Source organism: Anarhichas minor, unplaced genomic scaffold, assembly GCF_050575085.1.
Source record: "Anarhichas minor isolate MPS153535 unplaced genomic scaffold, ASM5057508v1 ptg000043l, whole genome shotgun sequence".
Taxonomy (NCBI): Eukaryota; Metazoa; Chordata; class Actinopteri; order Perciformes; family Anarhichadidae; genus Anarhichas; species Anarhichas minor.
Window position 1 is genome coordinate 7601393 of NW_027466489.1, and position 125020 is coordinate 7726412.

General features: G+C 39.9%; 2 protein-coding genes across 3 annotated transcripts; both read right to left on the reverse strand.

The window, feature by feature from the left end:
* Positions 1-3035: 3035 nt before the first annotated feature.
* On the reverse strand, positions 3036-17617 carry inka2 (inka box actin regulator 2). Its single transcript, XM_076110822.1, has 2 exons — positions 16927-17617; positions 3036-6362 (listed from the first exon to the last, which is right to left on the reverse strand). Exons 1-2 carry the CDS (start codon positions 16996-16998, stop codon positions 5118-5120), a joined length of 1317 nt encoding a protein of 438 aa, XP_075966937.1. The 5' UTR covers positions 16999-17617; the 3' UTR covers positions 3036-5117.
* A 7982-nt stretch (positions 17618-25599) lies between these two features.
* Positions 25600-109950, reverse strand: LOC142970393 (A-type voltage-gated potassium channel KCND3-like). Of its 2 annotated transcripts, none has more exons than XM_076110594.1 (6): positions 108848-109950; positions 41538-41700; positions 34014-34115; positions 30149-30241; positions 29159-29403; positions 25600-28544 (listed from the first exon to the last, which is right to left on the reverse strand). In XM_076110594.1, the coding sequence occupies exons 1-6, from the start codon at positions 109948-109950 to the stop codon at positions 28307-28309; spliced, it is 1944 nt and encodes a 647-aa protein (XP_075966709.1). In that variant the 3' UTR covers positions 25600-28306. The 2 variants fall into 2 exon arrangements, with proteins under 2 accessions (XP_075966709.1, XP_075966708.1); XM_076110593.1 differs by having other exon boundaries at positions 29159-29498; positions 30145-30241.
* Positions 109951-125020: the final 15070 nt, after the last annotated feature.

A 125020-nucleotide genomic window follows, 5' to 3' on the forward strand; every position in this document is an offset into this window, starting at 1 on the left:
ACATTTTAAATGATTTTGACAAAACAGCAATATAATGTCAACTGACCTCCATGTCGCTCATCACAGTAACCTCCCGTCAGTGTTTACAGTGGCAGCAGATACCAAGAGCCAAGTGAACCCACCAATAGAAACACCTGGCTCATATCCACTACATCCATCATTTTCTGAGAGCAAAGGTTTTTGTTTTGATTTTGATTTGCAGTCAAAAATTCTAGTTTCATAAGCAAAACTAACAAATAATTTATTCTCAGTTCATATATTTTAACTTACAAACTTGATTTTTGATTGCAGTGTGAGAAATTTGCTCTTAAAACATTTTTTTTGTTTGCGTAATAAAGACACAAACATACCTTCATAGTCCAGCAGCTTATAGCATGTTCTGCCCATTTCTCTCTTCATGTTGCTGCTGTACATTGCAATAATTGTTTCCTGTCAATTTACAGTCAGGACTGTGGGTTTAATTGTCCAGGTGTAATATATGTAGGACATATAATGCTTATGCTTTTACATTTTTCCATCACGGTGTGAGGTTTTGTTTTGTTACATTTTGGAAGTTCAGCCTCCTATAATAAGTAGATTTTCTCATATTTGCCCTATGGGGCAAATTGTTCTTGTTTCCACTGCAGTGTTTGATGCAATTTATCAAAATCAACGTTGTTGCTAATCCTTATCATATCCCAGCATTCAGTCTACAGAAAATAAATACATTTCCTGTTTTCATAAAAGCAACAGTGGCATCGTGTAAACAAACTAGCATTCGAAGGGCTAACATTTTGAAAATGAATATTGAGTATTTGGTGGTGATGATCAGGACTGAAGTTTGTTAAAAACATTTAACTTTTAATGTAATTGTTGGAATGCTGTTAAGCATTCCAACTATTGTTATCCTGTTTCTTTATACTTCTTTATATTTTTATATTTCTTCCGTACGCTTTTTGAAACTCTTCTGCTCCTTCATATTTTAAGCTACAGAAACCGTTCAACTATCAAAATGTTCAGCTCTTTCAGCAGAGGGGTGCTATGACTCATATTTCTAACCTTTAAACTTTATGAATTATTAAGCTTTTTGCATTTTTTTTTTTGAATGGGTTTCTATGGAGAAAATGTTCAAATCCTCTTCAACTTTCAAATCCTTCTACTTCCTCATACTTTCAGCTACAGACACCATTTAAACTTTAAAATGTTGAGAAAATCCTGATCTATTGCCGCATTATTCAGCTTTTTGATATCTTTTATACTTTTTGAACTGTCCCATTTTAACTTTTATGATTTTTTCACTCCTTTTCTGACTTTATAATGGGTGTGTATTGCGCAGTTTAGAGTGCGTGATGTCACCGCTAGAGTGAAGAGCAGCTTGAGATTCTTGTGAAAAAAACATTTGTCTTTTGCCACTGTGTCCACAATCTTCACTCTTCATGCATCATTTCTGGATGTAGAAGTAGCTAATCTTGTCCTTGTCGTAGACAAATGACTGTGGAATCCCACAGATTTACACATTTGACACAGAAGCCTGTAATTGAGAGGAAAACCAACTTTCTGCTCCATAGAGACCAATGTTAAATTTTGCTTCAAAAACATGTTCCACAGAACACGGGACCCCATTTCTAAATCGCCAGTTCAGCCACATTTGTTACACTACAGACACCATTTTTACAGGATCTGTTCTTCAACTCATCCTTCCTCTCATTTATTAATATCGGAGCAATAGGAGCTACGGTTATGGGAGTTTTGAGGATTTGTTTGAGAGGTGTTTCCCTGTTTAATCTCCATGAAAAGGCTGCAAGGACACAGGTGTTTCTGATTAAGCTCATTAGTGATGTTGATAAACACACAGACTCACAGACACACACGCGCTCCTCTCTCTCTCTCTCTCTCTCTCTCTCTCTCTCTCTCTCTCTCTCTCTCTCTCTCTCTCTCTCTGTGTATCTCTCATACAGTCATTCAGGTCTTACAGCTTTTTACAGGACTCCCCTCCCCCCACTCCATTTTAAAATAAAAGCCCCACAGAATGAATTCTAACTGAAATGCTTATGATGAAGCCTGACATTTAATAACCTTCTTGTGTTTATCTAACATTATAAGTCCACCCCCCCCCCCCCCCCCCACACCCCATTTCAAAATAAAAGCCCCACAGAGTGAATTCTAACTGGAATGCTTGTGATGAAGCCTGTCATTTAATAACCTCTGTATGTGTGTTTCATACTTTCTGATTCTGTCTCCTCCTCTCTCCCCCACCCAGCCCCACCCTTTCAAAATAAAAGCCCTTTGGATTAACTGTATTTAAACGTTACGCTCAAAATTAGGCTTTTTTGTTGAAATAATGAATGCTCTTACTAATACTGCGACAATTACTACTACTGCTGCTACTAGTACTTATTCTAATGCCAGTAATACTTCTACTACTAATAATACTTCTGCTACAACTACAACGTCTAGTTCTACTACAAATATCACTACTGTTGACATTTTTTAAGCCACAGAAACCGTTCGAATATCAAAATATTCAGCTCTTTCAGGAGAGGGGTGATATGAATTTTCATATTTGTAATCATTAAATTCTTTGAAATATTAAGCTATTTGCAATTTTCTTTTGAATGGGATCTCTATGGAGAAAATCTTCAAATCCTGTTAAACTTCTTCAACTTTCAAAGCCTTCTTCTCATACTTTCAGCTACATATGACTTCATATTTGTAATCTTTCAACTTTTTGAATTATTAAGCTTTTTGCAATTTTTTTAAAATTGGATAGCTATTTTCAGCAATGTTTTTGAGATTCATTTCAGCTTTCAGCATTCCAACGCATTTTCAGCAGGAAATGCATTTTCTAGTTTTACTTATTTTTTTCTTTTTTCTTTTTTAAATCAATTTTACTATTTTCGATTTCACATTATGTCTAGAAATCTAAATAAAAAGATTCAACCTTGCTGTTTGTCTCATGCTTTGCAGGAAAGTATCAGCTCTGCACGAACACAACTAACTAACTAACAATAACAGAGTCACCATTTGATACACAAATCACAAGTCAAGACACAGAGTAACGTTTCTTTCTGAAAACAGATTTAATTTACAAAGAGTCACTGACGGTTTTACAGTGCACATGTCACAGAATCACTACTGAAGGTTCGCAGAACCCTGATGAAAAATATCAACAACAGTGCTGAAAATGACACGTAGACGACTGTAAATAGGAAGAAATAAATGTAACATTTACATACACATACTGTATGATGAGACATCTCAGACTGTGCCTCATCTTAGCACAACTTTCTCAGCAGAAACGTCTTTGTGTGTGTGTTGGACCGTCTGAATGTACAGTATGTATTGACCTGAATACTGAGACAACACCATATGGATCGACTCGCCAAGACACTCAAAAGACCTAAGGCCTAATCCCTGCTGGCTAAATTGATTGGTCTGGGATCCCATTTAAGAGTGAAATGAACTGTTTTTTTTTTTTACAATAGTAAGAAGTTAGAGTATCAGATTGTCCTTGCATAACAGTGGTCCTCTATAGAAACAATGGATTTTGAGTTTGAGCGGGCAGTGTCATCTATTATCCTGAGGGAATCCTGATATTTATGTCAATTTGTGAAGGAAGCTGTAGTTTGTTTTTCCTTGTTATGATGCTGCTTGAAGTAAAAAGAAACAAAACACTGAAACTGTTTATGATACAAGAGAATAAATATTGTAAGATTAACTCATCAGTTTGTTGTTAAAATACATGCGTGGTGTTGTTTTTTGTTGTAATGTTTGTGCGACTGTTTTATTTGTGCAGAATTATGAAAACCATGCGATTTGATTTAGCAGTAAATGTTCCTTATTGCTGATGTTTGGATGATGATAAATATGTACAATGTTCTGTACATTGATCCTGTCTGATAGAGATTACGGGTCTTTACCTCCACTTTCAACTGTCTCATCACTGTTACAGCTCTGTGATGTATTCATATATATATATGTATATATATATATATGTAACATCATCGTAATAATTCAGTTCATGCTCAAAGCTTTGGGATTAAACAAGCCAGTTTTGGATCTCCTTCGAAGGCTGTGGCGAACAAGCTTTACATAACGACCGGTACCAGATGGCAGTCAGTCAGCCATTACTCATGGTTGGCTCTGCCATCTTTACCCCGTTGTCTCTCTGCGGACTGACAGTTGACCCAACATGTGCCATGTCTGCATGGCAGAGAAGAAAAACAAGCATTTCTAACATAACTACCAGCCAAACATTGCTGATCACTACTATGTGCAATCTTTGAACTAGACATGCACTGTAATGCTGTTACGTCTTTCCAGGCAAGAAGAGATGAGGCAAGACTTCTCTACTGTGTTTGAAGCTCATTTAAATGCGGAAGTGTCTCATAGTTAACTCTTGTGTAACATTCATTCCCTGAGCAAGGTGAATGAGACGGGTTCAGTTAAACCTGAGTTTCCAAGGCGCCAAGGCCTGTTGGAAACAAAAGTGAGCGTGAGAGTGTTTAGTGGCAGTGCGTTCAGTAACAGCTGTTTGAGGCATCGCTTATAAAAACGGTAACCATGCAATCCACCAGTTGGTGTTTCTATTCATAGATGCAAATAAGTGAGATATAGAGTCCTGCAGCATAGCAGTGAAAAAGCCAGTGGATTATTTTATAAAGACCTGTAATGATGGAGACATTCTGAGAAAGATGTCCGTTTTAAAGTACCGTCTTGTAGGACATCCAGAGAACCCAGTCATACACACACACACACACACACACATACACACACACACACACACACACACACACACACACATATGATGAAAGTTGAATAATACAAAACTTGCAGCATAAGTCTTCAAAAAATGTCTCGATCTAACTCTGTTTCAGACACTCCAGCACACACTCAGCCACCCAGATGCACACAACAACCAAGGTTTGGGTTTTTAGGATTGTCAGACAAAATGTTGCCCTGATAATCTCGTTGTGGGTGTGAAGTTCATTGGTTCATTTTTGGAAGATAACTGTATCCAAGCCTCTCTTTCATTCATTCATCCATTCAATCCCCCTCCAGCAAAGCCCAAATCCCACCAGCACCTGTCACTTGCTCAGTTTGGCATCACTGGCAGTCTGTTGGCCCGAGACTCACTGTCAGACCCACACAGCTGTGTTGTAGTCAAACAAGGGCTGCATTTTCTCCAGACCAGTCTCTGGCTGTCTCCTGTCTAAATACATCCCAGCAAATGGCTGCTGGTGGACCTGGGGGAAGTGGTGCTGGTGGTTCCTCTCTGCTTCAGCTAGATGAGAACACGGCCTGCCTTTGCCCTGCTGTCCGTTTGCCCAGAAGGGCAGGTAGAAGCTGCCTTTTGAACTTTTGGGCGCCACTTTCTTTGGCCTTTTGAAGAGGTCTCCCTCTGGCAGCTCCGGAGCCATCCAGCCGGGCCTCTCCTTGAGCAGCTTGTCCCTGTCGGGTCGGACGCTGCGCAGGAACTTCTTGAAGATGTTTGTGGTTAACGAGAACTTCTTGCAGATTTCCTGCGAACGGCTGAGGCGGAGAGGGTGAGCTGGGGTGTCCGGTCTGTCCGCCCCTCCGTCCGCTATCCTCTCCTCTCTTCTCTTCCTCATCTCCTCTTCTTCCCCCTCCTCCCTCTCCACCTCGGGCAGATCCAGCCAGTTGCCCACGAGGTCGGCGAAGACGTTGTCGCCCAGCACTAAGGGCTGACGGTTGCGGCTGCGACTCATGAGCGAAGAAGTCCAGTCGCTGGCGTCATCTGTGCTGTCCTGGGAGTAGTCACTGTCCAATGAGGGGCCTTCTCTGGAGAGGCTGTACAGGATCCCAGACAGGTCCACTGCCTGAGCACGACGGGGAGCCTGTGGCTGAGCGTAGGTTTCCGGTGGAAGGTTTCCCACCATTGGTCCGTAGAAATCCACCTGCGGAGCGGAGTACCCTGACCACCTCTTGGGTATAGACTCAAGGTCATTCTCGCTTCTCACGCTTCGTGCGCTTCTTCCACTACCCTCGCTCTCACTCTCAAGGCTGGATGCTGAAGAAGACGAGGTTCCCAAGCTGCTTCTGTTTCGAGACAAGGTCCTGTCATCTCGGCTGAAGGCGTTTCTGCTCTCCAGAGATGGCCTTGGACTCTGCGTTGGGCTTGGGCTGGGCTCATCGGGCATGGTCTGGCTAAAGCAGGACCCGTGATCCTTGAATGAGGTGGAAGCCGCTGTAGCCGATGCTTCAAGAGGAGCTGGATGTGGGAGTCCTCGGTTAATGGGCCGACCTGAAATGTCGAGGTTTTCTAGCGCTGTCTGAACCTGAAGGAGCTTGAGTTCCTGGAGGGCTCCCATCATTGAATTCATCTGAGCGTGGAGACCATCTCCGGCTTCTTTCATACACAGCTGCAGGGAGACAAAGAGATATAGAGATGATGAGAGACAAAAAAATGTAAAATGTCCACTTCGGTTTAACAGCTAAAGACCTTGTAGAGGTCGTCTATTCATTCCTTTGACTCCTCAGCCTCCTTCAGGACACATATCATCCATCAAAGACAGATTTCGTCACTGTCCCCCCTCTTGTTCATCATTTATCTCCGCAGCTGCACAAATCGAATTACATACCATCAACTGGCAGTATCAAAAGCATTAAATTCATGTCTTCATGAATGAAAATCACAATTACAGCCCTGCTATTTGTCTCTGTGTCAGTTAGACTCTTCTCTTGTGTGTTTCAGGCTGTGCACCTTGTTTAATTATGGGTCATGTGACCTAGTTTTGGACGACAGGCCATGGTCCCATATGGCCTTAGCACGAGACAGTATCCAACCCATGACAGCTGTAAAACAGACTAGCTTTTCATTTTTCCCTCAATCGTATACTCTCCATTTCCCATCCACTTACTTTAATCCATATTTGCTCTTTGCTCTGGGCTCTTTGTCTTCACTCTTACTTTCTTCCGTGCAGCAGTAATACACTCTGCTTTTATCCTCCTCCTCTCTCTTTCTGCTCTCATCTGTTTAAGAGCCTGTGTCATGTGATCCTAGGCTAACCGTCTTCTCCTGAAGGCAGATAGAATGCCCAGAGGCAGCATCCTGACCTGTGTCTTTACTTGTAGTCTTGAATCATTTGACCCAGACCTTTGAATCATTCTCTTGATCTAACAACAGGTTTATCTTCTTCTAAGAACATGCTCGCATTGGCAAACGAAGCAACTGATGGAAGAGTAAATCTGCCGGGAGGCCTCCTTTCTTTAAATAAATAAAACGTCTGTGGGAAGATGAGAGGAAGCATGCAAGGAATTTAGAAAAACGTGCCAGAGTCTGTGGGAAAAGGTTGGTTCCAAACACCTACTGTAGACAACTGTGATCAACACTTCTTTTCCCTATAAACCAACTCGTTTGTCAGGATCTGTCGGTTAAACGGCAACAACATAGATAACCGTCAACTAAACATAAATGCAAATTATTACACATAAAACAGTCCTATATCATAAGAACGAAAAGCTATTTTATATTACTACTTAAAAATCAAAAAACACGAATTTGCAGGAGTCATTCTACAAGAAAAAATATAAATCTATGGAATTGAAACCCACACCTTACCTTCTATAAACTATCACAAAGCAGGAGGTATAGATATCCCTGTCTGTCTCTCTGTTGTTAGTCTGCACCTCTACAAGCCTGCCACTGTCTCTCACCTTTCAAACGGATCTGTCTGACGGCCCCTATATGTACCTCTCTCCAATCGGGGGACACCGCTGGGCATGGCAGCCAATCAGCATTGCCCGTCTAGACTGTAATCCCCAAACGGTGGGGGGGGGGAGGCACTCAGGCGGAAACAGACCGACAATGAGAGGAGTGAGAGGGGAAGGGGAGACTGTGAGGAGTGGTGAGAGTCAGCCGGATGAGTAGGGATGAGAAGGGGGGTTGTGTGTGTGATGGGGAGGGATCCCTCGCCATATGTTTAGATGTCGAAGAGAAAACTGTTGATGGATTTAATTATGAATGACACCATAAGAATACATGAGGGTTGGGTGTAACATCACCAGGCTGTGATACTTAATCTTGAGGGAGCAGTCGACCCCCAGGGTGGGAAAAGTCGCTGCGTAGGACAACTGGCAGTATGACATCATAAACAAAGCAACTTATAAGCACTGTGAGAGAAGGAACTGTTGCAGAATGATGCTTTTATGGGAAAACAGACATCTGTAATTGATAATTACAAATTCTTGGGTTTCATTGAGATTTAAAAAACTCAAATCTAGCCATGAGAAAATGTGCAATATTGTTGTAAGCCTCCTAATATGTTTGAAATATATTGAATTCTATGGTGAAATGTTGACTTTTCTTGGGGGATGGCATTGTCAGTTTGTCAGTTAGTTGGCCTGTCCCCCGCTCTGGTCCACCTGTGAAGTTGACTTTTCTGTTTTTTGGTGAAAGAACATTTGTCCCCTTGAGAATGAATGATTACCACTTTAGTAATCAATTCAGGTTGAAAGTTTATTTTGTCCAACAATGTTGATTTGTGAACAAACCTGCAAAACTAATGACATGCACATCAGCTTTACTTGTGTGAAGTACTAATTAGCAAATGTTAGCATGCTTACACGCTAAACTAAGATAGACGTACACTGAGTTCCAAATCGCATACTTTAAAAAAAAAACTTTTAGTACATACTGCCGCTGCCCTTACGTACTGATGCATGCAGTATGCATTCAATTGGTAGATGCTGCTTCATCATAACATTGCACCTTGAACGTTGTATGGGTATTGGAATGCAAAGATAGTTGGAGATAGTTAATATCATGCCAGAATGTAAACATTGTCATTGTGAGTATTTTACTAATGCTGATGTTAGCATTTAGCTCAAAGTGCTGCTGTGCCAAAGTACAACCTCACAGAGCAGCTAGCAAGGCTGTTGACTCTTAGCCCTCTAAAATTGATTTACAATATTTGACTTCGCAAAATGTTTTAGAACAGTGACACTTATATGTATTATATTAATACTATAAGTATTAATTATATGATTATTTTATAAATCATTAGACTATTGTACTGAGTATTTCATTGATTATTATCATTTAATTTATGAAAGAGAATGGTCTAAAACCAAAAGAATTATACAACGCAGAGAAAAGCTCGTACTAAAGAATGTTTGGCATTTGTCCTTGATAAATGACTTAATTGCTCATCAGAATTGTTGTCAATTGATGTTCTGTCAATCGATACTCGCATGGTCTGTACGTTGACACTTATCCAATACCCTGCACCATTAACATTAAACCTCTGGGTTGAAACGCTCTGCTCATCACTAACATATGGCTGAGTAGGTACACGGGGGCGTTAACAGCCTCTGAGATCAGATAATAAGCCTATCAATGCACATGCTGGGAACAAAAGCCTCTGAGCTTCCCGTTACATCGCTAAATTAGGCAGCGAAGGTACATGTAATTAGCACAATCGGGTTGTCTCTTGTCTTTGTGCCTTCCACATATGGCTGACTTCAGTAGCTGTAATTGGCTGCGTCCTGGGAGAGGCTGGTAGAAAGCACATAATTACGGTTTACTTTCCTCCACATCAAAGGTCAACAAGTCTGAAGACAAAATGACGTGGGGAATTATGTATAGTCGTTACATCTTCAGAGGCAGAGATGGGGCTTCAGTGAAGTTTATGCAGGGATCAGATGAGGGATTACCACACTCTGAGCTGCTGGTGAAATCTGGACCACTTAAATGCATTAAATCTGTTTTTTGAAATATTATCTGCAGTCTAAAAGGGCCTCACCTGTTTGCACACGCTAACCAAAAACACCTTCATTTTACACTCGCATGCAACGTTCCCATTATGCTCCAAAACGCAGGCGTATCCCCTTGGTTATTTAAAACACACTGAGTTGTTTACTGGCATTTCTATTTTAAGGCTTCATTAATAATTCATATTGTGCCCTGCGGAACCAACAGAAGAACAGTAGTAGACTAAACCTTATTATTCCACCTTTACCGTACCAACTAACTCCAGGCACTCCACCGCTGCCATTTCAAGGCTGAACTTTGTGGCCCAAATATGTCAGCCTTTTGAACCTTCATTCTGCCGTCTGCTCAGGAAATGAGAAAAGTGACTTGAAAGTAGGGTCCCGCAGCGGTTTCTAGTCTAAACACGGATGTTGAATTCTTGAGATGTGTCACTTTTGCAATGTGTGAATCAGCTCAGGACCTCATTAGGACAAAGACACAGAGGATGCAGACCTGACAGGACCTACACGAGCACCTTGAGGTCTTACCCAGAATACAAAGGAAATGAGAAAAAACGTCCGTCTAATCTAATTAAATAAGAGAACTGGGGTGAAATTGGGGCTGCAGGACATTTCTGTACTGCCCAGAAACACTGGCATCAATTACCCAGTCTTGTTGAGTTTAGTTAAATCTTCTTTTTGAACTTAAGCCTCCAAACTACTTCAGCCATTTAATCTATCAAGCGTGTATTTCTAAAGATCATTTTTTTTAAAGCAAAACGAGTGAAAGCCTGCTGAATGAATGAAAGAAAGACGGACTGCATGTCCAGATTCTCCCCCTACGTCCCACCACTACGTCTTCTTTGGCTGCAGCGATGCCAGCCAGCCAGACATAATTGGCAATTAAAGGCTGAATGCTTCAAAGTGTAAAAACAATGGCTGGCAGTCTTGAATCAATTTTGAATGGAGGCTTATTAAGAAGTTCTGGCCATTTTAATCTAAAAAAGGAAATTGATAGGTGATTCTTTATTTTATATTCTCACGTCAAGGGTCCATACCGCGGAGATGCTTTCATAAACCATTCAATATGCATGCGAGTGAATTAAATACCACAAAGTATAAATAAATCAATGCTCCTCCTGTGCTGTCTGCTGAGATCGAGCTCTCTGCCTTCAGTGCAGCCCTTGATATTACCTCCTTCAGTTATGAAGAGAAAAAATAAATTTGCTGTGCAAACACACTGAGCTCCCACATCCGAACATGTCCAAACATGCCTCGCTTGAATGAAGTCAGTGTCTTTTATAAGGCATGCATGTGTGTGCTTGTATGTTGTGTTCACTGGTATACGTTAACTGTATTGTTAGATGAGAAATAAACACGCAAACCAGAACTCAAAAATAAATCGGCGCTCTATTCTGGCTGTGAAATACGGGCTATTCACTGTTGTTGTTTATCTGTTATTGGCTGTTGGGGGAGGAAATAGTGAGGCCAAGGTTATCAGACCCAAAAGGTCTTCCTGTTTAGGAGGAGCTGGCCAGCAGCTAGTGTACTCCACCCTCCCTCCACCTCCACCCCTAATTAAAAATGAATGGTGGGCTGTGTGGGTCAAGGACAGGAATGGGGGGTCTCTGTCCGGGGGGCACAGAGAGGGTCTCTGTGACTGAGCTGCTGGACACGCTACGGGCCGCTGTGGACAGCCCCGAGGTTGCGATCAAGAGGGCAATAAAGCTGTGGAGCATTCACTGAAATACATAAATTACTGTGCACATGGCAATGAATGAATCTTTGACGAAATAGGTTACATGGTGACTCTGTTTGGTCCAAATGTCCTCCGGGTCATGTTCAGGAGAGGAAGAAGTGTGAAATAATGTTCGACAAAAGAATACGGGTCACAAATATATCTTGTAAGATGTCATGACAAATTGGTTGTTAAGTATAGACATCATATATTTCATCTGAATGTGATGCTGGTTATATTTAATATGGGGATATGCTGTGCTTGCATGTCTCGCCATATAATGATTCCTCACATATGCCAAGGTTTGGTTCATCTAAATTACAAAAAACAACAACATTTTCTCACTTTCTTTAGTGGTATCTAGCCTGGCAGAGAATTTGGGGTTTTATTAGTGCAGGTTTTTAGACATTTGTCTCTCGGATTTCTGCCCCCACCCCAGTACTACTGAGGTAAATGGGATTCGTTTGGTGGCGCTTACAGTCTACATTAAAAATATCAGCAACAACTCTTTTCAGAAACAGTGTGGTGGGTACTCTGGAGACTGTGCTCCCAAGAAAAATGACAGCACCTTTTGTCTGTGCAAATGCCGACATACAATATCTTTGTGGAACATACAAAGCCCCTTTAGTCGCTGTGGGCATCACTGTATGTCAACAAAATGTCAGACACATGTCCGTGATCTTTCAATATTGAAAATATTCAAGGGTTGGATAGTCTGTGAACAGTTTTCATTGGAACTACTTTGTATCAGAAAAATAAATCCTGTGAAAACAGAGTGCTGCGGGTTAAACAGCGCAATGGGAACACTATTTCTGGAAAGAGATGATGCTCATGCATTTGTTTAAGAATATAACTTCAACTCTCTGAGCACCATAAAGTTCATTATATTCACCTCCTGTTGTATTAGGGTAGCATCAACAATCTCAGAGATGGATATCCTAAAAGCTTGGCAAATAAAACCCAAACTGTTAGCAAGAGGTAAGAGGACATGGAGAATTAGGTGAACTGTCCCTTTTTAAAAACGGATTCTATTCAAACCAAATTCATCATTCCTTCTCTGACCTGCTGCCCAGCAAAGACTCCCTGATAGCCTTTTTCAGAGACGGGAGGGGGTTTAATAACTTGTTTCCTGCTACAGCTCATTTAGGACATCACAAAAACGATGGTGCCGTGGGAGACACGGGATGATTAGGGTCTGTATCATCATCTTTGGCAGTCAGAGGATATTTGGAAAAAATCTGAAAATCCTCACTGGAAGCAATAATTGTTAGATAAATCTTTGATGGTGCAACCGTTGACGTCAGCACCTTGTGTGTGGGCAGTGAAAGTGCAGCTCTCCAGCCCACAGTTGTAACATCCAGTGTGACGTTCACTTTGTAGAGACTCCAGATCCGGCCCCCTCTTAGTCTAACATCAAAAGCTTTCATGATGAGTGGCGTTATTATAATGCAGTCTTTAAAGCTCATTGAGTCAAGTGATTTATTGGTAGTGAATATGCCTCCATAGGTTTGAATGCATTTTGTTCTCAAACGTATACTTATGTGTCAGTTGTTCAGTGTGGAATAAAGAGCATTTTGGAATTTTTGAAGTTTGTACTGTATGCAGGTGCTTTGTTATAAACTGGGAGTAAATGGGCCTCTTTAAAAGACAAAAAAAGCTGCACTCATTAATATTGTTTTAATTAACAATGGATCAAAGAAATATGATTTATTGATGAACCCACAGAGAATTAACACCCACATCTGCAATTTCCCTTCTCTCTACAGAGCGTTTTAGCATCTTTTTATCTCACCGTTTTGGTTTTACAGCATGCAATGTTACTGTTTTGACTCACTGTCAAGTCAGGCAGCTGATTATTCAGAAAGAAAAAAAACTGTTATTAACCCACTCTACTATCTGCTGTATGTGTCAATATGCATCTGTATGATGACATTTTCGCCACAACAACTTTATTCGGTGATTCTTTATTCGGCCCAAACAAAGCAATAACCTGAGACAAAATGTAATTTGAAGGCCCCAAAGACAGAAGAACATGAGAGGGCACAATATTGCCCTAAACATCAGTCAGAGCAATACCCATGAGAACAAATCCACTTTCATTTCTTCAAAAACACAATGATGAAGCAGGTTATGTGCGCACGGTCTCATAATGATAAACAGGCTTCATAAAAGCCATCTCCAACACAATGATCACCCATGCAAAACCCCACAGCTGCCACTTAGAGCTAGGCCAATTTTAGCTGAGGGGAAGGAAGGGCAGGTTGGAGTGCAGAAGCCACGAGGGAGCCACCAAACAAACGAGCTTAAAGTTACACCACGACGCTTCTTTGTTTTGTGTGCAGTTCTCTGATCCCACACCCTAAAGGTAACAAAGAACGTTGCAACTTTGAGGCATGCACGCTTTCCAGACTACACTGTGCGCTATTTTTTGTTCTCAGATTTCATGACCTCATGCTTGCTGGCTTTGGTGTTGAATTCCAAGCTGACGGTTATGTTTTTGAAATGTGCCTCAGGTGTGAGAGAGATAAAGGAGTATGATGCATATTAAATCTGTTCCAGCAGTGATGACACCAAAAGGTTTGACTTATGCTTTAGTGTCTGAAATGCAGGTGTGAACCCGGCATTTAGACAAGATGACTCAAAGACATGTCGGCATTTGTATCCTCGACTTTAAGCAGGCAGGAAGGGCTCATGGTTTTTTTTTTGTGTTGTGAATAATGAGTCATGCATGAGCTTAAGAATATTTCATTGTTAGCATTATATCCTCAGGATTTCTATGGAGCCTTGCAGTGCTTTTTATAGAAACAAATGGGAGCTAACAGCCTGTTGACAAACTCTGTTTTCAGTTGTTACGAAGACGAAAAAACGATGACACACTTGAACTGACTTAAAAACTGATCTGTCAGCTTTGAGTTTTAGCATCACTGGCATGTGGTATGTGGTCAGCAGTAAGAACAAATTGCCCCAGACCTTGTAAGGTCAAGGGTCAAATGCTCAAGCGTGACCTGACACTACCACACACAGACTGACCCCCCCCCCCCCCCCCCCCAGACCCCTAACACAGTGTTCACACTTTCGTATGACACTCTTCTTCTTTTAGAGATAAAGGGTTTCAGGGAGAACTCTCTTCACAGTTGTAAGTTACGTGACTTTCACACAGGCTTTGAATGCCATGCTCCCATTTCAAGAATGCTCCAGATACTGTAAACTAAACTACAAGGTGAACATTTAAAGGACCATACGAGCGGTTTCTTTTTTTGCGTTTCAGTTCCTTATTTACATCATGAGTACTTCACAAAGTTGGTAACCTTTTTTAAAATGCATGCTGTACAGTTTTAGGTCTTAGGATGTATTTTGCACCAGTTCCTGCGAGTGTCCAAGAGTTCCCATTTTCATAAATCAATTAGCAGACTCTTGAAACCTGTTTCCAGACCTTTGAATCTCTGCACACAATGTTTCAAAGAGGTTTATTATTGTGCTTATTAATGGCTCCCGTTTTGAAGATGGGTTTAAGAATGAGGACATCATTTTTTTATGAACTCAGTCTGACCATCAGGCTCGTTGAAACTTGCCTTAATCGAGCAGTTAATTCACTGAAACATCACGTCTGCATTAATTATTATCAAAGTTATTGTGGCATGGGTACTGTAGTGCTGTCAAATTATTCTTCAATTCAGCAGAGTTATCAAGATGACGTATCTTTGACTAAATTAACTGAGACTTTATGTTGAGTGTGATGGATTACACAATTGAAATTTGCTTTAACAGTCTACTAACTGATTTTATAGAGATGAATGGAACTTAATGGCTTCCTGAAACTGAAAATGTCTTAAACACTGCAGCTCAGTCTCAAAAAATGGTTATCTGTGATTAAAGGTGTATGTGCCTTGTAGTCTAGTCACAAGTGTCTAGTCACAAGTGATACTGAAGAACCACTCGACTCTGCAGCAGGTGTTAGTCGGTTGTTAGATGTTTGCGAACTCTGCGTTGCAGATGGAGCTGCTTCTCAAGTGGGCACTGGATGAAAATCCGTCATAGTGGAAAGAAAAGTGACAACCTTGGCATGGACACCCCTCGCTTCTCTGAACAACAGATTGCATCCCACATGGTCCTTTGCAGGGGGATCCTGCCTCGGCTTTTTAACCGGCATCTGCTCTCTGTTCTCCTGTTTGATCCCCGGCACGGCGCGACACTTTTTCCATTATGTTACCAAACTGCGATATGGCAGCTATAACACAGCGTGGCCTCCTGGCATCAACGTCTACACCCCTAAAATCTCAAGTGCCACTTCACAGACGTGTGGCTAATTTGGAGAAGCGAATTCACAGAAGTCACAGAGCGGATCATGTTGCAAAAACACGCAGCCATGCGAGGCTTGTCTGTGGGCCAGTGGCTGGATTGAAGGGGAAAAAAATCTGTGTCTGCTTTGAAGATGATTCCAAATGAAATCGGTGCCAGTTAAGGCTCCTTTGAAAATGGGTCTACAGTGTGTCACTGCCAAATGATTTGGGTGTGAGGGTGCAGCTTCCATATTTTGCTTTCAAATTTCAAGGACAGGGGTAAGAGATTGCACTCCAAATGTGCCACCATCAAACACATTTGTTTATTATAGGGCAGGAGATGTGAGCATATTAAATAAGGGAGACTGACAAATTTATTTAGGGCATTATAATGTGATGAAATTCACTGTGACTGCCAATGTCCCTCCCTTGAAAGAAAGACTTCACAGCAGTAGGATTCCCAGCAGCTGACTATTATTTTCTTCATTGGTTAATCTGTTGTTTATTTCGAGATTCATCAATTATTTGTTCTGTGTTTAAAATTTCTGTTTCCCAGAGTTCAAGGTGAGATCTTCAAATATCTTGTTTCGTTCAATCAACAGTCCAAAATCCAAAGATATTCAGTTTAAATTGATATTAAAAGCACCAAATCGTCACAAAACAGTTGCTGGATGATGCTGTCGATCGATTAATCGACTATTCCCTCATCAACCCAGCTCCAGTCCATTGCAACACAGGATTAAATATACTATGAATCTTAAAACTATTTATTTTAGGATCCATCTGACTAAGTCTTCCTTGAGAGAAGAGGAGACACTATCTTGTGCTCATTAAGCTAAAAACATCTGTCCCAGATGCGTGGACAGAGAGGAGGAGGAGGAGGAGGAGGATATGTACACATTCTCTGGTGCGCTCAAAGCTTTAAACTTACACAGATTAATGCGATTAAAAAAACAAAAAAACGCATGCACCCCCAACTGAAGCTAAACAACTAGAATATGAGCGACATCTGTCCAGACACATAATATGCAAAGAAAGCGCCACAAATCTTGTATTGTTTTGAAAGTGTTTGTAATGAGGAATTAATTTATATTTTCTGTTGGCGCCAAGTTGCACATACAAAAATGCTACATGTGCAATATGAACATTATAAAGTAGAACCACATCCGTCAGTGCTGATTGCAATAGTAGAAGTACAGTAAATAGAACGGAACATACCAGTTCTTGCTTTAGTCGCCTCAGACACGCGTCCATGTTTTTGCATTCTGGTTTGGAGAGCTGTTGTTCCATTTTTTTAAATGCAAGAATTTCAGAAGAAAAGCTTCGCCAGTCGCCGCACGAGCATGACTATGAGAGCTTCCTGCTGGGCAGAGGAATTAAAACAACGCTCTTGCGGAGAGCAGAAAACAATCTGCAATTGGAGATGCGCAAATCCTGCTGAGGAATGCGCGCACGGCTCGTGACTCGAATCCTGTAATTAAAAAAAAAAAAAAAACACAACTACTGATGACGAAAATGCGTTTACTCCCAAAATGTTAATGAGGTCCTTCTTGTGGCTGCATCCAGAGACCCGGTCCGTGTGTGTGCGTGTCTCGGTGGCCGCTGCTTGGCTACTGTCAGCCTGCTGTATGTGTGTGTGTTGCTCAGCACGTTTTTTCCCCCCCTCTGCTATTTCCCCATTGAAGAGTAGAGCTTATGTTGCCCATCCAATTTCCTCCAATGAGTGAGCCTCTCAGGACGGACTAAATCTCATTCAAACTAGGATCCGTTGTTTATTAAGGACGAGTAGATTTGTGCACTGCAGCTTGTAATGATTTCGCAGAAATATGAGACTAAAACATCTGGAAATATTTGAATCAAGGTTGAAAGAATTGATAGTGGGGCAACTGAAAGAGCATAAAAAAAAGTAAACATCTCTATCCCATAATACAGCCCGACCAGTAGAATAGATTCTGCAGCCACTGTTGCAGCTCATTGGACTGAAGGAGGAAGTTTAAGGAGGATGTGAGTAAAATAAACCATATGTGTCATGAAACGGGCCATAGGGCCAGTTTCCGGCCAGTTTCCTGGCCACCTTCACTGCGGTCAGAGAGGAAACACCTGAGCCACAGGCTGTTGTTGCGTGACCCGGATATAATGCTTTATTTGCAAGGGAAGGAAGAGTTGCATATACAAGGAACCCACCTGGAAGTTGTTTGACAATTCCTCCCTCACAATATAGATTTTGACGTTTATGAAAGCACATGAAGTAAACATTCACTGCATCTCATCCAATCTGAAGATGTCAAGGGAACTATATGAGGTCTCTTTTACCTTGAAATTATTGTGTTGCTGACAAGAAAAGGAAGGACAGAAGTTTAGGGGAAACTACTTTAATAATCAAAAACAACTACAATATTTACATTAAGGAAAATGTAATTTATTGTATTTTGTCCTTAGTATTGGCGAATTCATAAAATCTCATTTTGCCAAGCAATGGCCGAGCACTGATCGTAATCTTGCTTCGTTCTTTGATAGGATAGCTTCAGATTGGATTGGACTATTTTACTCAAAGTTATTTTATGCCTGCTTATGTTTGAACAACATTTATGATTTGAGAACTTTGTCTTCTTTAGAAAAACTGAAAATCTGTTACGATATTAATCAAACGCTCAAACAAATTCAAAAGATACCCAGCTCTATAGTGCAAAGAAATAGATGAGCGGGGCTGCATGTAATGCATCTTATACATGATCAAATCCAAATCTGTTTGGCTGCATGTTCCTCCCTGTCCAGCTAAGATGTTTGCTGACAGTCAGGAAACTTAGTGCCCTCTGACATTCTTCTGTCATCTGGAGGTTTTCATGTCAGGCCTGATGTTTGTGATGCATCAGAGAGAGAAATAGATTCAACTCAGATTACAAAAAGCAATGAAACAGGGAAAATGAAGAAAATCATCTCGGCATAACTTAACTTCTGATAGAGAGGAAGAGACTTGCATGTTTTATTCAGTTATAATTTACTGTCATGTCAGCACTTTGAATATTTAAAGAGTTCTCTGCTGTGTTCATACAGCTGATTTCTAACTCTCTGTTTGTTCAGTGTCATTTTGACTGCAGTTTCTTTTTATGGTTGTTTTATTAATAAAATCAAAGAGAAAAGCTTTTTTTACAGTAAGTGATACTTTTAATGTCTTATTTGCAGATATAAAATCAGACCACTCGAGTGTGAAGACGGTGTACTTCTTTATCAGTCGGGAGTGAGATGATGACTCCTGGGTCTAATTCAACGTTCAGCGAGCAGCTTTGTGATTCGGAACAATTTCATCCCAAATGTGACCTCCAACCTGCAGCTGCTTCGCCTGCATGTGTCCACTTCCTCCCAGCTGTCAGTGTAGCACCCTCGGATTAGGAAGTGTCTCCTCGGATCAGTCAGCACTGAAACAGTCAGTAAATGAAGCAGCAACAACTGTTTAACTCTGCTGACTTGTGTATATATATATATATATATATATATATATATATATATATATATATATATATATAGTACACTGTTGATCATCCTTTAAGGGACTCACTGAGTGTTACGGCTTGTTTGGTTATCTAAACTTTTTTATTTTTGTTGTGGCCCAAAATGAATCAAACTTCCAAGAAAAGACAAAACATAAATGGACTTGGAATGAAACCACCATAGATGTCATTCCGACTCACACACTGCCATTGTTTTGGTTGTAAACAGAAACTGAAGAGATTAAACCTAAACTATGTTACAATTAAACAATTAATATATTTATTGTGTCCTCTGCTATAAATCAATTTGGTTGCTTTGTCAATATCCCAAACAATACTTTGGCTTGTAAAACTTAAAGAAATGGTGTACTTTGCCACCACTAGTGCATGTGGGCCCTGTTGTACCAAATTGGCAACATGTTTGAGCGTTAGATTCATTTTTAAATTCCAAATCCGGAGTTATCACTAAGTTGCATGTGAATTCACCATCCCAAGTCAATCAGTATGAACTGAGAGGTAATCGTGACTTCAGGACTAGTCAAGCAGGTTTAAAGTTTATCTTCATTATGCATCAGGTCTATTAACGCTCTTACTGTATATGTGAGAGCACTTATCTCTTGGTCTTATGTCACTTCTCTGTACTGTAGTCGTGAGAATAATTGAATAGAAGATGAGATGCTTTCATGTTTTTAGATTTGAAAGAAACAGGATCAGTCATGATGCAATGTTTTCCTGTTGATGTACTAACATGCCATTCCCAAACTGTTAAATATGGAATAAAACCACATCAGTCTCTGAACTGTCTCCGTAATGCCTTTATATTATCATGTTACATGAAACAGCAACTGTTCGCTTCACAAGGAGACTGATGAAAGATGATAATGAGAAGAATAAAAGGAATCCAATAACTTGAGTTATGACTTTATTACTCGGTGCTTTTTATTCCATCATCAGTCATATTAGATTCCTTATGAGGCGGCAACAGGTCAGGGATATAGTATGCAATGTAACAGGTTCTTAGAGTTTTACTAATATTAAAATTAAGTACTAGAGTTGATTAGTTGAATGGCAGAAAGTTAATCTTTAACATTTTGATGATTAATTAATTGTTCAAGTAATTTCTGAAGTGTTACGTTAGTAAATTGAATATCTTTGGGCTTTTGACTGTTGGTTGGACAAAAGACATCTGAAGACATCGTTTCTGGCTCTGAGAGACACAATACACACAATATCATTCATCTGCATCGTTTAAATGTATTAAGACCATACTTTATATAATTCTCAATTCATTTTTATATAGTTCTATTCTAATACAATTATTTTCTATTCATAATTAGAGTTCACACTGTTTGCCTTACAACTGTTGAAACATGATGCGTGGGGGGGGGGGGGGGTATGAACACAGCAATGACGTGTCGTAAATAAAGTAGAAAATTACTGCATTACCAGTTAAAGCTAAACAATAACTTAATGTTCCTTGCTTTACGTACACATGTGGTTTTAATTCAACTGTGCATATATAGGGCCACTATGTCTTGATTATTGACCTTTTTTTTTTTTTACAGTATGTCCCTTTTTTAAGCAGACTTACGAGTCTGCCAAAGCTGTTAGTACACCGCCATCTAAAGATCAGGAAGTGTCACTGCAGGACTTGCTGTAATTGGTGTTTAAAGTAACTTTGCAGGGCCGCAATGTCTTTGGTTTAAATCCAGCCATGGGCCTCAGTTGCATGTCAATCCCGAACTATCTCGCCCCTCATTTCCTGTCACATCTCTACAGTCAGTTCTCCAATCAAGGCATCACAAAGTTACGTTTGCAATGCATTGTGTCACAGTGTGGCAGCTTTTTACAATAGCTTCTTCTGTCATACCTTTTCATATAGTGACGGAGAGGCAGTAATTGAGTCAAACATCCTCACGTCACACATCATTGTAATTAGATATATTTTGTCTCTTCACCGTATCAGAAAATCGGAGCTTATGAATTTTAGACAATTTATTGTAACTAATAATGGTTATAGTAGTTCAGAGATATAGAACACAGTATATCCTTTTAGCAAACCTTTTTAAAACAATGAAGCTGATCTGAGTTTTTCTACACAAGCTGAATTAGTCATAGTCTGTGTGAGTCATCCAGTCCTTCTATGTGAGGACATGAGCCAGACGACCACTAATGATGGTAGTATGCTGCAAAGTCAGAGTCGATTTTGTGGCCGGCAATGAGCTGACAGTAACACCAGGTCAAGTACATGAAAGTGGTATTTAAGAGGTGCGTCAGAAACATAACTTCCCTTCCCTTTGTGCATCATATTATGTCAAGTATTTAGATGTTAATTTTGCTGGGTGTTCTCCATCTTTGCTTTTGCTAAGCTTTATGTTTACCCAACTAGTTTGGATTTTGTTTCATATTGAGGACAATAATAACAAGTTAGGATTGTATTCATTCAGATTGGAATTTTGTATAAGTGTAGTGAGAAGTATTATGAGTGCACTATACACTTTGGATCAATCATTGAAATATGATAAATGCAGTGAGACATTTCTTTCTTTATTTCCGATATTAAATAAGAAGAAAGGGAAACTGTGATGTATAACAGAAAGTAAACATTATAAATAGTAGTTCCTGAAAAAGATTATATTTGTATGTCACTCACTGGTGTTTTGTAAAAAGTACTATTCCAGCTTGTTAGGGATTTAGACACATTGGTGTTGGATGTAATCACTGAATAACTCTCCCATTATACAACATGTTTGATAAGGTCGACCTGTCATAGTGATAGTAAAATCAATACTAGTGTATAAACATTGTGTTAAGTTAATAGTGCCCTGTACTCTCAACAAAAAATGAATTGTGTATCATGCTGCCATCTAGTGAGACATGTACAAAAGTGCAGATAGGAACATATAGCTGGACTATGTAATAGTTTCCAGGGTGTAACGTTTTATTGACTGGTTCCTATTTGCATTGGTAGAGGAAGTATTCAGACACTTTACTTAAGTGAAAGTACAAATACCACACTGTAAAAATACTTCATTACAAGTCTTGTGTTGAAATTTTTTGTATGTAAGTATAGTCAGAATGAAGTACTTAAAGTAAAGTAAAAGTAAAATTCTTCATTTTTAAACAGAAGTTGTGAAGTTTAAAACCTTCTTACATATTCACCATAGACACGCCCTCAGAGCAATCATTTATTTGATTATTCTATTAACACCTATTTTTCCATCCTTACTGCCATCGCCATCATTTTTCAGCATTTCCTGTCCATCTAGAAACTTTGCTTAGTTGCTTTGTAGAGTATGTGTGCTCTAACAGGCCAGGATGTTCTGCAGTGAATGCTCCATTGATAACATGCCTTTCAGTTGGCTGATTGATGAGGGACATTTTAAAGGGTACAGATGCTCCATTCAATTGCACAATGTCCTGTCTCACTGTGCATAATGAGACGGTTTTCCGTCGAGTTGTGAGACCCAAACACTGAGCAGCTTTGTGGTAGTGACTCGGTTTGTCCATGTAAAGGCGCTCTGAGGAAGAGGAAGTAAACATCACAATGGCTGATTTGTTTGCATTGTCATCATGGAGAATGGTCATGGCCTCTTTAAGGTGCATTTGTCCATTTTGTGTATTCTCCCACATTTACTGCATCTCCCCTTCACTTTGATCCCTTTCATAATGTAATCCTTGGAGAGTTTTCTTTTTAATTCTGTGCATGCACCAAGGAAATGGTCTCTGGCATTGCAGTAGGGAAAGTAAGGGTTAGGCTTATTAACATTTACCTTTCCTTCGGTCTAGGCTATTGGTGTGCTTTCTGACTCAGATTTTGTCAACAAGTAGACAGAGGATACTTGTCTGGAGGGTTGCCGTTTTTTTTTTCCAGTTCTTGGTCTTTTCGGTTTGTGGAGTTCAACAGCTCTCTCTGATATGCGTTTGGCTCTCGACTTTTACTGTTGCCAGGTTGAGACGTGAAGGAGGGAGTACATTTGGTTTGCCTGCCCTGTCAAAATGCCACATACAGTGCTCAACAAATCCGTCTCTGTACTGCACAGGGAGTTTACTTAGGAGCCTGACAACATGAGAGCCACGTCTTAACTCAGACCCGTTAGGGCCCTTCAGGGACAGCAACATAGCCACCAGAGCTTGGACAGAAAGGGTAAAATCATTAAAGGCTTCTACATCACCCATGCGAATAATGGGGGAGTTTAATATTGCTTGGATTTCACTCTGAACTAGCAGCCTTGGCTGACCATATTTCGCTTGAAGTGCTAGGAGAGCAGTGGGCTTTGTTCTTCCATCATGCATGCCGGATCTAGCCAATCGGTTTGCTCCTGGGTGCTTAAGATGTTCCAAGATGACCTGGTATTTATAATGCTCAGTGAGATGGGGATGATAGTCAAGAAGGTCATCTGGAGCCATTTTAAGGAGGGGAAAATCACTCTCTCTGCCACTTTTAAACACAGTAAGTGAAGATGTTGGTATTCTACATGCAGAGGATATGCACAGATCCATGACATTGGGGGTTTGAGAATGTGGCATCTGGGATGACATGGCTTGCATTGGAGGTAGACTACCAGTGAAAGTCTGCTGACCAGGACCAGGCATGGATGCTATATAATTTGGGCTTGGATTTGAGATGCAGGTGCAGGTGCATGGTGACTGAAAGAGTGTATAGCCTGGGCAGAAACATAGGGAATAGACAACAGTGCAGCTTGAGCAGTAGCTATAGAGGGCAAAGACTGAGCCTGGACAAGCGCTAAACCTTGAGATATCAGTTGAGACATGGGAAGGGTCTGGGAGGCCCTATAGTTTTCCAGGAAAGCTAACAGGTTCAGGGAGGCTGGAGTGAATATCCTGGAAGGAGCCAGATCATAAAAAGAAGATGTGGCTCCGTTTCCATGATGAGATGAGGGAGATAGGAGCAGAAGCCACACCAGGGTGTTTATCTTCTGAGAGATCCTGTCTGATAAAACTGGAAACAGTCTGGGCTGACTCAAGCTCTTGTTCTTTAATACAAATGTGTCGGTTCATGTCAGCCTGTCTGCCAATTCTCTCTCTCCTTGTGTGCATCTTCTTGCCTATACTGAGCAGCTATGTTTTTCTCATCAGCCTTACAGGCTGAACTTGCTGATCCTTCATTTCTGTCCAAACAATAAAATATTTACTCATCCTTAACTAGGTTGAAGAATGTTTAGGCTCAAGAGAAAATGCTAGGACTGTGGTGACAATATTGGCTGAAGAGATGATTCGAAGATGTGGAATACCAACCATGGTAAATAGTCCCATTACATCAGATCATTCGGCATAGTGTAAAGAATGAACCAAACTATCAAGAAAAAGCTGACTAAAGCTATGGTACAGACTGGCAAATCTTGGGTTAAAAATGATGTCTGCTGGCTGCTGTCCTAAGCTGACATTAGAATGACTTTAACCACTAATATTTCCTTCTTTGTCTGATGGGACGTCCAATTCCAACTTCTTGGGTACGTGAAAAAGTTGGTCCATTCCTTCCCTGGGACATGGACACAGCTTTAGGTGACTGTGGCATCTATGGTGATATTTCTTTGTCTCTTCCTCTCCCCAGTGAACATCCTATGCACGACTTCCAATCTGGACAGATGGTCCTGGTCAAATCCCTGAATCCCAGAAACCATGAAGACGCAACCACAATATAAAAATATCCCTAAAAAGGTCAAAGTATACAATGTCATAGAAATATCATAGTATAGTATGACAAAGTGTCACAGTATAGTATATCATAAAAATATAGTATAACATCTTAAAAATGTACTAGTATCGTATGTCATGTTAAAAGTCATACTATAGTATATTATTAGATTGTCCTCTTCTTTATACTTCTACTCCATATTGCAGAGGCAAATATTGTACTTTTTACTTTTTTACTAAATTAACTTGATACCTTTAGATACTAGTTACTTTGCAGATCTAAATTTACACTACAAAACACAATCAACAATCAAATTATGATGTATTATCGGTTTAGATAATCTAAGAAATTTGGTAGCTACCCATCAGTATGTATCGTAAAATATAAGCCCCACCTTTACCAGCTGCAACATTAAAGTAACATTAAGGCATCAATAAATATACTTCAATAAGATGATATACATTATTGCAAATGGGCCATTCTGCTAGCGGAACACTTTTTGTACTTTAAATGTGCGATTTTAAGCATTTCGATTGCCTCTCAACGGCTCTCAACATGACGACGGCTGAGCCGGCGATTCACAGCTAACGTTTCTAACAGCGCAAGCAAAAGTAACGACAGAGCTAACGGTGTTTACCTGAGCAGTAACCAGAAACCAGAGGGTGGTGCTACGCTTCCACAACAACTCCGTTGGTCGGGACGACATTATCAACTGTCAATTGGGAAGAAAGATGACAGATGAAAGATTGTTGTGGTAGATTTTAATTCTCATCTGACACTTCATAGCTTTTATAACAAATAACCTGACGGAATACTAAAACACAGCTAACAGACAAAAAAGCTCAGTTCAAAAGGAAAAAAAAGATAAGAAACTACACAAACAGCAATGCCAAGACTTTTAAAAAAGTGACCCCCACAATGCCTTCTGAAGTCAAGTCCATCATATAATGACAACAAGTAATCATCATACAGCATGAGAGAAGTGCTTTCTGTTGTTGAAGCATGGTGGTGATCAATGATAAAAGCCCTACTGTGTAGATACTGCGTCAACCAAGATCCAAGTTATGAACATAACAACAGAGCAGACGCTCATTATTAACATTGAGAGGAGAAATTATCAAATTTCTTTTTTTTTTTAATAAAGCAGCATAAGGAGTACTACTACTTTGTTGTTCTTACAAAGAATGGACAAGTAAACATTTTGGTACACCTTGGTTTTTAAACGTGACAAAATACAGAAAAGCAACACAAAGCATACCAATACAGCCAAAACAATTTCACTTGGTGCTTCATGATCGAAAAAACACAAAGTTTAATCGTAGTTCCGCTTTAGCAAAACAATATAGACGAATAAACACATTGTTTATTTCATACAAATAACAATTGCACAACTTGGCAAGTAGACACAAACTATTTCAAACATCAACTTTAAATGAACAACAATGTGCAACAGGATATAATTAATATATTAATGCAGGAGTAAGGCCATGAACCAGAACAAATCATTTAAATCCATTTTCAATCATTTAGTGTTAAGGTCAGAATGCATGATTTCTGCCATTCTGTGACGCTCTTTGGGATTATCATGAATGATGATTATTAATCGCATATTGTTAAGCTTCCAATTTCTTAGCAATGCTCTGTAAAGAAAGCAATTACTTGCTTTCTTTACAATTGTATATTTAAAGTTTTAAAGTACATTTATAACTTTAAAAAACAGACTTTCAAGTTACCACTTCATGAACACACTGTAGTCAGCTGTGAAATACTGTCTCTTCATTGACAGTTTAATTAAGTCCACAAAATGGTACAATGTTTTAGAATTTATCAAAAGACAAAAAGAGAGAGAAGATGACAAAATAAGATTTCCAGCCAAAACAATAGTGACTGGATTCGCCAAAATCATTTTTATAATTGCATAATTCACCCTAGTTCTCTCCATTTTAATAGTCAAAAAATAATCAGTTTTCATGTCGTTTCTTAGTTTCAGTTTAGTTCCAATCACATTGATATCATCTGGATATGATTTAATTACTTTAAGGGATAAGGCAGGACATATGCAATATTTTTCCAACAAATCCAATGAAAAGATCAAAATCAACAATAAATCAATCCTACTAACATGTATTGTGAATGCAGCAAAGGCTTGTGTCCCATAGATTGATAAAACACATCAGTGAGCCACACAAGACGACATGTTCTTTCATTACAGTAAACCAGGGCACTGTAGTTTATATCCCATATACACTGACATGCTGCTGTCACTTGAACTCTAAATGTGTATTCATCCACAGCCTAAAATAGTCAGAAATAACTGCACTATATACTCCTGTTTGAGTATTTTTTGCTAGAAACTGCAATGCCCAGTATTTGAGAGAATTACAAACCTTTTTATTTATTTATTTTAAAAAAAAAAGAAGTTTTTTTTGTAATGCCTTTTTTAAAATTTGTGTCATCAGTAGAAACATATACGTAGGTTTGGGTCTAAGAGCCACAGAGAGGGTGAGGAGGTCAGAACATTTTGAGAGACAGGCCAACACACTTCTGTGAGGTTTTCATGTGATTTATTAACAATAAGAAAAAGAATAAAGCTGGCCTTATTCTTTAATAAAAATATAAAACCTTCACTTGTAAGTAATTGTGAGGTCAGCTGGAGGGTTTTTACTATTAAATTGAAAACCACTGCTTTGTCTCACCTCAGTATGGAAACCTATAAGTCATGAAGTCAGTGTCAGGTCAGCCTCACTCACTCACTGAAGTCCATCTCCAGTCTGAAATTTAAACATCAAGCAACTAAAAAGCACAGTTTGGTTTGAGTCTTTGACACCGTGACTAGATACAAATTTGAACAAAATAAACTCACATTTCAGCGATATGATGTTAGCAGCATCGTAGGTACCGGACTTTTCAAATGCTGCCGTAAATCGTTTTTTTTCCTTCAAAATTCTAAAGACAAACAACACGTAACACAAACGAGTCCAATCAAATTCAAGTAAACACAGTCAACACTTTTCTTAATCTTCCTTCAAACACATTTGAAGTCAACAAAATATCTGTTTCACTATTTCACCGTGAATTCACTTTAAATTAAGTGTGATTTGGTGGTACGTCGAACAGTATGTGCTGATGTACGGATATGCTAATTGTGCAATGTCTTCCAATTTTTTTCCACAATACTTGCTGTAAAAACTTCTGTAGTGCTGTTAGAAACTATTAGAAATGCAGCGACTCTGTCCGTATCAACAGTACATACACAACATGACAAGTGTGTGGTTCTCGGTTCACATATCTACAATCTTCTACCTCAGTAACGGCTCCGTATCGTCTGTCTTCTCTGGAATACAGTGCTCCTCCTGATGACCCTGTGAGACGGGACATGGTGCGTCCATGAAGGTAGTGTAACCTGTTTCGCCGGCTCCTCCTCCTTATCTTACATCCGTCAGCCAGTGAGTCACAGAGCAGAGACTTTGATGATGTTGGTGCCAGCTGAGCTTGTTGTGGTCTGGATGCTTGGAGCTGCAGGGTGACCCGAGCCTAGGGGCGACCTCTTCTGCGGGGCCCTGCGTAGGCTATCGCTGGCCGGTGTCAAAGCGGGGGGGCACGGGAGGCTGATGATCGCCGTGGTGATCCGGCTGCCTTTGCTGTTGAGCCTGCCGCTTTCATCGGTTTTGCGGTTGAGGTTTGAACGACTAGAGAAAGAGATAATAGACAGAATAAATACAATTTCATAATGTTCATCGAAGCACACGATGTGCAGAATACACGGAGTGAGGTTTGAGATAACGCTGTCTACAAGATGAAGCACATAACATAACAGGCAGATTACTCCATGAACACATCATATTTGAGCCATTAACAAATAATAATGACAAAAGATATGCCACACATTTCCTCTATTACTTTATAATATATTGCCGTGACATCCACTGGTACCTCTACAGTATATGATATATTAAAGTAAATCACTTGCAATTTTCATCTATTATTGTTTGTTGTAGTTTTAATTCTATGTAAGTACATAGTTGTAATGTATGGAAGTTCAGGCATTATATCTTTCAATAATAACTCTAATTCAATTTGAAAATGTAAAGGGTATTAGACACTTGTTTTTACCTTTTTAAAATGGTAATTTCATCCATATTACTGCAAACTTTTTTTCTCTACTTGTATTTAGCTTTACACCTGATATTGTGGGCAGCTTAATTGTAAACTATTTTACCCTCATAAAGTTGGCAGAATTCAGCTAACAGCCTGTATGCAAAGCCTCAGTCTCTCCTCCGATGCTGCTATCCTCTACTTTTACCTGGCGGTGTGTGACGGTGGATCACCAAACTGTATGTGGATGGCACTGAGCTCCTGCAGGGGGCCCTGGTATGTTGGGATGGGATGGCTGGAGGGCAGAGGAGTGTTTCTCTTTACCCTGCGGCAACAGCAGGTACCCGCAGAGCTGTCGTGGCTGGATATAGAGGGGCTACGTGACGGGTAGGTCTGTAGCGTTGTCTCTAAACAGTTCTGCTCGTACATCTGCTCATCCACAAACGCATGAGCCTGGAGAGAAGCAACAGAATGGTGGTTTAAATACACATGGAGGTATTGGTGCAGACAGAGAGGAAAACTGAATGTGAAGTCAATAAAAAAACAGACTCTTGGGACCCGAGTGGTGTACGAAACATGTTTGACTAATAAATACACAGAAGAAAGATGATTAATACTGATTATAATAATAAACTAATGGTAAATCCACAAACTCATTTAGTATATTTGCAGAATAGAAAGCGGATCCAGTGCCCCTGTTCTATACAAATTTATGTTTTTTGACACCAAAACCTTTTGCAAAACAGCAGCTCTCAAACTTCTACTCTTTAAAGGGTACAATGAGTCACAGAACATCCAAATCCGGTTCAAAAGGTCCAAATTACCGCGTGCAGACAGGATTAACCTCTACTTACACAACATGTCAAGTGAGAAGTTGAATGTAAACATTGTGAAGCATTTTTGCCAAGAATTTGTCTCCTACTTCCAACTGATGTTGAGGCACAGATTTAACGAGCTGGAAATCATCGCTGTCATGGCAATAGACATCTTTGACAGCAATATTTTACAGTACGGTAAAACCTCTAACCCTGAAGTAATGTACATGTTGTGCACAACTTTTGTGTCTTTTTCACTGGTGTAAAAATATTATTATCATGAGTCAATACTTAAATGACAAATAAACACATCATTTCAACTCCATGAATGTAGGTGGCAGATTTTTGGAGTCAAAGATGGAGAAGTGTTCCAGTGTACCTACAGTGGTTTTCTCCAGACAGTTCAGTAGGTGGTGGTGTTGGCTCTCTAACAGAGAGGTGGACTTAGTCAGCTTCTGCTCATCCTCTTCTGTATCCTTAGTAAGCCACGCACACACACACACACACACACACACACACACACACACACACACACACACACACACACACACACACACACACACACACACACACACACACACACACACAATTGATGAATGTTGACAACTTACATTGTTGGTGTACTCATTAAAGCCTCTCACTCTGTGCACAAAATAAACTTCGTCATCAGTGATGAGAAGTCAGACGTGGCTCTTTCATTCTGCTTCGTGTCTTCCATTTTAAACTGGACTACCTCGGTTCGAGCTTGTTGATTTCACTCTCATTTGCTTTATTAGCAGGTAGCCAACAATTCCTGCCGTCTGCTTTCAAATAACTTACTAGCCAATTAGTTACATAGTGGACCACGTTTCTGCTTGGTGTGAATTGATCCTTCAACCTTGGCGAGTGGTTTGTTTATAATTATTGTCTCCGTTCTGCATCTTTTGTGGCATTACTACTGCTGTCATCGCCTCTCCTTTGGTTCCTTGTATAAGTAAGGTGCAAATGAACTCCTCCTTTTCAGTTAATTGAACTAATACAAGTCTAAAACTGTGTTGTTGCCAGCTCTCTTACTAAATTATCTAAGTAGATACCACTGAGCATCATGTGATGCTGCAGGCAGCTGAACAGTTATTGATGTACGAAGCTTAAGAAAGTGGAAAAACACAAGAGTTGAGAATAACAGAAGCAACTGATGGAACTATTTTTTTGGTATTCCCCCAAAAGAGACTTGGTTTCAAAGCTCTAGCTCCAATATAGCTTAGTCTCAAAGTAATTACAATTGCCAAAAAACATGAAGACTGAAAACAAATTAATTCCCTCTCTACAGTGCACATTGTTACTCAAAGGATTTGGGTGGGTGGCGATCCAGCCCAAGGACTCTCATGCAGACACATGAACAATACGGTGATGTGGGCACGACAAAACTACGCCTTCTGATGCCTCAATGTGTGGATCTGCCCTGTGGCAGACACCCTATCAAATACATTGTATAGCTAGAGACTGAGAACTGTGTCAAGTTTCAAGGTTATACTCGTGTAACAAAAGATGCTGATTTGATACAATCCATCTGGAATGTGACCCTGATTGTGTTAATCCCACTGAGGAAGTTGTTCTGAAGAGAGGAAGTCCGTTTACTCAACTGCTGATGGCACTTTAATTTCTCCCAATGTTGTGAATAGAAATAGGTGATATGGATAACATTTATTATGGTATATGTCATGTTTTACTTCATTATAGATATAAATTGCGACATGGACACATTTTTGAAAATTCAAGTTTACATTAATCATAATTACCAGATGGGGCAGCCTCTTTTTGGCTCAGCCGATACATTAAATATTTGACTAATCAAGGTACGTAATCAAAACTGTATATCATGCATGACCGTCTCCTAGAGCTTGGTAATTTCAGTCAGAGATCAGCTATTTTTTATTTTACATGGCTTGTATTGACTTAAATGGAGGAGGCCTTTCTCCATTGTGATAAATTGTGCTTCTTTTTTACCAGCTTTGAGATGATTTCCTACCGTCCACTGAGTTTGTACTTTCTAAACGTAAATTTAATGGACAGATCTTCGACTGAATGTCTGACGGTGATATGTAGCATGCGTATCTGATTCCTGGATCAGTGTTATTCATCAGATAGATGTTGTAAATGTAAATATGCAATGTATGCCACTGGGGCATATTGGAACTAATTCTGTCACTCTGAGGTGAAAAGTGTAAATTAAAAAGGGATTAAAGCTGTATGGTCTTTCTATGCAAGGCTATAATAAAGCTTGACAGGATTATCAATAAATCACCCTCTATGATAATAGCCAGTGATTTGGGTAGCAAATAAATGGCTGTCAGAAAATTAAAAAGCCTTTGGGGTAAACTGAAAAAGACCATCAGACCAGAACTTCTAATCTACATACGAGAGGACCAGTCATTCTGTCATATATCCCCACTCACTCCCACCCAGACCCACGCAGCGCTACTGACTGACTGACAGCAGTGACGCCACCGTAATTTGATGCGGCAGGACTCTGGCAGCCTCATCACACACACGCAGAGGGATGTGGGTCGCTCAGCACTCACAGATGGCATTTATATGATAATTCTAACCACTTCCAGACACCCATGAGCTTTCACACTGGACTCGATTGGATCCAAATGCATTTTAGTAACCATCTGCAAGTAAGGGAGTGTGTCAGTGAAAGCAGAGTGATGGACTGGATGGAAGGGATATAGGCAATTTGCTCATACATTACCAAACACACTTTTCCATGGTAGTGACGAGTTATAAAGAAAAAATGGTTAAGTAAGAGTGGAAGAGAACATGGTGGTGGATGCTTACTTTAAAAAGTAGACAGTTGGTTGATGTCTGCAAGTGGAGATAAAGAGAAGTACATGTCAATTAAATGAATAGTTGTTTGTTAATTAAGAAACACACTTATTTGCTTTCTTGCAGAGAGTTAGATGAGAAGATCAATATCTCGTGTCTGTGTGTTCAGTTCAGTATGGAGCTAGATCCATGAGATAATTTGCTCGGCTTGACCAGAGTTAAAAAAATACCCAAAAGTTAATCCAGGCAAGCTGTTTCTCCCCGTTTCCAGTCTGTGCACTAAACTAAGCTTATTGCCTAGCTTTGGTGCTGTACTAGGGCTGAGCAATTTGGAAAAAGTATCTAATTCCGATTAATTTAACTGATATTGCAATTGCGATATGATTCACGTTATTGGAGGGAATGGTTATTTTTTTCCATTAATATCAAAATGATGAGGATCTGTACCAAACCCTTTTTTTCTGTCTGTCCAAAGAGCCAGATATTTCCCTCAGGAGAAGGTGGACTAAAAGAGTGACTATAGAGTGAATATACATCACATTTTCCAAGTGATCAGAAACATGACTTTAAACGAATGCTCTGTGTCTGCTGGACGTGTTTAAATGCAGTTATTCAGCTCACAACTTTATCGACAATTGTGTTTACAACTTGTTTCAGCTGCCCCTGAGTCGCCACAAAATATTGCCGGCTTAAGGTACAGTGATGACAAAAGACAGGAACATAACAACACTGCAGTTGTCTATTCTGTAATCATAGAGGGGGAACGACAAAAACATTTTGTACCTTTTGTGGCAACAGGAGTTTGGGTGAGTTTAAGTACTCCGCTGCCTCACTGTTCAATGCTGCGGTTTGAAGTTTACTGCAGCATCTTTTCTTAATGCACTAACCATCTAATTATCACTAAGAGCGACAAAACAACCGTGGAAAGTAAAACAGCCTCTGTTGTCTGACTTTGCCAGTTTTACAGACATGGATGAAATAAAGTCGAGGACTGAAAGACAACCAAGAAAAGTACTTTGTGTGATTACACCGATAACGATGGTTGTCTGAATAACTCCTCTGCTATCAACCCTGCCCCGTATAATAACCAGAATGTAATGACTCCAACTTCTGTTGCGCTTTTATAGCCTCTAAAATACTTCTAAATTGTCCTTTGCTTAATTACAGCAGTAATTGTTTGTCACTTTGTGTGTGTGTGTGTGTGTGTGTGTGTGTTTGTGTACTGCAGATGTGAAGTTGCTGCTTCCAAGCTGTTGCGTTGTAGTAAACTGAAATAATTAGTAGAATGGTGTTTGACAAGGAACAATATAATTAATCTCTCACACTGAATTATAATCTGCTGACATTTCACATTTCTTAATTTTGAATTACTTTGCAGTAATCATCGCGCCCACTTTGCTGTGGATGGTTCTTAGTGTTCAGGTCGGAGGTTGTTCTCACCGTCAGCTCCAGCAGTTCGTTGAGCAGTCCGTTGCGTTTGCTGTGGAGGAAGGCGTTGACGCTGCCGGACTTGGATATTCTTATCCTGGCCAGTCTGGCTTTCTAGGCGTGGAAAGAAGAGGAGGTCACAGCATCAGACAGGGTGGGCAGGAGCTCACAGAATATGACTAATGCAGTATTAAATGGTGAGAAACTGACGACTCATGAACCAAGTTTTGTAGTAATTGAGAACAGTATGATGCATGAGAACAGACCTCTAAATACACTACTCCTCAACATACACTACATGGTCAAAAGTGTGTAGACTGGATTCAGTGGCAACTATTTAAATCACCGGTTTATCTTATTACATCATAAGTTATTGTTCAGGCAAAAGAACATATGGTATATTATAAAACCATATTAAGAGCCTTGCTTGAAGATGTCACCTTGAGAATTATAAACCAATGGATACCATTTTCTTCTCTATTTTCTGACATTTCTTAAATTATATAACTAATTGATAATTGTCAAAGACAAAAGAAATATGGAAATTAATTGTCAAAAAAGATGAATTAATCATGAAAGTATTCGTTAGCAAACGCCCTAATGAGGACAGGAGTGTGCACGTTTTTGCCAGATGTAGTGTTGAAGGGACAAAAGTAGATTTTCCAATAACAACTCACTGAAACAAAAGCAGATGAATCTCCCACAATGAATTAATACTGGTTTTTGGGACTGTTTTTTTTCTTTCATTGAATGATTCTGTTATTCTAAATTGCCGTTCATTTCTATCCACTACACTGTACAGTAAGGCCAACAACCAGTTTGTGGAAGCTATTTAGGATCCAAATGAAGAATGCCTCTTTGAAGCTGCAATTTTTTTTTTTGCGTGAGTCCACAATCTAAAAGATTTCAGTTTGATCCTTCAAATGTCGGGTAATGAAGATTCAAACTAAACCACGAACCACAGGAAAAATATAACCGCAAAACCAAACAAAGCCCAACTGCTGATGTCGTCTGTCTGCAACTGAGTTACAACTAATGGACGATTTACTGCATTCGTGGTGATTCTGTCCATAAGAGGCTGATGAGTTTACAACAACGCACCTGTCTGCTGAACATAAAATTGTGTTAAACTGCAAAGCCTGTTTCCCAGCTCCTCTTTGTCTACAATGAGGCGTAGTAAAAAAAGATAAATGTGATAACTCCTCCAACAGAGAGATGTGATTACTGAACAGAGCGACGGTGAGAGAGAGAGAGAGAGCCAGACAGGAAATGAGAGAGAAATCGGATTGGGAATTTTTTGAAATGAAGAGGATATTAGGACGACTGTATACGATATACGGCTGCGTCAAGTGCTTCTGGACACGTAGGGTGAGAGATTTATTTAACCTTGTGCTGATGCTCTCTCTCTCTCTCTGATAAATGCATTTCAGTTAAGGGAGACAGGAGGAGCAATATCTGCTTCCCAGACGTGAATAAGAAGTAATGGAATTACTTCAGAAATTGTCCGTCAGATCGTAGATACCTGTGAAGGTGTGAGGAATGCTGGAGACTCATGATGCAATGATAATGATTGTGTTTGTACGTGCACAGTATGTGAAATGGAGAGAAAGAGGTGGAAAAAAAAGAGACAGCCATTAACTTCTTCTCTCTACGCAGCTTCAGCTAAAGTGTGAATGAGTTTGAAAGGGAAAGCGCTGTCGTTGGCTGCCTGCGTTTCTTATTGATCAAAAGCTCGACTTGACACGAGAAAAGAAAAAAAATATATGAAAGAATAACTAACTCTGATCCTATTGATGTGGTGATGGGTATTTCATCCTCGCTGATCGTCCGCTGAGCCCAAATGGTTGTCTCAGGAATCTTTACTCTGAGCTGATGAAATTCTGAATTTGTTTAGAGTCCAGAGGTCTGAGCAAGTCAAGTTTGGTGAAGTCTTAAGACCAGGGGCGTCGTTAGGCCTATTTTAGGGGGGCTGAAGCCCCCCTAAAATGTTCTTCAGCACCCCAAATAATTTGGCATTATTGGCTTTAAAAACAAAACAAAAAAAGAATTTCTTTTTTTTTTTGGTGATGTCATTAAATTAAACTATTGTTTCTCACATGGACAAGTTATTTATAACTCTAACATGCTACATATGTGAGTTCTGGTTTGTATGTTTTCTCCCCCTTCAAATTACAATCCAATAGCCTATCATCATACTGAACGATATAAAGTTGACACTGTCAGGTCCATTCTCCATCCATTGTGTGCGGTCCCTTTAAGAATTAGGATTTGGGAGTGACGCGGATATGAAAGCTAGTTTATCCATCTTTCCTTTACAAGTAGGAAAATTATTTCTCTCTCTTTATTTGAGAAAAGTTCATATTTGTGTTGTCAAATTTCACTATGACCCTGAAATTCTGTCTCTTGTGTTATCATATACTGAATGCAAGCAAAACTACAGAGCAAAATCACACTCTTTCTGATTGAACCAATCTATGAACTGTCTGAAACAATGGATATCCGCGGCCCCAAATGGGCCCCGAAAAAAATTGCACACATGCCACTCCCCTTGGGGCTAAGCCCCCCCTTTCTTTGTATCCTAGAAACGCCCCTGCTTAAGACACAAGTTTTAAGTCTGATACCAAGCCAAGTCCAGGTCCATGTCATCATCAAGTCTCATGTCAAGATGTAAAGGATGTGGCTGGTGTTTAATACTTTTCTTTTCTGTCAAAAACGTTACATTGGGATAGTTTGTCCCTCTCAATGCTTTATGACTTGTCTCGCCTTGCTGTAGCTCTCACCCCCAAGCTTGTGCGTTCCAACTGAAGAAGTCAATTATTTTTAAGGAATAGTCCCGTAATTGTTTTGTATGCAGCAGAGTCCAAAATGTCCCTACTTTGAGTCCTTAATGTGGGGTTAGCTCCAAAGATCCTGGATCATACATTTTGCAACCAATAGCATCTTTAAGATATACCCTTCCTGCTTGGTAATTGTCTCCATCTATCAAACACAGGCTTTCTGTTATAAATGTGTAGTCACCCGGCCCAACCCTGATTACATCATTATTTTCTCAGACCGTAAAATATTCCCCCCCCCATCACTAAAAGACACAATACAACTATTTTCAGTGGTTGATTAGATGAGTCACCTTTTAAAATCAGGCTATGAAAAGGCTCAATCATTTCTTTAAACAGCTGGGCACTGTCATTACTCAAGCAGGAGTAAAGTGCATTACTGGGCACCTGTGGATTAATATGCTGCGCTAGTGAGTGTTCACGGCAGCAGGATGGCGTCTGTGTGATTGGCTGAAATAAACTACAGTGCCCATGATCACAGTAATGAAGGAACATTTCCCCCAAGTGCAACTACTGTATATCTGTCGCATTGATGTGTTTCTGGGCAACAATTGAAGTTGATGAGGAAGTTTTTCATGTCTGGCGAAGTTCTTTGAGGTAAATTATAGTCTGTTCAGAGACTGGCCTGATGGAGCTCCTCGACACTCCGTTCAAAGCCCGGTGATGATGGATTCTTGTGATTTTACCCTTTCTTTTATTTTTTTCGTGGGCTAGTTGAACGAGAAAATCAAGCCTACTTGCTCCAACGTTACCGCCCTCAGTCCAACAGTCAGACAGCCAGACTACAGCAGTCCAGGGAAAAAGGCATGAAATGTTCAGCTCGCAGACAAGTGAGCCTTGAAACTGCTGCATATAGAGACCTTTTCTTTTTTTTCCCTCTCTTTTACCCCAATCAGCCTCTCTCCCGCTTCGCTTTCTCTGACCGTCTCCTTTGTGTTCTCTTTCTGCTTTTTACTTCTTGTCCGACCTCCTTCTCTCTTTCCTCATTTTCTCCTGTCATCCTGTTTTGCCCTCACGTCTCCGGTCATTTTTACTTTCTTCAACATCCTGCCATATCTCAGTGCAGCTCCACTTGACATCGCTCTCCCATTACCGGTGTGACCTCAGTCCATTTACTGCCTCGACGTTCACGACACTCTGATGGCGACTACGCTGCACCGCTTTGTTGTGCAGTGATAAAAAAAAGAAAAACCTGTCTTCTTCTTCTGGGGAAGTTTTCTTTTTGAAAACCTCAGGGAATTAGGCGCATTAGTATCAGGGGTTGTTTCACAGACTAGTTATGCCATCTGTGGGTGACTGAACATGAAGAGGAGACACTGCGCTCTACACCGAGGCCCGCACACACACACACACACACACACACACACTATAAAGTAGTTAGTAGGGAACGACTATCATTAAATCTAATTTAGATTCTCTACTTTCTATTTTCTGACTGTGAAGCTACAATTGGTACACGAGAAGACCTTTTTGTACAGTCAAATCCCCAGATGACTATATAATTGTAATGGGAGCCTGGAGCAGCCTGTTGTTAGAGAAGAATGAAGACGAATGAGACCTCGAGAGGAAGGTAAGGCCAGGAGAGATGGGGTAATGGAGAGAGGGAGAGCGAATGAACAGCGTTAAAAAAAATCTTTTTAATATATAATCTTTCCTACTTTTCTTCCTTCTCTTTCTGTTCACAAACTCATACTATCTGGGGAAACAACTGGCACATGTGGCTATAAAAGCGGTTTTATGTGAATTGGTAAATAAAATTGCTCACAGGTGCACGGTAAATGTGTTGGTGACTTGCTAACCTTTTACAGTTGTGGGCATAAATACAAGATAAGAACAGACAATTGCTCAAACCAATCCAGCAAAGCAGCTCCTGCCGGCAGAGCTCCAGGTTTCCATTGTACTAACAAAATGTACTTTCCTGGCGTGGTGAAACATTCTCACTAAGAAAAAACAGATGCACCTTTTCAACTGCTTGTGTATTGTAAAAAAAAGTCTTATTCTGTCTGTCTGTCTTACTAAGAAATTATAAAAAACAACTCTAGTACTGGGGTTCACAGTTGATTATATACTTTGGAGACAGCAGTTGAGAAAACCATCTTGCAACAAGGGCGATCCTGTAACTGTAGCTTTTAATTATAGATGTTATAATTTTGTTTTCCTGATCTCTTTCAGAACTTCTTAACCATGGTGGCTTAAAAACTGTTGCTGCTGTTTCCAAGGTCAAAAACAAACTTTGAATTTTTTGCATTTAAAGCAGCTATTGCTCTAAAGCGTCTTTCAGCTGTAAAAAAATACAGCTTGCAGCACAACCGTTCTGGTTCACAACAGATGGCTGAAAACCCCACTATATTCTACCTGCCCAGCACCAAACTACAAACAAAGTTTACTAATCTGTTTGAGTAAATGCTGTAGTGTGACTATGTGTTATAGTCTGACCACTCACTGCCCAATCTGTTTACTTTACCGATTCAAAGAGGAATACCAGGGATTAGCGCTAGTCTATATTAGTTAGTTTGTGGGACATCAGGCCAACGTTGGTCTTAAACGTTTTAGAAACTTTTAACTGTGCATCAGTGTTTTTCATTTCTGGTCCCCCATGAAATTTCCATTTAACATCTCAATGTTTTTATAAACTAATTCCTCATTTACAGTGGATTATGTATCACTAATTTAATGGGGCGGATAAACCAGAGAAGACACTAACTCTAAAATAACTTCATTAGAATGATTTTTACTGAGGAGTTTTACTTTCCCTTCGTGGTCTAAAACATGTTTTACAAATACTGTTAAAAATGAGGAAAATGAAACGGTTCCCTCGGGGGAAATCTTAAGATCCACATAAAACAATAGTTTGCACACGATTACACAGTGCTAAATGACCAACAGAGATGCTGCTGGAGTTCAGATTCACCAGTCTTGAACAAGGTTGTTTGTTGCTGTTGACTTACTTCAACTCAAGAAATGTTGCTGTACTTGAACATAAAAACATCTGTGTGGTGATTGGCCAGCAATTAAATGTTAATTTGGGTTATGAAATGTTTGGCAGAAGATGAGTCTCAAAAATAAACGTCTTCCTGAGATACTATTCAGACAGATGTCTGTCCTCGCAGCACTTTTGGTCGCTCCTGCTGTCAGGAGCTGTTGCTAGGCAACAGTTCATTCATGCACACATACAAAAATCAATATTAGAACGATAGTCAATGAAGAGGTATTAAGGATAAGTTTTAAAAGCATCAAGGAAAAATGTATGTAGAAATCTTATTTGCCCACATTTTCTGGTCCTTTCCTGTTTTGAAAATGTATTGTTTTCTGTAAAAACCTTTTTCCATCTATGTTTTGAAAATGACGAGGGAGGTCGAGGAGTGATGGAAAGTGAGAGAAAGACCTGTAAAATTATATGAATATGAATGTTTTTAATGCTGTGGCTCAATGAGAGGACTAGATGTCATCGTGCCAAATAGCATTTTGTGAAGATTATCATGTTGAACAAAATGCTGCAGAGTATATTTTCTTCAAATAGGGAAGCAGTACGATGCTAATTTCCAGGTTGGCTTACAAAAACAGGTCGTCCCTGCATCACTCTATTATTTTTGATTTAATAAGATGATGGTGCGTTTTGTTTCTTTCTTTCCTATTTACCTTAGTGTGTCACGATCATACCTCACATATTGGAAAATAAAATAAAACATTATTATAAATGATATTACTGTTTGCAGTGTGAGTTAGGTTATTACTTAAACGTTTCATTACTCATAAGTGGGACATTTCATTGGCTTACAATAACGGTTTAATAAAATGGTTTTAGTGAATTATCCATTATGTGTCTATTTTCAAGCCATGTGTTAAAAACGACCATCATTAATGTGTTTTTTTCTTGATGGTATCTAAACCTTCTTTGACCTGTTTTATTTTATTCCTTTGTTATTTCTGCTGATTCAAAGCAATATATTAATAAGAAAACCAGACACATAGGATTTTCATATCGCTATGGATTTAAACCAGACTTCTCCCTCCTCAATTAGCTATCAGCAGCTGCTCTCTAACTTAATAGCTCTCTTATCTAGCTCCGCAGAAAGGTCAAGCCCACTGGGTGAGTGTAGTGAGTGGATAGCGAACATTTAGTACTTGGATTTAAAGTGTTCGTTTGAGAAAGAGACAGATAGGGAGTGTGTGGAAGGACGTTGAATAATGTAGGTCTGAAGGGCAAAGAAATGTCCTTTGTGTGTGTGTGTGCGAGGGTTTTGAAAAATATGGAATGATGTAGGTGGAAGGACAGATTTACAATGCAGACGTACAATTCAATTGGGGTCAATTATTTTCAGCATCACCTTTAAAAAAAAACTGTTTTATCCGTCCTCATTCATCAAGATCATTTAAGCCTCTGTCATTATTCTTTATCTGAATACATGTACAGTATATACACACAATATTTATATGAAAAAAAGACCTTCAAAAGGTTTTCCATGCTTAACCATTGGTGTACAACGACCCAGCACTTTTTATTCAACACGTCAACCTGCCATTCATGCTCCCTCCATAACGTGATAATATCTAATAATCCTGTGGCATTTTTTGACAATCGGAAGCTTGAACTCCTCTCTTTTGTGAATGTGCGCACACTTCATCAAAACAACACTTGTGTTTTGAACATTGAATCTCACTGTTGGAGCAGAAGGGATGAAATAAAGACACTGACTTTTACCTTCTGAGCGCGGCGTTTGTCGGCTCTCTGGTTCTGGTGGTAGATGCGACTGAAGTTAGACACGATAACTGGGACTGGCAGAGCGATCACCAGCACGCCACTCAAGGAGCAGATGGAGCCGAAGATCTTCCCGGCGATCGTCTTTGGCACCATGTCTCCGTACCTAGAAATGAGACAGACTAGGTGGTGACAAAGTGCTGAAATAGATACATGGTGTTGACTTGATACACAACGTATGTTTCCATTCACGCGCGTTCATGGCCATTTTCAATTTGACCATGAAAGAACTTAGTGGAAATGCAAGAGAAGAAGTCTCTGCATGTTGGATGAGACAGAAAAGGTGGCATATCGATACAGAAAAAGTTGTTTTAGAATACACCTCAACATAAGACAGACTGTAGACAAAGCATTTGTATCAGCTTAACACTTATCAGAAAGGTCCAAAAACTAATTAATTTCCGTCATGTACCAAAGCATCAAACCTACTGGTGCTCAATTCATTATGTAATCTTGACACATCCTCTTATATGGGAGAACATAATGACACACAGCTCCATCGCCATACACAACGAGCAAGGTTTACCTATTCCAGCAGGGCTCATAAGCATTTCCCTGATCTGACTTTGGCAGAGAGCACTCCCTATTTTAGAGCACTATATTTACTTTGTGTCATTTAATTTCAATGTGTTTTGCCAGCAATCCTACCGCACATGCACTGTATTTAATGAGCGCGAAAAAAATCACACTGTGAGACACTACTACGCCTGTCAGTGAGGACGCAAAGTAGTCAAAGTATGAAGTTAAACCTGCATTAAGTGACTTTTTTTGGGGGCCGTTTGGTGGCAGCTGAAACAAGCTGTAAACACATCACGGACATCACATTTTGTTTAATCCAAAAATATAATTACAGCAGCTTTAACTATTACATCTCTTTTATGAGAATACCAGTGAACGGCATTCGAACCACATTTTAACTCCTGTTCTCAGCTTCCGTCCGATAATTCGATTACACAGGTGACTGGCTGCTTTAACAGGTGGACAGAGGTGCAGAGATAGGACCACTGCTATCTTTGCAGCTCAGACGAGGCATAACCAAGCCATGCCAGTGGGATCCAGGGCCAGGAAGAAGCCAAGGTTGATGCGCTGGCCAAAGCTGCGGGCCATGATGGAGTTTAGTGGAACAAATTGATTATTAAATACAGACTTCCAGGACGAGCTTGTAGGCAGGTGGGAAATGACACTGAAATCGTCTCCTGGAGAGGCCGCTGACATCAAATTTAAGTATTGTGATGTGAAGCAATGGGAAACAATGTTTGCTGGTGCTTGAGGGAAAGACAGAGTAATTAGATCAGCATTTCACCGAGGTTGAGAGCTTTGGGGCTGGTTCGGCTGTTCCTGCTGTTATTTCTTCTTTCCAAAACAGTGGTGAAAAACACCAGCAGCAAATGTCAGGAGTTGAGTTTTCATTAAAACCAAATTATGACTGGTGTGTTAACTGCATGCCAAATGAATCAGAGCACAGAAGGCCAAATAAGTAACCATATGACCAGTTGCTGATGAGCAACTATTTTTAAAAACTGAGTCCTGCACAGTGCTCACACCGCGGAAAACACACTTACATCACTTACAACAAACTTCACAGAGAACAATTAGGGCAAAACAGCATCACTGATGTGTTCTAACCGAATATTACCTGGTCTAGCTCAGCTACAATCACAAAAACACAGAATTCTTCGGCATGTTAGTGAGTCGCTCACTACCGAGCCTATTTGTAAATAGGCTACTGTCAATGTTATCTTCTTCATGTCACCTCTCTGCTCTGCTCCACTGTGTGTGTGTGTGTGTGTGTGTGTGTGTGTGTGAGGACAGGCTAAGCCCTGCACTCGGTGAAACACCAGAGCAGAGGACGTTAATGATGATTAATGACTAATGTTTACAATTTTAGCAGAGGCGCTCATAACTCTGCAGTCAACCTGTACAGCCAGGTGGTTTGTTACACACAACCATCTGAGAAGCCGTCACTGTAAATAGTTTGGAAAAGGACGGGCACTTTCGAAACACATGCGGCAGGTGATTTGACGAACCATTTGTCAATCAATCATTAACGAACTGAATTGGGATTAGAGCAAAAACATCTTTTCCATCGAGAAAAGACTTCAGTGGCGTTCTTTGGTCTTCTTCCAATAAATAAAACACTACAGTTCTGTTATAACTGATGCATCCACGCTAATCTCTTCAGGAGCCGCTAGTGTTGTTTTGAACAACAGTCGCCTCTCTGTGTCTTCTCGTGCACCAGGGGCGTTTCTAGGATTCAATGAAAGGGGGGATGGGGCTAAGCCCCAAGGGGAGTGGTATGTTTGCGCGCGCAGTGCACGGCAATTTTTTTTGGGGCCCATTTGGGGTATATCAGTTGTTTCAGACAGCTCATAGATTGGTTCAATCAGAAAGAGTGTGATTTTGCTCTGTAGTTTTGCTTGCATTCAGTGCATTTTAGGGGGGCTTCAGCCCCCCTAAAATGGGCCTAACGACGCCCCTGTCCTGCACACCTATGAAGATATGTGATCTTGCGACTCTGCCGTGCAAGGTAGCCTAAATATAGGTGCAACGCTGAGCAAGATGAGTGAATATTCTGCATAAGACACTGTTCTAGTAACCACAGTCCTCGACGGACCGTTTTCCTCAAGGGCCACTTTAAAAAACGGATCGAGCATAGTGGTTAGATTTTGATCCTCAAAGCTTCTGTGAAACACTTGCTCTTGTTCAGAGAGCTCTTTTTTCCTCCTCCTCTCTGGCTGTTTGGCCTCGTTGGCTCCTCTGAATTTCCTCTCCACTGCGTTCTCGACACAACGAGACTCTTGACAGGTAAGCCCCATGCACTGTTGACCACTGTGTCTCCTGAGGGCCGCTCTCTGCCCAGACGAGGGTGGTTGCTAGCTTTCCACTTTTCAGACTGTTTTTTTTTTTTGGTGGGGGGCCCAAAGCATGCTGAAAAGCGCTTTAATCGCTAGACTTACCTCCTGCTTACTACCCACAAACTGATGAGCTGGGGATTTATCACAAACCCGGCCTTCTGCTCTGCCTGAACAAATATGCAGGAGAGGGAAGAACGTGCTATTGTTCAAATCCATTTTTAAAATTACTTTTTAAAATGATTTTTCTGTCAAAGTAGAGAGGAGCACAAATGATGCAGACCACAATTAATGAAAAATGATTTGAACAGACTATAAATTGACTGTTTTTGACTTTTTTTTTCTATTCATGACGGACAACACATTAGTTCAGCAAAAATTATACTTAAATCGACAAGTGGGAAACTTCCAAATACGATGGATCTCAAAGTTATTAATCATGTTTGCAGTAATAAAAGATTATCCTCGTTTCTCTTCATACACCAAACCCCATTTTTTCCCTGGTAGAAGTTTTTCTTATATTGTTTGAAAACTCATAACAGTCTGGCTGTTTGAACTGCAAGCACAGAAGGCAGAGTCAGAAATATGACAGATTATTAACAAGCGATGGAGATTTGACCACAGAGCTTGTAGTTATTGTCCTGCTCCTGGCTGCCGGACAATCAGACAAATGATTTCACAGCTCTCTCTGCTGACTGTCTGTCAGCTGATGAGAGATGACATTCTCTCGGCTGTGTCTTTGACTGCTTTGTTGTCATACTTTGACACTTCATACCCACTGTGATGTGTTAAACATCATTACAACTGTGATACGGTGGAATACGCAAAACTTTGCTCTTTGCAGTGAATGAGTTCACAACAGGGTGTCATAATTAAAGGAAATGGACCGACATTAAAGCACTTAAATGCATAAATGATGAATAGTTAGTTGTGATTTTATCTCAGGCAGCAAAAGAGGTCATTCTGGAGCTGGCCTTTCATTCGCAGCAACTACTTTCTCCCATTATACAATTTTAATTTGAATTGCTGATGATTTGATTTGATCATTCTTATATAAAAAAAATAATCTGCCACTGCCTGAACCTTTGTACCATGCCACACAGATGCTACGCCATTCCTCAAGATGCTGCATCAAGTACGTGCAAGGCCACATTAGGTGACTGCGTGTCCTGAACACGGTGTTTTTGCTGTTTTATTATTATTTTAGCTGAGGATCATTGGGGTGAAAGATAAAGTAGCTGCTGCAACGATAATTTGTTTAATAGTATTACACATGTTTTAGTGCATCTGTCAATACTTTTACGGTTAAAACTCACTTGTAAACGTTGTTTAATTGAATGAATATGTAAAGTATGAAGTACAAAATAATTGGATGAAAATTAATATGTATATGTATAAGAGTGAAATTAAAATGAAAAAACCGTAAGAGTGGGGGGGGCCCCATATCTACATCCCCCTACTTCCGGCACCCTTGCTAGACCACACCAATATTCAAACTCAGTCTTCATATGGACTCTCTGGTGCCACAAATACACACACGTCTCATCTGTTTGTATGGATTTTCTCATCTCAATTTTTTAGGCTGATGTGTCATGGCCTTTTCGCCTGTTCTGTATGTGGTACATGTAATTGTGCATTCTGTAGTGTTCTGTGTGACATTTCGGCTAATCCCATGCCTTTATTTTGCAAACAGATCTACAAATTTGCATCAGTTTCACACAGCAGAGAGCAGCTGCAGAATGAAATGTCAAGAGTAAGAAACTTTCGCTCATTGAGATATTTAGGATTAATTAGGGAGTCAATGAGTTTGTGTATAAATAATGCAAAACACTGAAGGTCAGGAAGGTGCTCGTCTCACAGATTTAGTGAACGCATGGTTCGCCTCGATGACAGGATAAGAACTGTTAACCTTTTGAAATCAATACACTGATATGTGCTACCACGAGAAACAGGCATAGTATAGAGTAAATTAAGTAAATAATGAATTATTATAGAACATCCTGAAAGAGTAGTTAAACGATGCAACAAGGCACGAAACACAGCAGTGGGGCTATTACACCGTTAAGTGGTCTTCTACAGGGATTCATTACTTTGCTTTTCCCATCTGCCACAGTTTGAAAAAGAGGCCTAAGCGAGTGGAAAAATCTATTGTGAGGGAATTTATTCAGTCATGTGTTTTATCTTTTCCAATCTTTTGCTTTTTTTGCTCCTCATTATAAGAAACTCAGCTGTAGCTACCACAACACGGGAAAGGAACAGCATGACACAAATTGTAATAAAATAAATACCCTCTAATACCACAAACTTGCATTGCAAACCCAAAGTTGCTTAAGATCACAAGAGCACACAGACTTATATCGTCAACAGAAAATGATGTTATTAGGAGGGTACTCTTAATAACAACTGCACATTTGAATGAAAACTCTCTGTTTCTTTTGCAGTCTTTAACAGCAGTGACTAAATCTTATCAGAGTTCAAAGCTCAATGCTTCATTTGATATTTCTGTTGAAAGCTGGTGCACAATTTTGAATTTGAGTAAGATTAAACATCACCTCATACACTTCGCTTCCCCCACAAGTAAAGTAGCATTCAAAGGTCAAACACCTCCAGAACCATTGTGGTCTTGTTTGATGCTCGTATGACTTTCTTAGAGCCAACACAGACACCAATAAGCACTACTAAACCTCAACCAAGGCAACATGGCCTGACCATCTTTCCAGAGGGACTGCAAGGATACACAACCTGCAGTATTGATATTTACACACAATCTCACCTTCTGTTTTCTACTGAAGGAAAGCAGGAGAGAGGAGAATAACAACGGAAACAAGAGGAAAGGAAGAACGAGGGGTGGGGGGGGATTTAACTGAAGGAAAAGAAACAACCCGATATCTGTTATTACACACGAAGGTTCGCAAGCAGTGTGGGATATTAGTTTGTGTGACCTGCTGCCACTGGAAAGAAAGCACCATCCATCAGGACCAATGTGAACTCCTGGTGAAAAGCTGGTTTACCTAAACAGGGAGAGTTAACATCCAGGGCAAATCAACCTTACACAGACGACAGGTTAGAACAGTGAGTTTATCTAAAAGCATGAATAAACCTGGTTTAACTGTTGGCCAAAGGATGATGTATGAGAGAGCAACAGCTGCCTAATAGCAGAAAATAAAAACTGTGAACCTTTATTTACCCAGTTAAGGTTTCCACAAGCATGCATTGCCTTTTTAAACTCACAGCTTAATATTCATACTGCTACAGTATAGATGCAATCCATATAAATACCCCAAATACTGACACTTCGTCGGGACCCTTCTGTGCATTGGGTAGCACAGCACGTCAAACTGTGATGCTCCACTCTGTTCACAATAAACACATGTTTAATGTTGTGAATTGAAACAAAAAAACTTTGACAAAAAGATTGTGGTTTGGGTTAAAAAATACTCTGTGAACACAAAGACAAACAACACATTGTTGATTTCACTCAGGACATGAACAGCGGTCTTCTGGGTGAATGCCCAGTGTTTTTTTGTCCCATCCATCCTCCCCTCCGTCCTGTCTTTATACTACGTCACCCCACTCCGGGAGCATTTGCTCTGAGCGTCTAATATTAACGTGGATGGGTTTACATTTTAGTTACTTGCAAGACTGTTACGTCTCCTACAGATGCTAAAGGGTCTTTTGTGCATCCGTACCCGATGCCGAAGTGCGAGACAAAGTGTCGCTATTTAAAGCCCTGGGAAGCTGAACAGGCTGAGTGTCGTCATGCTACCCAGTACAGCCACTGGCCTCCTCTGGGTGATTATTTCTTTCCATTATTTTTTTCTCTGCAGGTCTTAAGATTAAAAATGGTCCTTGTTTAACATAACCTGATTTACCGTTACAGGTATGTGAGCGTAATATTGATCATTGTTTATTCTAATGTGCCAATTGAGATCCGGAAAAATCTAAAAGCAAAGTAGATTTACAGATATTACACTTTGGGGTATAGGGGGGCTCATGCAAGTACCATTCATACAGAAAAACAATCTCCCATGTGTATTATTGTCCTTTTTGTTTGTTTGCTATTTTTTTTCTTCTGTCTTGCCATGCCCTGTTATGTCCTGACTGTCATAGCTCAGTGTTTTATATGATTAAAGAAAAAAGAAAACAATGGAATCATATGTCTGAACAGATTTGTTCTTAAGTGGCTTGAAGGACAGATTTAACAGTACTTGTCACATTCACCAATTTAAAATGTTCTCTTCGGTATGAACGACATTCACAAGTGGTCCAAGTAAAGTCATACGTCTGCGAGGGGGAAAACACCCGTTTGACTTCATACCACTTGAGTTGAAAACAGAATGAAAACAATTTACTGATTCAACAATGTTCTTTTTTTATATAGATCTTTATGGTAGAAGTATTTTGAACATGGCAAGGATTCAGAAGTTGTCCTGGAAGTCGTGGAACGTCTTGCTTAGGCAAGACAGTTTTGGCATCATATCAAACTATTGTCTTTATACCGTCACCGTACGGCTCTGGGGTAACACAGCGTCGACAGCTGTAGTAATAGTTTCTCTATTTTTCCTACCCTTTAATACATCTACTGACACTCCATCTGCTGATCTCCAGCAACAGGATTTTTTAGGTCTGCTGCAGTGTAACATTTTTATATTTGGATGACATTTTTATGAATGAATGTTGCCCACAAATGGTTTAGAATAGGTAGCCTCACATAATAATTTTAGGGGTGATGATTGTGGAAATAATGTCACATTTCATGTATGTGTACCTGCTTATCAACAGGTGGTATTTCTAGTGGTTGAAAAAGTACTTTGATCTTTTAATTAAGTACCTATAAAAGAAAGTAAAAAATAGTATTAGCAGCTCAATAAACATATGTATTAACAGTAAAAGTACTGAAAGAATGCCCCTTGGACTTAAATGGAATGATTCCCAAACAATGGGTCGGGCCCCTACAAAACGTCATAAAATACATTTTGGGGGGTTATGAGAAGATTGATAGGAGGAAAAGAAGAAAAACTTTGAACTTTGTATTCATATTTGACCTCTTTATTTTGAGAAGTTTAGAGAGGAAATATCTGTTTGGTTGAACTGCTAACAACTCATAGATATTTGAAACATGACAAGGGAACCAAACTAGACTTACTTTTTTTACTTAAGGGGTCACAAGCAGAAAGGATTGGAAAATACGATTGTAATCATTAAAAATGTGCTGTATTTCATAAGCTTCTCATATGTGTTTATGTTAAATCTCCATTTCCCCCTCCACCCTATGGATTATCACTTGTAATCATTGCTCTCGGCACGCTTCTTCACAGATTTTCTGTCTATGTTGTCAGATAGGTTTCATTGCCAATTTCAGCTACACAATCATCAGAAGTAATGAACCATAGTGTCCTGAGGATGTGACAGGAAATACATATTTGCTTTTTGTATTTCACTCGTCTGCAGAGATCTAGCAGCGCTTGCAGCTCAAAGCCTTCTGAGCCAGGCAACAGAACCAGTATTGACTTTTCTTTTTATTGTGGTAAAAAGATTTCAATGAAATATTAAGCCTTAAAAGCAAGTCAATTGCAAACACAGCGATACAATACAACTTTGTTCCCTAGGCTTTAGTCTTATTTCTCGTCAACAGAGGATTTATAGTGTTGTATTATATGAATGCAGTGAATGGCAGACAGAGTTATCGGGGCTGAATAATTAACATTTCTGCGTTTGGAACATTTGGAATGTTTCAAAATGATGAAATACTCAGTAAAACATGACTAAATGTTTGCAAAGCCTCAGTAAGTGTGTTAATCAGGAACTGATACATTTGAGAGAACATCCTTTCTGCATAAAACCTCTTCACCTTGTTGGTGAATCAGACCCATTGTTAGTAGTCTCCTTTGTACTTTTTCATCCAACTCAAATACACACTGCGGTATCATTACCCAGTTTACCCAGCTCAATAGCCGTGGAGTTGATCGTCTATATTATCAATAGCGTACAAGGTATCTATGAATACCAGAGTATTATTGGTGTGAAGGCTAGAATTTGACATCAGTGTAAACATCTTTGTGTTGTCTGTGTAGGAAATTTGGGGTTTAGAAGTGTGTTTTAAGAAATTATAATAGAAGTGTTTAATGATTCATAATTAAGAAATCATAATTAGAAGTATGTTGGAATACATAATTAGAAGATTCATAATTAGAAGTGTTTTAGAATTTGTAGTTAGAAGTGTATCTTAGTAGAATTGTAGCACCTTAATATTTGCTTGTGAAACTTGTGAAGGTTTTTGCCAAAAGTTGCAAATCCTAATCTTTATATAGAATGTTTACCAAAGAAGTGTTAAAGTCAGACTTCTAGACAGACATTTGCAGGTTGTGCCCGCGCGAGGGTTTTCGGAAGCCTGACGCCAGGAGGAGGCAACCGAAATTAGCCAATAGGAATTAAGATGGCCAAAAGGGAGGGGATTTCAAACTGTAAGAGGAAGTGCTGGAAAGGTATTCACTCTCTTCTTACTCGGCTCTCAGCGTGGAAGCATCTGTGTTTTCAGGCTGAGTCGCGAGTGAATAGCTTTTCCGCACGGATCATATTATTATATATTTTGTTAGTAGTGTACTTCATTCTGTAATTGTATTAGCTTCAGTAGGATTAAATACTTTTAATTGTAAACCAGTTTATGGTAGATTTATTAAGAAGCAACTCTACTGTAAAATAACAGTGGAGCGTGCTCTCCGGCCTTCTCTCGGTGGGGAAGATTCAACCCTCCACATCTGTGAAAGAAACTGCTGCTGTTGTACTGTTGAAAACACATTTGTCTGTACTCATTCTTGAGTACAGTTCATACACACAGGAGCGTTTTCCACCTTAAATGTCCTTATAGTCAGGAAGTATTCCCATCGCTAAGTTATTGAATACTCTACCTTCTGATTGTTGTTTCCGACAAGAATATGTGACATCTGGCGAGTCCAATGTTGGACAAGGGGAATCATAATTTCAGCCAACGATTTAACCCAAAACTAATTTGTTTTTTCATCTCTGGTTGAGTTCTGCTTCTCCTTCTCCTGGCCTTAATCTCCATCACCAGGGGTATCCAGGGAAGGGGGCTGTAGTTCTTGATCAACGGTTCGCAGATTTCCTCAACCACGATGTGATGGATTGCATCACAATCGTAGTGAATTTGGGGAACTTGCCTCTTGTGTCGTTTTGTGGGCAAGGAAATGAAAATGTGGAAATGAATAAGCAGGAAATGCTGTCCTGTCTTTCCCTCCCTAATGGGCCAACTGGTAATTCTGTGACCGAGCTCCGTCACCGGAGAACTCTGCACTGACTGTGCAGGAAACAGATTAAATTGACATAATACCAAAGGACAGTTGGATATGACATAACCCACTGTCCTACAATTTGCTTTGATATTTAAGTATTCTGCATAAGCAATTGCGTTTTTAGGGAAAGCTGAGTGCCAGCCAAAATGCCTGTGAGTGTGACATAGCTTAATCAACTCTGTCTCTGGTTATGTGTTTGCATGGAACATTTGTCACATTAAGGGACATCCCCAACCGGCTGTGTGGAGAGGAAATGGACAATAAAAAAAACAAGAAAAGCGTGGCTCCAGCAATGCTGACTTCCTATTCTCTAACGCCCAGGGTAGAAGCAAGGGGACTTCTAAGAAAAAAGTATAAACCCTTTTAAGTTCAGCCTCACAAGTAATATTTGGTTCATGGAGAAAGCCAAAGCATTTTCTACACAGTTAATAAAATACTTTTACATGATAGTTTTAACAATCACGGTAAACCCATAGTATACATCAGTCAGTTAACACGCATGACCAAGAGTCTGCGGCCATTCTGGTGGCCCTATCAAGGCTGCAGAAAGGCATTGTTGCACTTTAAATTAAAGCAGGCTAACATGCAAACAAACCAAAATATTGGACGAAAGAAAAGTTGCATGTTTAACTAAAGCTATTACGATTCATCCTGAGAGGGACATTAATGTATTTACCAAATAACATGGCAATCCATTGAATAGTTGCCTGGACATATCACAAAAACCCCAAAATGTCAACCTTATGATGACGATAAAGGACAAGTCAGGAGATTGAGGTATAGAAGAGTTTGTTTTGCACAATCAATGTTTGGAGGGAAGGTGCTCCTGTACTGTTGGCCATGATTAACTCCAGGAGATCGTCTCCACCGTGCTCCCTCTTGCTACTATCTGTCTCTACGAATGGGTTATTCATTCACTTCGGCCTTTTCTGAGCCAATTTGAAGACCTGAACCAACAACCTTTCAATTCTCTCTTAGACAGGCTGCAATGATACACTTCAAAAGATCATCCTATTATCTACTGCCTTTGGGTCGCAAGGCAAAACTGTGTTGTGACGTTTCTATAGACACATTTCCAATCATCAAAATACCATTCTTGTGCCACTACCAGCCTGCCACTGTAGCTGCATTAATACAAGATGAACACAACACAGACGACTCATAGGGTAGAAAAGTATTGGCAGAAAAAAAATAAAAATAAAACAAGTGATGCGAGTCAGAGAGTAGGGACCTGTTATCCACCACAGATGGTCAACCAGACGCAGCTGATCACAAGCGAGTAAGACATGGTTTACTGGATTATAGCCAGCTTTCTGGATAAGACTCTCCAAACAGCTGCTGAATTACATTTCCTCTTCAAATTACAAGATTCTGAACAACAACCGAGGACATTTAAGGGCCGTTTCAACAAACCTAACCAGAGGATTCAAAAAATGAAAGCTATACTGTTGTTTGTCTATTGTGATAGTATAGGCAATAGACAGACAATAGAGTGGCACATGGGAGGTTTGCCTTCAGGGCTTTCTGTCAGAAACGGTTTATTTCAACCCACAATTCCTTCCTAAATCAAACTAAGAAGGCTTGTTGCCTAAACTTAAGATCTCTGGCAGAAAGCTCTGAAGGCAAACTTCTCCCATGTTAATGAGTGCTGCAGGGATGACATCTTCTTTTAGGTCAACCTCAGAAGTTAGCGTCGCAGTGGTTCTCATATAAAAAAAACAATGGGATTTTCTCCACTGAGTTTGGATTATTGCAGACAATTAGCTCTGTGTTAAACAGACGTTCATGATACTGATTGTTCAGCAAGATAATCTTCACAAATGAACCCGACTTTTATGATTTTTGAAGCATGAATGCAATCAGCAGCAATAAAAAGCTAATGTCAGGTTATAAACGAACTAATCCAAAACTTTAAAATTCACGATAGGGATTTATTACTAACGTATATTATATCGTAGAACAAAACATTAAAATCTTAAGCTTGTGTTAACCACAAACCATATTTCAGACATTGAGCCAAAAACCCATTCAAAAAACCCATTGACTTTGAGACGAGGGAACCGGAAGTGCAAAAAAGCGGACTCATTTCTGGGTTTTAGGACTGCTGCAGCACATAAAAGAATCCCTGTGAGATGTGAACATGCATGTTGGCTGATTAAAGTCTGCAAAAGAAAAGTGTGTGTGCCAAAATGAGATACATGGCTTCACATAAGATGAGACGTGGTTTAGTGAGCAACAAGAGTTTGTTGTTGCAGAGCTGTAAATTAGTGTTACTATTACTGATAGCAACATGAAGCAGCATCTGCACAAAGCTTTGGTTTCAGAAAACACACTGAATACATAGTGAGACATAATAATTCAGAAGACAAGATAGCAGAGAGCAACTGCTGTTTGGATTTTACATTTCTACAGTCCAATCACATACCTGCATTAACCACCTACCCACGTGTCTACCTTCTCTCACGGTATAGCCCTCCTCACGTCCAACCCCCAATCAGCTGTCTCTCCATCCGGCTCCATTAGAGAGCGTGAGATGAGAACAGAAATGAAAAAGCTTTCTTTGGGATCTTTTTAAAAAGCCTCCTAAGTAGGTTACAGGAGAAAGTAGGCTAACAGGAAGGCTCAGGAGACCCAAGCAGCCACTGTTGTATCACTCAAGAGGAGTGGCATCCCACTTCAGGAGTCCGCATGAAGAGACGAATACAAATGTGGTATTTGTGATGCAGCGTAATTGGCCTCAAATGTATCCTGGAGCACAGGGATCATAACGGCCACTTGCTAAAGATTAAAATATGATTATTCTCTCTAAAGGGCAATTTAAGGGAAATACCCTTAAATACAAACAATTTTTTTACTTTGTTTGCCTTTAGAGGTAAAAGACCCTTTAGTATTCCAACAAGTGCTTAAACCAATGCTTATACATCTTTTGAATCTTGATTTTGTGTATAAGAAACATCTCTCAAACACCTACAAAATTACAGCATTTAATTCCTGCTGTGGCTAATTTCTCCAATTTAATTTCCTCATTATATAAGAGGAAGCAATCCTCACAATTCAATTATAATTAGGCATGCAATTTGTAATAGAAAAATTATATTTCTGTGTGGGGCAGCAGATGCATGGTGTTATGTAGCAGGATTGCATGATGAATGTGATTTTACTCATCAGTAACCCACAGCTTTAATCACAGACTTTTCATTATTTGATTAGCATCCATGCAGGATGTAAAGAAGGGGATTTTAAAGAAAATATTAATTGTAAGTAATGAATATGTCCTGTATCACTGTGATGTAACAGTGCTGCTCACCTGCATTTTTTCAATACTTCTGCTCCATCTCTTAATTTGTTTGAGTGGAACAGCTGGTTAGGTTGTTTGACTGCTTCTCCAGTCTTTTTTGACTTAAAAATGTGCAGGGAAAAATGGGTAAGATATGCAATGAAGAGACAAAAACAACAAAAAAATGTCGGCAAGTACCTCCAACATGTGTTGATGTTAAGGTGACGAAGACCTCTAGTGGCTGGAGTGATTATGAAAGTATTATGACAGTGAATCTTGTTTTTATTATTTAAAAATCATGACCATGATTGGTTCTGAACCATATATTTATTATTTTCACCACCACGACAAAGCTCCCCCTGACCTTGATGTAGTAGTAAAAGTAGTAGTAATTTTGACCCTTATTGTATTTGTATTAGTTTGTTTCTGCTCTGTACTTTTGCTCTGGTTTATGCTCTTAGATGCTTGCTTCAAAAAGGAGATGCACTTATGACTTCTGGTGACTAGTAGTTCTCGCTGCAGTATTATGTAGACTCATTTAACTAGGCCAACACACGCCCCATAAAACTAATGCTTTAAATTGGAAAAACTAATTATGTGTATTGGCTATCACGGATTTCTGACGCAGTAACTTGTCCGATGCATCTACCATTACCAACACGGATTCAACAACGGCATACAGACTTTAGTTTATTAGGTTGAGCATTAGCATTGGACATGTTGATACTACTTGCATAATATGTATAACATTGGATTCAAGTGGAACTAAAAATCAGCTGATATAAAGAAGAGCAAATGTTTCACAGTCCAAAGTGAAGTTAAACTTTGAGATTTATATTCTATAAGTCTCCAAGCTTGTTAAAGACAGTTTGCAGACATTTAGTATTTTAAAGAGAAAAGTATCACAGACCTGTTGTTATTATACTGTTCTGTACATCCTAAAACAATGCTGGTAAAAGTGCTAAAATACTATGACTTACCCAAATAAATATGAATGTTTTTCTTTTTCTTATCCATGACTGAAACTACACACGTCTTGCCAGAAGCGGAACAGCGGGAAAGGTTAACTGTGTGATCCCCTAGTTTCGATCTACTATCTGTCTTTTAACGTTATCAATGTGGGACAAGGTACGACGAAACTGTTACAAGATTAAGCCTTTAGTAAAGTTGTCATTAGTCAGAAGCACATTTGAACAAGTTAACGTTTATTTAACTAAAGTTTCTAAAGCTATTAATCCAGATAAGAAGTGAGTGCTGACAGCCTGGATTTAGCAACAGGGTTGTTTAGGAAGCCCCTGTTTGACTTTACTAGGCACCTAAACAAAATTCAGCAAAACAGAGAAGAGGTCCTTTAATAAAGTATCGTAATTAAAGTCTGGAGGAAAAGATAGGATCTAATTAAATGATAACAGTACAAGTTGTTCAGTTGTTTTTTTTCATGAGGGACAAAACTAATGAGAGAACAGAACTACAAGCCCAGAAACAAATGAGAGCATCATGCTTGAACAGCTTTATAAACAAAACAAAATGATTCCTACTTCTTAAAACTCTGGAATAAAACCAACAGGCAACACACTCGCTTGAAAGATGTGGCGTTGGAAAAAAAAGAAGAAAACAGCCGGCCTTTGGGTCCACTAATGCGGTGAGAAAAGGGAAGAAAGGGAAGTTTAATTTTGTCCGGCATGAATGCAAAATATCACTAAGTGATTTTCTTCTAAAGGTCCACAAGGTCAGAAATGCTTAAAAAATGTTGCAGGGAATTTCATCATAAAGTCAACCTGAAGCATACTTTCTGAGATATGTTGTATTTCAGTGATTTTTTATTTAATGTTAAAAAAGTGATTTGAACACCACGAAAAAGAAATGTCAAATAATTTTACCGTGCAGGGATGTGATCTCAAAAACAAGTGGTTGAAAGATATTCAGATATTAGTATATTTCACTCTCTAATAAAATAAATGTTTGGCCATTGCACATGCGTACTTTAGCCAGGTTATGAACACAATCTTTTCTGGTATGTGTGGAACAAATTCATTTTCTCCGTCACTGTGGCTTAATAAAGACATATGGAGCACCCCACCCACAAGCACCCATTCAGCTCATTCACATCAGTAATGACTTTCTCTCCTCTGATGCACATAATTAAGGCATGGACAATCTTTCCCTCTTTGGTTCAGTAAATTGTGCACACTAAGATGAAAAAATAAGACAGGGCATCCGCTCCTTGCATAGCTCTTTTGAACATGAAGACAAAAGTGGTAACAGAATCAGTATCAGCTAACACAAATTTCCTCTTAGACATACTGAATATGAAACTCATTATACCTCTGTGGTGTGTAAAAGAGATTTTTCTTCTTTTCTTTTAAGGCATTGAATTATGAGATGCATGGCGCAACAAAGCCCTCATTTACACACCTCAACCTGGAGAGCCAAATAAAGAAGAAATGTATCCGTGCCTCTTCAGTTTCAAATCCTGTATTTTTCCACATTATTATCTCCAAGAATCACGTGATCGCTCATGCGTGTCTGTGAGTGAGTGAGCACCTCTCTGTCTGTCCATGGCTAATCTTGCATAGTGTTGCAGTAAACTGCATTATATTCAGAGCGCTCATTTATGGCTGCATGCTCACACTTTCTCAAAATACCTTTTTATTCTGTTTGATACTGCCCATTGATTGCTTGCTGACTCCTCACTCACTGCTCTTAACCTAAACTTAAAGTCGCGAATACGCCCCTGAGACGGAGCTGAGACATGCAACTGAGCAGAGCCGGTGCAGACATCTGCATAGATTCAAATGAGCGCAAATCTGTTGTGTGAGACGTGCAAGTGAAAAACATATCCGATAGACTTGTGGTTAGACAATTAATGCGGGTTATGTTCATTCGGTAAAACTATACAGCAGTGGTCGTTGCAGACACACCTGACAAAGATCTGCACTCTACTGAGTGCACCTTTCTAGTACTTCCTATATTTTTAGTTTGCATACATTTTTGTTTGGAAACCACTGTTTACAAATGTACAAACTGGTATACAGGGCATTTAATAACTCATAAGAACTATTTGGACAATGTTGTGTAGCATTAGCTGAATCTTTTGTTTGTGTGTGAGGATAAAAGAGAATGGGATGCAGTAGATGCCTGGGCTCTCCTGGCCCCCCACAGGATTGTTTTTCTCTTTGAACAGGTGTTTGCTGTGAAACCTTGGGGTGTCAGCCCTTCAGCTTAAAGGTGGTCCATATGCCAGTCAGATAGGAGTGGCTTACTTCCTCTCATGCTTGTAGAATAAGGGTGAATGTGATGATGGATGCATGTGTCACTGGGTGCATGTAGCAGTCAGGCAGAAAACTACAGCCAGGGTTGACAATTTATTACCCAGCAAAAATGAATGCAGTCTAGTACAACAACCTGCTATGTATTCTACCTTGATGAATGTTGTAATGTTCCATTTTTGTTGAAAATGTTTTAGAGAGGTTTCTGTTGAGTCACCTTTATGTTCAATTTAGAGGCTTTAGTTTGTGGTGCTATTGAATTGTATTATGTTTCACTGTGTTTTAAATATTTTGTCTACCCCACGTAGAGTAGACATATTATGTTACCATTTTACAGTTTGTTATTGTTGAGCCTTGGCAAATAAAATCTAACAAATCTAGTTGCTGAAATATTTATTTGAAAATGACGTAGAGTTTTGGTGCATATAATGCATAACAGTGTTGCTTTGAACATTTGTTTGAATATTTCATGTTATTTTGAATAAATTCAGCACATTAGATTATTTTGTGATAAGTATTTCAACCATATCGCCCAGCCCTTCTTCTGTATTACTGATGCTCTCTATAACTTAACTAGATATTTGTGTTAAATGTCCACCTCACCATCTTCCTATAGGATCATGCCGTTTTTGTACAGAAGTGAGAAAACACGTCACTAGTGTAGATGTATAGACATGTATATATAGAGTATATAAAACTCTAAATCTTAACCACAGATATCAATGCAGATAGTGTAGGTTAATCTTGTCTGATGCCTGAAATCTGACCTGATAAAATGCAAAAAAAACCAATGTGGACAGACAGTCACAAAGGCTAAGAAAAAAACAAATTGAATTTTCCTGCAGTTGGAGCCCATTTTCAGATGTAATGAAACATTCAAATATATCAGATTAGACCATCTGAAATTCAATATCTGCATCGTAACACGAAGAAATAAGGAGTGATTTTCATGACGGCAGTTTGAGCAGTGTAATATTTCACAGATAGGCTACTGAACCTGCACAGATGAGGTCAGTTGGCAGTGATAGCAGCAGACATTTCAAATCAGTAACAGAAGCGTTACCCAGTTAAATGTGAGGCAGAACAACTTCACCCCAGACAAGTATTTTGTTATGATGTGAGTTTTAGGCGTACGTTCAGGTAATTCCAAGACTATTACCATCTGTTTGTGCTTGTCTCTCTGTGTTCTCGGCCTTTAAACAAACACTTTTTACTCTGCCGTTTCCCTGGGCAAACATCTGCTCAGCTGCGATAGGTTTTAAATATTAGGCAGCAAAGCTTCCCCAAGCTACCTGGAAGTGGCAGAATAAATTATAATTGACATTTCCATCGGGGGTGATGATTCTGCTCCAGCAAAAAAAACATTGTTTATTTTCTAGTGTTATTTGCACACTAGTTGATCAATTTTAGAACTAACCTGTGAATGAATGAAATAAACACAAAATATAATAACAGTCTTGTGGGTTTCCTGCTGGTATCACTGGGATTTTAACCATTTCTCTTGACTTTCTCACCTTGTATTTCATTTCACTCTCTTCATCCCCCAATCATTCTCTCCCTATGAGTCCCTCCGACTGCGAGCAGAAGTGTGAGCGCAGTACCAATGTGAGCTACCCAACAAGGAAAGAAGATTTAAATTTGATCCACATGTGTTGAATATAGATGGCTTCCTGCCTCTCTCATTTTACTTTAGGCCTATATCTTTCTATTCATATCATATTATATTATATATGGAATATGCTATTTAAGCTAACATGCTTAACATTTGTAACAACATGTTGCTAGCAGGCTAATTGCTATGTTACTTATAGTCACGTGAACATGCTAACATACTAAGGCTTACCATGTCAATATGCACTTTGTTAAACGTTATGTACTAAATATATAAGCGGGTTAACATGCATAAAGTTATCATGTCTGCTATTAGCCTATTAACAGCAGAGTTAAAGTTACATGGTGACTGTGTGCATGTAAACATGCTAATATTTAGTACATATAGTTTAGCACACATGTAGTATATATTGATATGCTGTGACTTAGTATGTTAGTTAACATGATAATTAAAGGCTAGATAACTGAAAGTGTTTAGGAATAAAGAATGGGTAATGTTCAATGTTGACTTATTTCACAGCTTCAAACCCACACAATTGTTAAAAAAAAGTACTAGTTTATATATGGCTATGACTTGATGTAATAAATTAATAATTTGGATAGGAAAGACATTTCAGCAGCTACTGTAATTATGTTTTGTTTTGTTGGTCACCAGTCAAAGTCTCTGAGCTTGGTACCTTGTATGTCTAAATCATAAAAACAGGAGAATAAAAGGGACCCGATTCACTGCTATGTCAATTTATAACATTTCACAGGGGAAATCCACAAGAAACCAACCAAATGGTAAAAAAAAAAATAGTCTGTAATTTTCACAAACCGGACAAAAAATGTTTTACTCGTCCCGGCAAACAAAAAGTAGCCGCAGTCATCAGTTATAGGTCTGTGTGTTCCAAACGGAGTGCCCTGTTTGTCTCAAGCAATATGCAATGCAATGCAATGCAGTAGATGTAGCCTTTGAATCGTGTCAGGGGGAAATTCTATCATAATCAGACTGTGAATCTTGATAAACTCAATAAGCTCAGATCATTCTCTGCCTCTTCTGATAGGAAATAATGCTAATTTGAATTTTTCTTTATTAATTCCATATAGATGCAACAACAAATAATTACATTCATCTTTTCACTGGACGTTAACAACCGATTTTGCAAAATGGATCAGATCAAACCACATCAACACTTGTGTCTTGTTTCTCCTGAATTTTCCGAGTTGAGAAAGCACTTACTAAATATATTTACTTGTACATCACAGAGCATGCCAGGAGACGCTTCTGCACGCGATAGATAAGATCTATCATAACCTACTGTATCAGCCAATGCAGTAACTTTTCAGCCCTGAGCAATATATACTGTGTGCACTAATGCAAACATTAGTTATTATCCGTTTACAATGGTTAAATATTATAAGGGTCTAATCTGTCTGTCTGTCTGTCTCTCCAGTTGTGCAGAGTTTAAACAGATAGTAAAATCTGTCCTTAAGGGTTTTAGTTTTAGGTCATTTTGGAGCCACGCCGTAATATAAAGTAGGCTAATGTTATGCATGAGGTTTATCAAATAAAATAAAACAGCGCCTATAGGCACACAATCATGATGAATAGAAATGTACATCAAATTATGAATCACAGGTTTACTTTTTATCCTTCTCTTTTAGAAAAATGCAAAAAGATTGGACCTGTACGCTCTGCCATGTCTCCTCTACTCTCCCCGCTGTGGGTCACACAATTGGTTTAGAGACCTGCGTTAACTTTGACAGCCTGTCATGTTACAAACACTATTTCACATTATGTTTTTCATCAAGCTTCACTACATCTTTATATTCGGAGTCACACTCAAAACATTGCCTGTGTGCCGGGCTGAGCCCTGGACAGCAGACAGATTCTCGATGCACATCAGTGTATGGCATCCTCACTTTTTTTTACATTACTGCACATGGCTACTTTTTCATTAATTAATATAGTAAGATACATATAAACTCTCTTTTGATTTATTTAGGAAGTTGCATCCAAAACATTAACATTAAGTAGCCGAGCGACTAGCAGATGTTTCCTTACTCATGGCTTTTCTACTCTTACTTGATTTAAGTCACTGCATCTCCCGACAGAACACCCCATTTTAATTTAAGCCTGTTTTTTCAGGCCAATATTGTTGGAACGGAGCAGCTAATATCGTAGCAAGAGCAACAAGTTAGTGGACTGCCGAGGGCCGTCACACACACACACACACACACACACACACACACACACACACACACACACACACACACACACACACACACACACACACACAGAGGGGAAAGCCACAGCCTCTGTGAGATCAGAGGAGAGGACAGAAACAAACGAGACAGCAAAATGCAGTAAAGACTCTGAAATGAAGTTCAAGATTATGTTCTGTCACTACATTGATGCACAGAGTTTCACATCTATATCCACAAATCTACACAGATAAAGAAATCTCAACATTCTAATCCATACAAAATGTGCGATAGAGTGGAATGACATAGACAAATTATTGAACACACTAACTGACATTTATTGATACTTGATGGAGAAACTTTAGTTTGCAATGACATCTTCGTGACGCTTCCCGTAAGAGAAAACTAATCTCTCAGTTTTCAGGTGGGATTTTGGACCATTTTTTCACACTGGTGAATCTTCATCTTCAGAAGTCAAAGGTCAGAGTTAAAGTCTGCACCATCCTCATTTCCATATGGATCATGGCGCTAAACAACTGCATTTATTCACCGGCATTAACTTTTATTTACAGCACTCACAGGAACAGCAGGGCTGGCCACTCGGTAGTTACTCTTTGCTGTGGTAATGGTGGTCCCTGGGTGGAAATTAGAGAGTAAAAACCCATAAACTCTATAACTTGCACCAAGTCATTCAAATATGGATAGGTTGAAACTCTTGAAGACAGCCTGCAGGCTACTGTAGCTCTATAGTTCTGATGTACTTGTGAGGAGAAATTGTTTTAAAAAAAAAAACTCTCTTACAGTTGGCACCCTGCCAGGCTCCTGTTTTGAAGTCTGAAAGGGAACAAGGTGTCCATTCTCGTCTGTTGAGATCAGTCCTAACTCACTGACAAGTTTGGAACTCGAGGGCAATGCAGGTGATGCTTTATGAAGGGATGGGGCTAAAAGAAGAAGATGAGAATAAGACTGGATTTGATCAAATCAGTTCCTCAATAGCTGGAGGCATGATGGGAGATGATGATAGGAATAACTAGCCAGGAAAGACAAAAGTGGAACTTCTACGCGTCTCAACGTATAACAGAAAAAGGGAAACGGTTGCATGCGTGCACGCATGGCTCTGCCCGACTGCAAGGAATAAAACAAAAGTAAACAACAATCAATCATTTCAGCACAGCAGTTAGAAATAAACTGTTATCGACCATTCTGAACCTCCATACTTACGCCACGTCTCTCTCTCCCATCATCCCCCTGCTTTGATCGCATAGAGGCTGGGGTTGGTGAAAGAGAACAGAACATGTTTCAGCTATTCAGAGCTCTCCACACACTGCGCCCCACAGCAGGGGAGTCTACAGCCCAACTTACCCCCCAGTCCCACTCAGACTTTGAGGCTTCACCTCATGACCTTTCAATCTGACCTAAACCTTTAGCAACCAGCAGAAAAGCACGAGAGGACCAGCTCCCCGCTTCGCTGCCTTTTAACTAAAGCCTCTATCAGCAAAACGTTTTTCAGTGCAGTCAATAAAAGCAGGGGGTTCGTCCTGGTCAGAACGTAATCTGCATTTAGACCTCAAAGACAGAATAAACAAAGCTAAGAGTCAACATGTACAGCCATGCTAGCAGCTCTGGGAGACTGTACTTCGGTACAGCAGAGTTTTGAGCTAGCATGGCAAAATGCTCACAATTTACACGCTGACAATTAGCAGCAGCAGGCATTATGTTTACCACGTTTAACGTCTTAGTTTAGCATGTTAGCATGCTAACATTAGCTAATCAGCAACAAACACAGTAGTGTTAGTACAGTTTAAGTTTAGTTTATTCATTAAAAGGGACTGCAAATAAATAAATGCACATTGTATTAAAAAAAATGGTAGAATTAGCCAAAAGGCTATTTTTATCTGTAGTCCCTGGCCAAGGTGTTACAAAAAGCTTTCTAAAAGAGATCAAAGCAGAAACAAGAAGAGGGCATGCAGTTTAAAATCCTTCTTAAAATACAGCAGAGCAAAAAGAAAAGATATTAAGGTTTGATAAAGGACACACAGTTGTTAAAAGCAGCAGAAGCAGTAATGACATTTAACTTATACACATTAAACAGACAAGAAGGCCATGATAGCAACAGCAAAAAGTTAAGTGCTGACATATGTATGTATTTATCCTCCATTGAGGTGAACCTCTGACAGTCTCTGACGGAATAGTGCAATCTCCTAGTATTGAAGTATTGGTTCTTCTTTTGATATAGTGAAAGCTACAAGTGGGGTAGAGCTAAGTCATGGATGACTTTGTATTCCAAGCAGAAGTTTGCATATTTTAATTGCTCATCCCAACTAAATATTCAATACTATTTAGAATTCTAGTGGTTTTCAGTGCCATATGGTTTGCCTGTGACTAGTAGTTCAGATGAGTGGAAATCATGGAATGTAGAAACATCTAGCAGCCTCTGCGGTGTGAATGGTTAGATAGTTCTGATGGGCAGGTGGCACTTTGCATTGTAGGCCCTGCCATCAGTGTATGAATGGGTGTGAATGGGTGGATGACATGTAGTTTTAAAGCCCTTTGAGTGGTCGAAAGACTAGAAAGGCGCTGTACAAGTGCAATTCCATCCATCATTACGGTTACTCTGTAGACATGCAATTTCTAGTGTACAAGATCAAACTGGAACCTTTTACAAGTTTCTTTAACATGTGGGTTAAAGGAGAGGTCGGAGTCAATTAAAACCCCAAGATCTTTAAATTCACTCACTCCTGCAACCTTGTCTAGGTGCAATGTATATCTGCACAAAAGTGCACGGCAATCTACCCCGTAATTGTTGAAGTATTTCAGCCTGAACCAAAGTAGTCGGCCGACCAACCATACCCACCCATTAACCCAAATGTTTGTACAACTGGTAAATTTTCCTGTTAAATGAAGGCTTTCAAAAGAGGATAATTGCCTTTCTACAAATACACGAACACAGAGAGACCCTATCCGCCAGTGGTAATGACACAATGACACAAAGGGCTTAGTATTGTTGTAACACAGACAATGGCATCCAATAAAAGCATCTGAACTTCAAGTTTGTTCTCATAGGCTCTATTGAGAGGCAAGTAACTACCACAGAAATCAAATAACTCAGTCAACCTTTGCCACCACTCACGGGTACTGAGTGCAATTCACCTAGAACAAGGCCCTGTAATTTACAAATCACCTTTGTTTAGCTGTCCGGGGGCGTCTTTGGTGTCCAGCTGTCAGTGACTGAAAGAGACGTTTGTTTACCGCAATCAAACAGAGCGAGCCGAAGCACTGCAGATTCCACAAATTACATCGAGCCACTTAGCTGCACCTCTTTCTCTATTGGGCAGGTGAAAAACTATGCAACTGCGATCAAGGCTCTATTTGATGAAGAGGATGAGTAATGAATAGCTTATTTGTTATTGTATACACAGGGAAACAGAAATTAGTCTAAGGACACACAGAGAGGAGGTAGAAGTCAAAAGAGGAACTAATATTTCCATTATTTCTCACCAGCTTATCTCTTCTCAGAAACCAACCCACATCGTTCTGGTATGTTATTTAGTAATTTCTCTTATTTTAGACTTCGATGTTATGTATGGGCCCACTGCTGCTTGATATATGGGCTCTGATGTTTACATTTTCTGTATAATATAAGGGGGGGGGGGCTTACATGGGTTTTAGATTTTTTGTAAATTTTCATTCTGGAAATCTTTCAATCTGGAAAAGTGAAAAGTGCCACATGAACACAATTATCATTATAACTACTGTAGTTGATTTCTTGTCTCTAAATGTTTCAAGTAAAAAAAAAAGCAGTTAAACAATAGCCTATAAGATTTCTTCTCTGGATGGGAATGAACCTGGTGTGTGTAATGTGTCACTAGAAGCCATTCAGTAAATTGTTGCTCGTGCTGTCACCCTTACCGGGATCCAGTCCCGGGTGAGCCGCTGCAATCCATGCTTTGGCTAATCAAATACGTGCAAGCACATTCGTGGTATTACTTCATAAGATGATTTTCATAGCTTTCCAGAGTTGTAAAATTCTGTCTCAGAGCTGTGTAGTCTCAGGTATGAGCCTTCAAATTCATTGCTCTGATAACCAAACTGGGCATGACTAGATATTATCTAAGGTCTCATCAGCACTTCATGTTTAAGTTGTTTTAAAGCAGCAGGGCTTTTTATTTTCGGAACGGCAAAACAGATTGGGTACTTTCCAAATAAGGAAGCTTGCATCAAGGCTTTTAAAAGACATTAATATGAAGTGTAGTCTGGGGATAAACTACTACAATGTTTGGGGAAAGTCAGAAAACCAACCTCCCACTAACGTTCGGGGAAAGTTATAAGACCAACCTCCCACTAACGTATAATGTAAAAAATATAATGGAAGTATGAGATTTGTTGATTTAGCATGGTCTTTTCTGTTCTATAAGAGCTATTATTGTCCAGGGTTCCTCACCAAGTATGGTTTGGCACTTTTTTATTGCAAGCAACTTCAGATCAGATATTCTATGGAAGTATTCAGAAAGTCAGAAAAGATTGAATGAGACCCCTACTGGTAATTTCCCATATTTTATGTCAGTTAATACCAAATGTACAGCTTCTGCATTTCCCTGACATTTGTTTTTTTGCTATAAATACATTAATATGACCAGGTTTGTCTACTGGATGAAGCAGAACATTATCTTTTCATAGTCATTACAGAGCAGACCTCACACATAGGGCAAAAACACAGATTTTTAAATTTTGGAGTTCAGCAATGGCATATTGATTATTCAAAAGCTGGGCATGACTTCCATTAGCCTGAAAGCTACAGTATATTCTGTATCAGATTACACAGAATATCTGAGACTGTTATAGTATCTTTTTCATTTTAAGCCATGAAGTGATTGGACACGTTTGTCTTTATTGTCCGATGTATGTGCAGCTGTGCCTGGATATTAACTACATGAATGCAGAACTATAAACTTAATTTCTTATAATCATGTGGAGTTTGTGATGAGTCGAGGCACTGGATCTAAGCAGTCACGGGCGACTGCACATTGAAACTCAGACCACATTGAACTCATGTGGACTCAAGAGTTCATGGAGGTCTCTAGAGGACCACTGAGCAGTGCGATCAGGCACTCATCTGGTTCAGCCTCTGCCTGCAGCACAGGGGACCCAAGCCTTGTGTCAGCACCATGATAGCCTATGTACACCACAGAGTTAAAATCACATTAACAGATGGCCTATTTGGCTGCAGCACTTTAATTAACACCAATGAGGCTTTCAGTTTCCATTGAGTTTTTTTAATATGTCATATGGAAGGTTGTTTTGCAGCTGCTTATGACTGATTCAAATGGCCCCTGAGACTGTATTTCTCTCTTTGACCTGATGGAATTGAGGATGAGCTTTGATTGGCTGCAACTGCACAGCCATGTCATAATGAAATTCAGGGCACATATGGCGTGTTATTATTTCATTTCTTACTGTCGGAAAGAGGGCAGAGGGACAATTACATTGCTGAAAGCAAAGTATATTAGTATTATAGTATAGTATTAGTATTAGTATACAAATGATTTAAGTTCAACCTTTTGCAAGTGTTAAATAGTAATTATTGAGCTAATAATTTAATCAGTAAATGTGAGGAGGGAAAAACAGTAAATTAATTTCATCTGTTATACTGTACGCTAGTGTAAATACCAGTGATCCACAGTGGTCTATTATAGGTTGGCAAAGGGAATTGTGAGTGTGAAAAATGCGATCATATGGGGAGACCACATAACCTTTCTAATAGTGAGGAGCCTGGTTGTACTCTGCTGCTACCAGAGACCAAGAGGTGGCTAGCTAACTCCACAACCACTAAAAATAAGTATGACCTGGAGGATACTACCCAGCCCGGCCTGAAAACAAGTTCTCCTGCTGTTTATCATCTTCAGCAAATCAATTGTACTATGTGCCCCGGTATTGTTATTACTGGGCTAATTAACTTGTTGTGTTGTTTAAAAAACTAATTAAAACAGTCATTAGTTTTAAGCTCTGATTGCACTTTATTTCTTGTTTAATTTCATTAGGTTTAAAACCCCAAATGTCTTGATTTTTTGTGAAAGAAAATTTAATTGGTGTTACGTTCACCTGAACCCTGAGGTTACAAATACTGCTATCTACTACAGTAACTAATTATATCGTGACTCAAACATTCAATTAACAACAGTATATTTACTCTAAACCACACACACACACACACACACACACACACACACACACACACACACACACACACACACACACACACACACACACACACACACGCACACACACACAGAAGTATTCGAATGCAGCACAACACAACTGCCTGAAGGTCAAAGAATGAATTCAATCTGTTGGCGTTGCCCGTTGGTGCTTTTTAGGATTTCAGCCATTGTAGCATCTTACAAATGGTGATGCCTGGCTGTGGTCCTATTTTGTGTTTATGTTGTGTGGTTGGAGCATTAGCTTCAGGGCTGTTTTGTTGATATATGATTAAATGAATACATACACAGCATACACATCTAATTGTATCGGAACTCTGCAATTAAAACAATATTAGTGAGCAGACATGTTATTGACGAGGTTATGATAGCTGCCTACAGGACGCCACCTGTTTGGATGTGGGTGGACATCGATCAATGATGTCGACACACGGAGTCATTACCATTAAAATCCTCCTCCAGATCACGGTTTTAATGTTATGACATTAGGCATTGTGAAGTTGAACTCTTCCCTAATGTAAATCTCATTAGCATTTCATTACACAGAGTAAATACTCAAGGCTCAAGGTAACATTAGCTCTCTGCTTGATCCCTGCACCAAAACGGTCTGTAGTGGACACAAATACTGCAATGATCACTTTGATCCACAGCTGAAGCAGTTAACATCACTGCTCTTTGCTTGTTTACGGGTAGTTTCATGAACGATTAAATGTCAGCTCTAATGTGTTTCTGAGCATCTGCTGGAGCTGCTTTATCTGTTTATCTGTTTGTCTGTTTGCTATGGGAGGCTGTTGCACCACTGGCTCATCGTGATGATACATTATTTGAGAGCAAATTGGGCCTAATTGCAGAATTAGGAGTAGAAAGAATGGGAGAAAGGGAGGGAGGGAGGTGGACAGGGAGACTGCCTATGTGTGAAGAGTTGGAGTTGGTGAGCTCAACGAGTTCATTTGAAAGCCTGAAACATGCATTGGGCTCAAGTGGTCATCTTGTGGCTCACTTATAAAAGGTCTGCCATCATCATCAAGCACTTAACCATTAGGCACCAGATACTGTAGATGTGGCCAACTGAATAAAATGAGACGGCACAATGAAGGACATAAAGCATATGAAAGCGCAACGTGATACTCTTTTAACAAACAACATGTTTGGCCTTTCTGGATGTTGCAACCACGGAGTGCTCTGAATATGTGCTATAAAGAATTATAGTGGATTAATGAAAGTAATAAACATCCCTTCTTTAGGCAGTAGACAGTCAAATTGCAGTTTTTACAAAGGGACTACAACCAGATTTGTGCAAGTCAAATGTTTTGGCTCATATTTTTTTTTATTGTAAGGTGTTCCTGTTTAAAGTTGCAAAATATGGGAGGGAGTGACAAATGATACAAATACATATATTGCTCCATTTGATTTGTCATTGCTGAAGACCACTCAGTGTGAAAAGAAAAAATTAATTTTGAAGCAAATTTCATATAAATTTTGAATTAGGTAATTTAACTTTTTTTTTAATCTAACTTCAAATTGTTTCTAAGTAATTTAAGAAGTCTGTATGCTGAATCCATGAGAAATGATTAACTTATAAATTAGCTTGTATTTCAATTTTGTTAAATCCCATTGATCAAGTTGTCAAGTTTTATCCCTCACATCAGCTTTTCTGTATTGCTAGCAGTCAAAATAAGCAACAATGTTCCTCAACATGACCCTTATGCCTTCCATGACAAGGTTGCAGGAGGTATCTGAGGTTCAGAAGTAAAGAAATATAAGTTGCCTGGGTCCAGACCTTTGAATCCGCCTACTCCACCAAGTTCGAGTCCACTGATTTGTCTGGCATTGTTTCATGAAACAGCGGTCTATTGATTAAAAAGTAATCGACTAATAAGGGGGTTAACGATTATCTAATCAGTGCTAGGGGTGAGACTAATGCCGTTGTCAAGCCGCTGTCAAACTGTCTAGCCTTCGTCAAGGGCTTTAAACTGTGTGCTGAAACCAAAGAGCAATGGTAACAACAATGGAGACCGGGAAACAAAATTGGTGTTGCAATGAAGGCTGCTGCAAATCGATTTAAAGTACCAAACAGCACTCTGCTTTGATGTCTCGGACGACCCTCTCTGCCTGTTCGTTTGGCTGCCTTCCTTGCAGGTGTTGGAGGTGGGTGTGGCTGGTGGAGGGTCGTCAGCAGAGTGGAAACACCTGAGGCCATTAGCGACACTGGCCCTGTGTGCCAGTGCACTCTGTATAAAAACCCTCGTGATTCAGTGGGTCTCTCTCTCCTTCCTGAGACACCCATTTTGGTTTTGGTTGCTTCTACACTATGCAACACTGCATATACACTTTCCACGCACACACTCACTTACACTACTGAAATTACTGACTTCACATGTCACTGTTAGTTTATGCTTGTCTTTCATGTTACATTAAAATTAATAAATCATTTGTTAAACTGATTCGTTGAATGCATCTCCCTTTTTTGTCATGGCCATTCAGCACGGTTTGTGATAATTACCATTTACCTCTATTGCACTGCTGCGAGATGCCGGGTTGACACTGTTTATTTTTCCATGGCGTATCACGGTCCAAACACTCAAAGCGCTTTCACACTACATATTGTCATTCACCCATTCACACCCATTCATACACTGATGGGAGGACTAACTAGCATTCAGATTAGCGCACCAGAACGTAGGCACAGCTACGGGAGCCCAGGGACACATCGACATGCGACTCGTGGAGCCGGGGATCAAACCGCCTATCCTCTGATTGAAGGACGAGCCTGCTCTCCACTGAGCCACAGTATGTTGTCACGGACTAAATAAATTGACTTGAGGATTACATTCAACAGAACTGTGTTCTGAAAGGGAAAATTAAATACTTGGAACTGAAATACCTATCTAATTACACTGAGTTACAACTTACTATGAGAAAGGATATAGTGAATATTTGTTTCCCTTATTACCCAATTAAAGACCACAAATTGAATTCTGAAATTCTTTCGTACAGCCAGGTGGAATGTGTGAGCAAGAGGGATGGACGGACAGAGAAATTGTGAGACTACTTCAGACAATAAAAAAATTCAGAAAATAAAAAGTATGCATGATACAGTTACTTCTTCGTTTAGCACCACAAAACAAAACGGCATGCAACAACTTGTTATTTCGATTTTACCCATCTGTTTCTTCCAGTGGCCTCCATCTAGTATTTATACTTGTTCTGTATGATTGAAGCAGCTAGTAAAATTGATTAACTAGTTCTGTTATATAGCTTTCAAGCAATAATCTAATCAAAGGAGTTTACATGTTTTACAAAAAAACTCCATGTTGGTCTACTGTTTAGCTGACATGATGCTACTCAGCTAGTCTATTACATTTAGCCCTCCTCTTGCACGATGAATACATACAACTCAAAATGTCCTTACATCCCATATTCAAGGTTCAGTAGCAGAAAACATATCACTTTACCCTCTAGATCAGGGGTCTTCAACGTTTTTCAGGCCAAGGACCCCCAAACTGATAGAGAGATGGAGCAGGGACCCCCGACTATATATATTGTATAAAATTGTGTTTTATATTAAACTGGGCCTAGTGCCATGTATAAACATACCTCTTTATTGTGCATTCAATACTAAGATATTCAAATAATACACAGGTTCATATATTCATGTTTTTATTTTAAACACGTGCAAGGTACAGTGAGCAGGGTGGCCGTGCCACTGCCATTTATATACATACCTTGTCAGCTGATACCAATGCCAATATCAACATTGTCTGTCAATTGCATGATAAGCATACAAGCTATTGAAATTGGACGTTTTCATTTTAAACATAAATGTGGAAACAAAAATGAGTGATGGCCTATAAAATAATGGGCAGACTCATGTTTAGAAAAAATAAATAAAAAATATTTTTTATTAATAATTGTCTAATCAACCAAATATTTTGCGGACCCCCTGTTGAAGACCTCTGCTTTAGAGCAATGACATGTATCCAGATTCAATCATTTTCATACCATCCAAACCAGCAAGTGTCCTAAAAGTTTAAAGAATACAAAACCTTTTTAACCTACATGTGTCTTTCAGCAAAGTTTTATTTGACGTGGTACTAAAGAGCAGTTTGACTTCACATACTGAGTGATTTCCACGACATTAAAAGTAAACTGGCCCAAACCGCAGTGCACTCTGTGGCACTAACTTCTGCACAGAAGTTAAACTGGATAAATTGGTTTCATGTGGCATATTGTTGTTAAACATTACACCGGGCACTCTACATTTCCCTGTTTAATTGCCTTGAGCATAAAACACTTAATGACACGCAGGAGCTCAAGGGCGGCACAGCTCTGAATGTGATGCAGCTTCTAGGTCTGGTTCACCCTGAGTTCACTCAGTGGTTGGGCTTCAAGTAGCTGCATTAGCTGCCGAACAATCTCTCTCCGAAACTGTAAGGTAAACCATGAGCTGATGTGGCAACAGTCTAGGTTCTCTTGTAAGCACGATCGACAGATACAACCCTCTGCCAGCCTGAGCCTTCAGTGCTAATCGCTGTTGCTGCTGCCCACCGAAAGGGGCGAGAGATGCAAGCTAATCTATTCATGTCCAACATCCCCGTTCCTCAGATCCCGACCACTCCGACACACACACGGCATGCCACCAAGCGGCAGGTAGACGGGCGGCTGTGAAAGGGACGAGCAAAAAGCTACATGGAACCTTCCAGTGGGGAAACTTCCCCTAAACCGGAGGCCAGGCCCGCTTCTATTCCCGGCACAGCACTGGATGTAAACGAGGCCTTCATTTGACTGGTGAAGTCGTGAAAACAGGATTGAGGATTACGTGGAAGAGACATGACTTTGGGGAAAGACAATGCGATGTTATGTGGGAAATAAACAGACAAGGAGGATGTTTGATGCATCACATCAACATTGTTTTGCTTAGTGTCTACCCTCACTTCCTTTTGACAGAGGGAATACTTGGCTCTTACTTCATGGGGAAACAGTCAAAGCCACTCATAATCTCATGCACGTCCCGTCCCAATTTGTAGTCTTAACACCGTTCAACTCATGACACGGCTTAGAACAGTGATTCTCAACTGGTGGGTCGCGGGCCTTTGCCTGACAAAAAAAAAAAAAAAAAGTGATTTTATTTTGAAGGGCATTTTTTATGCAGCGGAATTATTCCAGCATTTACGGCACTTGTTCAGCGGTGCAGGAAAAACACCGACCAATGCGTTGTGAATCACATCACGTGATGCAGCTCAGCCAATCAAATATGGGTATTCTGACAAGTTTCCTGACTTGAGTGAGATCTAAACACACCGTGACACACGGGGGAGAGACGAGGATATAGACAGCAGAGCAGGACTATTGAGTTGTGAAAGTCAAATCATAGGATGATTTTCAAAAGAGAAAATGGCCAGAAAGACCAGAGTCATTACTCTGACTGACTCTGACTGGACAGACTCATAGAGGTGAATTCTTCCAACACTCATTTCTCTTTTTAGAAGATGAGAAACATATAATATTATGGCTTTTTCACTTCACCCTGAATGAACTGAATTTAAAGCTGCAGGGCAATTCAGTGAAAATAACTTTTCTAAAATGAATTTTGTTCCGTAATAAATTTTTTAATCCAGCTGTTATTTTACTTGAAATGAGAAGAACATTTATTTATGTATTTCTATGTATTGTTTATGATCCATCCAGTTAAATTTGAAAAATGAGAATAATATTTGTTAAAATATAATTGATGTGTACTTTCTTTATTTGATTTGGCAGTTGTTTACGACACAGAGACGTTACTACTACTAGACTTCTTGAATATAGATATACCCAAATTATATATAATTTGGGTCGTGGGTCGCGGCTTGTCATTAAGGGTTGATGGTGGGTCCCGCAACCAAACCAGTTGAGAACCACTGGCTTAGAAGAACAAAAACAGCCTGACTGCCCCCATCTACAAAGTCACTGCCAAGAGCAAAGAGATGATTGTAATCAAACAAGAACAAACTGGTCTAGAAGAGGAGGAGCCTGCTCGGGCTGTTGAGGACAGCCGTTGCATTAATCAGGTAGAAGAAGAATCCTGCAGTCGATAACTATGTGCGAGAATGCAGCCTTTCAAGAACAAAAACAAATATGTCTGAAGACAGAGGCTGGAGAAATGTAAGACTTTGATTTAGCAACATTTAGGGAGAAGATATCTGATACTCTCAGGTTCTCCACCGGAGGTGTAACTATTCTTCCTGACTGAGAGAAAAGAAAGATGTCATCTTTAGGGCATCATGACAGACTGCAGTTGTCAAAGATAACGCTGTAAGACAAAGATTAAGTTAGATATACAAGCAGGTTCTGTGGCTTCCGAGACAGCATGACTACAACTAGAAAAGCAGTTTAAATGCAAGTGCTGAAAGGAGTTTAGGTTTCACTTTAATGTTTGTTGTATTTCAAGCGTAAGCACTGAAAGCAGCTGTGGTACAAGGTGTATGAACAGTGGAAGATGTTCAGGAAGGTTTTTTAAAGGGGGGTTGTTGTTCAAAGACCAGAGACCTGATAGGGTTGGAAGTAAGGTGACTACATTTTCATCATCGATTAATAAATTAATCGTTTGTTCAGGAAAATAGTGAAATGTGTGCGTTTTAATTTCTCACCTCTTGAGGCTCCAAGGCAAGCTTGTTTAATTTGACCAAAAAGATATTTGGTTTCCTATATGACAAAAAGCATCACATTATCACGTTGAAAATGACTAAAACGATCAATCGATTGTCAAAATAGTTGCCGGTTAGTTTCCTGTAGATTGAGCAATCATTGCAGTTGAAAGTGTCAAAGTACAAGCATTGACAGGGGCAAAAGTCAGGTTGAAGATGCTGAAATGAATATAGTTGAAATCAAATTTGACTTGTAAGAAATGAAAGCATTTGAAGAAAAAAGGAGAGCATAACTAGAACAGAGCCATGAGTCAAAATAGAGTTTGTGGGAGTCTGAGAGAACACCTCCATCAAATCTCTAACTCATCAGCGTGTGACTGAATGAATGCCTGACCCTCTCACTGGAGGTGTGTGAGCACAGTGTGTGTGTGTGTGAGAGAGAGAGAGAGAGAGAGAGAGAGAGAGATGGAGCAAGACCTGCAGCGTTGTAATTAAGTTTGAAGAATAAAACTTTGTCTGTTTGAGTATATAAGGAAGATTATAGAGGAAGACAAACCTTTTATTAATACAATATATTTTCTGTACCTAAGCACCCAATCTACATCCTGTTTACACCGGCAACCGCATGCCCAGTGTACGTGGATAATCAAGTGATATACATTTTCAGGCGTGTTAGTCTGGACGGAAATCATTCCGAAAACAGAGCTGGAATGCCCGTGTGGACGGAGACCGTTTCTGTTTTAAAACCCCGGTTTAGAACAGAAACGTATTAGTGTGGATGCAGACGAAATTAACGTCCTATCATAGGCCATGTTGGGCTTCAGACAGTTCTCCTTTTTGTAATTCTACTTTGCAGGTTTTTTAGTCTGGAGAAGTCATGTGACCAAGTGTAGTCACGTGACCACCATTCGGAACATCGTAGTCATGACATTGCGTTTGATGATGTCATATGGAATGTTGTGTCAGAATGAACCGCCTGGAGAAGTCATGTGACCAAGTATAGTCATGTGACCACCATTCGGAACATCGTAGTCATGACATTGCCTTTGATGTCATATGGAATGTTGTGTTAGAATGAACCCCCTTTGATGTGGTTCTAATATAGGTAAGTCCTCTGGGAAAACAGTCAGTTGCCATCTTACATTCATCGGAGACGCGTCTTGTGCGAACAGAGCGACAACTTCTCAAACCACAACACAACTAGTACAAAAACGTAAGTACTCAAACATCAATTACCACTGTGTAAAAATGCAAGACTTGAGAACAGCCCAAATGGACTCTCAAAAAACAGTCAACGAGCTGGTGTCAGAAAATGCTACCTTGAAGGAGCAGATGGCCGCCAAAGAACTCGGTTGGGAGCAGAAGAATCCAAGATTAATGATAGCTCTACAGTCAGATAGAGAGCTTAGTGCACGAGCACAGGCTCAGCAAGAGATCTTTGACAAGAAGGCGAGTCAGCTCTTCCTGGACGTGCAGAGCTACACCAAGCAGAAAGAGAACAAGAGCGAGCTCATCCGGATGAGATGCGAGCTTGCTGCAAAGGAGGAGAGCTTCCAGAGAGAGCAGGAGCTGCAGAGATGCAGCAGAGTGATGGAGGAGGAGCAGCGCAACCAAACGGAGGAAGAGATCAAGCTCCTGACACAGCAAAACGCTGACCTCCAGATACATAACCTCAGCCCTCAGGAGCTCGCCAAAAAAACTGACAAGGAGAAGGCGCAGTTTAAAAAGGAGGAGAAGAAGGCAAAGAAGGAGGCGGAAAAGACACTGAAGAAGGACAGGAAGGAGGAGAAGGAGAGGGAAAAGAAGGAGAAGGAGAGCGAGAAGAGAGAAAAGGAGGAATTGAAAAGACTGAAGAAAGAGAGGAAAGAAGATGAGAAAATAGAAAAGGAGGAACTGAAAAGACTAAAGAAAAAAAGGGAGTTGAGGGAGAAGGAGAGGATGAGACAAGCAACAATATTTCTCTGCGAGTCACCCTTCTCGCCTTCTTCTACCCCATCCCCACTTCCACACTATCGCCACACTATCGCCACTTCTAACCTATCCCCGCTTCCACCCAATCCCCACTTCTAACCTATCCCCGCTTCCACCCTATACCCACTTCTACCTTATCCCCGCTTCTACCTTATCCCCGCTTCTAACCTATCCCCACTTCCACACTATCCCCACTTCTAACCCCGCTTCCACCCTATCCCCGCTTCCACCCTATCCCCGCTTCCACACTATCCCCACTTCTAACCTATCCCCGCTTCCACCCTATCCCCGCTTCTAACCTATCCCCACTTCTAACCTATCCCCACTTCTAACCTATCCCCGCTTCCACCCTATCTTCCATCCTATTTTTTATGTTTTAATGACTGTTTTTATTGTTTCAATGTATGTTCTTAATTGTTTTTAAATGTCCTTTTCTTTTGCCTTATGTTTTGATGCTTTTAATGGTTTTATGTGAAGCACTTTGAATTACCTTGTTGAAATGTGCTATACAAATAAACTTGCCTATCCCCGCTTCTACCCTATCCCCGCTTCTACCCTATCCCCACTTCATTCTGTACACATGACATCTATTGCACTTCTGTCCATCCTGGGAGAGGGATCCCTCCTCTGTTGCTCTCCCTAAGGTCTCTCCCTCTTTTCTCCCCGTTAAAGGGGTTTTTGGGGGAGTTTTTCCTGTTCCGATGTGAGGGTTCCGGGACAGAAGATGTTGTACATGTACAGATTGTACCCCCCCCCCCCCCCCCCCCCCCCCCCCCCCCCACACACACACACACATACACATACACACACATATACACACACATACACACACTAAAATTAAAACAAAAATAAAAAACAATAATTTCCTATTATCTGTATATTTGACTGAATTCTTGAGTTAAGATAACCTGTTTTAATCAATGTTAACTTTGAATCCCTGATTGAATGTTTAAACACTATTTCACTGAATAAACACGTCTGTGAAATACTCTTCTCATTTTAACAGCAGTTAAAACGTTTATAAATGAATGCATCTTATCAATGGATTTGGATTTTTATCAACATTCACTGAAACCTACATCACCTGTCTCTAATAGCTAAAGGTGGGGTGTTGCATTGAGGATCAATTGAAATTCCAAACCATCATATTCAATATGAAATTAAACAATACACATGATATCCCTTTTATCTGGAGCATGTTGCCCTCAGTGGACATTTTACATTCAAACCAATAGTTAACATTAAATATCAAACTGAAGTGACATTGAGACATTTTAGCAATTAATTATGTTACTTAAGCTGCTACCAACTCTTCTCCAACCAATCTGGTGTAAGTTAGGAATGTAGGTTAACACTGTCATTACCAACATGCAAATAAATCTAACGTTAGCACAAACACTTTAAACTGGGGGTGTCCAAACTTTTTTCAAAGAGGGCCAGATTTGATAATGTAAAAAATGCCAAAGGGCCAACAGTCCCTGCTGACATCATTTTAAACAATAAAAGTTGCTTATAAATACACTGTTATTTAATAATTGTATTTTCAATGACACATGCTGTCCGGTGGAAAACCCATCACATGACTTGATTCAAGTATCAATCTATTAAACAGTGTTTAACTGTTACACTCCTTCACATCATCCCATTGTGATCCAGCCAGCAAACTGTGGAAAATCATATGTTCTCTATCAGAACTGAAGCATATGAAGCATTCAGTTTGTCTCAAGGGCTGACATAGTAAATATTGAAGTGTGTATACACCAGTGGTGGGCCGTCAGGGCCAGCAAGGCCTTCTCTGCTGGCCTAGACACTGACAGAATCCAAAAGTTATAGCTATTTTATTATTTTTTATAAATACACATGTATTCTAAATATTTTTCCCATTAGCCATTTATCTCATTGCATAGCTACTGTCTTCCTTAGTTGCTCTGCTTCCAGTGCAGCTTGTTTTAAGTAGAGCTTTTATCCAATCAGATTTCACCCCTGTCTCTAGGTAAAAAAATCTGCCCGGAGGCCTTCAGAATTACAAGTGAATCTCTTTGCAGTTTAAGTAAATGGGGACGATATTGTTGATTGTCATAGTTTTCAACCAATCAGATCTTTAGTTTGACATGTTGGCCGTATTCTTTGACATGCCAGAGCCTGCTAGCTGGCCTACAAGTATGTCAGCTTTAATGTGCGGCTTGATTGGTCAGTGGGCTAGCGTGACTGTTGTGGAACTAGCTAGCAGAACTTTGTCGTAGTAACAGTTGAAGTTTAAAGATATGTAAGAAGTTTTTACGTGGCATTACATTTTTAGCGTTTTGGCATGTTTGGCGGTGACAATCCCAATATCTGCTGCCTCTGTCGAGCGGACATTTTCAGCCCTCAAACGCATTAAAACGTATTCAAGAAATACAACTGGGGAGGCTCGACTGTCTTCACTGGTATATTATGGTATGGTTAATATTGTTCCCTCTGATGTGAATAATATTTGAATGGTGTCCTTGAGTCTGTGGCGGAATGCGTGTTTTAGCGCCGCAGTTTTGCTGGATTGTGCAGAGGCCTGTTGAATCGTGGTATTTGGGTTTTATGTTATTCTACCTGCTTTGTTGTCATATAAATATATGTGACTGGTTCTTCTGAGTTTGTTCTTGTCATTGTGTTAATTACATTGATTTTGACGATATGCATTGTCCGTTAATGACGAAGCATCCCGTCATGCTGGCGTCACAATGAAGTTATTAGGAGGTGGTTCAACTGTAGTAGGACGGCACTGAAGGCCCAGGTATAAAATACACAGCCCGCCACTGGTATACACTAGGTGTGTTAGTGTGTGTGTGTTGTATCAAGTGTACTGTGTGACAAAGCCTGTGTTTAGCTTGTGCAGAAAGTGGGAACTCAAGCTACAGTGTGATGTTTTTATCTGCTGAATAAATGAATGAGCGGATTGGTGTGAGACAGTGAGGGAGTTACCGCTCTCTGATAACATCGCCGTGGCTCGTCCTCTCCCCGGGGACGGCCTTGTGTTATGCTACATCCATACTACTCCGTTTCTATTTGGAAGCAGATTTGTCAAATAAAAACGATCTCTGTCCACACGGTCGTTTCAGCATCGTTCTCGAATTGATCTGCGTCCACACGGCAACCTTCGAAGACGGGCAGCACGTGACCATTAACATACACTGGGCATGCACATGACGGTGTAAACAGGAAGTAGATTGGTTGCTGAGTTTTAAAAAAATACGACAGAGTAATAAAGTAGTCTTCAATAATGAAAGGTTGTGTTTGATACTTAAGATCTTCCTCTAAAATATTCCTCTATAAACTCAAACAGACAGTTCGTGGAACGTTTTTGAAGTTTTATTTTTCAGACATAGTTACAGCGCTGCGGGTCTATCTCTCTCTCTCTCTCACACATCAAATTTACTTACACAAACACTTACACGTAAACGTTCACTAGATTATCGTCCATACATGTGGTCAACACACGTCTCTCATTCGTTTCCTCCGTGTTGTTGTTGTCTGTTGTCACTCGTAGCTCTGAACATCATGTAACATGTCCGACTAGCTAGCTTCTAAGCTAATTTTAACATTACCGCCAATGGAGAAATGCTAACCGCGATTAGCATTTATATATCTTCGTACATCTTTTCATGCTTCATAAAGAAATACTTACAGACTAAGGTCTCTCAAGGCTACCAATCGCTAATCGCTCCAATAACAGCTGCTTCCTCCACAGAAATGCAGATTTTTACTGCTAGCGTTGCTAGCAGCAACGCTTGAAATTAGTTATCCATGTTGAAATGAATCGCTGGTCGCCCTGCCTGTTTGTTTTCTTCCGGGTACGGGTCACGTGATAGTGAGTGTGACGAATCAGGGACGGAGATGTCATGGTTGCTAATAACCAATCCAGTAGCGAACACGGGTGTGGGCGTAATTTTTTATCAACACATCCGTATCCGACCGTCCACACGCAAACGCAACCCCGGAGTTTTCAAACACCTCCAACCTCGGTTTTTTTTTTTTTAAGTTAGACTTGATAATAAAAATATCCCCATAGTCGAAATTATGAGATAGAAAGTCATAACTATGATAGAAAGTCATAATTCTGAGATAGAAAGTCAAAATTATGAAATAGAAAGTCAAAATGATGAGATACTTAAACACACAGTCATAGAAGCAGCTCTTTGGCTGGTTACTGTACACTTGACATGGAAATGTATTGTGAGTACATTGAAGACTACTTTAAACGTGGCTTTAAAACACATGAAATACTTCACGTGGGATTGTGCAAACGCACCCTTGAAAGGATTTTAAGCTTTGAACAAAGTTATTGTAATAACTTGTTTGATATTTCTCTTTGCTATTTTCTTTAAAAGTTTGATCTTTGATAGAGTAATGCGGGTTTCTTAACCCTAAATTAAAAGGATTTAAGTTATAATAACAGAAATGTGCTTAAATATATTTTTACATTTATATAACTGCATGTACAATTTTTTACACTTGAATAAACAATAATCAAATGCAGAGACAGTTATTTATTTAATATGTTATGAGTAGTTACATTTACAACCGGCCCTTTGTGGGCGACCATGATGCTGATGTGGCCCAGAGTGAAAATGAGTTTGAGACCCCTGCCCTGGGCTCACTTTCAATTATAGTCTTGTTAAAACCCCTGCTAAATTGAACAATTGCATTGACAACACTTTTCACCCCCTGACAGTTATTTGCGTCAGGCTTGCTAAATATCCCCCAGAGTCTCATGGACGGCTATCAACACATGAAAACTGCATAAAGAGAAGCCATTAGTGTTTCCTCCTGGGGTAATTAATGGTGGAACAGTGTGCAGAGAAAAAATGGCTCATTTTGCAGCTCACTCTTGGTGAGGTACTGTCAACATTATTTGCTTGAAACATGGACAGAATCAAGCCTGACACCCCAGCAAGTACTTGTTCATAAAAAAAAATGTAGACATGCTTGGATGAATTACTTGCTGTCAGATTTACCAGATAATTCCCATTTTTTTTGTTAAAAATTGATGTCTAGAAGAGCATTTCTTATGGCAACAGGGATACTGTATCTGAGCCAAAGCTCCCACAGCCGCAAGGTTTTCCAGGACGAGCACCAAACAAGGCAGTCTAGTAATAGTAATAGCCCAGTCTATTGTGCTGAGGACAGTAGAGGAACACATTGCCGACAGCTCAAGGGAATGAAGCATTGTGCTGCCACTTCGTCAGAAGAGACAGCGACGGAAGAGAAAAAGGCCAGAGGAGACAATCTAGACTGAGTCGATTCGTCTCCATGGTGACTCCTCACTTTGAAGGAGCGCCCTGGTCTTCCAGTCTGACTTGGTGCTCACAAGATATTTTTTAACAAAGTCCAAACATAGACAACACCTCAAAGTGATGAGGTCTTATTTGGATCACCATGAGTTATTGGAACAATACAATCTTGGATAATTACTGCACACTTAAAGGCCTCATGCCATGTTCACAGTATGACCGTCAAAGCAACAGGCTTCAATGGGGGCCAGTGACATGAAGCTACAAATGCGGTGAAGTGTCAACCAATTAGGGCTGTCAATAGGGATGCTAATTTAGATATATATATTTTTTTGGTCCAATAACTAACCCTCATTATCCAATCATTAAACGTTAACCGACAAGATTAGTGCCTGGCATGCAGGGGTGCTGTAGTTAAAGTGCCTTACAAGCCACGCTGCTGATACGATAACCCAATGCACTAACAAGGTAAAATCCATCTTTTCTTGCCAGCAACCTGCTGATTAAAGTGAAGTGAGTCAGCCCCGAAACTGGCAACAACTTTGATTCAGGCACACTAAAGGTTGACTGACCTTTAAGGTGGTCCAGAGCTATTCTCTTTTAAGTTACAAGCCGGTCCTCTGTGATTTCCTCAGTTTTAAAACGTTTTTTTAACTATCTTAAACATTCCTTTTAACTGTTTAACTGATATCAATAATTGGTCAAAATGCGTATTGGCCGTTCAATTATAATTACTAACATCTGTAACCGTCAACGATTATTCTAAATTTGAATAAATAAACAACAACGACGGACAATCAAATATGAAACTTAAAAGTGCTGTCGATAACATTCTGCCTACCCTGTTCCTGGTGGTGTAACGAACTGTAGTTGATCTGTGATCTGTAGGCACCCCCACGGTTCGGCACGCAAGTGAACCGGATTATTTCTTGGATTATTTACAGAGTTTAACCATCATAGTGCGAAATCAAGCTGATAGTCGTTAAAATGATGCATAGGGAGTAATGCTTTCTTGTCGCCAGTCCCTGACAATGCTGCTTTGTGAACAACATACTTTTGTCAGTGATAATCTTACGTATAGGTGCATATTACTCCAGTGATGAATTCAATCACAGTCATAACTATTTTAAGATTTAAGTCAAGTACTGAAGTAAAAATACTGATCCTCCAGTTCAGGAAAAGAGTTGCTATGACGAACAGTGATTGAAACAATCAACCTGTCACAGCAATCCTTTGAATTTGAGGTCCAGTATCAGTCCAGTATCGGTCCAGTTTTCAGGCATCAGGCATCCTTAAAATAATTATTTAAATAGTCTTTAGATTAATCAACTAATAGAAGAAATGATCGTTGGATTAATGAATAAAAAAACAATTGGGAGGTGCAGCCCTTGCATAGAAATACAAAGGCTATTAGGTAAGACAACACAAAGGTCAGATGTATGGGCTTTTACGCTTTTAAGGCTTTTTAGCTCATGAAATCCGAATATGATATCCTAAGTGTTGGCCTTGGAAGTAATGCGCTAAGTTACTGCTGCATACTGTACAGAGCCAGGCATGCTAACGTTAGCGAATTACATTAGACCAGACAAACACATTGTTTAATCAATTCATTACTATTTTCTTACTTATTTCGGTTGTGAAAAGGTGAACACACACACAAATTTCAGGTTATCTTTGAAAATTGGAGATTAATTCTGTACTTGATAAAGACAAATTTGGGTTTGAAGTGTGCTTTTTCTAATTGTTATGAAGTATAAAAAAAAATTCAGAGTCTTTACTGCATTTTGCTGTCTCGTCTGTTTCTCTCCTCTCCTCTGATCTCACAGAGGCTGTGGCTTTCCCCTCTGTGTGTGTGTGTGTGTGTGTGTGTGTGTGTGTGTGTGTGTGTGTGTGTGTGTGTGTGTGTGTGTGTGTGTGTTTTGCACACGCATTGCAATAAACTGAAGTAAACAGTTCATAACTGTGTGGCAATTCATCATTGAAAATCAGTTATCATATATTCATGGTGTCTAACATTATCCTAAAAGATGTGGAAGGGATGTATCTCTATGTGACAGTGTGTTTCTATTCCGATATTTTACATAATTTATGCAAAAATAGCAATACAGATGCTGTTTTTGCTAAAAATGTTGAAATTTTCAGTTGTGGGAACAATTTCCTAAGAGATGGTACGACAATGGTAACGCACACAGAAGGTATATGCACTCGCAGTCAAATTGCATAGTTATTTAGACTTGGCCTTCACTCTAGAAAAGAAAAGTGCGAGATGACTGTGAAAGAATGCTATTAGCGTATTCTTTGAATGTTTAAAATGAATCTTGTTTTGACTATGGCGTTTCTGACAAACACAACACCACCAGCTGGTGTAGAGTTTGTCACAGCAACTGAAGATGACAAAGGCCTTAAAAAAAATCAGAACTTTCATTGTGCTATTTTCATGATTCAATCGTAAGGGATTTTGCAAGTGACTTTATCGCAGGATTGTGGACAAAGACGTGTGGGAACAGGAGGAATACATTATCAGAGAATTAGTCATGACCATTCCTCTCTTTGAAAGCAGTGCACTTCTCCCAAGATGAAAGAAATGTCCTTGTGCACTGGTCTTTTTGATGCATGTACACCTTAGATAAAATGACCTTGGGGAGAAATAACACATTTGGTTACCTTGTTACTGTGTTCATAGGAGAGTCAATAGTATCAGTATTTTAGTGGTGGAGGCCAAAGAGAGCCAGCAGCTGCTTACAGGGATAGTTTGACTAATGTGCACACTGACGGCTTTACTGTATGCTCATGTGTATTTAGTTTTCTTATCCTGTAATCCGTCTCTGTTCAAGATGTGTACAAGGCCGTCCTCAAAGAAATATCTCCCATATATAAGATTTAGGTAGTGCTGAGTCTATGAAGAAAGAAATATGCTGCGTTATTATTAAGAGTCATGGTTGTAGTTATTTTTTAAGCCATGCCTAGTGGTGTGGCTCCACGAATTGAAATGGTTTTCTGTGAGTCCATCTCAGATTGATCCAGCAATAAAAATAAAGATATCTCAACAATCATTGGATCATTCTTTGACGTGGAAGGCCACATCAGACTTGCTCCCCTCCCTGCAGGACATATACGACACTCGCCTCACCCGCAAAGTGACCATGATTGTGCGCGACTCCAGCCACCCCTCACACAGTCTCTTCAGCCTCCTGCCCTCTGGGAGAAGATACCGGAGCCTCCGTGCTCGCACCACCAGACTCTCAAACAGCTTCGTCCACCAGGCTGGTAGGAAGCTGAACTCTCTGAACTCTCTCCCTCCTCTCTTTTAAGACTCCCCATGTCCAACTGCTGCTAAATACAGATTGATAGTTTTTTTTTGTTTTTTTTCTCTTATTATATATATATATATTGTCTAAATGTTTTTTTAATCTATTGCACTGTATTCACTTTATATGTTTATATGTTGGACTAGAGAGAAACGTCTTTTCAACTCCCCTGTATGTCCAGTACATTGTGGAATTGACAATAAAGCAAACTTTTGAACTTTAAACTTTTTTTGAACTTAAACACAGTCTTGTTTTCCTAACTTTATAAAAAAAGAAAGAAAGTATAACGGCTATTTGAGTCGGTATCGGATCGATATCCGATATCAGTATTGGTAGATCCCCACACTTTTTAAATCGCTCCATCATCAGGTCAACATTTTAATTTGTCCAAAATATTGGCTTATGACCAAATACCTGCAAAGCTAATGTGGTGTCTTTGCTAATTATAATATCAGCATGCTAACATGCAAAACTAAGATGGTGAACATGGTTAGCATTATACCTACAATATGATCCAATATTGATATCAGACTGATATTGACTCAATTAGCTGGAACGGTTATCTGTGAGAATGGGGCCGATTTATTCAATTAAATTCTAAGTTTACGTTTGATTAGACGTGCGCTTACTTCGTCATGCATCAGCAGCACGCTGGTACATAGGTGCATAGTTGCGGGAGCTAACAAAGAAACATGACAGGTACAGCCTCACAGAGCCACTAGCATGTTCAACTCTCTATGAAATGACAGTATGCTCTGGTATTTCCACTACTTATCTCCTCTGCCTCTCTTTCAGGTATTTCACCTGGATCTTCGTGCTGTTTAAAGCACAAAGCAAGGTTTAATAAAGACAGGTAAAGCTTTTCTGGGATGGTGGTGTTTGTTTTGTCTTTGAACTCTCAGCGAATGGTGACGATTTCTAATAACCCTCAGCTTGTGGACCAGTGAGTAAGTCTGGCTCAGCGAGACAATTTCACTGGTGCAAAGTCCTACCAATGCCAGGATAAAGCAAACAGCAAAATTCTGTGCAAAATGATTTTGTACATTTATGTACTAACAACTACATAGCCTCATTCAAGAGAAATTAACATGTGAGACTTAAGTGAGTAAGTAACTGATGTGGGGAATGGTTTGAAAGTTGTCGCTTTGAGAGGACAATGTACGCACATAATGGTAAATGGAGTTGTACAGCGCTTTTCTAGTCTTCTGACCACTCAAAGCGCTTCAACACTACATGTCATCATTCACCCATTCACACCCATTCATACACTGATGACAGGGGCTAGGTACCATGCAAGGTGCCACCTGCCCATCAGAGCTATCTAATCATTCATACTCATTCACACAGCGATGGCACAGCCTTTGGGAGTAATTTGGGGTTAAGTGTCTTGCCCAAGGAGACATCGACATGGACTAGAGGAGCCGGGGATCGAACCACCGATCTTCTGATTGAGGGCCGACCCGCTTCTGAGCCCCAGTCGCCCCAGTCTCCAATGCTTCAAGATGAGCACCATATGATACAATAAACTGTGTTGCCACAACAAAATTCCATTTATCAGTAGTAATAGAAGAGCTTTATGTCCCCAGAGCTGGAGAAAACGTTATGTTTATGTAATTCAATTCTGTCAGCCAAACAGATTTGTCATTATAGCATCAGCTAAATATAGGAGGTGAGTGAAGCACTCATGTAACCTCGTAAAAAGGATGTCAAGGATTTCCAGGATGAAGGAGCAAAGCCGCTGAGGAGAACAGGATGAGGAGGAGAGAGATATTTCCAGAAGCAAGAAAAATAAATCTTCACAGGTCACTGTTTCAACAGGTGGAGCCCTTTGAATGATGCATATCAAACAGTAGAAAAGAGTAGATTGTTAAAATGACTGCAAGACAAGAATTGGCCTACCCAATATTCAAGAAATCCTGAGTCCTATCACATCGTCATTTCACCTCAAATGTATTATCCTGTCTCAGAGGGGTGAAGCATCTTATACTCTCTGAGTGTAGTTTTACCTTCATTTGTCCAATAAAGGCTACATTTGCTTAGTCTTGTGCTCTTTGTTTTGGATGTGTTTTGCCCCTTCTGTATGTTGCTTATCAAGCAGACACACCAGCCTGGAAGCACAGTTGGCGAGACATCTGAGACACATTTTGTCTGCTATCAGTGAAGTGCACAGATGTCATTTAAGCATATGCATTTAAGAGAAGGTTGTACAAATAACACAAGAGGTTATCATAAGTGCTGTTAATTACACATTCTACTAGATTTATTGCTGTTCGCAAAGTTCAGTTTTGCATGCAAATTCCCCCTGTGAACAACAAACACAGGTTTCAGAAGCTATATTAAAAGGAAGCATTTTGTGGAAAGGACATTTATTTAATCTGTACTCGATATAATTTTGATTGACAGCAGACAATAATGCCAAATAGAAGAAAGCTGCACTGAACTAGTTCAAACACAAAACGTATCCTGTACAAAAAGAGGTTCTTAATCGTTGTTATGGTTGCATAGTCGACAGCCCTGTTCGATAGCGCTGTACTTCGAGCTGAACGCTAATGTCAGCGTGGTAACATGCTAATGGTAACATGCTCATAACGACATTGCTAATGTAGGTACATTTGTTGAACATTTTCACCATCTTAGTTTAGCATGTTAGCATAAGATGCCATGGTCTGCTGTGAGTCTGTTGGGAATGTCAGTCCTTTTGCTGGTATTTAGTCTTCTACCAAAATATTGGAATCATTTCAAATTTGACCTACTGGTGGCACTAGTTTAAAAGTCACGGGATCATCAATGTCTTTAGGATTCATCCTCTGGGCACCATGGATATCTGTATCGAATTTCAAAGCAATCCATCCAGCAGTTGCTGAAGATATTGCACTGAAAAACAAAAATGTCAACTTGCTTGATGGCACTATGGGTAAAGTCAGGGAATCATCAAAGTCAGTAGGATTCATCCTCTGGGGATCATAAATGTCTGTACAAAATGTCAAGGCAATCCATCTGATACATTTCAGTCTGGACCAAAGTGATGGAGCGACTGACATCGCCATACCTGGAGCCATGCATGTCTAAAATAAAACACTTCTCTGGTGCTTTTAATACTTGCTGTCAAATTGAAAAAATGTTCTACAAATGCACCTTAGGTATGCGACTGGGTAACAAATCAGATGAAGTGAACTGTTGTGGCCGGCCTGATATACAGTAACATGTGGCATTCACAATAATTATGTCTACATGAGGTCTGCAATTGAAATAGCCATTCAGTGTAGTTATGACGGAAATCCTAAGGATTTTAACTTTATTGTGAAGGGCAAAAGATCAAACTTTTTCAACTCAAAACTTTATTTGATGCTCTTTCATAAGACTGAGTGAAATCTGCCACCACGATTTTACTCCTCAGTAAACCTCAGTTCCATCCTCTAACCCTCGTCTTAAATTATTAAAACAAAAAAGGTTTCGGATACAAAAAAGCAGAGATGAGCACCCCTGAGGACAGAAACACAAGAAATCGATGGCGGCAATCACTGTTTGATGTGAGGTGGCGGTTGTGTGGAAAACAAATCTATACAATCTCCTAAAGAGTTTCATGAAGAATTGACAAACAGTAATGTGATTTGCGGAATAAATGGAAGTAATACAGGCTTGCTCACGCACAGTGTCATGAGCAGCAGCGGGGCACTCTGTGAGCTCTTTATCTTTGACCCTTTGCCATTAGATTATACCAAAATGCAACCGATATTCTTGTCTCTTTATGGGCCGCTTAGAAAAACCACTGTGGTGTCCAAACAAGCAAATCAAGACTACACGATAATATAATGAGACCAATAATATGTTTAATGGCCCTGAAAGCAAAAGCCTGAGACTAATATTGTACTCATATCGTCTCCCTTCTAAATTCCAGTTCATGCTGACCTTCTGCATTCTAATGGGACAAAAGTGTACAGCTAGAATGCATTCACACAATGCAGGTTATGGCAGAGGATAGGAGTTCACTCAAAAATATGACGGTTTTACTGGAATTAATTGTTATGTATACACACTGGTAAACACACTGGTCTAAGGTAAATAGTTAAATTTGTATGTATATAATAACACAGGTTATTTGTATTTTATTGTGACCTCAGTAATTCTATTTATAGTACTCAATTTTAGAGGAAAAAACTACAGTAAATCATTGGCACAGAAAATAATCTGTTTAAAGTGTTATGTGACTATATTGGGTGGAAAAGAGACAGTCATGAAACCTAAAGTTGCTCCTCAACCAACAGAAAACAACAAGCTATTTGAGGCATATGATAAAAGAGAAAGAGTGTCTTTTAAATTCCAACCTCTGAAGATGAACAGCTGACCTGAAGTCATTACCAAAAACAGCTCAAACAGAATCAGAACAGCAAAACTTATTCCGCAGCATCACACACATTACTAAAACAATCTCACTACGACGACACCAAAGATGAACTGCTGAACAAATAATACTCGCTCATGTAATAAATTAATCCAAAGGATGCAAACTTTGTGTAACTGTGTTGAACAGTGTATCAGAAAGGGTGACTCTTTAAAAAAGTGCTGCAAAGGGATATTCATTTTTTTAAATCCCAAGATACTCAAGAGCACCCTAAGGTCCTCCTCCAAACAAAACAACCTCCGTTACAGTTTGTATATATAGAAGTTCATATTGGAGAGGTGGTATAATCTGAGTTCAACATTACTAATTAAAGTAAATCATTTCTCCTTAACAAAATAACAAGTTAGTATTGTTATGGCAACCCTCCTCAATGGGGTACTGTTTAGCCAAAATTATAAAATATTAAAAAGAAAATATGAAAATGATCACTAAATGCTTTTATTGTGTAATAATAGATACTATCATGCAACGTTTCTGACATTCTGTTCCATGTCCATCACAATCGAGCTCTCTGCAGCCAAACAGGAGTCCATCAGTGTCACGTGATGTGTGAAAACCTGTTGTATTTTATTGTTGGCATACAGTGTAATATTTGAATTAACGCACTGGACAGTCATGGCACATGATTATTCTGTTGCTCACAGGAGAACCAATCTGCCGGCCCAAGCTGCTATTTATTATGGACAGCTCAGAAATGCAGGGAGCTCTTTTAAATCCAAACTGGATATGCACTTCACTTGGTCAATTTACTCCTCCAGTTGGTTTGTCATTATCTCCTGTCGACCGCACAATTATATGTTAATGGCTTTGAAAGGCTTGTCGAAATGTCTGTGGATTGTCTTATTTTGCAATTCTTTCCAATTGATACAGGCACAAACATGTTTCTTTGATAGGCAACCTGAATACAATTTGCAGGGCTGAGTATTGTTGGGGTAAAAAAAAATCTTTGCTGTTGTTATAAGTCAACAGAACAGACAGCAGAAAAGCTAAAACTCGTGAGAATGTGGATGTGAACAGCTCTCATGGAACAGTGTGGTGTGCTTCCCAGCGTGGGAATTCAGCAAACGAGTAATGAAGGTGTCTCTCAGTAAAGCATAAAACCATGCAATCGCGTTTCATCTGAGGTCCATGCTGGGGCAAACTCTGACTGCCTGTGGAGATTCAATATCCTTCTTGCTAGATTCGTTTCAGCCTTTCAGCTTGACACTTCAACTATCTAAACAGACTTAATAAAGTAACCAGGCAGAATTCAATTGATGCCATTCAATACTTGTCAAAAGTTTGGTCATCAGAGGAATTCAAGCAGTGTGGGCACCGCTATCCATCCCCTCCTGAAGCTCTATTCATTTTTTTCTAATATCTCTAGACATCACAAGGGACAACAACAAGTTCAAGCCATTATCTAACTGACAAAAGAGACAGTAAAGGTAGAGGTACAAGACACCTACAATTATGCATACCATGTACCATGAGAGTGTTTACTGCTCTAAAGTGGTCATGCTCCTTGACAAGTGCTTGTCGAATATAGCTTTGGAAACCACCTCAACCCGCACGCCTTTATAACCTGACCCGAAGAAACCTTCTGTGAGTCTGTACTTGCCTGCTGGAGAGGATGGTGATCAAAAAGATCACAAAAAGTTAGCTCAAACTGCTTCAAACTCATCTTTATATTTCTTTATAGAGTAAATCAGACAACAGTATGGAGCCGCCGTATAAGAGGGAAGGTTTAGGTTGGGGCAACACATTTACAACCAGCAACTAAAAAGCATGACAGTCCGAACGTTATTATCTGTGAAGAAATTGAAACACAAAGGAATCGAATACCAATGAATACATTAATTTCAATAGAAATGTTCATTCACATTATGGTGCATCTGATTAGGGCTCAACAACAATATGGCACCTAAGCCTAAATACGGTACGTTTGGATATAATGTCACTCTGTGTAATCGACATTCATTCAGTATAACAACATGTTGCGTCTCTGAGTTCCGACATAATAAACATGGATGTGCCAATAAAGATGTGGTCACCAGTTGTATTGATTGGCTGTGAGAAGAGATTTCATCCATAACTCTCCCAACAGCGGCCGTGATTACTCGTTCTGTTCTTTTGACCGGGCTGTAATGAAAACATCTTTTGTAAATACAGCCTTCAAAACACAGCATCAACAGCAGCATAAATCCATAAAGAATATGGCAAAAATCATTGGACATGAGCGATTTACATAAGAATGCAATAAAAATGACTTCCAGATGTTGAACGTCAGGGAGTACGGGTGTTAAAACACTGCAAGATTGAATTCCTTGTGTGTAATAGTAAAAACCTGTAGAAATAGCAGCTTCTCAACATTACAACTTCCTATTATTTTAAGGGTGCAGCAACACTGACGGAACATTACTTAGAAAATAATGTAAAAGACAAAAACTAAAAGAAAGTATAATGTGTAATTTTCAAAAGGATATTTGGAAAATTCTGGGAAATTTGTCTAATCTTTGAAGTTTTTCAGCTACTGTAGATAGAATACATTGTAGCAAATAACTCCTGACCTGAGAAATAAAACCTTATAAATCCAGAAATCTAAAATCTAATTTTAAACTACGCACCAAATATTAACCCTTACCCACATGATTAAATGTTTTCCAGCTGACTGCATAACAAAGGAGTCACATGGTTACAATTAATACAGTTTTGTATCAATTTAATTTGGCACATATTTATCCTCTGTAAGTCTACATCTTTATAGTGAACAAAATGTAAAAAGGAATACAAACTTTAGGTCTTTTAGTGGCTAAACACTGTCTCTCACTGTTTTTTTATTCAGCAACAACGGCTGGCTTCTACAGCACCTGCACTCAAAACACTAAAGCAACAGTGAAGAAAGTAACCGTGCTCGTGTGAGGATAACAAGCATTAGTGAAGCTTCTTAATCTCCGAATGCACAGAGAGGTCAACATAGCTCAGAGATTTTAACATAATTGGCATCCAGAGCTGTTGATTTACTTCAAATGTGTCGTGTTGATGTGGCCGAGAAAGGGGCTGCAGGCCCGTTTGATGGAGGATAACGATTCTGTGTGGAGCTTTTCAGGGAGGCATTGGGTCTGTGTGAATGGCAGTCAGTGAAATTCTAGAGGTTTATCTTTCTTTTTAATGTTTGTTTTCGAGGCGGTGCACGGAAATACTTGGCAACACTGTCAGCAGAACTTTGTCAGTGAATGACGGCAGCCCACACTAATATAATCATGGACTGTTTGATTACTGACACTATGCCTTCAGACATTAATGTCTACACTGCAGAAGTGAATTGTAATCACACAGCACCCTGCTTTAGAAATAGAGACACAAAAAAACTATAGAGGTTGATTTACCAAGCCACACCAATCTTAAGGTTTCTGGGTTTTAAAGGGTTTTTTCTTTTCATTCATATTATGGTGCATCTGATTAGGGCTCAACAATAATATGGCACCTCAGCCTAAATAAAGTTGTTTTTCTTTTTTAAAGGGAGCAGACCGCTTTACACTTTTCACCCAGTTGTTTCATGCTGTAAGAACATTCAGTGCAGTTTTCATTAAATTTAAGTAATTTAATAATTTGAAGAAAATGAAAGAGTGAGTCGCCAGAAAATATCTGAATAAAAGTGTTGGCACGGCAAAAAAATCATTCAAACATTAATCAACATTTTTTAAGAATCACACATTCTTTTTATACAGTTGAAGGCTACATGGGAATAAACTAATTAAAATGTTTCCACGATCTGCTTTTACACTGAGATGGGTAGTATCGTGCTACGGTGCACATTTAATCAGTTGCAGTTTTATGACTCCGATGTTTCCCCTGCATACAGCGGCGCAGCGCCACTGCAAAATGCAATAGACTCGCTTTAAGCAGCCAGAGTCAGGGAATAGTGAGGATTGACATTTGACAGCCAAAGACATTGCTACCGTTTAGGCTCTCGAGAGTCGGAGTAGAGGAGAGATAGATGAAGTGAAGATAACATTGTCGGTACCGGTTACAAACAGGCTCGGTTGTGAACGACAGGCATGACGGATTCAGTGTTTTTGTGTTGTTAGCTGAGCTAGACCAGATAATATTCAGTTAAAAGAGATTGGTGATGCTGTTGTGCCTTTATTTTTCTTTGTTAAGTTTGCTGGAAGACATGTAATGTAGCACCGCTGCGTTTTATTTGGAGTGAGCACTGCGCCAGACTCCGTGTGAAACAAAATCCTTTTAAATGCTACATTGCTTGTCAGCAACCAGTCACGTGGTAACTTTAAATCAATTTGGCCTTGTTTGCTATGATTAATTTGGCATGCAGTTAACACACCAGTCATGATTTTGTTTTAATGAAAATACAGCTCCTGGCATTTGCTCATTTGTTCTTCATCCCTGTTTTGGAAGAAGGAAATAATGGGAACAGGCAAACCGGCTTTAGAAGTGATACATTTCCTTTTTAAATAAGTGCTGTGCAATATTTATCTAATTTATGCTGAAGTGAAGAGTGGTTCAAGTGGATTAAAAAAAACTGATAAATATTTGAATGAGTAACAAATATTTAAGTAAAGTTTAAATAAACTTTAAAGTGTTAAATTTAAGAACATAATTTAGTGTTTTGTAACCTTGTAGGGCTTTTTATTGAAATAATGAAATTAGTTTGGTTGTAGTGATCAGTTACCAGCAATAGTGTGACTTGTAATAGTCTTAAAAACCAACATGAAAAATAATTGTTAGAAGATTGTGGATAGTGATCCTGACAGTTTAGTTACATTAGTACACAGCCTCAACCAAATACTCAGCTGAACCACACAAAGAACACTGCACGACTTATTCCTGCACGAACACCACTCAAACATTAGCTTTGGATTTTATCAAACAAGCTGTAATTCAATTCATGTACTGGCCCAAATATTGCTTTCAGGGTAACCAGGTGTTTCTGGAATCATCAGGTTCAGCAGCAACACAAGACACACATCTGCTTCATTCTTCAGTACCTTTTCCCTTGTGTGTTTCAAGGACAGAGGATGTTGTATGTTGTACACTGTAAAGCCCTCTGACACAAAATTGTTATTTGTGATATTGAGCTATACAAATTAAATTAAATTGAAAGTGAATGTTGAAAAAGCAGCGTCATTGTTCTCTCCAATTTGGCTCAGAAAAGGTTGCTATTTTTCTTCTTTCTTTTTTTCTTCAACACAGCACAGCTGGAGGCATCAAACTCAAATTCGGTTCAGTCAGTCGGACAGTCATCTTACACAGCTTCATGGCAACTGTGAATGAGGGCAGCTGGTGAGTGCAAAAGCTTGTTTAAGACGTTAATTGTTACAAATCAGCGCAATGCCTGAGACAGTTCCGCTTATAATAGTGCACGTATAAACAATGCAAGTCGTTATATTTACTATCAGATTTATTATCAGATTCATGAAAGAGTTTGCCCATTAATGCTTTTTTTCTATTAGCTGCAGTGGTATGTTGGTTTTTGTCTTTACTGGGCGAGAGATGTTCTTTTTCTGCATACCAAAAACACTTATTTTCGCTCCATCATTTACTGCATCTATAGTAATCTTGATTTGAGGTAGCCGTTACTGGGCAGGTACCGAGTATCTCAGGGACTACACCCAAACATGTTGCACACATATGATCAACAACAAGCAGAACAATTTAGCATGAAAACACGCAAGTGATTCATTTTGAATGGAAGTCAATGATTAAATGACCCTACTTCTCACTTGATTTACTACCTCAGTAAACATGGTAAACATGAGTTGATGGTCTCAATCGCTCGTCTCATGTCTTCAATACAGCATGATGTTCATGTAGTATGTTATAGTCCCTTTTAGAATCAAATAGACCATAAAGTGGAATATGCTTTAGGGCGGGCTTACTATGATTGACGTCACTCCTCAGGAGTCTAAATATGATAACTTCCATTCACTGGTTGCAAAAAGCCAAGATGGCGATGGCCGTAATCCAAAATTGCGACGGCCAAATCCCCGTACTCAAGGCTTCAAAACAGCGGTCCACAAGAAAATGGGTGACGTCACGATGACTACGTCCACTTAGTTTAAAAGTTTTGAACAGTCATAACTCCAACAACATTGATAAAGTTGTTTTTTATGCTACAATTGTCTTTGGTTCACAGCGTCTAATTATGACATGATAACATCAGAACATTGCTGTGTTTTATGATGCCAGGCTAATGCAGAATTAACAGCAATAACCACTATTATCGCTACAAACAGCCGTTCAGGTCAGTCAAACAATCACAGTCGCCTTTGTGTTGTAAGTCATTCCCTGACGATGACACAATGTAAATATGTAATATATGAATGCAATGTGTGCCTTCATTATAGCAAACTCACAAATGTTGATAGCTTTTGCCGTCCAATCAGAAAACTCATTCTGGCTAATGTATCTCATCTCTTGCTTCATGAATGTTTGAATGAAACATAGCCACATCATCACTTTCAGTTGTGCTATTGGAGAGAATGCTTGATTCAAATAAATGTAAGAAAAACCGACACTTTACATTCTTTTTAACATCTGAGGAACTCTGGCTGCATATAAAGTGATATTTAAAGGTGAGGTGAAAAGGAAGGTACCAGACTATGTCCTGGAGCTGCATTTGAGACTGTAATGGAAAACATAAACATGCTGGTATTATTTATAATGTCAGGTAGGCATATGCGCCCCTCAGGCTAGATAGGTAGAGGACACACTCACACACACAGGCAGAGAAACATACACTTACATGTATTTTTCAAAATCAGTTTGTCAATTTGTTTCGACAAAACAGAGCAATCAAATGTTTCTTTGTTGCTCTCACTGTTTTATGCACTTTATTTTATTTTCACGATATGGTCAATTTAACCTTGAGTTCCACTCCTTGTCTGCATCCTCCTTCACATCACACTGAAGGTTATTAGTACATTTTCTTTACCTTTCTGTGAGCTAAACCCTTGCCAGCTGTGTAGCAAGATAAGGGCCAAGTATCTAAAAATAACCCACTCATTCGGGGTACAGAGCATGCCGTGTCATTCAAGGTTCTCCTTTGTGCCCCAATACAAACATCTTGAGATAACATGTCGGAAACTGTATTAGATAACATCACGTCTTCTGTCCTCCTCGCTGGCTTCCTTCCTTTTCTTTTTGATTTGACGTTCACTCTCTTCCTTTTCACCTTCCTCCTACAAGGAAGGTGAAAAGTCTTTCTTCATTCTCCTCTATCTCCCCCCATTTCATCCCACTATCACATTTTTAAGATATGTTGACGTCGCATATCATGTTCTTCTGTGCTTATGTACTTCTTGACTTTCCCTTAACTTACATTCCACGTCATTTCCCTTCACTTCTCCAAACGTTGTCGACCTTAGCGTTCCCCAATCAATCACACAAACGCACCCACGCACACTCATCTGTGCCTCCGCTCCAAGGCCACTCTGCTAACAGGCTGCTACTCTACACTCGCTAAGTGTGTGACATCAAACACATGAGGCCTAGGAAAAAAAGTACATTGTATGGACAATTTCAGATATCTGTTAAGCACGCAATCAAACAGCTTTTACTTTATGATAGCAAAGAAGACTACTTCAAAAGCAGCATGTTTAAAAAGTGCTAAATGTGTCAATTTGTGGTTCCTTAAAATACAATTTCCTGTTGTTTCTTGTGTCACAAAAAAGTTGGCATCCCCCGTCAAACCAGAAGCTCCATCTCTGTGTTTGATGTAGAAAGCAGGAAGAAAGATCAAAGCCGGTAACAGCTCTTGATTACAGCAGAAGGACTTCTGCAAGTAAAATGACATGAAGCAAAATCCAACCCAGTTGCAAAACAATGTAGAGGCTGATAGCATTCATTTGTTTTGTTTATATGACAGAATCACAATTAAAAAAGGACCACTAAGTGATTCGTTAGGCTAAGAGAGAAATGATACTCAAACAGGTTTATCACAAGCTTTTTTTAAAAATAAACATGTCTGAAGGCAGCCATGTTTACTGCTATCCAGACGATGCGAAGAGAACACTTGCACATAAAGCTGCTGGTGTTAACTAGTCTGCAGTGTGTTCAGAGTTTTGTTATCTCAAGTGAAAAACAATGGTTATACCTTGCTGGCAAAAGGAAAGGCCTAACCAATTAGAGCTAGAAAGAGATAACGAGATGAGAGAGAGAAAAAATTGGAGTCCAGTGACAGCAGAAAACAAGAGTTGGATCGCTCTGAAGATGGATGAAGGTTTGTTTAGTGATGCCGGCATTGCTTGTTTTCAGATGAATGTGAACATGAAAGAATCCACTAAATGAATTAAAAAACTGTTGGTGTGATAGATACATCAACCGTTTCAGAGGGTGAGGAAAAACCTTCAGAGAAGACCCTCTGGGAAATCAGTTAGTGTACAAGTTAAGTTGCAATTTAATCATTCATTTCTATAAATACCACAGTAAATTCAAACCTGCACCAATATATATCTTCATAATTAAAATAGATTATATGACTATGTGTTATGTTTAAGGTGTCACAAGTAGTAACACATCTACAGCTTCTTCAGTCCAAGGAAAATTGGCGTCTTCAGCTTATTGTTTTGGTGTTACGGCCCACAACTTCACTGTTTTGGTTCAGTCTTACCGTTCGTCAGCATTGTTTCCAGCCACAGCAGGCAGCTGTATTCAGCTAAAGAACTCTGATACATCCAGTGCATGTAACCGGCCAAGCACCAAACATCCGACAAATAAAGTTAGCGACTAGCTTGTGAACAAAGTGAAGCATTTAGCCGCTACAGAGCCAGATGTTTCTCTCTTGTTGGTGGAGACCAAAACAGAGCAAAAAGGAGAGTGAACATTGGACTTGCATTCATCAGGTGGCTAGATCACAATCAAAATGAATACTAATGTTGCTTCATGTCTGCTGGATATGTAAATAGGCAATTGTTTGCGAACATGTTCACCGTAACAACTTTATGAGGATGTCAAATTGGTGTTTACAGCTTATTGTTGTTGAATGATACCTACTGCACCCATTTAAAATGAGGATCAGTAATGAGTTGAACAAACAGTACAAAGCTCCTGCTATGGACAGGACAATGCTTCATATGACGGGTAGTCAACCACATCAGAAGGCAAAGGTTCATACCTGATCTGGACACAGACGCATTCTTTTTTTGAAGAAGGGGATTACGGCACACATTTTCAGACAGTGTCTCCAGGAAGAATCGTAGATTTGTACTCAGTTATGCCAATGAAAAGTGATAGAAATAATTAAGAAAGAGAGCTTGAGGGCGGCGGTAAAACCCTTGCACCTTTCTCACCTCCGCACAGCTTCACACGGGTGTGAACGTCAGATTGCCACACGGAGCCCCTAATCGTTGGACGTTGGAAAGATGTTTCAAAAGCTATTTCACCATCCAACACGCAGTTCTGACGGAGCATAATGGTGCCTCAAAGCATGATTATATGTCTATATTTGAACTGTGTAGAAAAGGCTCCGTAAAATGTTATGGGATTAGACTTCATGTTGTAATGCTCTTTCGTATTTGCTTTGATGAAATGTGTGTGGTATTCCCCTACACACCTGGGGAAATCACTTTATCGCTATAAAAACAAGATGATAACACCTTTGTGGAGCACTAAGGATGACTCTTTTGCTGAAATACATCAGACTAAGAGGCTGAACTCAGGCCAGAGTATTGTGATATTTTTTCTGCTGCTATCCGAGCTACTGCTCGGGTGTGTCCGTGGGACTGCGACTCCTGTGACTACATCATGGTTCATGCAGTGGCAACTGATTTGATTTTTGTGCACATGGTGCGCTGCTGCTCAACCCTAAGAAATGTAACAGATGGCAGTACTGATGCAGGTTACTATGAAGAAACAGCGTTGCAGACTTGTCAGCCGATTGGTCCCGTTTGCTGCCTTCAAACGAGAGAGAGAGAGAGAGAGAGAGAGAGAGAGAATGGTGAAGGTTTCCAGACACTGCTATCTTTTGCACGTTTAATTATTTTTAAATGAGCTTAGGTGTTAAATGAACCTGTGTTGGAGCTAAATTAAATTCCACAGCTATCATTAGAAAGGTTTCTATTAAAGAGCCTTGTGTTGGGAAATTGGCTCCAAGAGTAAAGTGGCCAGATAAAGGCAGGAATATTTCTAATTTCCGACAAGCTGCACTTGTTTTGACCCCAGGGGTTCAGCAAGGCAGCAACATAGCCCATAAATTACATCTGAAAGCAGGCTGCCATAAAAAAAACACTACAATATGAAACCTCTGATGATTTGTGAAATGTGTGTGAAAGAACATTCCCACTTACAAACTATGCAGCTCGACATCCCAGTTCTGTTTCGGCGTGCCGCAAAGATCCTGAATTATTAACAAAACAATGTATGCCATTCCAGAATTAATAGGCCAAAACGCCTCACTTCTGTTACCAATTATCCATTATTAACTGTACACACAATAAATCCAGCACACAATTACTAGGAAAATAGAAAATCATTTGCATATCAAGCAAATCTAAAAGAAAACACACACCAACTCCAATTGTTTTCTCACACTATGAGATGCCATATTTGAATCAAAAAAAGTCAAAGGATACTTTAGATATTACATGTACGCTTAAAAGTAAAATACTCAAGCAGACTTTTGATTAACTCGCAACAAGAGATGCTTTGTTCAACCCAGTGTTAATTAATCCCTTTATGCAGAGCCGCGTGCCGAGCTAAGACTGGAGTTAAGAATACCTTTCATCAGAACCAGAGGCCTGAGATTATTGCTTCCTTTGTTGTCTCCAAACTCACTGCCAAATACTTTCTTTTTGTTGTTTCACAGTGCCAAGGAGATCAATGGTCAAGTTAGACAATTAACCTTATTTACTAAAACATTAACGAGGAACACAGACTTCAAGACACAGAACTCGGCTTATCAGTTGTTGAAAGATGCCAGTTTCTAAAAGTTTAAACTTAACAGCAGCAGTGTTGACGCACTATAAGGATTCTTTGACTGATGATTGAATAGTTCCCACTGATTGTGGAAATGCCCATCCCTAATACACCGCATGAAATAAAGTCTGTGTGGAAATGTGTCCACTGTGTCTACACACTGAAATGGTTTGTAAACTGACAGAAAATGAAACCACAACAATGTTTTATAATTGATTCATCACTAAAGCCAAATGCCAAACATTCACAGCTTGTCAAATGTAAACTTTTGTTGCATTTCTTTCCGTTTTGTATTAGTGTAAAGTGAATACATTTTGGTTTTGGACTGTTTGAATAAAACAAGCCACCTGATGGATTCACTTTCGGCTCCGTGCATTTTTCACTGTTTATAAACATTTTGTTGAACATTCATGAAGATTTGATTTAAAGGTGATTACTCCAAAACAGACTCAGACAAGGTTCTGTTTAACAAGTCTTTTTTTTTTTTGAGCTGACACCTCGATCAGCAGGACAATATCCTTCCAAAACTCAAAACAAATGACTGAAACAACAACACTTCCTGCTTTGCTTCAAATAGACAGGAGTCCTACAAAGCTATTGTCACTGGGCACACTGCTAAAATGGTTGATGCTGCTGTTTGTCTTAGCACGGTGTCTTCTCATTTATACTACACTGAGTGACTATATATGAATGTATAGTGTTTATGACCCCCCCCCCCCCCCCGGGCAGATGACAGCGTTTCTTATAGACCCTCGTGGCTTCACAGACATGGAAGTATACTTTGAGTTTAATGGATTCACTAAAAGAATTCATCGCTAGATTAATCGATTGCAGAGATAAAAATGTGCTGCAGCACGCCATACAGTATGCGGATGTATGACAGTGTAGTTCATGAACGTGGACACTGTAACAGACCTGAAGCAAGTGTCAAAAAAAAGAAAGAAAGTTTTGTTCTCACTTCACATCGCCCCTTCCTTCCTCCTGGTGTCGACCAGCCCTGCAGCACAGAGTTCTTGTAAACCCGAAGCACAACCCGTCTGACCTCCCTCATTCCTGCCTCTGGCCCCGAGGCCAAGTCCACAAAGACTAATAGAGACGTTGAGCAGAGAACGCAGAGGGGGGCGAGCTAAAAGTCTCTCTGAAGAAAGAAGCAGATTATATATAGCCACTGATTAAGGCAGAGATGGGAACATGACCTACATGCATAACAACATTTTCTCTCACTTTCTACAGAACAAGCCTCCGTCCAGGACCAGGACTCTACAACTGGGAGAGTCACTCTAATTATAACACCAGAGTCAGATTTCAATGCACACCTCATTAATATTTCTCTTATTATTGGGTTAATGTTTTTAGAGGCGTGGGAGACGTGGGAGAGCTGGAGGCAGGCCAGCCAACCTTCCAGCGCACCTGTCATGCAGGTAAAATACAACCAGCTCTCATCCATTGAGCCTGCATCGTGTATCAGATTATAGTTAAAACAGATAACTCCCTTTCACACACAGAGCCTGTTCTCAAAATAGCTGTTCCTCTGGGAGACTCATGGGGGAATAGGGGAGTAAAAGAGGGAGCGCAAGAAAGAGAGGGGGGGGGGCTTTTTCCTTCCATTATCAATCTTTCGGATCCTGTCCCGGTGACGCCATTGACCGCGTATCCGGCTGGCTCCAAACAGCGCCGAGCACCGGCAGGCCGCCGCAGGGAGCACACCTTGCTGAGATTCAATCCAGATTGTTTTATCAGCCACCTGAGGTTGATTTAACACCCCTGTTCCTGGACAGTGAAAGCGGCTGATTATACAGCCAGTCTGTCCCTTCCGCCCCCCCCATCTCCCTCAGCTCAAGCCCATTACTGCTGCGCTGCGCTGTCTGGGCTCAAGCAGACGCGGAGGGGATGCAGAGAGGCAGGACAAAAACGCGAGACAAGATCAAAGGCAATAACTATGTATGTGTGTGAATGAATCAGCATATGATTGTGTGTATGTGCTCTTTGGGACATACTGTATATATATGTATATATATATATACATATATATACAATCACTTTTTCACACAGGGCCATGTAGGTTTGGATTTTTTTTCCCCCTTAATAATGAAAACCTTCATTTAAAAACTGCATTTTGTGTTTACTTGTGTTATCTTTGTCTAATATTTAAATTAGTTTGATGATCTGAAACATTTAAGTGTGACAATCATGCAAAAAAATAAGAAATCAGGAAGGGGGCAAACACTTTTTCACACAACTGTATATACATACGTGCATCTGATCAAAATGTTGACAGGCTTGACTGTCAGCTGGCAGAAATGTTCTCAGTGTTGCAGTATGTCTTCTCAGGTGTGTTTATATTTGTAATGTCCTACTCGCATAAAAATATATATGTTTTCAGGCCTATAAACTTTTCACCCAGAGTTATTAATGTGTCTGTTTGTTTGTGAATGTGTGTGTGTGTGTGTTTCTGCCTGAGGCCACGTTTGGACACACATTATGGACTACACATTGGGGGCAGGGTTTTCTAACTACCTTGTTGAGGAGTTGGAGGTGTGCAGCCTGTCGCCTGAAACCCTTCATCCAACAGCTCACTGCGGCTGTTTTCTTCTTGTTCTGCTACTCTCTGCTATATATCTAAACCTGACCCAGCATAAAACAAATGCCAAAAAAGTCAAACATCTGGTTTTGTAAATGCCTTTTTGATAACCGGCCGTGGTAACAAATACATCGCATTTCCTGTGACTGCTTCGGAATAAAAGCCAACGCGTTTCACCCAGCTGAATGCAGACTGTATATAGTAACAAAAGTGAGGCTTGTTGTCATGGAAATCTTCAGTACTAACAATACTAACATGCACATATGAACGTGGTGTTAATGGCTGCCATAATTGTTCCTGTTCAGATTGCATTAAGGGAAGTGTAGGATCCAGTGTTTGCTGCATCAATTTGGACTATTCCTTTAAAATCTGTCGCTCATAAGCCCCAACTTTATAAAAGTGTACTAAATACTATACTAAATGTGGTTAGTCAAAGATTAAAGTAACATTTGGTGATGTATCAGCTTTGGTTTGGGTTACGATGATGGACAGGCAATCTAAAGTGTTCTACAGTACATGCTTATATGTGTGTTTGTTGTCAAATGCTTTGGATTTGCTGAAAAATAATATTCAAAGGAATATGGTGGTGAGCCAAAAAACATATTCCAGTATGTTGTGTACACCAATAACACATCTGATGTAAGCTTGCAGGTTTTTTGTTCTTCGGAAAACATGATTTGTGGATGACCAGTGGGATTGTTTTATGTACTGCACTGTATGTACTGCTGTGTATGTAGCTTCTTAAGCGCACTGACAGATGGTTCATCGGTGACCTCATCACCTGAGCATATGTCTCTTCAGCAGGTGAACAGATCGACGGGCGACAGGCAGGAGGGAAAACGGAGCCTCGTGAGAAGCTGCTGGCTGTTCAACTTGCAGTTGTAATCACGTACAGATAAGCCTCTCTGATGTTCTATTGAAGAGGAGGGGGCACATACTGTACTAAGCACCCGTATTTCAATACATTTTATTTTCACCTGCTTGCTTTTGTTTTGTTTGTGTGGGTTGGAGTTCTACATATAAAAGACTAACTGTACACGTTTGTTTTTTCTCTTTTACATATTAATTCTATGTCTGTTGTTTTGATCAAAGGAGGTAACAGTGCACAGTGCTGCACACTGCTGGATTCTGTGCAGGTCATAGTCAGATTGTCAGCACAGAAAACAAAGCCCTGACTCACATCATAAAAAAATGATACCCTTTTATTTTAAAGTGTCAATTCATAATATCTCTGATGATTTTTTGACCATATCAAATATCTAAAATCCAAATCTGAGAGAAAAACAAAACCGTATGTTCAGACCTTCCGTGCGCTCCTCTTTCAAACCTAATGTGAGCACATTTCTATGAATCCCACTTTACCGTTTCCAATAAAAGGTACAGACCCGTGTGGCTGTATAAAGGGGACATGTTGAATTTGAACACTCATATTCTGATTGTGTGAGCCTTGGACATGCATCGGTTGATAGTTTTCCTGATTGTAAATGACTGTCCTGGTTAGCTATGAGGATCACCATTGTCGGAGCTGTGGATGGACACTCATGCCCTGTCCACACTACTCCGTTTCTCCTTGGATGCAGATTTGTCAAATAGAAACGATCTCCGTCCACACGGGAGTTTCAGCATCATTCTCGAGTTGATCTGCGTCCACACGGCAGCCGTCGAAGGCGGACAGCACGTGACCATTAACTACACTGGGCATGCGCGTGACGGTGTAAACAGGAAGTGAATTGCTTGCTTAGTTAAAAAAAAAAACAAATACTCGCTCTGTCTCTCTCTCTCCAAATTTACTTTAACATCAACACTTACACATAAACGTTTACTAGATTATGGGTCCATCAATGTGGTCTCTCACTCGTTTCCTCCGTGTTGTTGATGTCTGTTCTCACTAGTAGCTCTGAACGTCATGTCCGCCTAGCTAGCTTCTAAGCTAATTTTAACATTACCGCCAATGGAGAAATGCTAACCGCGATTAGCATTACAGCGGTGCGGGTCTATCTCTCTCACATCAAATTTACTTTAAAATCAACACTTACACGTAAACGTTTACTAGAATATGGGTCCATACATGTGGTCAACACACGTCTCTCACTCTATTCTGCTCTTCCTTCGTGCAGGAAAGCTTAGCAGATCGCTAACAGTAGATCCGTGAAATAAAGACCATGGAATCCATAGAAGAGTTTCAAGACTTCAGTGTGAATCTTTATTTGTAAAACTGTGGAAGCACAATATGAAATATGGCTTTACGAACCGTCCCTATACACATTACACGAATACAAAACAACAATCCATGATATAGCCAGCATGTAACATGTCCGCCTAGCTAGCTTCTAAGCTAATTTTAACATTACCGCCAATGGAGAAATGCTAACCGCGATTAGCATTTAATACAACACAAACATTTGTGTTGTATTAAATGCTAATCGCGGTTAGCATTTCTAGCAATTACATACTAAACACGCGAATAGAATATATCTACGTACATATTTTCATGCTCCATAAATACATACTTACAGACTAAGGTCTCTCAAGGCTACCAAACGGAAGAAGTAAAACGTTAGAGCAGCATGTCTTCTCATTAGAATCTAAAAACAACGAGCTGCTCCATAGGGCTGATGCCGGTCACACCGCTCGCTAATCACTCCAATAACAGCTGCTTCCTCCACAGAAATGCAGACTTTTACTGCATAGCTGCTGCTAGCTGTTGTGCTAGCAGCAACGCTTGCAATTAGTTATCCATGTTGAAATGAATCGCTGGTAGCCCAGGTACGGGTCATGTGATAGTGAGTGTGACGAATCAGGGACGGAGACGTCATGGTTGCCAAGAACCAATCCAGTAGCGAACACGGGTGTGGGCGTAATTTATTCTAAGCACATCCGTATCCGACCGTCCACACGCAAACGCAACCCCGGAGTTCTCAAACACCTCCAACCTCGCCGGAGTTTTCAGATCCCTCCGTTTAGGGTGCTCCAAAACTCCGGCGTAGTGTGGCTGCTCAGTGTAAACGTAGCAAATACGGAGTAAAATGGAGTAGTGTGGACATGGCCTCAGTGCTGCTGCCTCTATTGTGTGTAGGACATAATGGCTCCACACTCAAACACATTGTTCAGGGTTCACAATTTACATAATGCTTTCACCTTGGCATTTCTATCCTTTTGTATGTGCGATACAAAAGATCCTCTTATAACACTTACAACACACACACGCACACACACACACACGCACACACACACACTGTAGAACAGGTAACGCGAGGCATCCTTTAAAGCCCTTATGCTGCAGAGAGACAAATAGAGCTATTCTGGTCTGGAGATCCACGATTTCTTTTGGTTTCCATTTCAAGACGACACTTTGACACACTGATCATAACAAGAAGGAGAAATGACTGAAATAACTACTTTACGGTCACCTTAGAAAAGCAAAGAACATTTCAGGTCTGCCAGCCAAACATGTCACTCACAACAGGGACCCTAAACATACTTAAAAAAGACACAAAAAGCCACAAGGTCGCATCGTTAGGTATGTTGTTATGGGTCAAACGTGGTGCAGCATGACAGCCCACACAGTGTTCTAGTCTAGTCGAGTGTTTCTTAGTGTCTGAGCAGATCCCTCTCAGTAATGGACACAGCAGAAACCAGAGAGCTTTTGAGACAATATAAACAGGGTTTAAAGCTCTCTGTCAGCAGACCTTTTTGGAGAGATTTTTTAAAGAAAAAAGTGTCTTAAATTACATTTTATTTCACATTTTCTTCTGGCAATATAGATCCTCATTAATAGTTAAAAGGATATGTTCACATCTAAAGTTATAAATCCTTAAGAGTTCAGTCCATGTTGGCTACTCAAATCCAGCACAGGAACGGCTTCATTACTGATGGTGAAAAGAATTACGGGAGATACAGAATATGAATGGCTATTGCAGAAAAAGTAACAACCATAAATAGAACAAAAATGGGGCTTGATTTCATGAGAATCTTACGGTTGTTGTTTTTTACCGTAAAAACAATACTTACATTAGATGCCACAATTGCTCCTACTGTCCAGAGCCCTTCCTAGCTAAACACCAGAGTAAGTAAGTTAGACAAATCAAGTGGGCATCTTCCAAAGCTACAGATCTTTTGGAGCGAATTTCTGTCTTTTTGTGTTTCGTTGCTGAGCAGCTTGGAAAATAAATAGAAAAAAAGCGCTGAAATGATTTATATCTTTTGAGTTTTGGTCCAAAGATATTCAATTACAATTACTATTAGTCACTTGATATAATGGAACCACCGACTTTATTCTTGTATCATGCCGTTTTATTCCAAAAAGGCAGTTTTGCATTTCCACACAGCATTATTGTACAAAAGCGTGCCGGAGAGAGAAACTGATTTTACTACTCTTCCACTGTGCCTTCATAATACTTCACTCAGCCAAAACTTCGGGAACACTTTCAAGTTCACCCTGCCGTTCATGGCACCGAGCCTCAGCCAGCTTGTGTGAAAGATTAAGAGCAGAGGGGAATCATAATAAAGGTGACAGAGGAGATCTTATGAGACACCTCGCCTCCAGGCTCACACACGGCAGAGAGAGAGAGCCGGCTTTATAATACAGTTCAATTAATTCCTCACAAGGCTTTTTCACACTGAAAGCCTGTGCCATAAATACAGTGCTTGTGGTGTGGCCCCAATTATGAGAACAGAAATGAAGTACAGCAGCTAATATTTTCTCTGTAAAACTACCAAACTGAACCACTGTTCATACAAATGACGAGCTGTATCATCTAAATGTCACAAGGGTGCACAGGTGGAAACATGATCAAGATTTGTTAGTTTATTGGATGATAATAAAAAGGCTATCATAATTGTTTCCAACACCAATATTATTTAATCATAATGGTTCAGTCCATGCTCTTGGGTCAGGCTACATGTTGTGCATCATTTTCTCAAAAGGCTAAAATTGAAAGGGATACAAATTATTTCTCAAGCAAAACATAAATTAAAAGAAAAAATAACTAAATATAGCTCTACATCAATGGAGTCCTTAGTGCACCCACACACAAATATGTGTAGTATCTGGTCATCTTCTTCACACTCGGATGTATTGTATGTATTCAACCACTGTCTCCTAATTTGGCGAGCTGTAGGTGAGGCAAACAAAATGCCACGAGTGATTGTGCTGGTAGATAAATGCCGCACTTCCCACCATTACTCACACTGGCAGCCTCAAATATACGCTGCAGTGTACTGAAGTATGGGGGCAGGCTGGCTTAATGCTCATTTGAAATTCAAATTGGTTTTCATAAATTATTCAATTTTCAAAGTAAAAATCCACAAAAAATGCATCTAGTGCATCTATTAGCATCCGAAAACATTGTTTTACTTCTGTCACAAATACAAATACAGCATGGCAGAATGAGATACAAGACGCTCGCGGTGTTTACGCGTGTATGTATTTACCTCTGTGAGTGTGTACACACGTCGATTACTCACCCCAGCGTCGTCATGGTGACTATAGTGTACCAGAAGGAGGCCGGGATGCTGGTGAACTTGCTGGAGCTGGAGCCCTTCTCTGCGTAGAACATGACGGTGGCGAAGATGATGATGGCCATGGTGAGCGAGAAGAGGAGGAAGCCCAGCTCCGAAGCGCAACTCTTGAGCGTATAACCCAGGATCCGCAGGCCCTGCGAGTGGCGGGAGAACTTGAAGATGCGAAACACTCGAAACACGCGCAGCGTCACGAAGGCGCCGCTCACGTCCTCGTTGTTGCTCATCACCAGGCCGATGTAGTACGGCAAGATGGCCACCACGTCGATGATGCTCATCACCGAGCGCATGAAGCGGTAGCGGCTGGGTGCGGCGAACAGGCGCAACAGGTACTCCACTGTGAAGATCATGACGCAGGCGGTGTCCATGCAGAAGAACGCCACTGTGTAGCGTTCGCCACACGGCATGTCTTTCTGGTTGGCGGTGGATCCGCAGGGCACCGTCTCCACCACATTAGTGAGGACCGAGATGGCGATGAAGAAACCCGTGACATAGTAGAAGACCAGGGCCATGGTGGAGGTGTGGGGGTTCTCAAAGGCACGCCACATGGTCTCCCTGAAGGTCATGTTGGGCAGCTTCATGTCCTTGTTCTCCTCCTGATCGTCCTGAAGCCGCTCTAAATTCTCCCGCTTCCTGTCCTTGTACTCTTCGTAGCAGCAGTCGCCGATGATCTCGGGGATGATGCCGAAAAAGATCAACTCCTCATCGTAGGCTGTGATGCACTGTTGGCGGGGGTAGTGGAGCTTCCCCGTCCGGTAGAAGTTGAGGATGCTTCTGAAGGCATCGGGGTCCCGGTCAAAGAAGTACTCCTTGATTTCCTCATTGTAAAAGAAGTCTTTTTCGGAGCTGCCCAGCAGGGTGTCAGGATAGCGGTCCAGAGTGGTTCTCCAGGTCTGAAAGCGATGGCCGCTGACATTGAGGATTATCAGCTCGTCCTTTCTCTTACTGTTGTCCATTGGTGCAACAGGCATGGGGCAGTTGGCAACAGGCATCCAGCCAATGGCTGCTGCCCTGGCAAAAGGGAGCCACGCTGATACTCCTGTCGCCATCGTGAAGCCGAGTCTCAAAAAGTAGTCCTCCTCACCTTCACAGTTGACACTCCTCCAAATCAACTGACATCTGAGGGATAAATCGCCACAAAGAGAGGAAATATGAAGCTGAAAACAGCAGCACACTAGATGATCAATCCAAATTATCAGTGTTTGCCGTCATGGCACTAAAAGAAGCAGCATGGCACTCGTGACATTTGGAGTTCCAAATGAGTTTTCCCCTCGATTAAATTTCCAGTCACTCTCCCATGCTTTCAGTCCAAATCCACCCAAAATGTCGTCCAATTTCGAGGACAAAGCTGATAGATGGCAACAACTAAAGCACAAATGCCGGGAAAGCCAGACAGTTGGGTAGAGGTGAAGTCGGGTCTCTGTTTAGTTCTGCTCTAGTTTTAACACACTACCTCAACATAACAAGTCATACTCACTTATCTAGCATCAGGTTTAAAGCCTGCTACAGTTTGCTTACACTGTGACTGATACCAGTTTGTTGAGTTGCATCTGTGAACCAGATGACTTCTGGTTTGGAGCTGAGCCCACATTTGCTACGGATCTGTATAAATACAGTTACATGTGCAGTGAATACAATCTGGTTTATCAGTTAAACAGCATCAGATCCTATGTGTCCTGAGCAGCATCATTAGCTGACCGGCATGTGGACAGGCTGACTGTCAGGGACTGAAACAAACCTGTTGCACCGGGATAACGAAGCAAATTGATCTACGTGGCAATATTAGACATTCAAATAAACTAATATCACAAGGCCAGTGAAACATTACATTAAAACTAAATTGCCTCTTTACATAATCTTAAAAAAAATACAGTCTAGCATACGATTGGTAGGGTACTTTTTCCATGCACACTGACTAACTTCACCACGAAATGCATTAGTTCACCTCACATAGACTGTGCTCATGGTGAAATGCACCTCCACGTATTATTAGACGGACATTGAGTGAATGGAGCAAACACACAATCAGACACTCACCGGTAAAAGTGGAGGAGGAGGAGGGAGGGAGGGGGGACAAAATCCCCAACTCTTCCAAAAGCAAATCAGACTCTCAGCAAAGACCCGAGTCCTCAGTTAGCAAGTGAGAGAGGGAGAGCTCGGATCCATCTAGCGGGATGAAGCAGCGAGCAGCACCTCTCCTCGTCGGTCGGCGGACTCCGGCACCGAGCAGAGCGCCACAAAAAAAAAAAAAAACCACACGCGGGCGATGGAGCAGAATGAACCAGTCTGTTGGACCACAACACTCAGGGGAAGCGATTTGTAGCGGGATGTGTGGACGTCCTCTAGTGTTTTTTTATTGTTGTTGTTTTTACATCCTGGCTCTTTGTTTTCAGTGTTTCCAAAGTGAAATATGATGGAGAGGCGCAGCGCACTTCCTCTTTCTCCAGCGCAAAGTACAGTGTGCGTCTCTCTCTCTCTCTCTCTCTCTCTCTCTCTCTCTCTCTCTCTCTCTCTGTGCCAGCAGCGTGTCATCAGCCCTCCTTCCCTCTGCCTCACTTTACCATCATAACGTGACTACTCACCTCTTCGCTCTGCTATACTTTCAATACTGTGGTGATGCATTGCTTCATGAAGCAGAAACCACATATTGTAATGGCGGGGTCGGTGATAACGGAGATTAAAAAAGGTCACTAGTATAGTAAACTTACTGTGGTGGACTGCAGTGATTTAACCAAAAGGGGTTGCATGCCCCCAATAACCCCCCATTCCTCCCATTTTGTTAAACATGTGGTTTCTCTAAACTATAATTAGGCTAGAGTACCCGTATTGGCTAGAATATGATTGTTCAAAAACCTCTCCGTTTCCCCTGATAGATAGAAAAGCACACAACATAATGCTCATACTAACCCGGTTTTCACCCCCAATGCATCAAATACCGCAGTTTGGTCAGTGCTCCTCGGCGTCTGTCAGTGGCGCACAGAGGGACCCTTAGTGTGTGTGTATGCGACGCACCAGGCTTCCACCTGACTCCAACGCAAATACACACCCATTACACACTCAGAGCAACTGGTGCAGTGTGTGAGATAGTCCACACAGAGCGGTGCATGGGCTATGCATGTGATGGCTCTGTTTTGAGGTCGTAGAGGTCAGGTGTAGGGAGGCTATTAGTAAGGGATACTTTTTTTCAACTTTTTTTGTACAAACAGCTAGCCATAAAGTCTCTTATGGAAGTGTAAAGTATTAGTATTAAACCAGAACAAAAAAGCACCATCCTCCATCATTTTTTCTCACTCAAACAAGCCTTCATCATCAGTGGGTGTCAAAGGAGGCCCTATAGAGCCTCGTCATCAGAGAAGGAGACGCAACTAGCTCTGCCTCCTATCTCACACTTCAATCCCAGGCAGCATGGTCTGTCCATTGGCGCCTCAGGGGACTGCTGGGGCTGGATGAGGAGGGTCTTTGAAAGGATGACCTTGTGTGTGGCCGTTAGAGGGGAGAGGGAGGTAAAGCGAGAGAAAGAAAGGGAGAGAGAAAGTGAGACTGTGTGGCCTGGGTGTTAAGACAGATAGGCTATTGATGAACTCCAGTACATTCACATGTTCAGATGAAGTTCTGGCACATTGCGTAAAATATTCATGAATTGAGTCTTAGAACATTTTTTAAGTTGCGGGGAGTCTCACACAAAGAGGCTTGCTTTTGTTTCATCGGTGGTCTTTTCAGCACTGTGGAGTCTAAGAATGAAAATATTGTTCGGTGTGTTTTTCTTTTCTTTTTTTCTTTAAACCTCTTATTCTCGGAGCCGATTTTGAGGTCTCTGAGCGAAAAAGCATAGCCCTACAAAACTGACCATAGTTCTGTAACTACAAGGTCGATTTTAATAATTTTTGTTGATATAATCAGATCACAACACCTGTGACATAGTTTACATAGGTGATATTGTGAATATGTTGCTGGATAATATAGAAAATAAGACATAACACAGCTGAAATTGAAAATATTCAGCCTCGCCTGGGAAAAATGCACTTTCAGTGATAAAAGGTTATTGAAATAATGCAGCTAGCCCCCTGACACTTTCCCAAGTCATAGCATAACTGATCAGTAGTTATTAAAAAAAGGTTAAAGTGGAATAAAGTGGAATAAAGTTAAGAATAAGAGGTTTTAGTCAGGCGAGGACATCATTTTCGAACCAGCTGTTGCAGCTCATTGTACTTTTATACACTATATAACTATATATTTCACTTTCTTTATCACTCATATGATTCAATACATCCAAATACAGATAATAGGAATCATATTCATATTCATAACATCATCAGAGCCAGTTTTGGCTGTCATCTGGAGGATTTTCTCATTTCATGTGTGTGTATGTGGCTGCATGGCAGCCTATCCTCGGTCGATTTCCAAAAACACAGGCTTAGGAAGACGTGTGTCGAGTTTGGTGGCGATCGGCAAAAGTTTTCATACAATAAAGTTGCCAGAAGTGACGCGTGTACCCCGGCGGAAATTTCCGGTCGCAGGCAGTCTGACCACTCGCCCAAGCCTGCTTGACCGCTCTTATTCTGGAAACAAGTCGGAAGTCAACAGTATGCAGTTGGCAGCAATGACTACAGCTTTGGAACGGAAATTCTCCGACGTTATTATCCATATTTTTCATAAAACTTGGGCGCATACCTACGATTTTTTTCGGCGGAGTTCAGCATGAAGGTACGTTTGATCACTCACAACTGTTTAGTGTTTATACGGATCGTAAAACAGAAGTTAGTTACGTGTTCCGCCACGTGTGCTAATGCTATTACATGCTTTGTATGACTTGGTAGCTGTTAGCATGAGGGTACAAACATTGATTTGAGGTACTCATAACGCCGATTTCTGGCCCGGATTTGGTGCTTTTATGCCACGATATTGTTCTGCTTATGTGAGTAGCCTATAGTTGTGTTGGGAGTGTGTCAGAAGTGACTTATATGATGTTGTTGCCCATACGTTGCTCTTTCATCGAAATAAAAAAAAAGTAGCCACATACATGCTACTGGCTAATAATCATGCTATTTTCCGCATGTGAGTTTGAGGGGTTCTGAGCCCGAGTGCCCCCAAATTTGGGGGCGGCGAGTGTACTGTATTTTCTGTGTAGCACAACGAGTTCTTTTTCAGTGAGCACTGGATACACTTGAAGCGTAGACCCACAGACACCATATCATTAAAGAAGAAATCTGCAGACACAAAGTCATACTATGAAGACATCTTTAGTTACATCACTGGCTTCCCTGCATACGCATATTCAAAATAAATATTAGCGTATACTGCTGAAAGTAAGATGAAATTATTTGGATTTTTGACGCTCATTGTCTTCAGAACAGTCACCCTTTTATTTTGTTATTTATTTTGCCGATATGATCTCTCTTGGTCCTTTTTGTGACATGTTCAAACCTCTCGGATGGCAGCTGAACTTTAGAGAAGAGCACTTACGTGCAATTTTTTTTACAATACTTTGCATGAGATGGTGACAGAAGAAGCTTCAAATAATCAAAAAAAGAATATGAAATGTAAAAGATATTTTAAGGAGGTGAATGCAAAAAGAAAATTGGAGAGACAGACCAACATTTTTTGAAATTCCACGTGTTTTCAGGTGTTTATTGCAGCATATTTTCTTAAAGTTAAAATTAAATAAAAAATTCCTTTTAGTGTCCATCACGTGTTGTGCACCTATTTCACAAAATATGCACAAATATCTACAAAAAATAAATTTCTTAATATTTATAAAACATTCTATTATATTTTCCTCCTGTAAGACATGTGCCGACGTCAGTACCAACCAATTTCAACCAACAATATCATGACATCCAATCAGTGTGCGCTTCATTCTAATCCCAGCGGTCCAATCAAATGCAAAGGATTTGACTTAAATCCCTCTTATAACTACACAGCTCCAACATTTTGTTTCAGTGGGAAATACGTCCCAAAAGACGTCGCTAAAGTCGCTCTAGCTTGTGTCACTGGGACTCACTGGGATTTAAAGTCCTTGAAAATCAACCGGGGGGGGGGGGTTTTCACAGTATCTTGCCAACTGTATTCCTAAAATGTGAGGAAACCAAATCATTAGTTGGTGCTCATTTACAATAGATTTTTGTGTGGATGGCTTTTTAGTACATTTAATTGTTGAGACTTATTAAGCTTAAATTTCCATTGATGGAATGAAAAAAAGAATTGCTCTTTCATACATCATCCAAATCTGAATCCTCTGAAAAGGCTACATTTAATCTTTGCAAGGCTTTGGCATTTTGAAATGCAGCTATAATCAATCACAGTGTATCATGTATTTAAATCCTACACAGCAATTGGTATCTGTATTTTTGTAATAGTTCATCATCCAATCTCTGTTGACCAGAGCCAAAGCAACAGCTGAGGCTTCAAGGTGTTTTTCATTTGGCTGTCCTGCCCTGGGGTCGCTGCATGCTGATTGGATGAAAGCCACATTCTATGAATTATAGGCCCTTACACACAGACCAACTCCATACAGAACTTGATACAGACTTCATCTGCTGCCATTTATGTGAGCTGTTTCTCATTTTGACCGAGGCACTTGAATTAGATTAGATCTCTACAACAACATCTTATATTTAGATGTTTGATCATCATTATGTCAGAACGTTATTATGTTAGGCCTCCTATCATTCATGGTTCCCATGGTCTTATGAACAAACATTTGTCTCTCTCTGCACTTCAGTTGTGGCATTCAGAAGCATAAGAAGATGATTCAGATGGGCGGCTCGATCTGCAGTACATTTTGAAGTGTCCTTGGGCAAGATTGAAACCCAAATTTTGAGTGTCAATGTTGTTCGCTCATGATGACCAGGTGGCACCTCGCCTCTTCCACCGGTGTTAGAATATGTGTGTGAATGCTGGGTTGTGCTGCAAAGCGCTTTGGATGGTCGCTAAGACTAGAAAAAGGCATTTGCCACGTATAGGTAGAAATATAAAAGAAAATATCAAGTACCTACACAATGAACGAGGTCACAACTTTTACAAATGATCATCTTCTCTTCTCCTACAGAATGAACATTAGGTGAATGGATATTGACGACTCTTGCTGCATGCTACCGTACCTGTGAACTGCCATCTTTCAAGAACAGCTCACACTGACATTTGTATTGTGTGAAGTCTGATAGAAGGTCGATAGGAAGCCTTTACGATCACTGTAGAAAATACAGCGAAATAAACGTTCAATGTCACTTGAGTCGGCATTTGTTGTGGCTGAAATCTACAAGATGGAAAATTTGGAGGTGTGGAATTAGAAAGAAGTGAGCTTTGCCAGACCTCTGTAGCCCACTCATTATCTCTGCTTGAGGGACTTCGAGGCTATATTAGCGGCTACTACATAAAACACCCACCGACCAAACTGTGGGTGCATTGCATTGTGTGTAATGTAGGCGCCAGGACAAAGAAGCTAAGGAATAAAAAAAATTATTTCTGTTTTTTTTAATTTTTTTTATCTAAACTCTCCATTGTGAGTCCAACATTGTTATAGAGTGCAATGCTAAAACGTTGTTATACTCTTTTAAGGAATATCTTCTCTCCTTAATGTTGGTGTGAAGCTGAATTTAACATAACAGTGAACCCCTCTTTTTCTCCATGAAACTGACCATCCTCCCATAATATTAAATCATTTTTCATGCTAAAATGAAAACCAAAAACATCCAATCGTTTCATAATTTAGTGTGTATCATTTCACACTGCATAAAACAGCCCTCACTATGCGACTCATGATGCTTTAGTATCCTGTAATCTTCCTGCCAAGTCCCGCTCTTTTGAACATTTATCACGAGTAGGAATATTTTAAATACAGAAGGTTTTATGTCCTTCTTTATCTGGTGAGATTCTGTCTACAGGCATTATCTATTACTCGTTCATCAGTAAAATATGCTTCAATACTGCAATTCAACATAGATACAGTGGAGATTCAATGGGGAGTGAAGGCAGATTTATATTCTTTGTTAAACCATAGAATGCAATGCATCCCTTTTTAAAATCCTATAGATAGAACGATAGAAAAAAAGATAGTTAAATATGGAGTTAGGGATGGACATGGCGGTCAAGAAAAGGAAGTAAAGGTAATTAGGTTGACATGGGCCACAGGTGTCCTCTGTACAATACAGAGCATGAACAGCTGGTGAAGTGGGCCTTAGAGGCTACAACAAGAATATCAAAAGAAAGCGCTAATAGAAAGACGGTAGGGTCTGAATCGAGAATGAATGCAGGCATAAAAAAATCACGAGTGTGTATCTCAAAGAGGGAAAAGCAAGCCGGCCCATCGGTCTGACGCACTAGACCCAAGGAGATATAGTGGGTAGGTGTGGATAAATGAGTTCAGATGAAAGCCAGCAGCATTGATTGTGTTTGAGTGGTCATCTTATGGCTCACTTACAACGCCCGGGGGTTCATTATCCAAAACCTCAAACCACACCACAGCATAACATGCATGAATCCTGTTGATCCGCCCTGCAGAAAAAATGAACAAAAGACAGAGACAAAAGATGGAGTGACTGCAGTGTTCACCAACACCATCAGGCTGGTGGCTTTGCAAAGCAGCTGCTCATGGAAGCCCACCACTTAGAGAGAAATTATTTTGACTCTAGGAACCTCAATCACCCAGAGTTGCAGAGCAAATAAACACCACACAAAATCCTATGTGAAATTCATAAGAAAACAGAGTCGGGAGAAGAATGAGGAAAAATATAGAAGCTGCCATGAGTCTCACTGAAATGATGAATAGAAAGCTTCATGGCGGAGTTTAAAAAGTAATTTGTCAACATTAAATGGATCCAGAAAATGCAGGTGTGTACAACACTGCACTCTGATGTAAATGATTCCGTCTGAAAGTTGTGTGTTTATTGCTTCCTTTACATATTTGCAGGTGCAGTCCATTTTGCTTTTAGACTAACATATGCCTTTAGTGCGCCGCATACAAAAAAATCTAAACGAGTGATCTCAGTGTTCACCCCAGTGTCCTGCAACGAATGCAAATGTATTTAATTGAGCTGTAATATCACACAGGGCTCTAAATTATTTCATTTTATCACTTGAAGGACAAGGTCAAATTTGCAATCAGAAAAAATTATTGTGTGAAGAGATTGTCAACATGATTATCTGGCTCTGACATGGTGATTTTACTTTATTGTTACATGTGGTGATACCTTGTAGTGTACGGCGCAAAAATAAATAAAAAGAGGAGATAGAACTTTTCCCATTATATATCATCGCCCTTCAGAAAATAGTAACGTTATCATAGTTCAGTGTTTTAATTAAAACTCTAATGAGCGCAGTTAGTGGTCCGAGGACTCCAAGGCTGATTTATGACAAAGTAATAAATTACATTCAGTAATGAATATTTTCAATTATAGAGGTCCTGGCTGACAAAATCATCCACCTCAATGGGTTCAAATGTGACAAACGTCATCCTGTAACAGCTTTGATGGGATCAGATGTGGGAGCCATAAGTGTTTTCTATTTGATTTATTTTTGATTTTTTATGCTTAAATTATTCAAAGTTGTATGCCCTTGTAAATGACTAACACCCCCACGCACATGAACACAATGCTATGCTAATAGATGACAATGTGACAACAGGAGGATGTAAAAGCCCAACTGGGTCTCTCCTGTCTTGACCTAGTTACTGTATATTGGTTTGCATCATTATCTGCAACACAGTATTCAGAGACATCAAAACATTAAACAGATGCAAGACAGCCACTAGATTGTCCTCTGAGGGAGGCTGAACAAGTGTGAGGAAATACACAACATACATTAATTATATTGTGCTGAAACAAGGAGTTGATTAACTGATTGGTTGAATGACAGAAATTAGATTTTCAACAATTCTTATAATAGCACATTCTCACGCCCAACTCGCAAATACCTACGCTTGATTAGTGGCCCTACACTACACTTGTGTGATGAACTGCTGATCTGCATCATCTGAAATGCTGTGTTTTTGAGTTTTGTATTGTAGATAGACATAACCAGAAATGTATAGTAAGGGCATTACCTAGAGCTACTGTATGGACAGCCCATGGCCTTCTTCCCCATTGTTTTCGGACATTTTACAATTGATAAATCAAAAAAATGATTGAGATTACTTGGTAATTGCAGACCTAATTGCACAGCTGATGCATAAAGCCACAACGTATTAGATATAATAGGAAGTATTATGCACAATGGCATACAAACATTGACTTTTTTAAGCAGTGGACATTCAGATTTTCTTCACTTCAGAAGGTCTGGGAGGCTGAGGGTTCAAAATAGAAGTTGTGTGTGTGTGTGTGTGTGTGTGTGTGTGTGTGTGTGTGTGTGTGTGTGTGTGTGTGTGTGTGTGTGTGTGGAGGGGACACAGAAATGAAAGAACATGAAAATCAAAGAAACTGGTAGAGTAGTACTGTGTCTGAACACTGTGGCAAAGTAGCCACGGGTCAGTGGCCAGACACACACACACAAGGAGATATAAGGTACAATGTTGTGATGACATTTAGATGGTATTTTCCGGGACAAAGTTCATTTTAGCTTGAAAGCTACATGCATGCTCAGAACCTGATGGGCTTTAAAAGTCACAAACACAAAAACAATTCAAACCAGCTATTTTGAAGAGGAAAGTATGGGTTTCAGACATTTTCTATTCAACATGTAGCGCAAGTTGTTATATTTCGGTCACTGATGGGGGTCATTTATTCAATGGACTATATTTTAAAGACTTTGCTCTGTCAAAGACTCACAGCTTTAATGGCCATTTGTGTGCAGTTATTCTTTGAAGGCAGTTCTTTCACATTTAAGTATGAATGTATGCATGAGTGTCTTTCTCTCTCTCTCAAACACACACACACACACACACAGAATCATTTTATTGTCATTTCTCACAAAAACAATTGCACACCCTTTACATTCCTCTGTCTAGGGGTATTTTGCCTTCTACGTATATGACTGGGTAATCATAAAACTGACTTGATGATATCATTTCATCCAATTTTCTTTGGCTATTATTATACCTCATTTATAAAAGCTCTGTCACTAACCTTATTCTCGGGCTTTAATTTCCAACTCAATTAGATTAGAGTGAAGTATGACTGAGTACTTAAACATTTTTGGGCAGCGGGATTCGGACATTTTTAGCTGTGTCCAATTTCCCCCCCCAGCGTGGTGTGTGTGTGATATGGGGGAAATACCTTATCTAAATACCTACATCCGTTTGGCATTTGTGTTTTAGATTGGGTATTTTTAATGCCTCGCTTTATCCCTCCACTGCTATGATGCTTGATTTATTTTAGACAGTTCAAATCTGTTCAAAATTTTTTGCTCCTCATTCTTCAAGTTTCTCTTAGTAGCTGGGCCAAATGCCGCCGCCTGCAATTTCTCTGTCATCCCAGAGGTTCCAATGTTCCTTTCTTAACTGATGAAAATGACAGAATTCGGTGCTTATCCTGGAGATCTTTGCCACAGTGAGAAATTGCGGCGTTTTTTTCCAAGACTGAAAGGGGGCATTGCACAAAGAATACCCAAAGCCAGAGAGACGTACAAACAATGTACTTCAACTGGTCTGATTGGGCCTTTGAAATCAGTCTGTCTGGTGAGTGATGATGACAAAGCTGGAGGTAAACACATGAGCAGTCACAGCCTGCGATTTCACATCAGAGAGACAATTACTTTTCTCACCTGCAAAGTCAAATGGTGTTTACTCGAGTCCAGCCGCAGATCCGCTTGATTGTGTTTAGCACACAGACTTCGATGAGTTCAAAACAAGACTAGCAAACTCACGACATCTGGACATGCAGACGTCGTTTTCTCGCACAAAACCATTATCTTCTATATAGACAGTGTTTGCCAACCGCTGCTCGTCTGCCTATAAACACTGACCGAAGAAAATTGTTTCAAGTCGTTCATTGATATCTTGGAGTAATTTGCTTGGATTTGGGTTGTCTTACTGGGAATACACCGGCAAATCCCCTTCAAACACAGAGTGTGGGGGGGGGGGGGAGATGCCTTGAAAGCAGAATCAATAGCGCCACCATCTTAACATGAAAGTGAAAAGTGTTCGGCTTTCAGAGCAAGCACAGTTACAACACCCTGCCACGATCTGTCCTGTGCGATACCTCCACCTCCTCAAAAAGCAATCTATCCTTTGACTATTGATTAGTTACAGTTTTATGTTCCCTGTGGGGATAAACATGCATATTAAAGAGAACATTCTAATCAAGAAGTGACTGATCAAACTTCTGTTGGTTTTAGAGTTTGTCATATTATTTGATAGAGGAATTGATGAAACAGCTTGACAAAATCAACTGATACTGTTACTGATACTGTAGAGGTAACTACACTAACTATTATATTCCATTGTAGACTGGGCAATTCCACACCTCAACTTGCAGGAACTGAGCATTCAACCAAAAAGGGTTACAGTTAATATACAAAAGAAAAATGCCATTGCAGTTTTTCCCCACTGTGTGGAAGCCCATCCTGGAAGCTATCAGAGCAAACATTAGCGGCTCTCTCCCTTATCTAATTTGGGTTTGTACTCAAGCAACCCATGTGTTCTCTGAGATAGAGCTACGTTTGCCAGACACATCAGTTTTTCCTGATAGCCTTTTCTTTTAATGTCAAAAACAAAATTGTTCAAGTGTGTAAGCTAATCAGCCAAACAGGATACCATGCTTTTTTTCCTATACCATTTTGTAGTTGCCACGAGCAAATCGCAAGAATTTAAAAAAAAGGTCACTGCGACTGTACGGATTTTGCAGCATCGCCCAATATTAACATTTCTTGCCGATATGAAATTTTGTAGTTCTGTGTAGACAGCTGCCGAAGGAGGAGTGTCTGAGATGGACTGAATTTGTATTCAGCTTTAAATCAACAACCAATACTGAATGGACTCATGAAACACCAGTCAATTCTGGTGGTACTCAATTTTCATTTTTAAAGACTTAATAACAATATATAAAAAAAGGGTCACAAAATCTTATCAACTGTCTCTTTGAATACTCTGAAGCTCTGCAGATAAATGCTTAAATGTGCGTTGTAAAGCAGGAGAGAAAGAAATGATGAACGGCCTCACTTGAGTTCTCATGGCTTAGATATTTCTAAGAAGTAGATAATCTAATTCAGTTTTATAACAGTGTTCATATCAGGCATGCACATCCATGCGCTCTTCTTTGAGTTATTATATTGAATTTGTTGGAGATCATTTTCCATCAGTCACGAACAAAGTCTTCTTAAAAAGAATAAAACGATTGTCCGCAAAACCCGTCATTAAAATTCATAGCGCATACTGTACTTGTTACTGAGGAGCAGACACAGCGAATTAGACTTTTGGAGAGTACTCGGAGCCATTATGTGATTAAATTACCATTCATAATTTTGCTATCTGGTGCTTTTAGCCTGGACGGTTGCCTGGATAAACAGGCTTCCAACAGAGCAGGAGAGAGACATGATATCTACAGACTGCCACATTGGCCTTTTATGTTAATGCCTTTGATGATTTTTGTGTATTAGTTGTCTGCGTGTGTGGTATTGATCATGTTATATTGCCTGCCGCAGAGAAGAAACTTCTGACATTGTCTCTGAGTCGGGGAGATTGGGTCAAGTATCGAAGTGAAGTATTGAGTCCAGCAAAGTTGTTTTAGCTCCGTTGTTTTTATGAGGCAAAGCAATGATCCTTTTCATTTCTTAGTCGACATCATAAAGGACTCAATAAGTCACATTTCAAGGTTTTGACGCGACTCAGGTTGAGGAGTATTTAAGTTTAAGATTGCAATCGGTCCCCCGTTGTAAATTACATATTAAATCAAACTGTACCTCAAAGCCGTCAAACTCAGCCGATGTATTTCTCCCTGCGTAGTTTACAAAAACAACTCACCTTCAGGAAAATGAGCTGAGGTGTAATCAGCTCAGACACGGTCATGAAACTCTCCAAGAGCCATGATGATCAACGCATTCTTGGATTATAACTCATAAGCCTTGAAAAGAAAGAGTGCGGTGGACATCCATGGGTATGGGTTTGGTTTGTCTAGTTCAGAAGATAGACCTTTGTCAAAAAAGTTGATTCAAATGTCACCCAGGGTGCCGATTAATTACATCCAAAACTCTAGACTTCCATTCGCCTCTGTTGTCTTGTGAGCCAGGGATTTGTAGTAGGCTCCATTTTTGTCAGCTCATACGTAAGTGGGCCATACCTCTAAGCTAGGAGTCTACTCATCTTCTTAACCATAATTGCTATGTCTTTTTAGGTTTATCCTTCCAGAGATCTTGTTCCTCTTTTGGTGATTGAAGTCAAAAGCATTTGAATAACTGAGATAACAGAGACTTCTTCTTTAGTTTTGCACCATTTTTAGGGTCCAATCAAGGCCTTACATTAAAGCATTGTAAGTAAGCAGTGAATACATGAATGACAAACTCATTGTTGGATATTAAATTCCACATCAGCTGCTGCCACATGATTATACAACAAATATATTGGTAACAGTGATGTCAAAGACACATTACCACTCTGGTGATATGCAAATTACTAATGTGAATTGCTTCAAGGTCAAGCACCCAGGCAATTTACATTTAACATGGCCACCGGCAAAACAAATCACTTTCCCAACATTAACCTCTTTCACAGCTCCACATGCAATCAGGTGAGCACAGTGTCTTACTGACAGACAGACTCACTGGGGGGTATTGAGAGGTTACATCCTCCCACACTATTGTATGCATCCACTGTGCTGGGAATCAGATGCAAAAAAAAAGTGACAGATATGGAGCAATAGATGAATAACTAAAACCCCCACAGAACTGGGTGCCAGGCAACAGATGCTGATCACTGCCTCAGATTAGGTCCTAGATTGTCGTCAGCTCTTGCCAAGACTCTGATGCTATATTTACCGCTCCCTTTCTCCATCCCTCCTCGGATCGTGCCTGTGCCACCATGGTGTGTCATCTCCACATCATGTCTGGCATCTATGACGGAGCGCCAGGTGTGAAACGCAGATGAAATATTCCTTCTGAATGCCGGAATACTTTCACTTAAGCAGGGAATGATACGGCAAAAAGTAGGAGAGATTGAAATTGTGTAGTATATGCATTCAAAGCTTGATTGGGGCCCCAGGTGTTGATGGTTAAATCTGGCTTTTGCAGCTTTTAAAAAGGAACTTTTGAAACATTTTCTTTTCAGGAACCTTGAACAGTTTTCACACAGCTGAAGAGACCACATCTGAGCTTACCATGACCTTTCGGGGAAATATTCTTCATCATTCAAGCAGGTATTTTGAAAGTCAAAGTATTCTTTTTTTTCATGATGCTCCGTCTGTGCTGAGCTATATGTGATTTTTCCGTTTAGACTTGGATTTAGGAATCCACTGAAAGGAAAAATGAGCTATGAACTTGATAAAAGCACCTCAGTCAGCGATTATGTCAGCAGAGATGAGAAACAGAGTGTGGGGGAAGATTGGTGTGAAAAAGTACAAAAGAACAAGAAGAAGTTCTGCTGACACAACTAAAGTTTGGTCTTTCTTTTGAATATGATTTGTAGGACTGCAGGGGTTCAGCATTAAATGATTTTGTTTTAAATATTAACAATGGCAATGAATTGTGAGAAATATACAAAACAGTGGTGGAGAAAGTATTCAGTATCCACCAATCAAGCAATGGTGCAATATCAAAATGCTGCATTGCATGTGAAGGTCCTGCATTGAAAATATCACCAAATAAAACTACGAAAGTATTATTAGCTAAATGTACCCAATGTATCAAAATAACAGAAATGAATAGACTATTATTATTATTATTATTACTGATGTATTCATACTATAGTATTTTCCGGTTGTATTTGGTCAAGGTTGAGCCAGTTTTCATTATTTTATATACTGTTGGGTACTTTAATTTGTAGTGCATCATATTTTACAAACTGAAACTAGCTAAATCTTAAATCAAATAAATGTCTCCACCCCAAAAAACGTGATTGGGAACCATGAGTGTTGAGGGTTGCGCTGGACCACATAAACCATTCCCTGAGAGGAGCATGTCAGCCCAAAACCTTTTCGCAGATGGTTCTAGGTTTAACACTCCGGCTCTCTTGTGAGGACAAGCCGAAGAACCCTATTT

Excerpts from the sequence above, each read along its gene's own strand:
- inka2 (XM_076110822.1), bottom strand. The coding sequence starts at position 16,998 with ATGGAACAACAGCTCTCCAAACCAGAATGCAAAAACATGGACGCGTGT. Across the intron at positions 6,363-16,926 it reads GGCGACTAAAGCAAGAACTG|CTGTGTATGAAAGAAGCCGG; the intron begins GTATGTTCCGTT and ends GTCTCCCTGCAG.
- LOC142970393 (XM_076110593.1), bottom strand. The coding sequence starts at position 109,950 with ATGGCGACAGGAGTATCAGCGTGGCTCCCTTTTGCCAGGGCAGCAGCC. Across the intron at positions 34,116-41,537 it reads ACAAACGCCGCGCTCAGAAG|AAAGCCAGACTGGCCAGGAT; the intron begins GTAAAAGTCAGT and ends TTCCACGCCTAG. Across the intron at positions 28,545-29,158 it reads CCACCGTCACACACCGCCAG|TCGTTCAAACCTCAACCGCA; the intron begins GTAAAAGTAGAG and ends CTCTTTCTCTAG.